The following is a 115,330-nucleotide window of genomic DNA, read 5'->3' as shown; positions in this document are numbered from 1 at the left end:
AGTATAAAAACTGTGACCACAGTTAGTCTAGCCTCCACTCGATGCCAGTTCAACAGCTTCACAGAAGTACATGTGCCAGGGTGTGCTCTCTTAAAGCGACAGTACGTACGAACCCTGGTTCGAACGAAGTGGGGAGTTTGCATGTTCTCGTGGGTTCCCTCCGGATGCTCCAGCCTCCTCTCACTCCAAACCCTTGCTCGCTAGGTTAATTGGTGAATCGAAATTGCCCGCAGGTGTCAATGTGAGAGGAAAGGTTGATGATCTCTTTGTGTCAGCCCTGTGATTGACTGTCCCGGGTGTTCCCGCTTCTCGCCCAACGACAGCTGGGATAGGCTCCAGGCTCCTGAAGAGGATAAGCGGTATAATGGATAATAATGGATGGAACACACCATCTCTTTTTCAGTAACACATAAAAATACACCAACTTGTTGGCAGTGAATGATAGACCCCACATTTTGGAGGGAATTTAACATTTATTTAGAGTTTGCGAAGGACTTTTAAGAGAGATCTGCATTTTAAAGCTACATTATATTATTATATCAACATGACAATATTTACATGAAATAAAAAAAAAAGTATTTTTTGTTTGTTTGTTTAAAAAACAACTTCCCCTTAGTAACTGTTTGACAAACATGTTTCTTTTTGCCACTAAAATTTCACGTCAACCCCCCAAAAAGTCACTGAGATAATTCAATAAAAAACACGAGTCAACCTCATGGTGGCGCTAATGGAAAAGTCAGAGGATCAGTAAAGTTGGAGGAAACCTCCTTCTGGGAACCATGAATGTCTTCACAAATTATCATGGCAATCTATTTTATAGTTGTTGAGATATTTCAGTCTGGACCAAAGTGGTTGACCATCCAATCGACACAAGTAAAAAATGAAAGTTTACTTGTGGTGTGTCCCGAAGCTGCCGTTTCATTTCAACAACCACACAGAAATCTGGGATTGTAGCATCAGCTGGATTTTATCCCCTCTCTGGTGCTCATACTGTGGTCTGATTCAAAGCCCAGATAGTGGGTGAGCGTACAGCGGTATGATAAATAACTGTCATATGGCTCACACATTACACAAGGAATTCCAGTGCACGTCCAACCGCTGAAAACACACAGAAGGATATCAGATTGGACGCACGGAGTATCGTGAAAAAAACACAGCTGTCAGCCAACAAAATAGATTTCGCAGTTGCTTTGACAATAAATGAGCCGAGAGCAGAGCTGCAGTTAAGAGACAACAGAGGAATATATATAACCCAGGATTTTCAGTGTTATGACTGAAGTAAGTGAAGCGTCCTGCTCCACAGAGAGAAGTCCTCCATTTGTAAATCCTGACACCTGCTTGTACAAAAGGACAGCAGACAATTAAACTCAATTTAATACAGATATCACACAAAATAAATGACCTTTAACACAACTTATATAAACACGTCTGTTTTAGTTACAAATTATCTGTAGTTTTGAACCAGTAAAGGAATTAAAGGGAAATCATGACAGTGTTTTATTGTTTTTTAAGTATGTAAGCTATTTAGCACTTATACAGAAACATTATTTTTTCCAAGTTTCTGTCCACCTGATGAATTCAGCTTCAACTTTCACGCTCCTTTTCGCTCTGTTTTGATCTCTACTACTCCTGCGGGAAGTATACGAGTCGTTAGCTTCTTAATGCTCCACTGAGCACATTTAGATACTTGCTAACTTTGTCTATGAGCTGTTTCGTGAAAACACTTACCTGCTGCAACTGGAAACAATAAATTAGGAGCTGAGAGACTTGAACAAAACAGTAAACCTGTGCTGCGTCCTGGACAAGCAAAACCAGCACGCTAATTCTGTTTACTCAGCGATCAGTTTTTTTCTCCAGGGTCTAAAGAGATTAGAGTACAGAACAGGCACTTCAGCGCTTCAGCGAATTGTCTCACAATCCATACATTTATGCAAGCCAACATGTGGTATGTGTTGTTAAAAAAAAAAGCTTAGTCATAGGCAGAGCTACCTAGCTATTTAGCCAACATTGAAAATTCAGCTATCATTTAGTGAACTTAGTAAGCTAATGTTCGGTAAGCAGAACGTTAGCTTTAGCCAGGTAAGGCTAAATTTTTCAGCAAACACGGTCGACTGAAGGGTGACTGAAAATTAAATACAAGACTCTTCCAGGCATGAATGAATAAAATCTATACCCCACAAACTTTTGTGTTTACCTTGTTTGGGGGGGTCCAAGTCCTCATAAGGTAGTCAGACCGTCAGTCCTCCATATTATTCAAACTAAAGCCGCTTTCCCACTGGTCAAAAAAAAACTGCTAACACAGGGCTTTTTTTGCTTCGGCATTGACGGGAATACAAAACCCGTGCTGAATCTCCGCCCCCTTTCCGGCGCCACGCTATGCTCCGTCTGTAACTTCTGCGACCCCTTGTCATCTCAGCCACAAATTTCGCCCGTCTCCGTCCAAGCAGCGTCAAGTTTGATGAACAGACAACAGTAATAGATACAACAAAGAACCAACCTAACCACGTAACATCTTCACCGTTTACTAACCCTGTCTCCGGTGTGTTTGTGACGTCAGACGGTGACGCAGCAGAAATGAGACCAACAGGAGGATACTTCACTGCCAATGGGAACAGAGACAATCGGCATCTATAAGCGGGTTTTCCCGGGTCTAAAAAACCCTAACTAAATTCAAGTGGGACAGGGGTATAACATTGAGCTGAATGTGTGTAGAGTGGAGAGCTGCAGACTTGTGTGACATGTCTTTGGTTGTTAATATAAACTCATAGAGTATATCCTAGTAACTGTAACATTTTCAGTCTATCACACAGGAGAAATCTGCGTCTTCAGCTGTAATGCACATTTAAAACAAGGAAAGGATTGTGGTTTCTGAGAAAGGAAAAAATAATGAAGCCTAAATGGTCTTTCTTCTGTCTCCATTCAAACAGTGGGGACACTAAAAGAAAGAAAGAGAAAGAAAGTGGCAGTCCTTTCCAAAGGTTACATATTGTTCCTATTAACTCCTGTGAGAATGGTGATGGCGGCTGCTCGCCCCATGAGGTCATCCTTCAGACTTGGATACAGAATATAGGTCTGTAACCCCCCCAGGCTAACACAAAGAGAGCACAGCTCGATACAAAGAAGAGCCGAGAACGGATGATTGACATTTATCTGTGCAACCAGTCATTAAATGGATTCTGAACCTGGATAAATCTTTGCTCTACCATTGAATCCAGCAACCACATGGATCCACCCTGGTTGTTGTATTCTGGAGAGGGCTGTGTGGGTACGAGGACCGAGTCGAGGGCCCGGGGCAGCACAGTTTTTCATCGTCAATTTGTGGTTTCTGTTCCACGCCACAAAAAATAGAGAGACTGTCAAGGCAGAGAGGAGTGCAGGGCCAACCTGTTAGCAATCAGGCCTAGTGGTTTATTGAAAGCATCCACTGAACAACAGACACAAAAAAAGAGGACAAAACCAAAACCTCATTTATTTAGTAAAATAAAAAGCAGACATGACGGCACACTGGATGGGTTTGTTTACTCCAGGCTACAAGTCGGGTATTTTCGGCCACTATCTAAAATAAGAAGAATCTCTGTGGACCGTAAAACAAGGAGCTCCTCAGGCCAAGTTAATCAGCAGCTGTAAAACTAATGGTGCTCAATTAATTGAATATTTCACGTTATGGGACATTTTCTCATTTGCTCTCTAGAGTTAAAAAAATCTATACACACTCTCATCAGTATGTGGCTACGGTCAAAAGGGGAGAAGCTAGCCTAGCTTTGGCCACGCACCAAAATCAGATAACCTACACCTACTACACTTAGCCTACTATTAAAAATGTTATGTCTTGTTCGTTTAGTACGTCCAAACCTTTAGTGTATAAAAACAAGCCAGGCTTGCATATGCTTATGCTTATCTAAGCTATCCGTCTCCTAGCTAGAGCACAGTTGTAACGCTACCGAGCAAACCAGCCTGCTGCCAGCTAGCAAACCAGTTTTGGAAAAAGAAGGAAACAGTTTGCCTGCCACCTTTGAAGCTTACATAAAACAGATAACCGGGTCTAGCACTAAGGACTACTTAGAAAAATGTCTTGTTTGTTTACTACATCCAAACCTTTTGTGTAAAAAACACGTCAGCTAGCATATGCTTATGCTAGGCAAAGCTATCTGTCTTCTAGCTAGAGCACAGATTGCCCAGCTACCGAGCAAACCAAGAGTCGGTTAGCTTAGTTTAGCTTAAAGACTGGAAGCAGAGGGGAAGTTTGCCATCTTTGAAGCTTACTAAAATCAGATAACCTGGTCCAACACTAAAACCTACTTATAAAAATATTATGTATTGTTTGTTTATTAGGCTACATCCAAACATTTTGTGTAAAAACCAGGGCCACGCTAGCATATGCTTATGCTAGGCTAAGCTACCTGTCTCCTAGCTAGAGCACAAAGCTAGAGTCAGTAAGCTTTGTTTAGCATAAAGATTTACAGTATAAGGAAACAGCCTGCCATCTTTGAAGCTTACTAATTAACATGTTGTATGTAATTTGTTTAATTTGTATAAAAAGTAAAGTGTACAAAAAATGGAACCCGGGCTAGTTTTCTCCCGCTCCCAGTCTTTGTGCCAAGCTAAGCTAAGCTAATCATCTCCTAATGCCGATGTTGTTGAACAGACAGATGTTTGAACAGACAGATAAATATAGTACCGGTCAAACTATTCCAGCATACTAACAGAAAACCAGGTATAAGCAGCACAATAGCCTAATGACACATTCCTTCACTGAACATGAAGTTGAAATCCTGCAGACTAGAACGAAACAATGTTCGTCCAGCAACAGATGTTGGAAACGCCACAAGCACAAAACATAAAGCAGAAAGTTGTCCATGGGCCACCCCAACACACAAGATTTATGGTTATATTCTTTAATCATAAATCTCTTCAGTTTGTTGTTTAATGTTCTGTAGCCTTCTTTAAAGTAGGACCATAAAAGACCCAACCTCTTCATAAGACTTCGGGAAAAATGTGCCGATAGTCTCTTAAAAAAAGGAAAACAAAACAAGCCCTAAGGAGTTTCCTTTCAGCTTAACCAAGTTTCCAAACCACTAACAGTTTGGTGGTTCAGTCTGACAAATGTTCTGGTAAAAGAGAGATACAGTGCTGATTTTGGACGGAGACTCAATAGAAAATACAGCAGAGGTCCCATCTCCTGCCTTCCATAAAAATCTTGCATATGCAGTTAAAGCACATACACAAATAGTTAAGATGACATCACTGCAGTAGTACTGTAACTTCCAGCCTCTCGCTCATTCAAATTTCAGGCTCTGTTAAGAAAATCCCATTATTTCTATGAGAATATGAGCTGCAGCTGCCCCATAAAAGATAACATCAGCCTTAAGTTGGCAGGCTCAGTCGAAACAAATGAGTTTCTATTGAAAAATGTGTCCCCTTGGCTCGGGGACACGTGAACAAAGTGCTGTGTTTTGCCCACAGAGCTGCAGCTCGGGGCAGCGACTGCACTTTCCTGCTTGATCTCAGGCCAAACAAAAAGCGGGCTCCTTTCTGTCATGACCTCATGCTCATATACTTAACCAACTACTGAACAGATCCCGCCAATCCTGCGCCACATTCCAGCACGTAATTTTCTTTTTTTCTGAAAATAAACTCCTCATCTGTCAGGAGGAGACCAGTACAGGAAGAGGTTTTGCTAAGACCAAAGAACCAGTACAACCAGTTTAACAGACTTCATTCCAAGTAAAAGTCATGCATTCAAAATCCTCCTGAAGAAGTGTGAACAGAAAAGGTAAAAAGTAAAAGAACTTTCTTTGCAGAAAAATGTACTTGTGTCAAGGATTATACATCTTAGCATGCCAGTGCCTTTGCAGAATGTTCCTGCCTTGAGGTTTAAATCAGCCTGAGAGGAAGAGTGCAGGTATTCCTAACAGCTGAAGAAACTACTTTCACCATCTCTGCATGTTTTAGTGGTGAAAAATAATTCTTAACTTAACTTAATAACTTAATAAGGACCACTGGTTTAGCTCAGCAATGAAACTGCGTATCCCTTGCAAGGAGGCTCGGTCCTCGCTGCGGTGTTCCAGGGCTCGACACCCATCCTCGGCCCTTTTTGCCGCATCGTCCCCACTCTCTCCTCCCTTATTTCCGAACACTAACCAATGTCTTCCCTCTCAGTAAATGCATTAAGGACAAAAACATTTAAATACTTTATTTACACTAATGCATTAGAAGTGTATTAACAACACAACGTACTGTAAAGTATCAAAGTAAAGTACTCATAATGCTAAAAATTAACCATGTGAGTTTTGCATAATATAGCGAGAATTATTAGTTGCATCTTACTGTAGTTCCCCAAGGGACACAGAATTTGAACTGTTTTAAAAGTAGGTAATTTTAATCGGATCATAACATCTTACTCTGCAAAGTCACTAACTGTCAGAGAAACGTATTGGAGTGGCAGTATAAAGTGGTACAGTGTATGAAAATACTCAAGTAAAGCAAAAGTACCAAATTTTGCATGCTAAATTCAACACTTCAGTAAATGTACTTCAAGCCCCCCTCCAGTGGAAATACAGAGTTTAACCTTGTGAACATCTCCATGTGGTGTTCTTCATGTGCTACAAGACACATCAGGGACAACATCAGCATCATCTCCATGGCTGGGCCTGTCTGCTTTTAAACTGCAGTGTACCAAGGACAGGCTGAACAACACGTGTTCAGATCGGCAGGTTTGAGACGTCACAAACCTAAGGAGCAAATCCCGTTAATGGACGTGGTGACGCTATGCATATCATTATGTGTAACCTATGGCAACCACTTCGGAGATGCGCGAGCCAGCTGTAACCGTCATCGTCATTTTTGCAAACTCACTACTGACTGCTAATGTTAACGTTACTACGACTGATTACTACATTTCAAGCTAGCTAAGTTTCAACGAGGTGCCTCTAAACGATGGCAGAGATGTGTTTGTTTTCTGCTGTAATTTTACTAAAGGAGAAACGTAGCACAATGTATGCAGACTCTGGAATTGTTAATGAGGGAGGAGATTTTTTACAAGGTAATTAAACATATTTTGCAGGAAAAAACATATCAGACACAATTTATCATTTCAAGCAGAGCATTTTATATGTCTTAAAACATGACTGGAGCTGCTCTTTAATCATATTTTATTATCTTTATGTACAGCTTGATAGATTGGTCCAGTGTCTCCCAATTTGGGTGTTACTTTGGACAACTGCAGGATGATTCATATCCCAGAAATCAATAAAAAGCTGACAGATGGACAGTGACGTGTATCAGTCAGCACATGAGACAATCTTTTTCACATATTTGTTGCCTTTGGGACTCGTTTTGACAGGAGCAGTCCCACCATGAGCTATCCGTCAGTTGTGGTGGCTTGTTAAATCGGGTCATGTTTCTTTTCGAGGGTTAAGATCACACAAATGATTGAAAAGGCTTTTGCTGGAAAGATCTGCTCCAGGCCGATTCTTCCAGACTGCATCCGTCGCTGCCAGTTGTCCCGCCTCCAACCTCACTGGCAGGCTGAGCGTCGTTTTTTCAAACAGTTACGGCCCCAAAACTCTTACAGGGACCTCTTGTAAGTAGAAAATCTGCATGAAATTTGGCTTGTTTATGTGCCAAACAACTATGCCGTGCAGAGGATTTGGTTTCCCTGTGTGTAACTTTGAGAGAGAAAATTAATCATAGGTATATATAAACATGCCAAATTTGTAAAAACCTGTAGATAAAGCTGGAGATGGATTGTTTTCTCTGTGTAATTTAACAACACTGTAAAATGATCCTCAACATGTTGCCAAAGGTAATTACAGCTCACTGTTAACACCAAGAATAGGAGTGTGACAGGCTGGTACGTAATTACATTTTTATACATTTTACAACTTGGAGGGGCAGCCAGACATCAGGTTTATAGCACAGAGCAGATTTACTGAAACAGGGCAGGAGCGAGGCAGACTTAAGATCAGCCAAAGACTCTGGACAAAGGTTAAAAACACATCCTGTTCAGGGGTCAGAGGTCAATGTAGCTACTTTGTCATCAGCATAAATTATATTAACCATCAGCTTCCCTAGATAGTTTAGATTACATTAGTTCCCTTCATAGACTGTATAAAAAGATGGACGACATGACAGCTCCCGAAAAGTGAAGCCAAGACATCTCTATCGCCCCCTGCTTGCTGGCTGCAGTATAGGTTATAGAGCCCACCTCAATCAAAATACACATTAAAAAAATGTCATTATAGTGAGTTATAATCATGCTGATTTATGTCCAAGTGTTCAAGTGTCCAATAGTTATCTGATGTTTTAAAAAACGCCATGATTGACAGCTCTGTTGACAAATACGGCTCCTGCAGCCGATCTGTTCTGGATTAGCGTAGAGCAGAGTAGAGGAGGATCGGCGAGGGGAGACGTAGCTAACACTAATAATACAGTCGTAACACAAGAAGCTGTTCTGCTGTTGAAATGTGCTGCCATGAGGGATCTTTGCCTGTTTTTCGGTGAGTTACCTCGTATTTTGGGTAGCAGAAGGGGCGGGGGCGGGACGTCAATACCAGGGCTCCACCAGCCGATCTCTACTGCGATACTACAATAAAGACCTAACCACCGTAACATCCTTACTAACCCTGTCTCTGGCGCGTTTGTGATGTTAGATGGTGGCGCAGTAGAAAAGAGACCGACAGGAGTATACTTCACTGGCAATGGGAACAGAGACAATTGGCATTTATAAGTGGGTCCTCCAGGGTCTGAAAAACCTGTGTCAACACGCTAAATTTAGGTGGGAAAGGGGTATTATATTGGCAAAACATTACACTGTCCTTCCTACAGTTTGTAAGATGTAAAAATGTGTCTGAAGCTCCACATTTACCAATAAAAAACGACCTTTCTTTGTTTTTCAAAGCTTTTCTTTACATTTTATTTTCAGCTTGACACACTTAAAGAATGATTTTTCTTATAAATTGTGTAAACACTTGATTTTGACCCGGTGATAGTTTCAAAGTCCACTAGCCTGACTCTGTGTAAAGATAAGAAAAACATGCCCTCCAGTACCTGTAAAACTCACCCATTGACACTTATCATCTTGTTAAACTGTACAAGACACAAAAAACTAAAAAACAAATGAGACACTGGGCCTGGCAATCTTACGGTCAAGACAAAAATATCCCTCTGCTACACTGACCTCCTCTCCAGGTGAGCAGCAAACCTCAGGACCTCTGGTTATTTTCATCTCTCAGTATTTTCAAACATTCCTCCGTGATTTACCTTGGAAATGGATCATTTCCCCACTGAATGTGAAAATGTAAATTAATATTGGTCTGTTTCCACCATTGAGTTTGCAGCTGTGATTTGCTGTGGCCAAACCAAACAGCCGAGGAGCTACCGGGCCCAGGTGCACAGCGGGAGGTTCCTGACACAAACTCTGCCCCGCTGCCTCCGACCGCGAGGTGCAGACAGAAACACGGTCTGGTTGTTACTGATACAATAACACCGGATTAATCACCAGCATTTTATTTTACTCGACGCCACGAGGGAAAAAGTAGAAATCCAACGTGTAATTACTTTTCTTGCAGCTATTTATTTTAACACCCTGATCCCACTGCAAGTTGTTGTACTGCCAACTCAAGCAAAGCGGTAGCAACTAACAAGCCAGCATAAGTTTGGATGTGAGCAGCAGCAGGTGCAAGAGTAGAGAGTGTAGTGTCTGAACAGCCTGTGTGTTGTTTGTGCAGTCCTTAAAATGTTTTCCAAATGTAATCACTAAAACAATCTCGGCCAAACATTTCAGCCAGATTGTGACCATATGTGGCGTTTGACTATCTATTATTCAAAACGTTTTACGCACAGATTGTGTCCAGTCTTTCTGGACAGCCTTTGCTTTAACTGGTTTCTTGTGATAATTTGTTAAAACTAAAACTAAATTACCTACACTTCTGTAGTTATAGTTGGTGAAAGCGCAATTTCGGATGCCATCGGCTATATCGTCGTCCCACTACGGTGAAAACCGGGCATGTAGGCAGTGGTTAGCCAAAAACGACTTCCAGTCAAGGCTTCCTTTTTTCACGTGCTGTATTATTTACAGAAAAATAATTTCTTGTGATTTACATAAATTAACGTGTCTTACCTTTGCCGAAATAACAACATCATGATGCAGACTTCCGAAAAGGAAGAAGAAGGGAGAAGATAACTTTTAAAATGCTCGTTTGTTGAACGGACGTCAGCTCGATCTGATGCTTTCGAGGAAGTCGGGAAATCTGAACGCTGAACAGCTTTCGTGACAGCGTCAAGGGAATTTCTCTCAAGTAGAATTTTTGATCTAGAACAGATTGTTAGCTGAACTTCCATGCAGATGTCTGTTTATAGAGATTAATAAGAAGGTAAATCATCATCAGATGACCGCTGATGGGAGTCGGGATGTCAGTACCCGATCCGTTCTGCGCATGCGCATACTTATTCCCGCCCGATTTGTACCAGACGTGAACATTTGACGGCAGCAATTCTCTTTTTTAATAACTTTATTAACAACACAATATAAGACAAATACACTACACTGCAATACAGTACGTGGCCGTCATTAGCCAACATAACAGCACAGAAAGGTTGCATAACTGCTTGTTTTATTAACATTTATTGTTAAAAGATGTTTTACTAAAATCACGAGGTGATCAATACAGATACGCATGCGTGGAACAAATCGGGCAGTGTCGTAAAACAGGTTCAATTCTGCACATGCGCAGAACGGATCGGGCAGCCAGGACGGATCGGGTACTGACAAGCCACATTAAGTTCCGCCTGCTTTTGTTCTCCACATGGAATGTTTTTCCTGCATAACTCGCAGCCTGCTAATACGTGATTGGTCAATATTAATCGGACTACAAGCGTACTATAAACATTTCTTTGTAGAATCTGTAAATAGAGATTAGTGAAAGTGAGTCAGGAAAGAAAGACCTGTAACCTGTGAACAGTTTCTTAAACAGCTGTCATAACGAACCCAAATAAGGTACTCCTTTTCATAAACTCCTCTCTATATAAATGTGCAATACAGGAAATGACATCACACAGTTTGTTAGGGGCTTTATTCGTTTAATTTATTAAGATGCTACATAGTCCAACCAGGTTGGGTTGTTTTTATACACCAGAGAGACTACTTGACTAGGAATATTAATCTTCTTCTCAGATAGACTTATTTATTTATTTATATACATACAAAACAGTTTCCCGACTGCTTACATTGATCACGGTGACGGTCAGAGACTCCAGAACAGGTCAGTGTAGTGTGTTTTTACAACCGTGCCTGGATCAGCTAGTATCTCCATGTAATTATTATTGTTTGTTTATCCCGCTTGGAGTGCCAGAACAGTCGGATTTACCGCATCAGAGCAGGACTAAGTAAATTATTAATGAGTATATTCTGGTGCTTTTAAAATATTTTCCTTGTGTTAAATGTTCTGATGCTCTAAGCAGGATTCACCTAACAACAACAATTATCTGCAAGTACTGTGACCCAGGTCTGATAACCCAAGACGGGACTGTAGCTCAGGTTCAGCTCTGCCCTCCCTCTAAGCAGCAAGTCATCCTCAACCCAACAACTTTACAGAGATACAGTCGAAACATAAGTTCATGTTTATTTAAATCATTTACCCGACTTAAATCCATTGCGTTCAACTTCACTTCACATGAAAACATAGTGGCCTTTTGTCATTTGTCTTTAGTTTAAGCAAAAGGGGAAAGTACTCTTGTAAGTGGATGTTTGGGGATAAAAATCTGCTTTCTTGGTCAAATATTGCAAAGTAAGATGCACTCTCCACTGCATTTTTCCCTCATGCAAATTTGGATATGAAACAATTTCAGCAAAGTTTATTTTTGTTTATTTTAAACGAAAAAATAACCATCGGCTCTGGAACAGTACATTGTCATCATGTGGTCCCCTCAAGGCTTTAAGCTAGGCTTGCTGTATGCTTTTTCCCCCTCCCCTCCTCTCCTCTCTCTCTTGCTTGAGGAAAAAAAAAAAAAGTGGTATGCTGCAGGAAGATCAAAGAAGAGACACTCTTAATCTTGGTGCGTTAAAAATGAACACGACTTCAAATGCAGTGAGGATATAACATTAATAAGCAACGGATAAATGCTGAACACACCCAAAAACTGAAGTGCAATGGAGTGGGGAAAAAAAACAGCAAACTCACCAGCAGTGGAGATCAGGCAGCTTAAAACACTTGGTTGATCTCTGACATACATTTGCCTCAAACAAAAACAGAATGTCAACAAATGTATGGCTCAGTAGGAAACAAAAAAGAGCTGGAAAACACCAAGGTTTGTTAGGACACTGTAACAGGACCTTGGCGCTGTTGATGTAAAGGAAACACATAACCATTCGTCTTTACATGCATCTTCTGTCCATTTGTGGTTTGTCACTATATGTATGCATGCTTCCTCTGTCTGTGCATGTGTGTATATATATATATATATATATATATATTTATATATATATTATTGTACTGTGTATATGTATATATACCTCCATCTTGGCCTGAGAATAACTTGCCCAAACAGGTCACAAGGCAAGGCTTTCATCTGCAGAACATTTACATGAATGATCTAATCCTACAAATCTGGAGCTCATTTCTGGTAGCTGCGATATTCTTAAATGCTTCAACCCTAACAACAAAAGAAATTTACTTAAAATCATAAAAATGCAACAAAACACAAAAGAGAGAGAGAGAAAAAAAAATCAGAAAATGTAGTTGTGCAAACCTACAGCCAAATTACATGTTATTATCACCATTAAAAAAGCAGTTAAATTAGATTCAGAAGTCCAGATGCAACACTCTGTTGTGTGAACGCATGCAATCAAACACCCCCTCTGACAACTGGGGATGTGGTGAGCACTGAGTGACCGGAGTAAGGTAGAGTGAAAATAAAAACACGAGGAAAGAAAATACCTATGGTATAGTGTTTCATACACTGATCAAGGTCGCTATACAATCAAAGACGAGCTGATTTTACAAAGCCTCTGATTGGAGGAGTCAGTTTGATAGCCCTGTGTGTAACCCCGACTGTGTGGAGCATCTCTCTGGTTTGTCCCTTCCTTAAAGGGGGTTTAGCTGGAAGGAACACCTGGATGTACTGTACAGTGGGGGTAAGGGGAGAAGGGTTACGTTTAAATTTACATCGGCTCTGGCCTCCGTCATTTAGAAAAAGAAATAACAATACACTAAAATGACATTCACACATTTGCAAACTGACTCAATCGCACCAACACTACCTCGCCGGTGTTAGAAAATCCATTGGTCTGAATCACAAGCATTAATCATGTTTCCATTACCCCCCCACCCACCCGCGATACCAGTCATCTGTATACAAGAAACTTTGGGAAGAGGGCCAGAATGATTATGTGATGATTACGCAGAGGCATGACCTGTAACAGTAGGTTTGTTCATAAGATGATAAATCGTTTTTTTTCTCATACATTACTTTTTGAAACTTTTTACATAAATGAGACTGAATCAAAACTAGTTCCACCCCCCCACCCAGTGGCTTTATGGCGTTTCCGATCCAAAAATCCCAGATCCCGTGTTTGTTTTTCTTCACCCCCCCGGAAAGCATGCTGCGGCCGACCGAACTGTGCTGCCGTCTACAAGACCAACTTGCCCACGATGACGCCCACCACGAAGAAGAGCACGATGAGGGCAATCGAGCGGGCGCTCAGGCCCTCCTCTCTCTTCATGCCAACTGAGGAGTGCTGAGATGACATCATGTTGCTCTTCCTCATCCGCAGACCGTCATCCTCCTGAAGAAAGCAGGTAAAAAAAAGGTGTAAAATCAGTTAGTGAGGAATGAAGACGGGCGGTGGTGGGAGAGTAAAATAAAGAAAGGACTGAAGAAGTTATATAGAGTCAGTTTGTCAATCAGTCAATAAGATAAGACTATTTATTTACTAGCTCAAAGAAATAGGATCTGCTTAAATCTTCATCTGACCAAATCCCCAGAGGACCGCAGAAGGCGCCAGGCTTTAACACACTTCATTTCCCAGCAGCGGGTGGGGGGGCTCTCTGTTAGTTTAATCTCAGCCGCAGGAGCAGCCAACAGTCGTTCTGCCTCTGGCAAGAACCGAGAGGGGAGGAGGTGGTGGTGTTGGAGGGGGGCTGTCTGTGGTGTGTGCGTGTGTGTGTGCGCGTGACTCATTTCCAACCAAACCTTAACAAAACCCCAATTTTAAACCTTACTTCATTGATTATTTTGATTGATGTCACACTCATTGATTTTGAACCCTGAGGTCTGCCGCTGATTATAGAAACGAGCGGTTGTTCTGAATGTAAACCTCAATCTTGAGTTACTGTCTGTGTTCAGATACAGTAAAGGGTGGAGGACAGCACGACGTCGAGAATCTAATTTTCCACTAAATGTGCTTATCTCGATTATGAGCATCAATCAGAGCAAAAAATAACATTTTAAAGTAATAAAAATGTGGCTGTGGATGTTCAGTGATGTCATCTCATTTTGATGATCGAGATGAAACTTTCAGTGTAATAAAGTGAGAACCTTAAGACGGATGGGTTGTTTGAACTGTAGCATTTGTTTCAAGATTCACTGTACAGAACATATTATCGTTATTAGATAAGTTGATTTATCAATTAGTTGATAAACAAAAAGTTATGAGCAACATATTTCATAAACAAGTCATTGAGTCATTTTAAGCAGTAAAGCGGAAAATGTACTGGTTTTAGCTAGGGCTGTGTTTTCGCTAGAATATGGCAATACAATACGTATCACTATATAGGTGGTACAATATAAAAGATTGTGATATATTATTGCAATACTGTAAGTAAGGATAGAAACATCTACTGCTGGGTTTAAAAAAAAAGATTTTTGTCTGATTTGAATCGATTCTCATTTGAATGACCCAATATCGATTAATAAATCCCGAGATCCAGCTTTAGAAAATGTTTAAAAACATGTCCGATTGTTGTTAGACAGTATGCCTTTCCCCATAATTCTAGTCTCGTGTGGTTTTGTTCTTCGTGCTATGAGAGCTTGTGGCCAAACCTCCCGCAAGTTGAACCCTAGTTCGTTTGATCAAAACCACGAGCCAGATGTTCAGACTGAAAATCTGAAACTGGAAAAAAAGTTCATAAGCTGTCTCATTCATAAGATTGTTAATATTGTGTTGACTGCTGTGTGTCTGTCATGTTAAATAAAAAGTACATGATATAACTTCTTTGGGGTCAATTCTTATTGTACACATTAAACATTGCACCACAATAATGCACCAGGATAGTGGTGCATTGATATTGTAACTGAAGTACCCCGAAACAAATCGATATCGAATCGAATGAAATCGAATTGAATCGGAATCGAATCGAACTGAGAAATTCTTATCAATACTTGTTGTCTAATTTTAGGCAAACTGTTATAATAGGATTAAAAATGTTTGTATGCAAGCTGAACAGTGGGATGTGCATTTGTAATAATCACAGCCTCTGTATCATCCAACATCATAGCACAACTTTTGTGCAAAATAAACAAAGGAATTAACCTTATCCTTATCAGTAAAAAACATTGCATTGTAAGTATTAATTAAAAACCTATATAAGAAATGTTTTCGAATCAATACACTTTAAATAACATCGCAAGACTAAAGTGTATCAATATGTTCTTATATCTCTAGTTTTAGCACATTAACTGTGATCGTTTGGTTCTCTTGAACTTTTATGATAGAAAACGAAATATCTTTAGATTTTGGACAGAAAAACAGAGCGCATTTAGATCATGTCAACTTGAGCTGTTGGTATTTATAATAGCATTTTATAGACAAATGCTTATTTAGGAAATGTAACAAGAAGCCTGACTAATGATGAAGAGAACTATACGTTGCAGCTCACGTACATACTGAGTGAGCATGTGTTGATTTATACAGTAACTTATATTTAGTTCCATTTCAATATGATAATTTAAAGTAAACTTGTGTAGTGCACATTTGGAGTGGGCCTATAGCTTGGCCCCCTGTCAAGAATCACTCATCTGATTGACTTCACACTCAACACTGTGCTCCCTCGGGCCCGCAGCAATACAACCGCCTAGTGTTAAGTCGATCAGATGAACGGTTCTGGAGATATGCAGAGGAAAGACGAACAGACAGACAGACGGCCAGAGTTTCCCTCCTTTATAGAGAGTGAGACGCACAGTTTGAATGGGCTCAGATGCGTCTGGATGTGTCTGATTCAGCTCAGCAGGTGATTAATCACATCCTACATTTGCTCTGCAGTGATTAATTCAAGCTGAAAATTGCAACGTTTGGGGAAAAAGTAATATTTAGTTTAAAGACCAGTCGTTCAACAGGAAAAGTTTCACCCAACAGTCTCTGCAGTTAGCTTAAAGGTTGGTCTTCACACTCACCCTGATCTGTTTGTTTTCTTCCCGTAGCCTCTGAGCCTCCATCTGCAGCCGCTTGCACTCCTCCATGATCTTCTTCACCTCCCCATCGTCGAGGGTGGAGCTCATTGACTTCGGAGGAAGCGAGGAGGACTCTGACTTCAGCAAGCTGGACGACATCATCTTGTTGGACTCCATGTCGTGCTGTAAGTTACAGGTTATAAAGCAATGAGTTGTCTTGTGCGAGCAGTGTTTTTCCTGGCCATTCTGACTGGCATGAGGAGGCTTTTATATACAGCACATATGCTCATTCACAGGCCTGCAGAGACACAGAGCCTCTATCTCTGTGTTTGTGGTAGAGTTCACCCAGGGGTGCCTTTCATAAGTGGAACAAGCTGGTTTCAATCAGCACTGTCGCTCTCTAACGGACTCTGTGGTGCACAGTGTCGACTGGGAGCCATGCGTATGTACTGCAGAGCTCATAATGAATTGTAAACAGCTACCACAGGTTCTTTTCCGCTCCTTGTGATAATGCAGCCAGTAGTCTTGGCGGATATCACCGACAGATAATGTCTCTAAAGCTGCGTGGGGTCTGAGAAGAATCATAACCATAATAAAGTGCATTTGAGAACAGACAAAATGACCCTCTGAAGGGGAGTCGAGGTCTGAGAGTGGAGCTGAGGCACAGAGAGGTGGAGAAACAACAAAGATAAAGAAGGGGGGATTAAAAAGAGAGATGTTGGGATCATAGTTCAAAGAAGAGGACTGAGAGGGGACAAGTGAAAAAAAGAGACGTATATCTTTCCCCTGTAGTTCCTTTGATATGAATTCTTTAGTGGTGATGAAAACTGACATGGTGAGGCAGAGAAAAGAGGAGAAACATCATGTGCTTACCGTTTTTTCGTTCTCCACCGGCATCTCAAAAACACATCTCAGCTTAGAGTCCATCAGCTCCTCTGGTTTAGCCTCCTTCCACTGCAGAGACAGGTGACCAAAAACAAGGAAAAACAACAACAACACATTAGAACTTTAAAGTCTTATCACGGCACAAGGGACTGCTGCCAACGTCAATTCAACTTCTGTTTATAGCACTTCAAATGGATTGGCTTCTAGGCTGTTTTCTTTAGTATATGTGAAGAATAAAGACAAAGGGAGGGATAGTTTGAAGTGCGTTAGAACAAAAGCAGCAAACTGAGAGTGAGGAGGAGGCTGGCTGCTGATTATGGCTCTTCACAGGAGGACAGAAAGCGCTGATGAACCTCCTGCTGTCGGAGGGTCTAAAGCTGAGGCCGCTGAGCAGAAACAGCAGAGATGAGGGAGAACCCTTACTGTGGTGCTCTACTGCTCATCCCTACTGCCTTTTGTACCATTATCATTGGCATTGTAACCATAAGTATGTATCTGTTGTTGATGTAGCAAGGACATATGTTGTTCTTTCTCTCTGCCTGTCTCTATTCTGCATCTCCTTCTCTCCCACCCTTCGGCCCATCCGGTCGAGGCAGGTGTTCAACATGAGTCTGGTTCTGCTCGAAGGTTTCTGCCTGTTAAAAGGAAGTTTTCCCACCAATGTGCTGAATGTTGCTAAGTGACGCTCATGGTGATTCATGTTGGGTGTCTCTCTATATAACATAACAAAGAGTCGGTTTAGACCTGCTCTTTTTGGAAAGTGTCTTGATATAACTTTGGTTATAATTTGGCGCTATACAAATAACATTTGATTATCAGTTAGAAAGGTGTATTGTAATTCTTTTAAGGTCTTAATAAGTCTTAAAAAATCTATTTAAATATCCCTGCAAAATGTCTCTATTTAAGGAGTTAAACGAGCTTGGATCAAGTAAGTGAATAAAAGGTTTCTGCTCTGTCTAGCTAAAAATAAAACAATATAACATATTTATTCAGTTTTATTCAACAATAAATCAAATTAAAAAAATTTAAATTAATTCTGCCAAACTCATAAAGCATTGATTTAGATTCTGGACTCAAGTTCAGAAAACAATTTTAGGTCATCCACTTCATCTCTCCAGGACCTTACGTATGTTAGCAGTTTATATATGACAGCTATTCCTTATTAAACTCGTCTCTCTTTGGAAAAACACACATCTGATATTACGATATTACAATTTTAGATCACAATGACTTCCAGAGTTAAAACGTCTGCATGCTTTATAATATGTTTTCAAAATATCATGAATATGGGAGAATAAATTAGATTGCATCGTTTGAATCTTTCAGGATGTGTTGCTGTTACTGTAGTTACGTTACTTATCAAAGTAATGAAAGTAATTTAAGTTTAATTTGGCAAAACTCTGGTGGTTTCAATGGCGTGCCAACAGCCAGATTTAAAAACAAAACAAAACTATCCCCTGGTTAGCAACCGTGAAAATATAACATTCTGCCATAGGCTGCAAATGACTGTTTCTTTGAGGTCAGTTCTCCCCTCGCAAGATCTTATTTATGCTGCGACTGTGTTCCTAGAGAACCTGCATTTTTCATCAACAGCTGCACTGTTATCAAAGAGATCTGTTCCCCGACTCCACTCCAGCAGTGGACAGAAATGTAGCACCAGGAGGCCTGCAGTCTGTGCTCTTTTTACAATCCCACTTCAAAAAGCTGCTTCAAATCTCATTTCTGTGACAGTCACAGGCGCGCACAATAACCCAGCATGATTCAGGCTCTGCAGCGGCAGCAGCGTCTCTTTTGTTGCCATTGCTCAGGTTGATTCAGTGTGTGTAGGTATTTTTTATATAAGTGTGAGTCATACCAAATCCTCCAAACATTTGCTGGCAGGTTAATGATGATTTACTGAAAGTATGCTGGCCACTGATCGCAAAGATGAGACCACACATGCTGTTCTGGCTTCTCCTCGTTGCATTTTCTTTTTTTGCTGTGTGTCAGCACTGCGACACGACCTCTCACCCAGCCTGGTCGACGGCCTCTTTCCTTACAGTAAAAGTCATTAAATCTGATAGTGAAACACTCACCACTCCCTCCATGTCGGTCATGTCAGGAGGTGCTAACATGGACTGGACCATGAACTTGTGTTTGCTCTTCTCATTGGGGTCGTAGTCAAAAGGCTGCAGCATAACTGAAAAACAAAAAAACAAAACCAGTGTCAGCATAGACAGGAAAACATACGGTGAAGGTTTCAGGATCCCTTTTCTCAACCTCTATGAAAAGAAACGTTAAAACAAGGCTGTAAAATCGCAGCACGACTGCACGCTCTGTGAGATTGTTAAAATGATTTAGGACAGTGGTTCAGGGGAATCCCTACAGGAGCGCACAAGACATTTCTGCAGGGTCGAGAGATAATTAATAGGACAGAAAAGAAGAAAAATAAAGTTCTGCTGCACAACTTTATCGTCATTTTAGTGAACATGATAGAAAATACATCTTTGGTGGCCCTGCTCACACTTCCAGAAGTGTAGGCATGTATAAAAGAAAGGCTGTAATAATTCTTGTAAGAAACTTTTAACCAAATTATGAAATTTAACCACTAGAAAATATGAAATGTGGAAAAGTCTAAAACATCAACCTATTTAAAAAAAAAAAGGATTTAAAGGATTTTCGCCCCGATTAACCGGGGTGGTAGAGAGATGATGAGAGGCAGAGCGATGCAACAAAGGTCTGAGCAGATGAGATGGTTCATTGTTGGCGTCCATGGAGGCGTCCTACCTGAAACCTTTGACTTTGAAAACTGTCTGTGAATTGATGTGGTTTATATTTACTTTTGTAGAATATAATTGTAGGTCTTTTCCCAAAGCATAAAGCAAAAACTAAGGAAAAAAAACCAACTGATTATACAACAGCTGTGTCTCAATTCAGGGGCTGTATCCTATGAAGGACGCAGTCTACAGAGGATGAGTCATTCGTAGCCTACGTAGACCGCTAAGGACGTACTGAAATGAGACAATCTGGTCTTCCACAGGATTTCCTGTTTCTGTCCCCAGCTGTTCCCGCCTTTACACCTGCATCACTAAAGTCTGCTCCTGTCGCCTAGCAACAGGTAGCTAGCTATCATACTGTAACTAATGCCACGTAACTTAACCTGTTATTTTAAAAATAATTTAAAGTGTAAAGGCCCCTTTCATATTATTTAACATTTGTAACGCTAGCTCTTCGATTGAGTTGAAACCAAAAACTTTTACATTTAAAGTTTATTCCTCGGCCGCTTAAAGAGTGTACCATCTCATTTGAATTGGCACGCAAAGAATCTTGGGATACGTTGAACCGAAGGATGCACCTGATGGATCCTTCATGATCCGGGAAACGGAGGACGCATTTGTCGGCCGCATCTGAAGGAGCCTTTGAAATGGGACGGCCTTTGACGCGCGGCTGTGATGCAATGGGCCTTTAAATACGCCCTTTGAAGGATGCAGCTCCTGAATTGGGACACAGATTTTATCTGAATTTTGTAAGCCCAAAAAAATCAAGCTTAATATTATCTAGCCATTATAAAAACGACGAATGTTCAGCAGTCTGTATTCAGCCAGATTCAGCCAGTTTTCAGCGTAAAATATTAGAATAACAAATTGTTGAAATATTAAATGACATATTCAGTTGCGTAAAAGATTCAAAATATGACAGTTACAAGCTTCTATACATATGTGACCTGTGATGAGAGATCGCAAGTAAACACTTCTAAATATAAAGACTGGGAGCTCTTGATGATACCACAACTTTAAAGTCACTTTTACTGACACAGACTTCACAAAGCAACATATTTAAGAGGATTGATTCAGTTCTAGTTAACAGCTGTAAGGAAGGATTGACAAGGATCATGTGGAGAGGGAAACAAGGCTATTATGACAAAGGTTGCACCGCAGCAGACACAGTGTGAACAGGAAGTCTACACATGACTCTTATTGTGGTTTCGTATTGTTATGGCTCCCGTCAGCTTTGTTTCCCTTTTCAAAAACCTCATCCTCACATCCCATCCTCAGGAAAACATATCAGATGAAGAACCTTGTTAGTATCCTTCAAGCTGCGGCAGACGGGCAGGCACACAATATGATTTGTGGGCGAAATCTGCTGCCCCAAATACGAAATGAACACTTCTGAAACTCCAGCGTTTAAACCGTTACTTCTCTTTGTCAGCAACTTTCCATCTGCCGCCCTGTCTCAACTCTGTGTCCGCTCCTTTGGATTAAATTTGAATTAGTGAGTATCAAATACCCATGAATTTGTCAAACACTAAACTAGGGCCTCCACGTCTTCAAGGCTCCGGGCTTGCCTCCGCTGCACGGAAAAAGCGCTGGAGATGATTTATGTCCAAGTTTGTGTTACCATGACGGAGAAACACTGACGGATCTACAAATACCCCAGGGGGTAATCTTTCTAACAGCTTCCAACCCTGTCGTTTTCTTACATATCGCTCTAACAAAAAGCAGGTGTGGGGTTGGAATACTACTTTAGGCCATCACCACATCAGCCCTCTCAGTCACTGCTGTGTTATTTGATGTCATTCCAATGACTGGGAAGGTATTTCAAAGCTGTAACGATGATTTACAATGATCACTTTCTTATGTCTGCGTTCAAGGGGGGTGGAAGTTCAGATGGGATGAAAATGCCTATTGATTAGTCGTCTTTTTTTCTCCTTTGACGTCTCCCTTTTAAATGAGGGTGTAATTGAAATTCATATTTTGACTTCTGCAATGCCTGCGTGATTCTTTGGCCTTCACTTGAAACAAATGACCTCCTAATTTCAAAGCCGGCGCAGCTATCAGGATGGTTTTCATATATGGCACATGCCAATTCTCCCTGGAGTGGGAAAACCTCAGAGATGTAGTGCACCATTACAGCAATCAGGGCGGTTCAATATCGCAAACCAGAAACAGACGGCACGAACAGATTGAGAACGTCCTGTTTGAGTCAGACCCAATTTGCACGGTCATCTACCTTAGGTCCGAGGGGACAATACGAGAGAATGGAGGCAGGAAAGCATGTAAGTTCTTTGTGAATAACATGAGAAAAAAGGAGTCAAAGCCTGAGAGGGAAAACACACGTATCCACAGCAGGGGAAAAGTGATTTAAGGCGTCTTTGATCTACAGCCTTTGAGCGCACGAATACAAAAAGTCTGCTAATGGCATGATTTAGTATTCCTCCTCCACGCGGTGTAATCATTTATAACACTCACAGAGGCTAATTGTAGTCAACACGGTCAAGCAGGATGGTAATCGCCTGCCTGCTTGTTGATGATGAATGGATCCATTAGAGGGGTGAGGGAGGGAGGCAAGAAAACTTTCCTTTCCTGTCACTAATTAATTGTGTCCCGTGAGAGAAGATGCTCACAACAGTTACCGCTAACTGTGTGCTAACAGAGGTCCACCCAAGGTTCACGCGCCCCCATAGAAACAAATACTCTTTTCGGATAAATCCAAGACATTAACAGAGTAACTAGGAACATGATGATTAACAACGGTAAAATACCACACCATACATCAACATTTTGACAATCAGCTTTCTCCATAAAAGGCTGCCAGAACTGAAACACATTACAAAGGGAAAGTTAATTAATTCCAGATATAAAATCCTTTGCAACAAAGGTTAAGTGGAGACCAAGCGCAAACCAGAGCTGTACCCATTTGAGCTTTGTACTTAATTGTTTTGGTCTATCAGTAAACGGTGTGTTCACCTTTTTTGAACGATGGATTATTTTATTGTTTTTCTGAATCTGATAGATATTGTGTTTGTACTATAGACAGAGCTGTATGTTGTCGATCGCTGTACGTGTAAAAGCCCAAAGACGAACAGGAGAGTTAAAACAGCCTAAATCCAAAAGATATTTTATCTACAATGAGGTAAAAACAGAGGAAGATTAAAAACAGACTTTAATTAATAATTCATTATCTAAATAGTTACGGTTAAAGCCCTTTTTTTTTATCAGTGGGCTAACTGATTAATTGATTAATGGACCACTTGCTGTAATTCTTCACTACGGCTGCACAATTTATCGAATATTAATTCCAATCATGATTTTGGCTTCCCACCATTAAATAGTTGATCGATGACGATAGTGACGTTTAAAATCCACCCGTAGAAAACTGCATATCAAATCAAGCTCTCCCTAAACTCACAGCCTCTCCACCAGGGGGCGATCAAGGGGTTTTGGCTTCACTTCTGGGGGAGCTGGCGTGTCATGTCATGAGCGCCTTCCTTGCAGCGGCAGTTTAGAGTGGAAGAGTAAACAACAGAGACGGCCCGGGAGAAACAAAAGACTAGGAAGAGCTGCTCCCCAGAAACTGCTCGTCTTCGGTTGTTTTGAGGTATTTCGGGTTTAGGGCGAGTGACGTTAAAGTTATAATCTCCAAGATCTCGTTCTCTTTGGCGGCACCTATGCAGTGCTGCATGTGTGACGTCCACGGTTGGTCATCCATCTTCTCTTTATTTGTTCAGCCATAGTAGATTACTGTTTACTTGCAACACTTGCAGAGAGCGGAAAAGCAGCCGCTTAGCTCCGCTTAGCTCCGCCTACCCTGTGTTGCAGACCAACCACTGCTGGGTGATGGAAAATGCATCACTAACTGGGCGCGGCTCGTGATTTTTTTCACAGACAGCCAGTCCATAATACTGCAAATGCAAAGGTTTTCATCAGTGGGCCACAGGCTCAATCACCATTGTGTTACCTCATTCGAAATGAAAATCTTTGAGATTATCACTTTAAGTAGGACAGAATAATCAGCAAAGAGTGAATGAAACCTGTGTCTACACCGCAAAGCAACACAACTAACTTGTTCAAGCAGTTGAAAAAAAGCACAAAGTGCAGCATGATGAGTGAATTAAGGCCAAGAGGAAGAACGAGCTACTCCGCGTCCTTGTCCAGCATCAAGTCAGACATCCGTAACGGCAACGCTGTGCAGCGTGACACCCCATCCACCCAACTCCCAAAGACAGACTGATGCACAATTTGTACATGAGCAGGAATGTACCACAAAATGGAGCTGAAAGCGTTCCTCTGTTTATCTAGAAACAGTCCCTAAAATTAATAAGTAATCGTGACTAATAATCATGACCTGAATATTGATCAAAATAGTTGTGATTATCATTTTGGACATAATCATGTAGCCCTATTCTTCACTAAAGCTTTTGGTGTAATAATGACAGAATTCATCTCTCAATTTCTCATCCATGGTGTCATGATGTGAAGTGTTCTCGATAAAAGAAAAACAATCAGGATTCTGTCAGTCAGTTGTAATAAAAGGCTAAAGCTTGAGACTTCAGCCCTTTACAATCCATTATGTATACGTTTGCAGCAGCATAGCAGATAACAAAAGACATGTTTGACAACTTAATAAAAATAAAGGAACAAATGTGCCAAAAGTCATCAGATACTGTGTCAGTCTAATGTCCGAAGCACTGCACTGTCCAGCCGAAAGTAAGATACGAGATGAATTCACTCTGAAACGTACGACATGATGTTACACAAAACACGATATGATATGACACATGATACCACACCGCTCATTGTATGACTATAACAGTAACCTTTTCACACCGACTCAGAGAAGCCTCAGCTGTAAAAGGCTTCTCTTCAGGTCTACTGTGCTTTATATTACTCAACACAGAAATTTGGTCAAAGATCAGCAAACCTACAGAGACAATATAGCGTGGGAGTGAGAAAAAGAGTGAAGTCGACCAGAGCTGTCGAGATACAGGCCTGGAGGGAAAACTCACCGAGATGTGAGAGCCAACTCTCATGAAACTTATATTCAGGCTTCTTGGGGTAGCAGGATCTCACACTTTTGTTCTCTCCGGTGTCAATCTAATTTAATATCACGCTAAAGGATATAGACCAGATAACCTATGTCAGGGACGGAAACAACCCAGGATCCAAGAGCTGTAAACTGTACACTGCACTTTCGATGGAATCAGCAAACAGTTATTGTTTTGTTATAGGAACAAACGTAGAGAGTGGAAATGACAAAAGAATCTTTAAATATTGGACCGTGTAAGCATGAGGGTTTTATGACAGACTGGGTGTCTGTGGCGACATTCACGGAAAAAATCACAAGCGGCGCCCGGTTAGTGATGCGTTTTCCATCAGCCAGCAGTGGTTGGTCTGCCAGAGAGGGTAGGCGGAGCTTAGCGGCTGCTTTTCCGCTCTCTGCAAGTGTCGCGAGTAAACAGTAATCTACTATGGCTGAACAAACAAAGAAAAGATGGATGACCAACTGTGGACGTGACACATGGAACACTGTCTGGATATCTGGGAAGTGTGCTCCCGCAATTACCGTTAATCGCCATAGGTGGCGCCAAAGACAACGAAACCGAGATCTTCGAGATTACCCCAAGGTGCACGACATTCAGGCATCTACAGTAACAAAGCGGAGTAAAAAATAAAAATATATTGCACTAGTAGAAAAAGTGATTATTGCATATAAGTAGGAAAATCCTGTTCTTATCCTGTCATTACAAAAGGTATACTTAAAAAGCTTTGAAGGGAACACTAATAGCTCATAAGGCTAATTAATTAACTGCAACAAAAGAATAGCTATTTCTTATTGTGGTGTGTTATTTTGCTCTCTGCCTCCCTTGAAATGCCACTGGGTCTCAAGACGAAATTCTGACATATTCTGAAAAGAAGCTCAATATTTGTGGACACAAGGATTTTTGAGACGTCCACGCCACATATTTTTCCGCTGAAAGCTGCTACATAACACCAATCAGCCTCAGCAACATTCCTGCGGCCATGGTTTCATTATACATATACGGTTTCAGCTGGGTTATGCTTCAAAAGCACTGTGTGTATCCTCAGCTAAGCCAGCAAATGACACATCTTGAGTTTGTAGGTATCCTGTGGCAGACAGCTCTCTTTGGCCTCGGTGCAAGTGGGTGTCTATGTAGCTTTTATGTGCAGCTTTGTAACGAATTACAAGCAAGAAATAAGAGACACACTGGACTGCAACATGTTACAGATCAATACAATCCTATTAGAAAGAGAAAAAACAGTGGAACAATACTTTTGCATGTGATGTGTGTTATTTTTGGAGCGACTATATGTGCTTTTAAAACATCTTTACACAAGACTTTGCAAGAGCATGTTCAGAGACTTATCAGTTAACTGTAACACAGGAAGGAAGAACAATTAAAGGAGCCCTGCAGAGTTTTCTTGTAAACAAAGAAAGGTGTGTTTACATTCAGAGTTACACAAAACACATAGAATATATCCTTGAGGTCTAACTACAGTGTTAAATGCCCTACTTCTGCTGAAAATAGTTGAGAAGCCAGTTTTTGCGAACCTGCACTGTTCATCTTTATTTATTTGCCTACAGTCTTTAGTTTAAAAGCATACAATCTGCCACAGCCCCTTGTTATCCTGTTAAATACACTGCTTTCTGAGTTCTCCCTGAAGACTGTGTCTATATGTTTTTAAATACTAACTACACACTGTGAAAAACAATCTCCTTCTGGGACTTAAACCTGTGACCTTTCTCAGCCCAATAAGGGTAGAAAAAATGAAGCCAACTGACAGGGAGGACTGTGCTGATTTGTCGCCCTCTTGCTGACTGATGGCCCCAGTGACACAGTTTGCAGTTGTTGACACCAGATAGGGGAGGTTGTAAACTGAGTCTGTGGCTGTAAAAGGCAGAGGTGGCCCAGTGTGGAAAAACTAGCCTGTACCTGTCTCGACTGGGAATGAGGCCTGCCAGGAAGGAGTGTGGCGAGAGGACGGGGGAATAAAGGGGTAGGAGAAGCGTGTGTGTTTATGCAACAAGTGCAAACAAATTTATGATACTACAGAAATTAAGGTTTGGTTTCCTTCTTCAACAGCAAGAAAAGAGCAACATCTGCATATTTGAAGAGCTGTAACAGGAAAATGTTCTGCATTTTCCTTGTCTTGTATCACCTGTTGCTTTTGGTACCATGTACTTTTCTTAACTTCTCTTTCCTTTGCAGATATTCCCCTAAAACAGCAGCGACTACCATCTTTTTTGTGCAACGTCTGCAGTCATCAATTGACCAAGCCAATGTCACCAAGGCTGACATTTTTTGAAAGTCTTGGTAGAACAATTTAAAAACACTGGAATCACTTTTTTTGCTAGTTGGCTTTTTAAAATGGGGGTTTTGTGCAGAGTTATTTTCTTTCAACACAACTTCTACTAAAACCTGCTACCTCAAAGCTTCCATGCAGGATGTCCAGAGTCACGCTAAAGACGATTCTAGAAATGATTCTTCCTGACCAATGAGAGGTCTGCAGTCTTTTGACTCCACATTTTAGTATCCGCTTTGCTAGTAAGAACCTCAATCATGCTAATACCAATGTAAAGCACCAGGTCCAATACAAAACTTTTGGAAAACATAGTCTTAAAGGTTCCAAGGGTGCTTCACACCTGACAGCTTTGGTCCAGACTTCCAGACTTTACTCCAATTGTCCGGTTTGTTTGACAGGTGAGAACACGCATTTGAACTCTGGTCCGGAACAAACAACCGGACCATGGTCCGCCAGAAAAGACGGGTCTCGGTCCGTTTTCCAAACAAACGTTATATAAAGCAAATGGACAAAATAAAGGAAGCAAACCAAAACATGGTGCATTGTGGGTTGTTAACAGGTGCTGACAGTGGCAGAGAGACATGCAGCCAGGCAGCAAGATGAGTATAGGAGAGGCATGGAGGTGCGACAAGGAAATAGAAATATGGGCTGACCAAACGGTTTCACAAATGCTTGTGGAAACGCACGAGAACACGGAGGTATTCAAACAGATCAGTGAAAAACTAAATGAGAGTGGAACTGATTGATCTGTGGAACAATGTCGGTAACAAAACATTTAAGTCCCCGATCATGTTGAGTGTGATTGAGGAGTGTGCTCTCCCTCTTCGTTTACTACAGGGAGTTTTCCCACGTGGAATTTCTGACAAATCAGAGAGCAGTTTCCTCACACATCAAAACTTTTGATCCTCTGGTAAAAAGCTGCCGTGTGAACACAAACCAAACTCGAGGCTAAATGCAACTTTGTAACAATTTGGTCTTTGATTCAGACAAAACCCACTTCCTCCATCCATACCTGAGACGTTGATTGAGGTTCCTGCATCGATGATTCCGCTGTTTGGCCGCACACAGTACCGGCGCGGCGCTGTCGTCTTAACCTTGAAACACACATTCCTGTCTGTAGGGTTGGCGAGCTTAAGATTTGTGGTGACCACGTCTGAGAATGGACCTGTGAGGAAGGAAGAAGAGGTGGACACTTTAAAAACTGTTATAAACAAGAATAGGTAACTATCAGTTCTCACTGCGATTCTAATTTCAACACAACACACAGCAACAAATATTATCACATGTATTAAAACGGGACAGAGAATTATTTTAATTTTGGTTTTGGCCAAAGACACTGTTGAAATGAACGTCTGTGGTCAGTGAAGTCATTACTCCAAGATACTAGTCGTCAGTTAAATTGATTTGAACGCCACATGGTTGGAGAAAATGACACAGGCTGATGGAGAATAAAACTGACACTGGCATACAAACTCGAAGCTTGTAATGCGTGTTCGCTGTGGTGTCAAAGCAAATGAGTGTCTCTTGTGTCGTCAACAAATCGAGGTACATCATAATGCAAATCCATCGTCTGCCGCTGCACAAAACAATGAATACAATAAACCTCGCTGACGAACAGAAATGTAAATGACATGAAATGAAAAAAGAAATGACACAATCTGTCTTTACTCCAGCCTGTCAAGGACGAAATTAGAGAGGGAGCTTCTTTTGATTCAAAAGATGAGTGAAACCGAATATGATGACGAAAATACCACTGGATAAAAACATATTCAAAGTTGGTATTCTAACATCTGATTTGGTCCATCCAAGCCTCGACCTTCTGCCCAATAATTTCTATATTCCAGCTGACATGTTTTTGATGACTGGACATGTCTATCCTCAAGATAGATAATAAAGTTCCTCACATTAAACCCCAGCACACCCTGGTGAGAACTGGATTAAAGTAAATGTGTCAAGATGTGTTTTTTCTTTTAACATGAGTCTTTAGATGTCAAATACTGATGATGTCTAATCCATCCTCTTAATAAAGAAAAACAAATCCCAAAACAATTTGTCAAAACCTTTGAACCGTCTGTTAAAGACTCCGTTAATCACAGACTTCTACTCCTGCACGACCATGATCAGAGTAGCTGGTGCAGTTCGGCTCAGATTAATAACAGCTATCATTGTGGATGCAGGCCACATCTCCCGAGGCTCTCACAAGGCCTGATGCATTAAGCTGCACAGATTTGTCAATAATGCAGAAAACACTTTAAAAAAAGGCACAGCAATATAGTGTGCCAAATCGAAAAGGTGAGCAAAGGTTAAGTGAGTTATCCATGCAGACTGCAGCACTAGATTGTTAGTGTTTTATACCGGGCGAGTCATTATGGACCTAACAAGGAAGAACACATATTGGTTATTCACTCCAAACACCAGGCTTGTAGTCTCCGGCTTGACTGAACCAAACCAATGCCATACTGTTTGTAATAAATGGAGATTTGAGAAAGGTGGATAAAAAAAAAAATCAGATTTTAATTTATTTACTTATTCTGACTGCGCTTATTTTACTCCTTTGAAACTCTTCAAAGATCCCACTGACTTTGCTGTTTCTTCCAACCTGGGAAAAGGCCATTAATGAGCACAACATCAGTCCTATTTAAACTGCTGAAAATAACATAAGATGTGGGCTGCGAATCATAAGTTCAGAGGCCCCAGACAGATTAATAAGTACAGTTATTGCACTGAGCCAAAAGAGCGAGCAGCACCTTTGATTCATCCTAAAATGATGAATGAGGTGAATGTATTTCCACTTTAGTGTAAGGTTTTCTAGTCATATAAGTGGTAATGACATTAACAGAAATCTGTTGGATATTAGAGCTCTTTAGCAAAAAACGTGCAAACCTAATCTGGCTAATGCATTGAGGCTGGAGAAAATCCAGGGTCTAATGAGTCTTATTTGATATTAACGGCACATTACACACATTGTACGGGCTGCGCTCTTACTAGTATCCCCTGTTTAATTCCAGCAAATCTTATTCTATGAATTACCTAAGTGCTCCCTCACAAAACCACAGTGTTACATGTCATTAATTTACTCTCGTTATTTCTGGCAGCAGTTTATTCATTAAAAGGACACTCTAGAGACTGCACAGTGAAATGTATCCAGATATCTACCCGGCAACCGCTAGACACTCCTGTGTTTTTCCAGTACTTTTAGTGAGAGCAGAGCCAGTTCATAGTCAACTGAGGGGCAGTGACAAATGACGGTAGGATGACTTCACAAAGTTAGGGTAAAAAGCACCAACACCACAAATCTTTACATAAATCAGATGTGCGGAAACTAAGCTTCATTTTGGAAGTTTACAGTTCTTTTAAAAACCACATTCAACAATTGTTATTCATAAATTATGCTCTGTCAATGACTGGAAATATAATTTGTATCTGTTTTTGAGAGGCTTGTTACATGACATACATACTGGGCTGCGTTAAACGTTTATTGTTTTTGTTGAGAAGTCTGTTTGTTACTTTCTTGAGTAATTGATTAGTAGTTTGTTCTATGAAATGTCCTAATATAGTGAAAGATGTTTTAAAGTAGCTCCCCAAAGCCCAAGATGATGTTCTCAAATGTCCTGTTTTGAAACCAGAACATTTTCCCATTGAAGCTGGAATCAAAGCAATTTGACTTTTCTTAAAAAATGACTCCAAGAGAATAATCAGTTATCAAAACAGTTTGCAATTAATTAAATAGATAACAACTCATTAATCTCTATTTACAGATTCTAAATAGAAAAGTGTTTTGGTTTCTGTTTGTACTGCACTTGTAGTCCAAGTAGTATTGACCAATCACATATCAGCTGCAGCGAATGCAGGAAGAACAGTCCGTGAGGAGAGCAAAAACAGGCAGAATATAACGCGCCGTAATGACATCCCGGCTCCAATCAGCGTCGTCTGACAACGATTTATTTCTGATTCATCTCTATAAACATCTGCGGCAAGTTCAGCAAACAATCTAGATCTAAAATTCAACTTGAGACAAATTCCCCTTGAAACTGTATGACAAAAGCTGTTCAGCATTCAGATTTCCCGACTTCCTCAAATGCATCAGATCGCTCTGACCTCCGTTCAACAAATGAGCATTTTAAAAGTAGTTTTCTTCTCCTCTTGAGGACAGACATGAACAAAGCTTCATTATGACTTTTTACAAATCTGCATCATGATTTGATGAAATTTCGGCAAATGTAAGACCCGTTAATTAAAGTAAATCACAAGAAAAACGGTTTCTTTTTCTGTAAACAATGCAGCACGGGAAAAGGAAGTCTTGAGTGGAAGTCGATTATCGCTAACCGCTGGCTACACGCCCCGGCATGTTCACCGTAGTCCCCACAGGCTATATAATCGTCAGACTATAGCTGATGGGATCCAAGAATGACAACTACTTGATGAATCATCGCAGCTCTACATAGGCTCTGTTTTGTGTCCAGGAAAAAGAGAATGCAATTTTCTTATGGGGGACAAGCTCCAGTACATCTACCAGGTAAAAATCCAACCACAGAGAGAGAACAGGTAATACAAGGGCTTTATCTCGAGTCATACTACCGGGTCGCATACTCACAGAAGAGACTGATATCTATGAGACCTTTCATTTAAATGTAAAACCCGAGCTCATTCCCTGGGAGAGACGTCTCTGTTTTTTTCTAAGACAAAGTAAAACTCATGACTTCTAAAAAGTCTTCACAGTGAATCTAGTGTTTGATGAAAAACTTCCAGTTTATCAAAATAAGATTGCAACTTGTACTTGTGATTAATGTAAAAAAATATTAGAAAAACATGAAAATGTATCCAGGCCAAGTTTTTTAATCAAGCATAGAATTCAAACAAAAAACAAATTAGGTCACTACAGTAGCTATTATGGTGAGCAGAGCCTGTGCAGTTGAAAGAGGCCCACTCACTGTGCATGAAAACATGGAGCGGTTTCAGAATTAGCACATACACCAGATTCAAGATAAAGTTTCAGCCCCGCAAACATCCAGAGCAACTGACACTTCCCTTCTCCTTTGAGCAAAGACAGAGAGGAAATTCAGACCCTCACAGGCTTGGCTTGACTTCTAAAGACTTTTAATGAAAGGGACTCACGCCACCGACTACTGTACACCTGATCTACTACTTCCTGAAAGTTTCTCGGGAGAGCATCCAGCTCACAAAAAACCCACAAACGGCCGTTAAAAACTATTATGAAGAGCTGATATTTGAAGCTGTCGTCTCTCAAGGTTAGATTTTATAAATAGCAGATGAAAAGTGGGGAGCTGGCAGTTTTTTTTTTTAAGATTTGTTAATAGCACCCTTGACGAAGATGAAAATTAATACAAAATGAGAAAGTATCTGGCCAACAGATGGTCTGAGCCTTGGGCTAACAAGTTGCTACTACAGACATCCTCTCCATTTCTTGAAATTTCACACCGCATGCCTACACATTACATGGAGAGAGAGTATTGGCATGTGATTTGTGGTGTTGTGTAGTACACTGAGAAGGGATATGAGATAAAAATGTCTTTCATAATGGACTGCATGTGTCTTATTAAATCACTCTTAAAAACCCATTTCAGTCAATGATTACATCACAGTTAAAAAGCCTGCAAGGTATATTACACTACAGGTAACTTAAGCAAAACTATCTGCTTCAGTAACCGGTTAAAAAATAAACAACTGACAAACTGACAATATTTGATTTCTTCTTCTTGTCAACAAATCCAATGAAAACACTAAGTACACGTATAGCCTGTTTGAACCTGACACCTGTGATAGCTTATTCATTTAAATTGGATACATAAACGACACCTTACTCTGCATGGTGTGCTCCTTTAGTAAGATTAATACACAGGTTGTTTATTTTGAGTCCAGAGTCTTTACATCAACCTGGCACTGTAAATACTCACAAGCATGACTAATGTGCACTAATCTGTAGATGAAATTAATCCAAACACTCCCAATATTTATGACACGTTTTATATTTATACTTCTTCAGAAATTAAATTGGTTGAAAAAATACTAGAAGGAAAACAAATTGCTTCTCTTGGGCCTTCTCAAGTGTAGAATAATGCCAGTCTTACAGGTGAAAAGGACCTACCCACAGGTTGAGCTGACCATAAATGATCATTAAAATAGACAATATCCATTGAACACAAATTAGTAGTACAGTGGCCTATAATATACTATGAAGTGTCTTACAGGGGTGGATGAGAAGATATATTTCCAATGTATATTATTGCTTATTTGGGCTGTGTATTAGCAAGATACATGGTACAATACAGGGGTGGCAATTCAATACATAGAGATATATTGTAATCCTGTCAGCAAGGAAAACTGTCATAGCAGAAAGAACACACCAGCACACGCATGAAACTGAGAACAGTAGGATCTGCATTTGTATTCATCACAGCATACTAGCACAGCTTTTTTTTGATGCACTTTTACTCAGGTGTATCAATTCTTTCTCACACCCTATTGCTTATGCAATGTATGATTCACTGTGGACTCTGATACTGTGAACCTGATTCAACTAAGACACTTAATCACTATCTCCAACACACAGGTGGCTCATAAAACTATATTTAATAGGCTGAACGTGTATAATGGGCAATTACACTCATACAGTAGTTAATAGCAGAAGTTATAAAAGTAATGCCTTAGCTGCACATTTGAGCCCTAAAAGCACATCATTATGTGACATTAACTTCACTTAAAAATATAATTCAGTTTTGATATGAACTGCTGAAACGTATCCACTACGATAAAATCAGTTGCTTATTGTGGAAACATTAGTCCAATTTTTCAGTGCTGTGTTTTTTAAAGTTGAATTTTTGGTTCATCATAAATCTAATACCCATATTTCCTAAAGACCCCATTATATTTAGGAGACCTACAGCTGGTACAGTGCCTTGCAAAAGTAATCGCCCCCCATGAACTACAACCTGGAATTCAAAAATATTACTATTAAACTTATTTGGACTTTTTAGCGTTTGCTTAACAAACAAGAGCAGCCCGAAAAGCAGACATCTGTTGGATTCACAAGTTAACCTCAAAGCAATTTGTTGAGCATGTTACTCTTTTCATACTTTTATTTGTAAATACATTTTAAACCACGTAGGGCTGAGAAATATGACAATATATATTGTTAAAACAAAATGAAAATGTCTAAATATATCGTGATATAGGATTTTGGCCATATCGCCCAGCCCTAATACCACCAAGTTTAAGGGGGGTCAATAGGCCTTTTTCAGAGAAGACTCTTTAGCATATCACAGTAGGAAAAGCGCAGGTGTTTATAGTAGCATTAATGATAGCTGTATTCCTTTTAGCTGCTTCAATTTCATGCTCCTGGTAGTGTGCATGCTGACTGGCTGTCATGGCTTTTTCAGACACTTGAATAGAACAGAACCATTGTTCATGTTATTATTAACACCTGTGCTTTTCCCCCTGTTAGAAGTCAAAGTTTCCACTGTGAAATAAGCCAATACTTGCAAGGCACTGAGCCCTAAACTTCACTACTGATTGGAGTAAAAGTTTGAATGTGTTAACTGTGTTTAGAGGCCAACTCTCCTTTGAACAATTGCAAAAATGTATGAAACAATTAAGCCTCTTACTCCAGAGTTCAAGGTGCAGTATCTCAAACTGAGGAAGGATCTCAGTAATCTGTTGCAAATCGGATACAACTGTACCATATGTGTTTATGTAACAATATTTGGGCCTAAAGCAACGTGGCATCTTGCAGCCAAATGCCGAGCTTCACTAAAATGTCTATTAGCGATAATAAAGCCCAGATTATAAGGCTGGTAGGCATGTTGATGACCCGTATATATGACACATGAACCAGCAGAGGTTGGCCTGTTACTTCGTCCTGTGAGCTGTCAAGTTATTAAATGACAGCTGGCTGGCCAACAGAGCGAGACAGCCAATCAGAGAGCGAGCTAATGTTAGCTAGCTAGACATGCTAAGGATGTTGTAGTTCATGGGCAAGGAAAGGTTATCAATTTACCAGGCAATTACGTTGTCAAATATTCATTACGACTGCCGTTTCCTGGTGGATATACTTTACGTGTCTTGCACTCGTAAACTTCTTAAGAGGCTGTGACTGCAGCAGAAATATGTGACAGGGCCCGGCTAACTTAGCTCTCGGGAGCTAATCCAGCTAGCTAACCTGCTAGCTAGCTGTCAGTTGACCTGCCGTCCTTACACAGCCATTTAAGATGCTTCATACGGGGGTAATATTGTCAAATTGTACTGCAGCATCTCCCCGGTCATGTTATCGTAACAGTGACCTGCCCCCTCCTCATCCAGCTGGCAGGGACAGCTCCCCCCTCCCGTCCAAACCGGGCCCTCCCCTCTTACCTCGGAATTTCAGTTCGTGCTGAGGCTCCAAGAGCAGAACCTGTTCCGGCCTGGCCATATCCCAACAGCTGGAGCGGGGTGATCGTGCTGCAACCAGTTCCTGTCGGTTACCGCCGTGTTAGGATGTTGTTGAGTGTTGAAACGCCAAAAGAGTTACTATATGAATGAATTAGCAGTGTGGATATCCCGTCCCACCGGTCACTGGTGCTACTCGAGCTACTAACGCCTGTTGTGATGCAGCAGGAAGGGACTGAGAGACAGCCTGGTGACGTCACTGCCTCTGCATAGCGAGCCACCCGGCGGGGAGGGTGACACAGAGGGTGATGATGGGTGATGCTAGGGTGCACCCAGGGACGGTGGGGCCACCACACCGTTTTAAGGAAACCTGAAGCAAGTGGGAGGAAAGAGCTAAAACATGGAGGTTTTCATTTCAGTACAGAAAGTTCTGCATCTAAGTTTACTTGTTATCACCCTTCGTCCAAGTATAAAATAATCATGAAGGGTGATAATTTAGTTACGAGGGTTTCAATGGTACGATATTTGATGCTTGTATGTCAAAAGTACATGATATCACAGTTTCACAACGATTTGTTGTTGTTTTATTATTATTTTTATTGTTGTTATCAGTAAATTTAACCCTTAAAAGAATCAGAACAGAACAGGTTGAGAACACTTTATTATAATTTCACAAAATAATATGCATTAATAAGATATAATTCAGTATTTATATAATACGAATTATATAATAAGAATTCAATTCCATAGATGAGAACATTTTACATGGTATGATTGCTCAAACAGTATTTTTTTTAAATTTCATGTTATTTTCATTATGTTTAACAAAATGCCTGGAAGCCCAGGCAAATATACATTTCACTTTCTTAATTGCAAATATACAGGTAGCAGCCTAAATTCTTTGCTTTAAGATACATACTTTGACTTGACTTAGTCATATGAACACAAAGGCTGTAATTATTCCAAAACTTGTTTTTTTGTGCATTATAAATCTTCTCACCATGAATATCTTTAATCATTATAGCAGAACAAACACTTACTGAACTCAAGTACACGCAGCAATAATATATGTTATTAATTACACCTGTTTGTGTCAGGTTAAAATTATGACAGCATGAAGTAAAAATGTGTGAAATAATCCCATATTGTCCCGTATAGAAATGAGCTTGATGGCAGAATCATGTAACTGGAACAAAAACTGTTTTTTCAGTGCAGCTTTTATTGATTTAATTGATCCATTTATTTTTCACCTGTCAAGTTAGTTTTCATTATTTTCCCCTCATTTTCATAAACTCACATTATTCTCACACTTTAATATAATGATTGATTAATGATGATTACTGCAAAGCAATATTACCACTTAATACAGGTGTAATACAGGTGTACAGGATTTTTTTTATATAGAAAAAATAATAAAATTGAATCAAATTATTCTGATGTTGGTTAATTTAATTGTAAACTCACTGGAGGTTTGTTCTCTGGCCTTTGGGGGATTGTAGAAAACGTGTTCTGCCCTCTCAGCACTATTTAAAGTGCAGCGAAAAGTCTTCTGCCAGTCAAACACACATCTCAAGTGTCATATTCATATTTATAGCCAGACGCCTGGCTGCCAACTGAACAACACAACCAATCACCAACAACAGTGTCACTATATCCCCAAGGAACAACTTAATGCACACATCTCTCTCAGGCGCAACACGAGAGGGAGAGAACCTTCACACACATACACACACACAGACTTCTTAATGTATTATTTGATTTCATTATCTTCCTTTTTCTATTATAACTTAATTTGTAAATCCATTTTCGTTTTGTATAATTCATTAACATTGCCGTAATTGTAATTGTCCTTTGGCAACACAGGTCACATTTCATGCACATAAAGCCTATTGAATTAAACTTAATTGAATGCATGTAGGAGCTACTTCCTCTCTTTATCTCTCACACAAAAACAACAGTTAGAAAACATAGTTTTGTCAATCTTTTATTAGTAAACCAATTGAGAATTCCCTTTTCACACATTTTGGAAATACACTGTAAACAAGTGTTCTCAGGCGTTTTGTTACGGTCGATATGAAACAGAGTAAAAAGCTAAATATGGTAACTACAATGCTGATGGGATTACTGCAAATGGTGTACAAGTCTATTGTGGTCACACAACGGGCTTGGAATAGGATAAAGTCATTGATTTGTGTGCGATTTGATGGTATATATTTACACTGAAAAATATACATAATACAGATTAATCACATTCCCAGGGCCAGCCCAAGACTAATGGTATATTTCAATGCAAAACTGGCAGACAATTTATATCCATCCTGTTTCCAAATAAGGGAAAAAACATTATGCGATTAGCGGTTTAAATCATAATATTAAATCGACAATAAAAAAAGGTTGATTACGTGTTTTGTAAAATGGTTTTGACATTATTTGGCACCATGCTCTTTATAGCAACAACAACCGAGCAAAGAGTCAAAACCTAAAATAACACCAGGGGACATTAAGGCGTCTGACACCTCTCTAAGTATGTTTCATCGAGTGATTTCACAGAGATAATAACAGACTGCAGGCAGAGTGTGGGTTAGTAATAAAGGCCAATTAATACAAAGTGCAGCTTTCAAAGTACCGGAGTGGTTCCCTTTTTAAAATAACTGCTGAAGCTACATTAAATACGAGCTAGAGTTAGCATTATGGTGTAGTGCGAGGGCAGAATTACCAACACAGCAGCCTCAGTCAAAGAATCAATCACAAGTTTAACTTTTGACCTTGAATATCAATCTGTACATTTCACTCACATGATCCACTGTTTGTGCAAAACTGCCATCAAATAAGCGCAAAATCAGGTCATTATAAAACCATCATTATCATGCATTTAAGACTTAATGAAGGAGATCTTATTTTTGCATGAGTTTAAGCTCCCACTCTGTAAGTAACTTCTTGGATTAGGATCACATTTTACTTAACGAAAAGCTATTGCACACTTAAGGAAGCTCCTGGAGAAGTAGTAGCACTGCTTATAGCACACAACACATCAATAGCAGATACATTAAAGAGGCTTAAAGGCGACTAGAGTGGCTTGCTCTGACAGAAAGCACAGAATCCAAATTCATAAATGTGGAAACGCAGTCGATTTGAGCGCACATCTGTGTTTTTTGGCAACTCCGAAAAGAGGCTTTTGGGGCTAAAGGGAACTCTCATGAGCTACAAGACGGCATGAAATTACACAAAATTATCAAGTCTGTGGAGAGCTCATGAGTCAACTTCTACTGAAGTTTAATTAGGCCAATATAAGAGGGAAATGACTCCACTCTAACATACATAAGGATCACAGAGCAGTTTTCATCAGTGTGAGAGGATGACAGAGCTCTGTGAACGCTGATGTAAAGTCTGCCATGTTTGTCTGAAAGCTGGACTTACAATAAGTGCCTGGAATTTAGAGGGAATGAGTCAAAAGAAGCAGCGAGAAAAGGAAAAGCAGACTTTGGAACAATGAACATACAGTTACTCAGAGCAGAATGCAGGTTCATTATGGGGTCAGCATGTCGACACACTGCCACGTCTAATTCTGCACCTAAAACGTTATGCAAAGAGGAGATTTAAGCTCTGAAATCTGATTTTCCTCTAAACCGTGTCAAGTTTCAAGATCTCGCTGTTTCCATCGCAGGCAAGGTAGTAAAACAACATTACAAGAGTAAGCAAGTGCTGATTGGGAGAAAGAAAAAGGAAATATGAAAAAAAAAACAGGTTTACGGGACAATTAAAGTATTTGGCAAACCTCACAAATGTCGGCCTCGCCTGTAAAATGTTGTAAAGCTGCAGCAAAGGATTGACAGGAAGGCCAGTGAACAATAGAGAGAAATAAAGCTAAAGTAATATTGCTGTGTGCATTACAGGGAACTTCATATTCAGGATTTAGTTAATACCTTCTCACCTTTCAGTAACAGGGACTGTATGAATACACTTCAAGACTGCTACAGAGTCAGAACTTTCCGCCCTGATTGAAGCAGGATCAACAGAATATGTGGACTGCACGGTTGTTTTGTAACAGACATAAGATTTCACGACTAATTGCCATCATTTTTGAGGGCAACTGACCAACAAATATTCTAAAAAAGCCAAAGACAGAAAGATAACAAGGTTCATTTTCAAACTTCAATTAAAGGAATAGTTTGTTTTGAGAAATATGAATATTTGCTTTGTGTCAGAGAGTCGGGTGAGAAGGATACCATGCTTATATTTGTCCATGAAATACAGTATAAACAGTCTACAGCTTGTTAGGTTAGCTTGGCATAAAGACAGGTAAACACCTGGCTCTGTCTCGTTCAAAAAAAACATCAAATATTTTAGTGTAAAAACAACAATTTTACTTTTTATAAAGGTCCTGGACTATTTCTTGGCTAGCTCCAGAAACTTAATTGAGTCTCCGTTAGTTGCTACTCACAAGCAAGGAAATAGTTTGGCAAATAAATCCCTAAAAAAAAAGACTGATGGGTTTTTTTTATCTGCCAAAAACGTGTAAAATGACCAGACATGATGCCGTACTTTTTGAGTTTTAAAGGTGCTCGTAGGCTGATGTTGTTACCTTTGGACAGAACCTGGCCAGCTGTTTTCCTGTTTCCTGTTAACATGCTAAGCTATGCTAACAGACTGCAGGCTAAAGCTTCGTATTTACTGTACTAATATGTCAGTGGTATTGATTCTCACCATAGACAATAGCCAAACCCTCTCTATCACCCCCTGCTGACCGGCTGCAGTATAGGTCATAAAGCCCGCCTCCTCCATGTTAACAGATGGGACATGAGTCAAACTATAAAATCAAAATACACGTCAAATACATTTTTCTTAAACATGGTTTCTGTCATTATAGTTAGTTCTTATCATGCTGATTTATGTCCAAGTGTTCATTTTTCTGACAAGTTTATTTTTAATTAGTTATTTGATGCTGTCAAAAGGATGATTGACAGCTCTGTTGACAAATACGGCTCCTGCAGCCGATCAGTTCCGGATTAGCAGAGTGGAGGACGAACGGTGAGAGGAGACGTAACTAAAACAATCACTACAGTCAGTGAAGTTTTCATACCTGTGAACGTTAACCTCAGACCAACACAAGAAGCTGTTCTGCTGTTAAACACGCCGGCGTGCGGGATCCTTGCTGTTTTGTCGGTAAGTTAAGTGTGTGTTTTGTTTAGCGGAAGTGGCTACAGCCGCTTCACCCGCTGATCTCTACTGCGCAGACTCAGGCACCATCACAAGATGGCAGCGCCTATCAAGGGGGCTATTTTGGCATCACTTTCGTACAATGGGAGCAGATGGAGACACGTTGTCCATCTATACAGTCATTGATTCTCACCTGCAAGAACTCAAACCCATAATTCCCCAAACTACTTCTCTAATGTGAAGGAAGTAGGCTCCCACATACCTTTCATATCTGCTTTCAAACCATGAGATCACGTTACAACTCTTAAATCTAGTGAGCACAATCCCTCTGGCTTGACTGAATCACAAACATCTGTCTACATGTCCTCCAGAAAGACAAGATTAAGATGAGAGATCGTGCTGATGACCTCTTTTATCAAATCGTATGATAAATAAGTGATTATACACATTAACTGTATAGATGGATCCTTCATAAAGATGACAAAAGAAATAACTTATCAAAATAATTTGGTGAAATTTAAACATTTTCAGTCCTTATTGTGTTTGAAAGATAGTAGATTTGTACAAATTTACAAGTACAAATGACTTCTGAATCTTCTGCGGCTGTAAAGGTCCTCTATGATACATCAAACCAAGGCTGATGTCCATAATACACGCCAGCAGAATTATATACATGGGGAACGTTTACTTATATATCAATGTATTAATGCAGGATTTATATTATTACTCCTGCCTACTTCTTTGTTGAAGGAAATATTTGATTCCACGTCAGTTTGGCAATGCTGCACCCGCTATCATGGATGGCAGGGTGTGTGGTTCCTATAAGCTGGAGCAGGGGTTGGGACACAGAAGAAAGGCAAAGGTCAGGTCAAAGGTCACCGGCATCATCAGCAGCACGTCCTGCGAGACTCTGAGGCCTGTCTTCCCAATTTGAAAGCTTTTCCTGATGTTCCTCCTGCTGCTTCTACAACGGGGATGCGCTTACCTACGAGGACAAAACACACTGATCAGAGGTTGCAAGCATTCAGCATCCCTATTCTATTTCAAACTCTCCATCAGTACACATTCTTTCTTGCTGTGTATAATATTTATTTTTATGTTTTCATATCCATTTTGAAAATTAAAAAATGTTCATGGTAGCACTAAATGCTAATTACTTGGCAGCAACCCTGTAACTATGCCCCAGATTTCTACAGCAGCAAGTCTTCAGTTTATTGTGTTCACACTGGAAAAAAATGTTAAGTCGGTTCACTACAGTTAAAATCAATTTTAAATAGCTTTGAGAGTATGTTGTTGGTGTTCTCTATGGTCTCTAAATAAAATGCATTAAGGAAATGGGGGCACTACTGATTTTGAAGGTTGGGAAGACGGATACAGAAAGATAAACAATACAAGTAAGATATTTAAAGGTGCACTGTCAGATTTTACATGTATTAATCATTTGATAGTGCCAATGTGTGAAGGCATAGTAGAGGAACTGAAAAAGTTAGACCTTCCCCAACTTCCTCCATTTCCTATAACAGCCTGTGGGCTGATTTCTATGTAAAGCATTCAAGCCGGTTTACCCGCGAAAAGAAGAGGAGGTGACGTATATGTGCCTCGCTGCCTAGAGCTCATTCTCCGCCCCTACAGTCAACAGTGTGCAACGCAAGACAACGCAAGCTGGGAAACGGAGACGGATAATGTTATCAAACGACCGGCACCCACAACGACACCAACACAAAGTACACACGAGAATAAAAAACAAAAAAAGTTTTATTTTGTGAAGCTGGTTCATCGTCATAATTTGCCATTTTGTTATGAAGCACAAAGCCAGATTAATGCAGTGTATTTACGTTAGAGCTAGGTGGCTAACCTCAGCATGCTCGCTAACGTTATGACTATTATCCACATTACACTTCCACACTACAATCCGAGTGTGCATGTCAGTTATCTAGCTTGACAAATAACTTTGCCAGCTAACATGACAAACGGTGTTGATTTTGGCCAATAGTAAATTATTAGTAGAACAAAGCAAATGTGTATAACTACCGATTGTTTTCCATTAGCCAATATCGTTGCATTATCTGCCTAGGCTAAGGTTAGCCAGCTAGCTGTAAGCTGGCAAAAAGCTACAGTTAGCAAACGTTAGCTTGTTTACTATTGCAGACGATTTGCCAGTTATGCAACGTAGCAAAACACCGTCGAGTGGATAACATCAGCGAGTGCAAGAAGGTTGACTGCAGTTCCCTCAACGATGTCACTAACAGAAGTTACACAGTGCACCTTTAAAGAAATCATTTTGCATTCATTTTATGAACTAAAATTTACGACATCATTCCAAAGTCACATTTGTGTTTTTACTATTTCAACTTACGATACTAACTATGACGATTTTAGTATAGATTACAAGTCAGTTTGAACAGGATGTAATAAATATGGAATAAGAAAAAAAGACGTGTTCAAATAACATAATTAAGTATAAGACATGCAGCAAGTTTTTATGAATGCTTTTTTTCCTCTACCTGCATGAACACACTGCATGCACAATACCTGCATACAACTGATATGTGGTTGGCAATTTGGAGAGAGCTCTTATAACCCAGCCCTGGCTCCATTATCACAAGCTTATTAGTCGACACTCAGAACTGCTCACACAGCCACTTGTCTCTGCACATTTGTGTTCATAAATTAAGTGTCAAGATGTCCTGATTAAGTGTATTCTGCCTTCTCCCGACCTGACATTATCTGTAGCTAATTCTGAATTGGCTTATTACAGTTATACGTCAGATACGGACACAGAAAAGAATGATAACACTGTTAACAAGACCTCTCAAAGAAGATTCTGGTCATAACATTTCCTACCGGCAAGATAATAATCTTAATGCTGCACAATGCTTAATTAGTCACAGCTTAATGTGAACCTGAGGATGAGCAGGCCGAAGAAAACACACTCACTTATCTCTATAAACACCTCGTTGATGTTAATGGCGTTCTTGGCGCTGGTTTCTACAAAGATAGCATGGATGGAGTCAGCGTAGTCCTTGGCATCCTTCTCTGGCACTTCCCTGTAAACACAACAGATGTGTCAAAATAATGATGTTGTAATATGTGAACAGATTGTCCAATTTCATGCTTCACATGATAACCATCAAACTGTACTTCTTCTATTACATGGAAGATTTCATAATTTCATGCATGCTCTATTAAGACAACAAGTTAAATACAAGTTTCCTACTACCACACGTGAAGCATCTCAAGTAGAACGACACACAAAGATCAACAGAGGTGAGACTCTGATCACCTTACATTTCCCGACAAACTGTTTAAAAGGAGTGCTAAACAGTGAGAGAGCCAATAATCCTCCTCGCAGTGGAACATCTAAGCCAAACATTAAATATTATTCCAACGTTAAAAGGTCAAATATTTCAACAAGATGTTTTTCCATCCAAGCCAGACATCTGAAATCCCATCCTCACTCTCAGGCTGTAAATAAGGAGGCACCATCATACTGCACACCAGCACAGTTCAGGATACACACGCTCTAATGAAAGCTCACCTGGCGTCTGACAGGTCACATTTGTTTCCAGCGATGGCGACCACTATGTTCGGAGGGCCGTGCTGCCGCAGCTCCTTCACCCAGTTCTTCAGTGTTTGGAAGGATTCCTGATGATGATGATGATGATAGCAGACAAGCAGATAGACAGACCATCACAGTTTTAAGGATTAGGTTTTATATGCTAATCAGGCAAAATTTGCCTCCCAGAACGAGGCGCTCTTACACAGAGTTCGATTATAAGATTGATCCCAATCATATCTTAAATAATATTGAGATAATCCTTTATTGATCCCCAGGGGGGAAATTTGGGATAATAATAATAATAATAATAATAATAATACATTTTATTGATATAGCGCTTTAAAAAGGTACTCAAAGACACTTAAGATGTTAAAACAAGATAGCAAAGACAGTAAAAACAATATATAGTATAAAACACTTAAGGTGCAGAAAATACAAAGAAAGAAATACAAAGCTATAGTCAGCAGCCGGTTATCCTAGCTTAGCATAAAGACTGAAAATGTCAGGGAGAGTTAGCATGGCTGGCTCTGACCAACGACAAGACATTTGAAAAGCTGATATTTTATAATATTACCTTGAATATTGGCTGATATTGGGTGTGCATTTTTTCCCCCTATTTTTCAATTCATTGATTAATTTAAAGCCCAGCTGCAATCATGTTTTAAGACATTAAATGCTCTGCTTGAAATAATAAATTGTGTCTTTTATGTTTTTTCTGCCAAATACGTTTAATTATCTTGTAAAAATCCTCCCGAGGCGTCTCCTCCTTCTCCCTCATTAAAAATTCATAAATCTGCATAGGCGCCGCCATTTCGGCAACTTGTTGAAACTTAGCTAGCTTGAAATGTAGTAGTTAGCAGTAGTAACATTAATGTTAATAGTCAGTGACGATGACGGTTACAGCTGGCTCGCGCAACGCCGAAGTGGTCGCCATAGTTTAAACATAATGATGTGCATAGCGTCACCCCGTCCATTAACGGGATTGGCTCCTTAGGTTTGTGACGTCTCAAACCTGCCAATCTGAACACATGTTGTTCAGCCTGTCCTTGGTACACTGCAGTTTAAAAGCAGACAGGCCCAGCCATGGAGATGATGCTGATGTTTATGTGTCTTGTAGCACATGAAGAACACCACATGGAGATGTTTACAAGGTTAAACACTGAATTTTACCTGGAGGGGGGCTTTAAAGTTACATAGGTTGTATTTTATTTTTATCTCATTTGTATGTAGTCGTTAGATATGTTGTATAGTAGTATAATTAGATAGCGCTATGTTGTGAAACTTTTTAAGAGCACCTTAATTGTTTGTTTGTCCGATTGTTTATTTGTTGTGATAATGGAGGGGTTATGTTGAAATTTGAACACTTGTTTAAAAAAAACAAAAAACAGCTGATATACAGAGATTTTTTTCACAATGTAATAAGGCTGGAAAAGGTCATTTTGAGCAAACGTGCATCACGTGACAGACCTGTAATTTGTAATTACACTTTGACCACTATGTCAAATTGGCTCTAATACTTGATATGACCCTGTAAAAGGGCAAATTCTTACGGATTAAACAAACAAGATAAGAGCTGATAATTATTGAGTTTAAGAGAGATTTTATTACCTCTTCAGTCTTATTGCTAAACTAAGGTAAGAGCGTCAAACTGCAGGATCACATTTACCATGAAAGCATGAAAGTGGTATCAGGCTCCTCATCTAACTCTTGGTGGGAAAGCCAACAAGTGTATTTCCAAACAAATTGAACTGTTGCTCCAAAACGTACACATTAAATTACAATTAAAGAAAGATGTGGAACAAAACAATGAAACTATACAGTGAGTACTTTGTGGATTACGCAGTATAAGGATTAAAAAGTAAATAATACCTCTTTTGTGATGTCGTACACAATGATGGCTGCAGCTGATCCTCTGTAGTACATCGGGGCGAGAGCTCGAAACTGTGGAGAGACAGAGAAAGTAAACAATGATGAGTAAGACAGGGAGGAAGCTTGCATTTTAATGACCTTCATCTCTGCTGAAAACACATTGTGCGTTCCACTGGCACCGCTAAGTCCCAGTAAAGCCTTGAAACCACGTGAAACTGAACACAGTGATAAAGAGTTTCTTATTCAGAGACAATCAACTGCGACTTGATTGAAATAATTGGAAGACTGTTCACCTTAAACTTTTCATCTCTATAATGAAAAGGGTACTTAAAACAGATGTGCTTTTGTACATTTTCACGCTGCACAGATTAAGTAACAGTGTTTAGGCTTTAGATGGATATGGCTAATCCATTACATAGTCACATTCCACTGTGATTACATAACCGTCAGTTTTATTAGACCGATTGAAAAATGCTGACTGTGACAAACTCAAAACAGGGGATAAAAAAGAGGAAAAAAAACTAAACCAAAAAATGGTTTAAAACGGGACCATGGCGAGTTTTCCACACAGACATCACACATGTGGTAGCTATCAGGAGAAAGATGAGCAGAATGTGTCAAAAGCTGTTAGCGTTTTGATTTTTATGGACGACCATTTGATCTTAACCCAATAGATCACAAAGCGCAGAATAATCTAAACAACATGTGCAGTTCTAAATGTAGCTGCCCGGGAGGCGGGAGGGTCGTCTTCATGCCAGGTTTTGGTATTTTCCTGGTGAAATACTTTCCAGCGCTCACTGAAACATGGCTTCAGCACTACGCCTGCAGTGGTTGAGTTTGAAAACCTACTGTCTTTAGCCGTGCCAACTGCATGACTTTATGTCAGTCGTTTTTTCCACTACTTTGCTCCAGACTGAAATATCCAAACAACTAAATAGATCGCAAAGAATCTGATACATATATTCATCTGTCCAGGATGTCACTCACTGACATTGGTGAGCCCTTGGTGATTCCTCCAGCGCACCATCAGGTTCACATAAATGCTTTTTAGTTAAATGTCTCAACAACTATTGGAGGGATTTTTATGAAACTTAATACAGATGGTTTTTGCAGGTCATCTTATGGTCACTCTACCTGGGTCACCTTTAGGGCGACATTCTGCCTCATTAACAGCTTCATTATTTGTTAATTTCTCCGTAATTTTGAGTTATGACCAAAGCCTCAGGCGTTTTGTGATAAACAGCTCATCATTACAACAATAATCACTGATCAAGAGCCACCTTTTCGAACAGCTTTTAATCTCTGGTTTCCTCTTATTGTGTTTATTTTGTTGTTTTAAAATGTGATCATGTAAAGTGCCTTTGAGTATTATGAAATGTGCGATATTAATAAAACGTATTATTGTTATTATAAGTTAGTTCCCACCAAGTAATTTGATTGGACAAGAGCCATTCCATGAGTGCTGATACAGAGAACAACATCACTGGGACTTTTCACTCTGTGAATCACTCCGCCTCAGCCAGGTGTTCTGAATACAGTTAATCAACATCACAGCAGAGCGTGTATGTCTGCATCGATCCAGCTGGTACGTCTGACTCACACAGCAGACTCTTATTTCACTGGTTGATGATAAACTAAAACAAACAGATAAATGAACATGATAAAAAACAGCTGATCTGTGGTAACCTGTAGACACAGAGTGCAGGAGAATGTTTGGGTTGCTTGGCAACAACAGTCCAGTTTCAGTTAAGTTGTGGAACTAGTTGGGGGAGCAAACAGTAATCTGTACAGTAATCTACTATTTGCTGCTTGTGTAACTGTTGTATAAAAGCAATATCACAGTCGAGGTCGTGATGTTGTTCTGACTATCAGCACAGCTGTGATTATCTGCGACCGCATCACAGCCGTGTTGATATTCAGTACAGCATCGAAACATCGAGTTTGATATTGCTTAATTCTAACATGTTATGCAAAGCCACAATGGTGACCCTGGTAAAAAGTTAAAAAATTCTCTAAATGGCACCACCTTAGCTATTATGCTTAAGTTGTTAGCATTAGATTACTATTCATCTTTTTATTTTTTTATCTATTTACTGTTTATCTTGAAGTTTAGACATAAGTCCAGTTTGTCATTGAACAGTTCTGGAAATTTAGAAAACTTTGGGAAAAGTAATTGTTTAAATAAATATTTTTTGCAACATGTTGGGTCGCAGGGGGGCTGGAGAGGCGGGGTACACCCTGGATTGATCGCCAGTCAGTTACAGGGCTGGCACATCGAGACAGCCTTCACACTCACACCTCACCAATTTAGAGTCACCAATGAACCTAATGTCTTTGTGCTGTGGGAGGAGGCCTGAGGACCGTGAGGGAACCTGCACATGCACAGGGAGAACATGCTAACTCCACACAGAACGGCCCACTTCGTCTGAACCGGGATTGGAACCCTCTAACTGTGAGGCAACAGCGCTAACCACTGTACCACCGTGTCGCATAGGGCTTTAACATCCCCCTCTTTTTGCAGCAGCAAACGCTCGCTGTCTCAAAACAGAATAGATTCACTTAGTTGATGATTTTTCTGTTGGAACGAATATGAACACTATATATATATTTTTGTTAGCAATACAAACATACAGTATATTTTAATAAAGGATGATTTCCCCTCTCAAACTCCTAACCTCTTCTTATGCCTACTCGCATGTAAAAGATGTTCTGGGGCTTTTTAACACACTAATAAAATCATGTGTCATGTATTAACTAATGATATTTACTTTAGAAGAAACAACCCGTGACTGAAAACGTCCTTCACTTGGAATGACCCGGCCTTCCCGCCAATTCTATTTTCCTTTACAATATGATGGAATAAACTATCCGTCTTGGAGTGACAGTGTTACCTCAGGAAAGCACACATTCCACATAATTATAGTTGTTACTGGCCCCAAGTCCACCAACGGGAATCCAGCTTTGGCAGACGCACTGAGCAGAGCGCTGTCTGTTTCATTGGCTTGTGCTGGGTTTGCACCACCACCAGTCCTGTGTGGTCTATCTCTGCATAACCCGAAGAGTAATCACAGCGAGGCCAGACGTCTGGCCACACAGCAGCCCAGAAAGCAGCCCCAGTGATGCCCTGCAAGTGCTGATTAATTGCTGAAACCACGAGCTGGGTGCATAATGAATGAAACCCTCATATTCCTGTAAGAAGCACGGTTCCTCTCACTTGTTTTCTGTGTGAAGGAACAGTCAGACGGGGAGGACCCGATGAGCTGTTGACAGCTGGGCTTAGACGTACTCGTGAGGCCTCATCTGGTCTTGAGATATGGATTTTGGAAATCACAGAGCTTCCCTTTTGCCCCAGTCTACATGCATTGGCTGGCTTTGTGTTCCCCTTTCTGAAATCAACAGCTTTTGATCGGCCAAAACTCCTCAGAAGTTAAAAAACAGTCATGTAAAGCTTCAAAATACCGCAGCGCAAAACCTACCAAACGAATGTTGCTTATTTTTTCCCATACAGATGTGAGCCTCTTGGGAGGCTGGGGAGGCCACATGGGAGTGAAAAAGCGGATTTGTGGGAATGAAAAGGTGGAAAATAAAAAAAGAATCACAGGAAAATTGATTGTTGCCAAGAAAAGAAATGAAAACAGCTATTCCACAGGAGAAAACACAAAAGAAAGCAGGAAAAAAAGCCGACAGTCTGACGTGGAGTTGCAGTGACTCGCAGATAAGACACAGTAGCAAGCAGCACACGCCAGTGGACTGAGACGGCTTGGGTTTCATCCTCTGGTCTTATCTTAAACGAGGGCTGCACTGATGTCCCCCTCAAGGGTCTTGAAGAAGCCGAGAACCCCGGGGGGAAAAGGAGGATAAAAGGCAAACAGCATCTTATCTCACCTCTCTGGAGAGGACAGCAGCAGGGATAAGACATGACAACAGCAGGGGATTGTGCAGGAGAAAAGGAGAACGGCAAGCAGAGAAAAAGGGAAGAGCTAACGCAGGGAAATGTTGGATGTGTGAGTCAGAAGAGAAAGTAGTTCCTTACGCTGTATATGTCTGGGGGTTGGTGTTGTTTGGACGGGCTTAAATGCTAAAATTGTACTTAAACAGCGAGATGTATCCTACCTCTTACATCATCTTTAGTCTTTTCTATCCTAAACTTTGTGTGTGTGTGTGTGGGTGTTTAAAATTCTGCTGCTATAGACACACAGGTTACATAAAAACAGGTATTAGAGTTGATGATAGACAGATATATGATAATAAATGTCTTGTTGCTGAACGTTGCAAATGCATTGATGTAATTTCTGATTGCTACAGTCTGCTGTATGTTTTTTAATGTTAAGCTTCAGTTTTTAGACATGACTGCAACTTAAGATAATAACAAGGCAATGACACTCCTTTTTCTGAATCTCAAAACGTACGAATGCAATGAGGAAGAAGGTCTGCGTGCGAAAGGAGATGCAGGACAGAGATTAAAAGGTGACAGAAGGGACAAAGCATGACACACTCACTGATGTTACCACTAAACTAAACACACGCCACTCACTGATGTAAAGAATGTGTATCTAGTGCACCACACACGTCTTTGACACTATGGAAAACAAGGAGCTCCTTTAAGAAGAGCACTAAAAGGAGGCAAAGCTCTGCCTATAATAAGGTGAATGTCGCCCCCTATCAGGAGCAATGAATAACTGCAGCGTTCACTCTCCCTGAGGCTCATGCAGGGAGTGGTGCGTGCACGTGTGTGACTTTCTCACTTCCTTTAAAACCACATGGGAGGAATCAGTAGATTTTCAAATCTACTCAAGCCAAGTCATACCGATTGATTACAATATCATAGCTGTGTGCTGTTGTGGTTTGGCCGCGCAAAGTTAAAACAATCTGATTTACAATCCACCAGTCCATCTAAAAACAAAGTGAAGGGCCAAAACCTCAGTGGATATTACTCACCCGCTCCTGTCCCGCTGTGTCCCAGATCAGGAACTTGTGCAGCTCGTTCTGGTATTGCACCGTCTTGGTCATGAAGGACGCCCTGGATAAGAAGAGTTACTTTAGTGCTGATATTCTGCATCACATTTCAGAGACATTACATCAGCTGTTTTACAAAATACAGCCAAATTAAACGACTCAAGCTTCGAGGTTTTATCCAAACTCATTAACAACTCTGAGACAGTGAGATCTTAATTTAGATCCTCATCTGGTTCACGATGTCTCACCATGTGTACCAGCTTTAGTAAACAACGTCCTAAATGAAAAACATGCAATAGGACTTGTATTAATTACAGCGCAACCAATAGTGCATATTTTCAGCCTGACAAATTGATATACAAACTGCATATCCGCCAATATTTTGCAGATACTTTATCAGTATTAAATTCACTATTGACCTCAAACACATCCAGCATTTCTGTGCAGCCGTTTCTCGTTACTGATTTGGATGAAAAATGCAAACAGTGACATATCTGCTACGTGCTAAAATTGATCAATTCTGATGTATTGATCAAGCTCCAGTAGTGACTTATCATATCAAAAATGATAATAAATTACTGTCACAGTGTTTTAAAATTGTTTACTTAAGTTGACCCAAAGCCAAAAAACACTCACAGGATCCAAATTAGGGCGGGAACTAACATTTCTGAACACTTTATTTTCTTGTTTAAAGATATAATCTCGAAGATTTTCATTTAAATAAATGTCTGTTAAGTCTCTATCTATCGCCGAATGAGGTAACACAATGGTGACTGAGCCTATGGCCCACTGATGAAAGCCTTTGCATTTGCAGAATTACAGACTGGGTGTCTGTGGTGACTTTTGCAGAAAAAAATCACAAGCGGCGCCCAGTTAGTGACGCGTTTTCCATCAGCCAGCAGTGGTTGGTCTGCCAGAGAGGGTAGGCGGAGCTAAACGGCTGCTTTTCCGGTCTCTGCAAGTGTTGTGAGTAAACAGTAATCTACTATGGCTGAACAAACAAAGAAAAGATGGATGACTACAGATACAACTTCAACAAGAAGTGAAAATCCAAAGAAGAAGAAACAAACTCGACGCTCAGATGAAGCAAACAGTCTGAAAAGGAAAGCGACCGTCAGCCAGTAAAATCAAGACTAACAACCGTAACAAAGGGAGCCAACCATAGACTTCTGGTTATGTAGGAAGTGTGATCCTGCAATTGCCATTTATCCCCATAAAGTACTGGCAAATAGAATGAAGTGAGCCGGAGACCTTTGAGATTATTACTGTAATTAATAAACTGTTTGGTTTGTAAAAATGGCAATCACAATTTCCCAATTCCTAACGTGATGTTCAAATTGCAATTTTCATTTTTGTTGGTTTGTTTTTGTTTTTAAGATTTATTTTGGGGCCTTTATTGATGAAGGTCAGTTGATAGTGTTAGAAACAGGGGAAGTGAGTGGGGATGGCATGCGGCTAAGGGCCGAGGGCGGGAGTTGAACCTGTGGCCGCCACATCAAGGAATGTGGCATCTGTACATGAGCTGCCCATTAAACTGTTGAGCTAAACTGCCGCCCTTTGCTAGTGATTTGAACAATTAATTGATTTAAAAATTGTTGCCCGTCCATTTTCTTTCAGCTTTAATGGGAAATACTTGATCCATACATTCACAGGCAGATACCAACTTACTACATAACAATGTCCCGAAGCAACCTTAAACCCAAACCACTGAAACAGAGAAGTAGCGTGACTTGTAGCGTGGGAGACAGCAGGAACTCACCCGATTGTTGGGTTGATGTTTGGGTCAAAGCTGTCCTCTACAAATCTCCACACAATACTCGACTTTCCAACGCCAGTGTCCTGCACAGACAAAATAAAGAGGATGCTTATTAAACACAGTCAGAAACTATTACTGGATGTGTAATCACAACTATAAAAATGCATTCTCTGGCAACAGGCCCAGACATTATTGCTTTTTAATGGCAGCGTCTTCCGTCCTGCTTCCCGTGTAGGTCTGAGGCTTTGTCGTAGTTAAACAGGAAAGACGTTGTAAGGCTGACTTTTTTTTCTTAATGTATTACAGGATGAAGAAATGGGTATAGCAAATAATACTTCAGGAATGTTTTGATGAGGTCATTATAAGCAGTATTGAAATATATGTGCCTGTAACTAGTTTGTAAAAAGACCAAGGAACTATTTATTGGGATGCTACTTGTTATTTGCTGGTCTCCCGAATCTCAGGATCAATAAAGAATTATCTTATCTTATATAAATTATCTTATATTACAGAAAGGGGCAGGAAGAGACTGAACAGCTGGTCAGGAGGACCGGTTCTATCCTGGACTGTTCTCTGGACTCCATAAAGGAGGTGGGTGAGAGGAGGATGTTCTCAAAACTGACATCCAACATGGACAACCCCTCTCACCCCCTGCATGAGACTGTGGGGGCCTTAAGCAGCTCCTTCAGCAGCAGACTGTGACACCCAACCTGCAAGAAGGAGCCCTACCGCAGGTCCTTCATCCCATCTGCAGTCAGACTCTTTAACACCAGCATTACAACAACTATGAGATCTCAAGTCTCTCTGGCAGTTATCCCCCCGCACTCACTACCTTTATATATGTATGTGTATATATGTATGTATATGCATATATGTATAGTATTCTGTGTTTTTCCTTATTTTCTTACTGCGCAATACTCACTTTCAGTGTTAAAATAGCTAAATGTTACACACCATTATGTGCATTCTTCCATCCATATGTTCATATCTATATATAAGTAAAAAGGTGTAAATAATTTTTATATTTATTTTAATATTATTATTGTTATTTTAATTACTACTTCTTTATTTCTTGTTGTTGCTTTTACTGTTACTATTGTACCATTATTTTTTTTGCTGTTTTTTGTTCTTTAGCTGTTGTAAGAAGTAAATTTCCCCCAATGGGGGATCAATAAAGATAGTTAGTTGAAGATAAAGTTTAGACATGCCTAAATGTTGAGCCAAAGAATGCTTTTAAAATCTTACAGTGGATTAAAGACAGCAATGCCATTTGACAGTTAAACGTATGTATTTTCACCCAGGAGCTTACAGGTAAACACATTTAACTCGTACTGTACAAACAGAGCTGTCCATCCATATGTCACAGTCTGATAGAGGAGCAGTGTGGCTCAGTTGATGCCACAGGTACAGTAAGATGTACAGTGTTGACTCATATACATATTTAAATAAAAATCGACGCAGACTTACCCCCAGGAGACAAACTTTTAACTCTCTCAGTGCCATATCGATCTCCTCTCTCTCAAAATGAGTTTGTGATGATGATCATTGACAGTTTCCTCCTCTGGCTACCTCTAATGTTGAATATTCTTCAGCTTGTCGTTGTTTACAAACAACTTTACCTCATCGTGGCCAAAAGCTGCCGAAAGCACATCTCAGGTTGGATTATGACTTAAAGTGTTAGCGTTAAAACGTCTGATATTCCGCCGTATTTGCCATATTGAGATAATTGTAAACAGCTAGCTAGCTAACAGTGAAGACACCAAATCGCTCGGTCTCCATCTTGAACTCAGCGTGCGGTCACGTGACTGCTCCGGCTCTTTTTTTGTTCGGAGATACACAAAGCCCACAGGCTGTATTTATGCTCAGGTATGTCGAGTTTGAGCCCAAGCTGAGAAACGCTTATCCGTTTAAGCTCGTGATTTTAATATACTTAATCATCCGCTTGAATCCAGCACCAGGAAGTACTTTCAGGAAGTAGTTTGCTGCCTTGTTTGAGTGACAGCTGTGCGGTGGTGACAGCCCACACGGGACGGCAGCCCGCAGAGCCGAGCCGATACTCAAGATGGCAGGTAATGGCACTTTTTAAATACTATTTTATCACATACTTTCACGCTGTATTGGGACTTATAACGCATTTTCTGCTCTTCAGAGTCTTAAAATAGCGGCTCCCACTTTACTGCATCTTTTGTATTCATAGACGAAGCGCGAGCTAAGGCGAGCCAAGTCAAGCGAGAGGGCTGGACGAGCCGTGTTAGCAAACTTAGCACTACTAGCTAGCTAGCTAACGAAGCTACTCCGGGGTATAGAAATGTGTGACTGCGAGGCTGCATTTAAACGCATAATTAATCAGGATATGTTAGTGATCATTTAAAATACCCCTCTCTTGTGTAGTTAGAGATTACCCCATGCCTCTAGTCGCGTTTATTATCGAGTTGTTGTCATAGCAAAGGCTAGCGAGTTGACCTAGCTAACGTTAGCCTGGTTGCTAAAGTCATTTTCAGCCATAAGCTGACCAAATCCTCCTTTACACCATAACAAAGGGGAGATGTTGTTCTTTGCCAACATGCTTTTGGGGGCGTTGTTCAACCAGTAGCAATGATATTAACTCCACACCCCAGACATTACATTTAATGTATCTTTTCTGGTAGGAGTTGTTTTTCACGTTTGCTTGCCCAGCTGTAAACACTGGCTCACAGCCGTCCTACCACATGCTTCTTCTGGGCTCTTCTTTGGAACACCCTACTCTTACTTATTGTCCTATATTCAGCAGCAGTGGACAAAGTACTCAACTTCATTACTTGTTTCAAAGTATAGATACTCCTGGTCAAATATTTCTCTAATTTAAGTGAATGTTGCTCAGTCAAATTATTAAATTTATAAGTATTGGAGTGTTTGCTTTTAAAAATACTCAAGTATTCGAACTCCTTCAAAAATCTCAAAATGTTATATTTTCGCAATAATACCTGATGACCAGGGAAAATGTCAGCCAGGCTTTACACAGTGAGAAAACACGGAGTAAGAAGAAAAATCTGGAAAAACCAACTGGACATGTAGTTTCCACTCGCATACATCATATATTATTCAAGGAGAATTGTGATTTAGTACCTAATTTGTAGGGTATTTTAATTTAGGATTGTTCAAATGATCCAGCACTTTCTGAAGCATTCAATTATCATGTTTGTGATATAGTCTAAAGTCATTAAGATGAGACCACTTTAATTGATCTTGTATCTTCAGGGAAATTTAAGTTTTATTATTGCAAAAAAACCCAAAACAGATGCATATTATAGGTAAGCCACACAGAAATTACTATTCACATTGTGAGCATCAAAAACATACCATCTGAAGGGTGAAAAAACAAAAATCAGAGGTGCCAAATATGACATACACCAAACGTAAATGTGAGGATTAGGAAGTCGAGACAAAACTGATGCAAATATACAACTTGAAGAAATAATTTACACCAGAGGGAAAGGAGTCAGGAGATGGATGTAGTGTCTTATGACTGCAAAAACCACAAAGAAGATGCATAGATACGAAATGGTAACATTCCCGCTCACTGAAATAAGAGCTTCCCAAAGTTTGTATCAGCAACGCTTTGACTCACTGCAGGTTTTCCTCGAGCGAAAACCCACATGAAGGAAATAAAAACGACCTGTGGCATTTTGTGGGAGTCAGCACATACCAGGGTATTTAAGAAGTCAAATCAACTAAGACTGTGATGTTGAATCCAGTTTTGATTTCTTCCTCTTGTGCGTCACTACACCTATCATGTAATGTTAATTAACAGCGTTTCAGTGAGACAACAGTGATTTATTGTCAGTCTGACTGAAGCAGACTTTGTCCCTTCTTTGTAATTGTCAGCCTGTAAACCTGCCATCCCAGCCCTCCTTTCATTTTGTAGGGGGAGTGGTCGTGTATAGAGTGATGGTATGTTGATGACATGTTTGCCGCAATGGATTTCCCCCTCTAATCGCCTTATCCTTGCAGGTCTATCTTTATACTTTGAAGATGGCCACGATGATCTGGATGACTGTAAGTATTCCGGTTATTCTAAACAATACTTAGATTAATTGATTACTTTCTTGCATATATGTTGGTCCTTGTTTTCCCTCCTCTCAGCATGGGATGTTTGGGGGAGTGTCATCTTTCTGGGTAACCCCGTTCACCCATGTGAAATTCAGAGCTGTCAACAGTATTTCAAGGTTTTTACGCTTAGCTATTATTAGCATTTATACACACCAGCAGCCCCTGTTGTCTGCATTAGATAGGGTGATGAAACGGCGTTTAGCTCCAACTGCAAAGCCAGCGTTTATTTATGGCTGTAAAAAAAAAAAAAGGAATAAAAAGTCAGACATTAGCCTTTCTGCTTTATTCACACATTGAGTCTGACTCAGTGTCTTCAGCATGGCACAGTGACTACTGTGGTGCATCTGTTACTCCTCATTCAAATGATTTGTTTTTGTAGGCAAGCACTAGCTGTGTGTTTCAGACATGTTTCACGTTTATGTGCTTATAAAATGATATTTTCTTTTTCCTTCCACAGTTGGATTCGATGACTATGGTTCAGAGTGCGACGGAATCCGCATCACAGCCTTCCTCGATGCGGGACAGGACAACCTTACTCCTCTTGGGAGGCTAGAGAAATATGCCTTCAGTGAGAACGTCTTCAACAGGTAAGTGGAGCCCTGTGGTTAGGCTGTTGACACAACGCCCTGCCAAATCAGAAAAAAATGCAAAATATCAGAGACAATGGGATGTATGGGATAATAGTGTTGGTACTGTAGGACAGAAGACACGTTTTTAGCCTAATTTGAGCATTTCCTGCTTAAAGCTTTGACTCTGAAATAGAATTAAAATAATACTGAATTGTCTACTTTTTGCATGCAAAATTCAGCCATTGCCTCCGGCTTACACATGCATGCACATAAAAACCATTAACACAAATACACAACAGAAGCTCAATAAAAAGTTGCACCAGGTGCTTATTGGTGAGGACTGAATCAGGGGTAAAATAACAGGTATAAAGTGCTGTGTGTGCGCTGAGATAGCACTTTACAATGTGGCTTTCCTTACTGGTTACGATCGTTTATGGCAACATGGACAAGCATTTTCTCTAATGGAGAAGCTGTTGGTAGCTTGCTTTAAGGGATAAAATGATTCAAAATGTTCAGCTGCTGCATCTGGGTTAAAAGGAAAGGTATCTATGCAAAGCTTAAATTTATAGAAGCCACACATGTACAGCTGCACATTACAAAACCAAAAAAAGCCAGAATCGTGCTTTAATCTAACCGCTGGTGTCTCTAACCACGGTTGTGTCTCTCTAAAGTCACTTAATGTGAAGTGCATTCATTTTTATGCACTTTTACACTAAGCCCACTTTATTTCTTTGTGATCACTTGTGTATATTTTTCTTCAAGCATGAAAGTAGTAAATGTAGTGAGACTTTTTTGCTGCCTGAAGGAGGGTGAGACCTGGGGATGCAGATATTCAACATTTTCTCTAAGCGATTGCTCGTCCCTTGCTCGTGTAATCGCTTTGTATTTTGCTTTCCCCCCATACGGTCCAGTCTACAAAAGTTGCGCAATGGAATCGATGCGGAGACAGTCTCCCTTTCCATTGCTTACCCGGTGGTGTGTGGCTTAATCAGTAATGGAAAGGGAGACTGTCTGCTCTCTACATATGGCAGTTGTTGCCACCTGCAGGGACGTGCACTGGGGTGATTTCCTCCTTATCCCTCCAGTATTCGTCCCAGAGCTCCAGTGTGCCGAGTAGTCCGAATACCTGAGTTTACCCGAGTACCTGTTTGCACCCCTAGTTAATACAGTATGTTAAAAAAACGCCAAAATTGGTTTGTTTGATGCCTAAAGCGTGATTTCAAACTTACCTACAGTTGGGTTGACGTGTCCTCGCTATGAGGACTAGTGTTGAAAACATTTTGTCATCCCCAGTGGGTCTACATGAAGGAAACATCTGCAACCAAGTGTTACACTTATCAAGGAAATATCTGGGAAATGACAGAGGTGTCACTTCTTGTAAAAAAAAATAATTTTCCAGGATCACTGTTCAGTGATGATTTTATGCACTGAATTTAAGTTCAAAATATTATGCTGTGGAAACAGAGAAGTTATTATTTGTACTGTTAAATAAAAGTTTGATTGTTAGATTTTGCACTTAATGTTTGCTGATTGTAAGGAAATCATTGCTGAAAGGTTTTATAGCTCAAATAAGTAATGGCGTAATGTTGCACAATGATACATTTTTAATAATTTCTTTCTTCATTGGGAGAGTTTTACAGATTAATGATTAAATTTGTGTCATAAACCCCTCACTGGGAAAATTTGGATGCAAGATAAACACATTGTTCCATCTGTTGATGTCATGAAGATGTGTTTTTCAGTAGTCATCTGGGTAACGTCTGCATTCCTGTGCCTTTACTAATCACATACCTGCTTTAACTCTGTAGTGCAGGAATGCCAAGAGACTTAATGTTGAGCCATGGGCGGATGGTGTCTGTCTGAACATGGCATTTGTTTGACAGTGATAGTCCTAGTTCATCAGCGTTTCCAGCTTAAGACACACTGAAGTTTATCTTTATTTTCGTGAGATACATGATGTTTTTGTTTTGGTACTTTACACATTGTAAACAGTTAAAGCCTTCCAGGTAACCTTTGTGCATTTATAGTCCTCCTAATGTGCGTTCTGATTAAATACAGCATTTAATTCTGCCCTGTTGTCCACACACACTCAGTTCATGCCTTCATGCTTTTCACGCTCAGCTTTGCAGGGTTCAAGCCCTCCTGTCATTTCCAAGCACATGTGTGTGTATGTGTGTAATTTACCTGACAGCTCTGTCAGTGCTGCGTGTTACGCTGTGTGTGCACTCAGCACCTGTAGGTATTGGCGGGCAGTGTACTAACTTAACGCTTCTGTTGCTTTCTAGGCAGATCGTGGCTCGTGGCCTGCTTGATGTGCTTCGAGAGTTCAGTGACAATGAAAATGACTTTATCAGTGTCATGGAGACAGTTGCCAGAATGTCAGAAGATGGAGGTAGATGCATTTTCCTTTTCATCTATTTAGTTGTGATGTTTCTATTTCGCTTGTAGATCATGGTTTCTTTCTTTTTTCTTACATCTTCTTGATAACATGCACCAAAACTTTTCTGTACTGTGCAGTGTTTAATCTTTACTTGGTTGCATGCACATAACACTTTTCACAAGTTTTGTAGCTCATGCATGTATGTGTGTACACAGAGCCCACAGTGCGAGCTGAACTGATGGAGCAGGTCCCAAACATTGCCATGTTCTTACACGAGAGTCGGCCCAACTTCCCTGCTGCTTTCTCAAGATACCTGGTTCCCATTGTAGTCCGATATCTCACTGATCCTAATAACCAGGTAGGTTTCCTCTATTGTCAGGGTTCATACTGATTTTTACAGTAAGATAAAGCAGTGTTTTGGGGTTTGTTGTTCATTCCTGTCAGCTATTTTTCTCAGCTTTTTAGGAAATAAGAGAAAAAAGTAATTTACAACAAGAGTTTAGAACTGCTTTTACAATCTTCCTGTCTTTTCCAGGTGCGGAAGACGAGCCAGGCAGCGCTGCTGGTTCTGCTGGAGCAGGGCCTGATCTCTAAAGCTGATATGGAGACCAAAGTTTGTCCAGTTCTGCTCGAGCTAACGGAGCCCAGCAGCGACGATGACTACAAAATTGAGGCAGTGGCGGTAAGATTTAAGAAAGATTTAATAAAAGTGGTCTGTTGTTTATTTTCAGAGGGAAAAGGCTTTTATTGAATTTTACTGAGAATCACATGGTACAAGACAAACAGCTGTTCAACTACAGGCACAGTGTGTTTCTGTTATTACTTTACAGGGATCAGTCAGTGTCTCTCACTAATCCAGTCACTAGTCTAAAATAAAAACTGCCTTTGTAGTGATGGAACATGATTGATGCCTGCATAGATTGCATTTTACATTATATAAACTGTAATATATCATGTGTTATTGAGCTGTCATAGGCTCAAAGCTAAATGTGATTACGGTTTATATTGTGCTATAAATCACTGTTGTGTAAACACTGTGTTTATTTGAGGTGTTAGCTGTTCACTTATTCATCTTCCCCTTTCAGAACAAGCGTCAGCCCCTCGACAGGCACGCCGCCTCATTATTCTCTCCGTGTGTTTCCTCTGACAGATCATGTGTAAAGTTGTCACCATGTTGAGCAAAGACACAGTGGAGCATCTTTTGCTGCCGCGTTTCTGCGACCTGTGCAGTGATGTCAGGCTCTTTCAAGTCCGCAAGGTAACAACCTCCAAATTGTTTTAATTTCCTCCAAAGGTCAAGAGGCGCTTAATAATCTGTTTCCGACTGCAGCCACAAACACTCATTTGTGTGAGTGTGCGTCAGCCTTGACTCTGTTTTGCGCATCACTTCAGCTTTTACACTAGGCTGTTGTTTTCTGTGAGAAATGTCAATTCTGTCCTAACTGCTGCCTCTAGGAAACCAACACTTAGAAGTTGCAAAGGTTGTCTTTTTTCTGCTTTTGTGTAATCCTCGTTTTCTCTGACGCTGAACTTTGAAGTTCATTTGTGTTTTTGCTGCTGTTGCCGGGGGCAACAGTAACAACAATACATACAAATCCCTATGTCATTGAACTAGTCATGAGTGACGCAGCAAAGTTGGAGTGCTACAACAAAGGACTACAACATCTCGTACATAAGGTCAATGTAGATGGCAGATGATGAATCTAATATAGAAGTTATTGTAATGATATTAACATTTACTTTATGTAGATATTTTGTGTTTGGCTGGGTGTCCACATAGCGCCTTTTTCTGGCAGAAAGGCTCTGGTGGAGCGCTGGGATGAAGCGCTTGTGCCGTGAGAGAAAAAACGTTGCACGCGGGTTTTGTTTCATTGACAACAAGTTTAACTTACTAACCAGCTTACAACGCGTGGGGCGATAAAAGCACAAGACTTGCCAGCAACATTTAGTGTCCGGCTGATCTGCTCCCTCGGGCTTTTCGGTCTGTGATTTGTGACAAGTTCAGAGATTTTCAATGGAAAGGCTCGAAGCGGCCGCATGAAAAAGGCAGAGTGCTCTGAAAAAAGATGTTGGGTGCAGCGCTTTTTCTCTAGGTGACCGCATACGTTCATTGGGTACAACCAGGAAAAAAAGACGCTGTGGACACGGGGCCTAAGTAGTGTTTGTTGTATAAATAACTGCTTATATCATCCCAATGAGGCCCCAAGCAAATCTGTAACATTTTGTGGTTGTTGCCTGAAGGTTAAAAAGTTACCTTTTGATATTTATTTGTTACATAATCTTTGCCTCGTTCATCGTTACATGTGTTTTGTGTGTTTCAGGTCTGTGCTGCTAACTTCGGAGAGTTTTGTTCTATTGTGGGTCAGGAGGCCACAGAAAAACTACTGGTGAGAAGCTTTGAGACTGAAAACGATGTACACCACAATTAAACACACTAGTCTGAGTTTATTACAGGTTCTGTAACAGTCTCAATTTAATAGTCTGTGTGACCAACAAAGCAAACCAGACTAGTCGCTAGAAGAAAGCTGTGTCTACGTAGTTATTTTTAAAGCCGTCACTGGTGTCAGCGGGTCGGATCACGACTTTAACCTGAAGCTGAAGATGTACATGGTGGTTTCTTTATTATCACATTTTTCTTTCCTTTGATATGACAGTAGTTTCCCTTTTGCAACTGCTGATGTGAAATCCTTTCACAGTTATTCTGACTTTGTTTTTAACTTGGGGGTAGATGGTAGCTCAGTCTGTAGGGACTTTGCTTGGGAACTGGAGGGTGACTGGTCCATGGAATTGAGGCTGGTAGCTGGTAGCTTTCTGGTGCTCTGTTGAGGTGTCCTTGAGCAAGGCACCGAATCCCCCACTGCTCGGGGCGCATGTCCATGTGCAGCCCCCTGGCTCTGACATCTCTCCATTAATGCATGTCCGTAGGGTCCTGTTTGTGCATGTCTGTATTTCGGGCCTGTGTGTGTGAGTGACACACTGAAAACATTGAATTTCCCCTCGGGGATTAATAAAGTATCTGTTCCTCTTCTTCTGTCTTCTTCATAGATGCCCAAGTTCTTCGATCTGTGCTCAGACAGTCTGTGGGGCATCAGGAAAGCCTGCGCTGAGTGCTTCATGATGGTTTCCAATTCCACCTCTCCGGAGGTGCGACGTGCAAAACTGTCCCCACTGTTCATCAGCCTCATCAGTGACCAGTCTCGCTGGGTAATACACACGCAGACACGCACACACGTATAATGGGAAATATGTAATGCATACACTTGTGTCACAGTACAAGCACATTTTAATGCAACTTCCTCTAAACTGTGACGAAAATAGAACAGGTGTTGCTTAGATCACGAATCCACTGTATGCATCTTCTTGTTTTTCATACAGTTCAATTACAAAAAATATCTTAATTGGTGCAAAACAAGTTTTTGGCAACTGATAGGAATAAATAACATCTTAATGTTGCACATAATTTCCAGTGAAGTAATTTTATACTACTTTTAAATAGGGTGCAAAATTGAGTCCAAACTTTATGAGCATGTGATCTTGTCTGGGTTTGCAGACACCAAATGTACTCCAGACAAAAGTGTACTGTGGGTGTCTGAACTTTTTTGGACTATGTCTAACTTTTATATAGTGCCCAGTGCAAACGATCCTTAACAGGTTAAGATCTTAAAAATCTATAAATAATAATTATAAAATTATTAAAAGTCTTTGTTGTGATGATGAAATTGACAGATTGTCCTCCGCCCCACTTTCAGGTGCGACAGGCGGCCTTTCAGTCTTTGGGGCGTTTCATCTCCACCTTTGCCAATCCCTCCAGCACAGGCCTTCACTTCAGAGAGGATGGAGCACTACTAGAGGTCCCCAGGTGTACATTAGACAGGTAAGAACACGTGACTGTTTCACTGTTGGTTAATCTTGTGCCTCTGTTTGGTTTTGTGGAATAATACGAGGCTTTGTTATTTTTTTGTGTTAACCAGTCAAAGTTGTTTTTTTTTTTTGGATTAAGTAAACTATTTATCTTCACGCTTCAAAAATGGTGAGATTATTCTGCTTGCGATAAAGATTTTTGGAACTCTCATTTCAGCGACTGCTCCCTAAACTCTCTGAACTGCTCCGACATTACCGGCTGCCACACAGGAAGAACCATCACTCACACGCCTCCCAATCAGGACGGCCGCGCCACGCCGTCGCCAGAGCACGTCTCGACAGCGGACAGCGATGATATGCACAACTACGACGACAACCACGCTTCTGTTCCCAGGGAGATGCACGGCGGCTTCACCCGCACGGTCTCGAACAGCAACACCAACCCTAAAACTGCAAACAACGCTAGGAACACGAAAGATACGGAGCAGACAGACGAGAACTTTAATTCTTTCCACTACTGGAGATCTCCTTTACCCGACATCAGTGGGGAACTGGAGATGCTTAGTGGTCAAACATCAGCAGAAGTGGTAGAGAAGGAGGAAAAGGAGGAGGAGGAGAAACATGAAGGCTTCTGTACTGATTCTATGCCCATCCCTGGAAAAGCCACCAGCGACCAGATCCAGAAGGTCTTGGACTGTTTGCAGCCTCACATTGATGACCCTGATGTACAAGGTGGGTATTCAGTGCAAGAATAAGAATGATTAGCTGTAAATGTTCAGCGTCGCATTGTCATTTAGATTAAGCCATCTTTGTTTATTCTCCTCCAGCTCAAGTCCAGGTGTTGTCAGCAGCTCTGAAGGCGGCCCAGCTCGACAGCCCAGGAGACGACAGCCCAATGGACCCGACAGAACCATCTGAGTCTCAGCAGGAAGAGCAGCCTGAGAGCGAGTCCGACAGCCCGTCTGTGGAAAGCAAATCTGTGGAGGTTCAGTCAGAGTGTGAAGAGAGTCCTGCAGAAGAGGAGCAGACGATGGAAACCTCTCCATCCTCAGAGTCGAGTCCTGTCCAAGAGCAAGGAGACGAAGAGACGCAGACGGAGCCCCTAGAAGACCAGGAGGACCAGGAGGACCAGGAAGAGTCTCCTCCTGACTCACCTGTACCAGTAAGAGACGATTCAGATTTTGTCTTGAGATGATTAAAGTGCCAGTTTGCCAATTTTCAGAGGCCAGGGAGCTCGCTAAACTACACTTCCTCAATATAGGACGCCCACCTCCGATGTCATGTCTTGTTCAAAATCATCAGGTTTTAAATGTAGATGATCCACTGGTATATTCTTGTCGTATTTTGGATTCTGTACCCCTCTGAGCCATTGCCTGCAGCGATCAATGTCCTTGAATGGGAAACAGAAGTATTTCACTCCAGCGTCTCTCACTGGGCCGTTCCTTTCAGAGCGAGAGGCGCAATGCACGCTGGGTGTTGTAGGAACGTAGAATGGGCTAAACCGCGAGCTGTTTGTACAACTTTCTCCACAGCTATGGCGCCAATTTCAAATATTATTGTGTCTGTCGATTACAGAAAACACCAGCTTTGACTGACAGGGGCTTTTTCCAGGGGTGAACTGCTCAATTAATCGATTGTGGGAGTGCAAATCATTTAAGAGTGGACAACCAAACATTTTATCTACTTATAGTTAATGAAAGTATAATTAAGCTGCAACAAAACCAGGCAGGCGAAGGCTTCGTCCGTAGCTACATAATCCCTTAAAAAGCAGCTATAAATCCAGCCTGAGGAATTCAGAGTGTTTAATGTGCCTTCATTTCAGTGTGCTGACTTGTTTCCTAATGCTCTGTGTGAATCTCCCAGGAGTCTGAACTAATTGAGAGTGTGGAGGAGGAAGGAAAGGAAGACTCTGCCCACAGCCCGGTCTCTGAGGATAAGCCTAAGATCCAGGTTTGTCAGCACTTCTGTCATACATCCCAGAAATATTGATCAGAAGCTTACAGTCGGTATTGATTGGCACATACTTGGATCGGTGGATCCGTTCTCCCTGTGCATCCCCGTTCCTCTTTGATCTTCACACCCTTTAATCTCTCGCTCTCTCGTTTCTAGAATGTCATCCCGCAGCAGCTGTTGGATCAGTACCTCTCCATGACGGACCCGGCGCGGGCCCAGACGGTGGATACAGAGATAGCCAAACACTGTGCCTTCAGCCTGCCGGGCGTAGCACTCACTCTGGGACGACAGAACTGGCACTGCCTCAAGGACACGTATGAAACGCTCGCTACGGATGTGCAGGTGGGCAGAGAAATTGGCGATTATGAGATTTCATGGAGTGAAACAGCAAATCCAATCTCCCATGAAATGAGTAATAATAAATATATGCAGATATATAAACCACACTTTGATGTAAAGCTCGATTTAGAACATTTTAGCTCTGGGATATGTTTTTTGGATCTTTGAGCTCTGGGAATAACCACTGAAATTGTTGTAAAATCAAAGCAAAAATACGAATGATGAAGCTGTGGTAGCAGAGCTTTAATATTAACTGACAGACCCTGCAGTGCGTTATAACGATTTGTTTTAGTAATAACATCAATGGAGTTAGACGAGTAAACATGGCTGCATAAATTACAGCAGCAGTTACAAAAGTAGTCTCGCGGCACTTACGCTTTTCTTGGTGACGACTGATCAGCTTTTATTGAGGAACATTTTACAAAGAAAACATAAAAACAATGGAAAGGAATCGTGGCGTTAGCAGCACTGTGTCATGGAAATTGTTGTTGATGATGTTAATATCGTAAGTCCCTCCCCTTCTTGATTTTGGTTGGCCAGTGAGGGAGAAATAACATTGACGAGCGCGGTAGTGTTCCAAACAGGGATGCACCGATGCATCGGCTGAATATTAGAATCGGCTGTGTTGACAGACATCGGCAAATAAGGTGGCCTGCGCCGATGGCAGCCGCGGATGTTTTTATTATTATTCTGCTTTAATTGTGCAGGAAATTTAATTGTCACATAAGTTTTTGTTTTCAGAAAGATTTTTGTTTGCTATGTAAGCACTGAAAATGTTTGTACTATGACCAGGTGACTCTGAAACAGGCTGAAGAGGCTTTCAGGCAGTTATTTTTGTGAAAAAATATTATTTCTATGTGAAAGAAGTTATTAGGTTAGGTCATTTTTTCCTTATCCAGACGAGGGCATTAATAATTACAAAAATTACTTTATTAGTTATTGAAAAAACACCGGCGTCGACCCTGATCGGTTCATCCCTAGTTCCAAAAGTTTAGCTTTTTTCAGCCGAGAGCGCTGTGAGAAAACAGCTGATAACAAGGGCGTTTTTGTGCTGAAAACGCTGAACTGCATTGGTTTGGTCCAAAAAACGCTGTTGGTGGACACAGGCCCTAAAACATGAATACACAATGGAACAGGGTGAAAGAGGAGACTCGTGTTTTCTATTCCAATTGGCCAATACGTACTGTTCTGGCCAAAATGTAGTATGTGGGATGCCAAAAATATCCGGATGTCGTACTCTACTCCAGAATGCATCGGACCGGTCTGCCTTGCCTACTGTACCCCACAATGCAAAGCGTTGAAATGTCACAACAGCAGTTGAAACGGCAGAAGGGGGCGCTGTAGCTAAAGAAGCAGCTTTTTGCTATTGGCGGGGTGTTGTTTACTTCCGCTTTCCAAAAACCAGATCCGCTCTGGGGATCAATAAAGTCTTATCTTATCTTATCTTGTCTTATGTTACTACACGCCGAACGCAGTATATAGCATACAGTATATAGTATGGCATTTCGAACACAGCCAGTATGTCAAGGCTAGACCTCCAGTATTCTGTAGAGCTATTTTGCTGACTTCTTCTAAGATGTAGGGAACTCTACCCTTATTAGTAGTAGTAGTATTTCCTAACATATTATCCTGGCTACGTATAGAATTTCATCTCTTATTTGGGAATACCGTGTGCCCTCAGCGTGTAGAAGCTCAGTCTCACATGAGTCGTGGATCTCCGTAAGAACACAGCCTGTCATCTGTCAACAGCCATGTTTCTGCGCGTCTACCTGTGGTCACTTTGTCCCAGTATTTTCAGCCATACAACCGACATCTCAGGCAACTGTTGGGCTGCTATGAGGCCAAATAACAATTGAGCTTGCGTCGCTTTTTGGGTCAATTATTTCATGTTGTGTTTGATTTGCTGCTGTTTGAATCTTTGTGCCAGTTTGTTGCCCTTACTGTTTGTATTCAGGGGGTTCATTATGTGTTTTATAAAGCTACGAAGTGAAGCTGCCACCAGAGTTTCTCTCAACCATCTTACTGAGAAGCTCATCCACAACAGTGTACATGATTTTTATTTAGCAACGTCCTTTGCTTGAGTAACACTTGTTGTGTAAAAGCGTAGCTCGAGGACGTGTGAAAGGGAGGGACATGTGCGAGAGGAAGCGTTGCTTCAGTCCAGCAGCAGCAGAGACGATGTGACGGCGCTCAGTCACACTGCTGCTCATTACTTCATCGCAGCACTGAAGGTCACTGTTAGCATCACAACGTGGCACTGTTCAGCTGTGGGTTCAGACCGGTCACTGGAGGGGTTCAGATGAATGTCATGCTTGTAACATTATTTAGTTTATAGTTTTCTGCGTTATCAGTATGTGATACAGCTGCAATGATTATTTTATCTATTAGTTGCTGTTTGATTAATGGCCACTATTTTGATGAATGATTAATAGGTTTCTTAAACGTGGATATTTTCTAGTGTCTTTACTGTCATAAGAATATATTTTGGGTTGAGGACAAAACAAGATATTTGAGGAAGCCATCTTGAACTTTGGGAAACACTGATCAATGTTTTCCATCCTTTTCTAACATTTTTTTAAACCAATAATTAATTGATTGATTAATCTTTTCTGCCTTTGTACTCTTAGTGGAAGGTGCGACGTACGCTGGCTTTCTCCATCCATGAGCTGGCAGTCATCCTGGGAGACCAGCTGACAGCAGCCGATCTGGTGCCCATATTCAACGGCTTCCTCAAAGACCTGGACGAGGTCCGCATCGGCGTGCTCAAACACCTCTACGACTTCCTCAAGGTGAGATGAGACAATTTAGACTTTTTCTCAGCTGGGACCAGTGACTGTATATAAAGAGGGAAGACGCGTTTCCATCCACTTTTATTGCACAAAATTGAAGTCAAAATACCCCCCGTGACAGGCGCTGCCATCCTGTGCTGGTGACGTTTGTTTTTTTTAGAGTCTGCGCAGTAGAGATCAGTTGGTAGAGCTGCTGTAGCCGCTTCTGCTCACCAAAACACTCTTTACTTACTAAAACAAAACAGCAAGGATCCCACCTGTCTGCGTATTTAACAGCAGAACAGATTCTTGTGTTGGTCTGAGGTTAACGTTAACAGATCTGTAAACTTCAATGACTGTAGTGATTGTTTTAGTTGCGTCTTCTCCCATCGATCCTCCTCTACTCCTGCAGGAGCCGTATTTGTCAACAGAGCTGTCAATCATCATTTTTACAGCATCAAATAACTAATTAAAACTAAATCAGCATGATAAGAACTAACTCTAATGACAGAAACCATGTTTGAGAGAAATGTATTTGACGTGTATTTTGATTTTATAGTTTGACTCATGTCCCATCTGTTAACATGGAGGAGGCGGGCTTTATGACCTATACTGCATCCAGTCAGCAGGGGGCGATAGAGAGGGTTTGGCTTCACTTTTAGGGAGCTGTCATGTCGTCCATCTTTTTATACAGTCTATGTCTGGGACATTTCAGCAATTTAATTTTGTTCTAATGAACAAAATCACGTAAAAAATGTTTTCCATCAAAGACGAAAAGGACAGTTGAGTTAACGGCTTTACAGGTTATACTAAATAACTGAGCTTGTGTGTTTTTTCTTTGTGTCAGCTGCTGCATGCGGACAAGAGGAGAGAATATCTGTACCAGCTGCAGGAGTTCATGGTGACGGACAACAGCCGCAACTGGAGATTCAGATATGAGCTGGCAGAGTATGTTTCCTTTTCCTCCTCCAATCGGGAAATGATTACTTTAAAAATGTTCTCCTTTCATCCCTTCCCAGTTTGTGTTTCGCTCATTGACACGATGGCAGGGCTAAATTCTACTCTTGTATGTTTTACATTTAGTCCCCTAAACTGTTATTTTCCTCCTTTCAGCCCATAATGATAAAACACTGAAAATGCAGTATGTTGAAATTCGGTCATTTGTGTTTACTTTATTGTTCGACTACTTCACAGTGAAGTTTGTATTCATTAATTTGGTGTATCAATACGTATGCCTGTCTGAAGTTCTCTCTCCCTGTCTCTCTCTGTGTCCCCCTCCAGGCAGTTGATCCTGATCATAGAGTTGTACAGCCACTACGACGTGTATGACTACCTCAGACAGATAGCGCTCACACTCTGCTCCGACAAAGTGTCAGAGGTCAGGTGGATCTCGTACAAACTGGTGAGTCTACTGTAATGAATTCTGTGCTTTTTTTTTTAGGGGCGAAGGGAACATCTGGTGAGGAGAAAACGCTGTGACAGATTGTTAGGTCAGCAGAAACACTGGAAAATCTAAGACGCGAGGGATATGAGTCACACTGATGGATGAATAAAGTGATGTCTTTCATGTTTATTCTACTTAATCAGCGCACTGAGGGTTAGAAGATATCGAGTCACTTGAAGGGTTTTTGTTCAGCTGCTGAGTTCTTACTTATTGAAGAAGTTTGACATTGTTGAAAATCCTCTTGTTCCTTTTCATGCCGAGATAAAAAACACCTTTTATTTGATAAGACTCCAAGAAGTAAGAACACGTCTACAAGAAAGGATTTGGCTCATAATCACCTGTAAAAACAAACTTTTTACACTGTGGTAAACAAAGGGGATATAATGTGTTGCTTAACTTAAGAAGTGCTGGTGGTGGATCTTCTGAAAGCTTTGAGAGGCAGGCTTGCTGTTTTGAATGTGTATGCTAAGCTATGCTAACTTTGAAAGGTTGCTTTTACCAAATGTAGCAACTCTAGACGATGTCTTATCTTCTCTGCTCACATTTTTGCTTATATTTTGATTAATCTACATCTGAACACAGTAACACAGTAAGTGCAGATTAACGCCAGTTTTAAACACCCGTTATTAAGCGCGTCATCTCCTCTTGTGTCTTCAGGTTGTAGAGATCCTCCAGAAGCTGTATGCATGCGGGGCGGACGATCTGGGCCAGAACTTCATCAATGAACTCACCGTCAGGTTCTGCCACTGTCCCAAGTGGGTGGGGCGGCAGGCCTTTGCCTTCATCTGCCAGGTCTGTTCCTCCTGTCTCACATTACTCGTCTTTTATCTTTCAACTCCATAGAAAGCTTTTCACCAGACTGATTGATCGTTTGTCTGAGCGTCCGTTGGCAAACAGAAGTGAAACACCAAATGAACTGGTCTCTAAGTTCTTAATAAAAACACACTTTTTAAGGTTCTGAAGTTTTAAAGTTTCATAATCAAGTGGAAAATCTCAAGAGTGGTACTTGAGATGCTGTCGTACAATCTTGTTAAATGGCTACAGACAAAATCTTAACTGTTAATAATCTAATGTTCATGTTGGTCTCATTCTTATCATTCATCTGGCTGTCTGTAACTCCAGCTATGTCTTGTGGTAACACTACAGTGGGAAACTATTTGTTGAGCCGGTTTGTCAGCTTCTCGGTCTGATTAGATGCTTTTGATCTCCTCTGTCTGTCTGCTGGCTCTTGTTACAGAGGTTCATCCGCCCTCATGTGTTCTCCCTGCCCTCTGTGTGACTCTTCACTGTTTCCTTGTATTGTCTGCAGGCCATAGTGGAGGAGGACTGTATGCCCATGGAGCAGTTCAGTCAGCACCTCCTGCCCAGCCTGCTCAGCCTGTCCTCGGACCCAGTGGCCAACGTCCGCGTACTGGTGGCCAAGGCTCTGCGGCAGAGTGTCATGGAGAAAGGTAGCTGCAAATATACAAGAGGATTTTATTTTGTTAATTTTTGTCAACTCTCTTTTGATTTTTTTAACTCTCAATACTCTCAATCACTTTTCATTCAAGATATACTAATCAGTCCCTTTGATTGAAAAGCTTTAACTTAGCCTGTTTTAGCGGAGGGAATTCAGGGGATAAGAAAGTTAGTTTAGCTACATTGTCTTTAAAATACAGTCAACTAAATTTATAAGTGTCAACACTGTTTAATATTTTAAAGATCAACATCAAAATCCTTTTATTTTTTTTCATCTTAAAAAGTGGGCTGCCTCCTATATACCAGTGCGACCAGTATACCAGTATAAAATGCAGAGATGTATTTTATTGTGTAACTGTATTTTAGTCAGACGATGGCGCTATAATCTAGCTAAAGTTTCGTCACAGACACGCGCCGTTATGATGGCCAGAGCAGCTCCCACCCTCAGAACAATCAACGAACAGGCTGAGCTCAACTACCGCACCGGTAGCTCGTAGGATTACAAACTCCACGTGGCAAAAAAAACAGGTGCTACGAGAAAGAGCTAAAGGGCCGCACAGAAACTGCACGTTGTGGACTTTGCTGAACACACTATATAGCTATATAAAATATTTTTTTCCTTTTGGGAGACCCCCAAAAACAGACTGCGTCTTATATTCTGGTGCCACCTATATTCTGGATTTTACGGTAAATCGGTTTGTAAGAAGTGGGACTATCGCAGAGTCAAACTGAATTAAAAAGATGTGAGATTCAACATTGGATTTATTTAAACCCTGACCATCTTCTCTTCTAAAATACAAACAAAGGTTTATTGTTAAGACATTAAAATTCATAGCTCTACAGGTCACATGTAGGAAATAAAAATGTCAACCCCTCTTAATTTGGACCTTTAAGAGCTTGAGTAGGCCGGCTGTACCATTTTGCTGGTAGTTTTTTACATGATCTAACTGGCTCTGGTGTTTGTTATACAGGATACTTCAAAGAGCCTGGCTGTGCCTACTCTGACGAGCTGGAAGAGACCGTGATGGCTCTGCAGTCCGACAAAGACCGGGACGTCCGATTCTTTGCCAGCCTGGACCCCAACAAAGGCTTGATGGACACGGCTCCTTTGATTTAGCCTCATCTCCCTGACTCCCGTTACAGCCCATCTGCCTGTCTACCTACCTGTCTGTCTGACTGACGCACAGTCAGCGTAACCTGGGACACCAGCATCCGACCAGATCCCCAACCACTCGCCTGCTGGGCAGACCCGCACCGACGACCACTTGTGAATCATGTCAGACGTTCAGATTCCAGTTCTAAAGTATGAGCATGCTCAAAACAACACGACCCAGTCTCTGGTTGGGCACTACAAAGCGCACATTCACAACACAAAATGCATTCTCGTCAGAGTTTTCAGAAAATGAGCAGGACTCAGAAGTTAGCTGCCGTATTTACGCCTGAACTGTTTCCTTCCCCTCCTCCTCCACACTAACATCAGCTCGACCCCTCCCCCATCACAGACTTGTACAAACTACGACGGGCTCTCTCTCTCTTTCTCCAAAGCTAATTGTAAGCTTGATTATAAAATTGATTTTTTTCTTAATGCTTCTTTTTGTGGATTTCTTAACGAACAAGCGGGCTCGGCCTGCCTGACTCTGACGTGTGCACTAACTCAGGGGGACTCATCTGAACCTAAACAGCATTATTAGCTTACATGATAAGCAGCAGCAGCTCCGGGATCCCTGGTGACAAAAAACTCTCCAGCTGTCTGAGCAACAGACCAGCCAAACCAAGTAGCTCTGCTGGTTTCTGTCGCCTCATTTCCTCCTTAAATGCCTCTGTTGTCTTCTGAGATGTCCTCTGGGTTATCGTCTGTTCCCTTCTTACCGTCTCACTCTTTTTCTCTTGCATTTCTCCACCTGGTCTTCATGGGCCAATGAAACCACTACTACTGCACAGAAGGAACCGTGATTCTGCCACTCAGCATAACTCTTGATTCTAACCTTATCTGGGACATTTTTTAAAGAAGACCTAAATAAACTGTCAATTCTCCCCCTTCCTGTGTCTGTTTACCAAAAATGTGACACGACGCGTCTCCCGAACGGCAGGAGACGAATGAAATACCTCTGTGTGGACATGACTGGCCAGTGTGTACATGTAGAGAGACATCCGCGGTCCAAGCTGGCGCTCACTGTCCTCTATGGGTGATTCTTCTAGAGCGACGCTGTGGTGCCAGCTAAAACATCTTAACAAGGGCTCATGATGAAGTGACACAGGGTGATGAATCCGAGAAAGAGGAAGAAAGCAAGCACACTGTTGGAATATGCATGTTTCCCCCCTCTTGTGTATAGTCTATTCAAAATTCCTTAAGGTTGACTTCCTGATATGAATTATGTGACCATGGTAGCTTTCAGTGGATCTGACTGACCAGTTGTACAGTAGGATATAGGAATGGCTGTGTTACGACACTGAAAGGCGGCTGATCGTTGTTTCCCTGTCTTGGTGGAATGATTTTTAAGTATGAGGTTTCTCAGAACTCTTTGTACAGCTTATACCTGTGGAAAATGGTGTGTGTTTAAGGAACCAAGGCCAGTTTAGTCGAGATGTGTGTGAATATTGGGAGCAGCCACCAAGTCACTTTTTGTAGTCTCTCGAGCTTGTTGGTTTTCCTCTGTTGTAAATGATAACCCCCTCATCCCCTCCTCTTTTTTTTTTTTTTTTGACATTGACATAACTTGAGAACTTAAGCTGATTGTGGTGTGTGCTGTGCATCTCAAGTCTTTCTTCCTTCGAAAGGAGAGCTCACTGCGGTAATGGCGGTGTCCACTCATCTCGTCTGTCTGCAATTTGTGTCCATCTCATTTTTTATGTAGTAGAACAGTTAATATATACATTTTATGAAAATTATTTTTCTTTTCAATTATGCACCACTGTTCAAAGATTTTATATCCTAACTTTACAAAATTTACAACCTTTGTAATATTCAATGGTTTCTTTTAAAAAGACATTTTATGTAATGTTATTTTTAGTATTCTGTAATTAAAATGATGAAAATTAATGATGTGATTAAGTTTTATTTTGTATTTTTGTATTATTGAACACTGAGGTTCAGCTAACTTTGATTCAGAAGGAAGCAGCAGCTGGATATTGTGTATTATTAGATTAACAGTTTCAGAGCAACATGATCTCTGACATTTTCATCAATAATACATCTGTACTGAGGCAGATCATTTAGGAAACTTTTTTAGATATGAAAATCATAAATTTGGACCCCAAATATCTTTTAATTTGCAGCAGCCACCAGTTTTTCTTTCCTCTAGAGCTGTAACAATTACTTTATTTAGCAATAACTTCTGTTTTTATTTCATTAGTAAACTGAACTTCTCTGGGGTTTTGACTGTCGGTTAGAGAAAACAATATATGTGAAGACGACACCTCAGGCTCTGACAAATTGTGATAAATATTTTCTGTTTTCTGACATAAAGACTAAACGACTATTGAAGAAAGTAATCAGAAAATGATGTTATTGGTAGCAGGAGTAAATGTCACAATTGATTAATCTGCCGATTTTCTTTATGCATTGACAAGAAGTTTGGTCTATGAAATGGAAGGAATGGTATAAAAAATATTTCACTAGTTGTTGGAGCCCTGGGTGAAATCTTAAGTAAATACAAATCCCCAAAATATTCTGTTTACAATCATTGAGGACAAAGAAAAATCTCAACATTCAAAAAGCTGGAATCAGAAAGTTTTTGGTATTTTGGCTTGAATGATAAACTGTCAATGTTTCTGATCAATGTGGATTAACTGATCTGTTCGACTTTATTTTCCTCCTGCTCCCACATTGTTGTTCCTGATCATGTCCCTGCAGCTCGTGCAGAATTATCCCTCAATCTTATCTCTTTTTAAAGAGCAGCAGTTTGCGGTCCCATGAAGTGCTGCCAAAGCTCTGGATGAGCTCCATACCGCAGTGTTTCTCCAGGTGCTCTCTGGCATGTTCTGCTACGTCCCCTCGGATCTTCAGGGTCTTGAAGTGATCAAAGTCAGAGCGGCCAAGCTTCCTCAGCCGCCGGGCCGCAGAACGATAACACTTCCAGGGCTGCGCCTCTAGCAGGAGGTGCTGGCTGATGGAGGCCAGGCGAGAGAGCAGCTGCAGCATGCCAGAGTCTCCGTGGTTCAGGTGGACCCACATTGTGACGGCCAGGCACAGACACAGGTGGAAGTGGGAGCAGCTGTGGTGGTTGAGGTAGTCCTGCAGCTGGTCTGTGCCTTCAGTGATGTCCAGAGGGATGAAGGAGATGCAGTCGGGCAGAGGGTTTGTCTGCTGAGCCCGCTGAATAAGGATCTCATCCAAGTCAAAGCCCAGGAGGTGAACTCTCCTCCTCTTTGTCTCTTCTTCACACACAGGATCCAGAACCAGGTGCTTGTAAAAGGCCACACTCAGCTCCTACAGTTCACATAGGAGAGAAAATAGGACAGATTTCACTAAAAAATGTATGTTATGTGAACATATATATATAAAAAGCCATATGTCGTGCTGGATAACAATATGCATCACTGGAAGAAATGTATGCAGAAGACAGTTTTAAGGACTTTTCAAGAGCTCTAAAACATCAGTATATCTCAAATTCTATTAGCTTTCATAATACAAATATTAGTGACACAACAATTACAAATATGTTTTAAAAGCATCGTTTGTGGAGTGTGTGGATGTGTCTGCCACTGACTCTCATACCCCTGAGTTACATCCCACGTCCAGGATCAGCGTGCTCTCATGGCCGTCTTTGTAACCTAAATCTTGAAGGATTGTGGCTGGAATCAGACTCAATCGGTTCTCCGGAGGATTAAAGGTATAATAGTTTATAAAGTTTCCATAAGGTGCAGCTCCTGGATCGTTCGTTTCATCAGCAGCATCGTTACTTATTGTGCATGTTGCCATTGTAGCGTGTCCGCCACCAAAATACTTCCGGGTGGAAAACATTGTCCGTCGACAAAGAAGCCCCAGTATATAGGATGTTAGTTTGTGGTCAGTTTAGTAAGGAAATAATTTAAATCAAATACTATCTACATTTTCACAAAGAGAGGAACGCATTTAAATGTCTCCGTTTTGCCTTATGTAATAGTTCTGTTTACTGCTACTAATTACCATAGCAACGCCAGTTTCAAACACAAACAACTTAAAAGACGTATTTATAGATCTGTTTTATGTTTTATGCCCAAGCAGCTTTAAAAGAATAAAATAAAACTATTTAAAATACCATTATAAGTAAAACTGTAATTCATGTAAAAGTACTTCAAATTAGTATAAATGTACAGTACTTCAATACATTTCGGAGCTACAACTAGCTACGTTTAAACGATACTCGTATATGTGATTAACCTCGAGACTGTAGCTTTGGCTGTATTTAAATAAAATGTTTAATTATAAAAAAATATTGTCCAAATATTTTTTAACTGTATAGACATTAACTATTAACCCCGGGTCAGTAGGTGGCGCTCTGTAACTCTGCCCGCAGTTATGTCAGAAGAAGGGAAAGGACCCCTCTGGGCTGCCGTACCTTACGAAAGCGAAGGTTAGTTAGCTCGTGTGCTAATTTCGCATGTTGGTTGGTGACATTGAGTCAACTTACCTACGACAGCCTGCCCTTTCTATTTCCTCAAAATAAAAGGTAAGAAAAGACAAAAGTGTTTGTTTTTATAGGCGCCAGGGCAAAGTTGAGAGTATGTTTGAGTCGGTAAAATAGTGTCCCGACTGTCAACTTGTGTGCACACAGCTAAACGTCTGCTAGCTAGCTTGTAGTGAGGAAAGGGGCATTATCTTAAGGGGATACAGAGTACCTAATTGTATATACGGACATTAAATCACGGACATGAAATTAGATTTACCAGAGATTATTGAATAGAGACTGACTGTTTAATAATCTTAACCTCAGAAGTGAGTGGTAGTGGTGTGTTAATCAGTGGTAACTGCAACTGTGTCTGTTATCAGCTCCTTTTAGTAAGGTAATGTTTAACGAATCAAATGAAAAACTCAGATTTACATGTAATTTCCAGGTAAATCTGAACACATCAATGTTGAGGCTGTTATTTCAGGACACTTTTAGAAATGAAAGAATAAAGATTAGCACTTGTTACAGCTCTAGAGGAAAGAAAACAATTAATTTATTTAGCAATAATTTTGTTAATTGATTTGTTTTCTGGGTTTTTATTGCCGTAGTAAACTGAACCGGGATTTTGACTGTCGGTTGTAGAAAACAATATATGTGCAGACAACACCTCGGGCTCTGACAAACTAATAAATACTTTCTTCTATCTACTGTTTTCTGACATTTAAAGACTAAATGATTATTCAAGAAAGTAACCAGAAATTAATGTGAGTGATTAAAGTAACTCAGATTTACATGTAATTACCAGGTAAATCAGAATTTCCATTAACACTTTAGGTACTGTACTGCAGTGGTGAAAGAATTACTTTGTTTTCTACCTTTCATGCAATAGCACTCAGTTACGAGTCTTACAACGACCCCTTTCAGAGAAGTTAAATGCATTACTTTATATTAGTTAGTTATTGATCTGGATGCATACATGTGTAGGCAATATTTCAGGATTGTAGCTGTTTGAACTGATTTTAATAACTTGTATATGTTGTTGGTTAGTTAGTCTTAGTCTTATGGAAGAATGAAGTAGTATTAAATATATAAACTCAAGAGAAGAAAAATGCAAGGACCATAAAACTTTACATAAATATAGTGTTGAGGTTGGCACTATTGGTATGTATAATTTAAAAATGCAATATTGATGTATCAACTCTACCTTTTGTACTTATATTGTCATAACCCTAATCTTACCTGAGTAAACACAAGTGCTTACCTTCCACCAGTCATGTACAGTGTTTTAATGATTAACCTGTTCTGACTTCCTCTTTCGGTTCCTTCAGATCCTCATCATGGTGTCTGGAAAACGCCTGGCTGACATCGGCTATCGGACCTTTACCGCCTCGATGATGCTGCTGACGGTCTACGGAGGCTACCTGTGCACGATGCGAGGATACCGCTACGTGCAGAAGCAAAAACAGCTGCAACTGGCAGCAGAAAACCAGGATCCTGAAGTCATCAAGGACTGATATCAGAAGGACTGCTTGTCTTTATTTGCACAGATGTGGACATTTCCCATTCCTGTTTTGTTTGACCATCGCTAAATCATGAAGATGTTTAATCTTCTCTGGATGTTTGAGTGATTTCTGGGAGGGTATTTGGCCCTCACAAGGAAGATTTGTTGTTTATAAGAAGTTCACAGGCAAATGACCCAACATCTTATTTGCATCAGTGACCTGTGTGAGATCCATGTTGTGGGTGCCACTGTTCCAGCAGTGAAGATGGCTGTAATTGTTTGTATTATATTAAATTAAATGCCTTTAAACACACAGTATATTGTAGTGTTTATAAACAGGACTGCAACAAGAAAGACATGTTTCAACAACAGAATATATTTGGAAATATATTTTTTACAAGGCACTCAAGTGAGAACATGATACCAAACATTTGGTATCGTCCTTATACCTGGATTCCTCTAAAGGCAGTGACGTCAAACAATTTCATAAACATTTGGTCTCAGAAGTCTTAGTAAAAAAACAGTAAAACAGGAATAAACAAGTCACAAACAATGTGTTTAAAGGGTTAATACACAATAAAACTCAAGGGGCAGAAACTGCTGCTGTTAAACTTTAAAATGTGTGGTACTTAAAACACACAGCAGGTGCCCTTCTTTTAAGAGCTGATAAAAACCACAGCTATAACAATTTATATGTTCAATACCCGCTGTGACTTCAGAGTTTGAACCCACACAGCAGCAGGTTTCTGCTCTTTGTGTTTCAGTGTAAATGAACCCGCAACATAAAAATAATCAAGTTCGTCTGACCAATAAAACTGGGAGCGAACGTTGAAACAAACAAACATCTGGCAGCAAATTAATCCCATCATTTGAAAGATAAGGCTACGCAAATCATGCACATCAACTAATTTCCATATCATTTCAGCTTTTACATGTCACCTTGAGAGCCGTGTCCTGCGTGTCACTGCCGGGCTCTTCAAAGCAGCATCTGTTTATCCACCTTCAGTTCATCAACGCATGGATCTGTGTGCACTCACTGTCAGTGTATAGTGGGCTGTGCGTGTGGGCGCGAGTCTTGCATGTCATAAGACAACAACACAATGGGACAAACTGCAGGGGGCTCCCGGCGTCAGGCTCCGTGTCACCAGCTGTTGTGGTTCTGCCCCCGGGCTTTGGCTGCAGCACAGTGGCCGTTAGTGCCATTCTCTCCCTTGGGAGAGTGAGGAGAAGCTTTAAAGCCCTCTGAGGGTGTGTCGGTCTCTTCCTCTGAGCTGCTCTCAATGTCACTGCGGACATCGTTGCACACCTGAGAGGCAAATAGAGGAGGAAACATTGATAAGCTCATGCAAATGTTTTAACAGAAAGATTAAATGAATCTCTTTAGAGCCATAATGAAGAGCAGGAACTATTTATCATTAAAACTGTCATGTAATTAAAGGTATAGTTGAGGATAATGCATAAAAACAAAAAACGTCCTCAGTAATAATGTGAATATATGCGTACAATTTTCTTCTCCCTTTGTTGGATAAATTGCAATATTTTAGCATATTTTTAAGCAGGTGTATACTGAAAGGTTGCCCATATTTTCAATTCTTTTTAAAGCTGGTACACTGTAATTTAATTTAATTATATTTGTCTTTGTATAATAATTAACTATGACTTCATTCTGTGTGATAATTTACCCTGCTGAGTCTAAAAAGGACTGCAGGTGACTTTCATCTCACATACTAAGAAATCATGTGCTGTAACACAACATCAGCACAGTTTACACAGAGCGCAAGCATTATTAGAAACCCAGTTAGTCTGTGATCACTTTAATATTAAATTGATGAACATGTTATGAGTGTCCAGAGTCCATCTTGCTCCCTAACAGCTCTTAAGGAGAGAGAAAATGTTCACACAAGAACTTCATGAGGAAAAACGGGGCTGGATGTTCTTTGTGCCCTAATTGCTGGTTCAGTTCAGTGGTTCCCTCGTTGGGGGTTGAGCGAGTACAACAGCATGCAGGACCAATCTGCTGTGTAACAAGATACTTCCCCATGTGCTAAGGGGCAAAAAAAAACCTGTTTTCTATTTGTTAATTTGTCAAGGTTTTCATGACAGTCTGAACTTAGAAAATCACTCAAATTGAACTATGGCTTCCCCGTCGATGACGAACAGAACGTTGATAATGGCGTAGCTTCTTTTATGTTGCGTATGTCTCAAAATGATTAAACTACAAAACTAACTATGATAGCAAAAGAGGTTTTATGGAAACTGAGCACAAAACTACAGAATCCATCCATCCATTTTCTTTCCTCCGAGTTGTTTCTGGTCGTTTTCTCAAGACTTCGACTTTATCATGAGATAACGACGGTACACCACCATAACGCCAGATGATCATAACTTGTATCTCCAGAGTTGTAAAAGCACAAAACAAACAGGCTTAATTTACCTCACTAGAACGTGAACGACTGCTCCGCTTCATACTGCTGGGTCAAGCCTAAAGGTTGGTGTACTCTTATATGTATAAGTTTAAACTATGACAGAATTTCTACCCCACAATATTGAAATAAATCACTTGTGTTCATGATAACCACAGGGTGGTGGTGCGGGACATTTTCAACACACTCCTCTCTGATGAGAAACAGTCAGACATAACTGACATTCATGACTCTATTACAACACTACTCATCCTTTACACCTTACTGCTGTCTGTGCGGGTGAATGCACACAAGCAACACCCATCCAATTCAACCCGCTGCAAGTGCACTGAGTATTCATGGACAATAAAATGATGCAGATAGGACAGGTGGAAAGAGAAAAGAATCACAATAGATTGTGTCAACAGAAAACTTACAGCCAAAAACAGAGAAGGGGAAAGGTGTCAGGTGGACAAAGGAAACGAAGAGAAGCGAGAGAGCAGTGGAGGAAGAGGAGGAGGAGGAGGAGGAGCTCACTGGACAAAGACAGACAGAAAGACAGGATCTCCCTCTCTCATTCCAGAGGGAGAGGAAACAAACAGCGTCTGCAGAGAGAAGGAGACAGAGTCAGGGACAGCTGGGAAAAATGTAGAGGCAGCAACTTCATCACCAGAAATAGCCGTGATGTGAAGTTCATTTGTGTAAACATTGTGCTCAGAGACAGACGCCTGGGTGGGACTCTTATTTATTCTGTGTCCTTATAAACGTCTCAACACTTATCTAATAGTTTAAACCACATTTATACAAAAATAAGTTTGGATTTGTTTATATGTTATCATTGTGTAATGCTTGAATAAAATGCAGAGCCCAGAACAGGCTCATTCTTCATGAATCAGAATCCAACGATGCTATGCTAACAACTTACAAACATTGATGAACGTACATTCATCGACAAAGTTTGTCATAGTTAGGACAATATAAAAGAAAATGTGTTTCATTCTCGACTTCTCCTTATTCCCAGAATTCATACAACCTGTTTCCACTCCTACATGTTTTTACATCTGGACACTTTGAAGGCCAGAGGAAGGGTTGATTTGAAATGTGCAGCTGAAGAGCTCTGAATCTGAGTCAAGTGTGCTATAACAGAGGATTTCAGTATTGCTACCAATTTTTTAATTTTGGGTTTTAACAAGATATCTTTAGAAATGTGGTTTTTTTTAACCTTTATCTTACTGTGGTCAAGCTGCATGGTGAGTTATATATATATATTTATATATATATACAGCTCCAGAATAAAATGTTATTCTCTGGTTCTTCTATGAACTTTAGTTTTACTGTATTCAACTTTTCTCACTACTTCCAAATCGAATATTCTCATTGAGGTCTTTTATTTGCAAGTTCATGTTTTAACTCAGGAAGAGTTCACAAATCAATATTTGGTAGAGAAACCAGATTTTTAACTAAGAAGACTTTCACATTGTCGTTGTTGGGAGACGTTAGGCCACTCTTTGTTCGATGGCTCGTGACCATCCGTCTTCCTCTTGATCACATTCAGGAGTTTTTCAGTGGGTTCAGATCTGGATTGGGCTGGTCTCTTCCTTTTTTCCGGGGCTGTGTATGTTTTGCAATTCAGCTCAAAAGCAGCGTGAAGCTCTCTCTGGAGAATTGTGCAATTTACTGAAAACAAAGCCTCCGTATTTACCTCATTTTCTCACAGATTAAATCGACGATTCCAGAGTCGACATATCATTCACATATTTGATCCAGGAATCTAACCCAAATCATTTAAAACGCTCTGCACAAGTTCGTAGTTAATGCTCTTGGATCAATGGCTTTGGGGCCTTTTTGTTAATCTTTGCCGACACAATAAAGGAGACTTCTGAACCATGTAAAAGAGAGTTAGAGAGTTAATCCTATGAAATTACACTACACAGAATAAAGAACAGGTGCTCAGACTAACAAACTTTTTGGAATTGCTCTTGTGCAGGATGAGCATGCATATATAGGATGTCTAATCCCAAAACTACAACTGATTTTCAATAATCTCAGATACTTTTATGTTGTTTTGTTTGTCCTGAAGCCCAAATATATTTAACTTAGTATCACATAAGACAAGAAAAAAGCAGCAGACCTGCACATTTAAGAGGTTGAAGTTGTTTGTAATTTCCTTCTTTTAAATCTTAAAATGATCATTATTAAAGTTGAAATGCAACGTCTGCGTGTGACCCACCTTCCCCCGCAACATAGCTTTGACAGCTATCCGGCCTATGAGGTAGGACCAGATGATATGCAGCACTTGGAGAACCAGCAGTAAGAAGTTGAAGAGCCACCAGGACGGGTACGGCCCGACTATGGCCCAGCTCTCGAACATAGTGGAGTTCAGGATCCTGGAAACAAGGACACAAATAGACGTGCGTGTGAAGGAACATAATCGCTTCATGGTCTCGTACACACGTGCAATAATTTATCCAAGTGAGAGGAAAAAGTAACGAAGCTGTTCTTTCATCATATTATTAATCAGCCTTCTTCTAATGAGGAGATTGTAATTCCCATCTGGCTGCCATTAGTAACCAAGCAGGCGAGACACACGGATCTACTGTGCTGTCAGGTGAGGTCATGGCTTCCTTTAAATCCAGGTGAGTGACAGCTGGTTGTCAACAGACCCACCTCCCCCAGTAGAGGTTTGGATTTCAGTCCAGATAGCTGCGACGGCAACACTAGCTTTATCACTCATCCACACCAAGACACTGAATATAGCTGCTCAGGTTACTTTCGCCAATGATAGCTTCCCTATTGTCTGGCTCTCTGGAGGTTGAGCTTCAACATCCAGGTCCCTGTTGAGGATGAGTTGCTTTCCTAAAAGCTCCCTAACCTAAAACACTGTCAGGTACTGTGGGTGTGCTGGGATATGCCTCCTCTGGTGCTCGTTACATCTTGCTTTAGTTATTTCTAAACGACAGAGCCTGGTGGTTTCAGTCAGAGGACAGCATGCATGCTGCTGATCAGTGTTACAAATTACAGCTGCAGGATATGTGCTGAATGTGCAGTCATGGAAGACATCAAAGCACCTTAGGATGATAATGTTTTCTGTCAAAGCATGGTCTACAAAAGCAAAGCTTAGAGGTATAATATGAAGGATTTTTCCTTCAACTTTGGTCAACAACACATTCAAACTGGGCCCCTCCTGCTGGGCTCTTCGTCACCAGAAGCTCTCTCTCTCACTCTCTCATGCGAGAACACGCCCACCCTCCCGAACTAACACCGACAGCATGACGGTTACCTTTGTGCGAGCATGCTAACCGCCGGTTACCGTTGCGCTAGCATGCTAACCGGAGGTTACTGTAGCGCTAGCATGCTAACCGCTGGTTACCTCTGTGCTAGCCGCCAGTTAGCTTATCCTACCGGGTTTGAGGCACCAATCTGTCTAACAGAAAGAAGGCCAACTCTACATCGCTGTTTCGCCATGTTCTCCGGTCTGAATGTGGCCCAGTTGCTAATTTGAACCACTCCTACTCCTACACTCACCTGTACGCTGTGATTGGCTCAGGGAACCACAACAGCGCCCCTCCTGAAAACGTCCCGTGCAAAGCAAAACAACAGAATAGACGCAGAGGGAAGGGTCTCACAAGGGTCTGCACACACACTCACTATCACATGTTTAGAGGCCCATAACTGATGATTTATATTATATTTGTGAGAGTCTATATTTCCAACCTAAGTCAAACCCAATTCAAAGCCAAAGCTAGAGAATTATTAATGAATAAACACTTTCTTAAAAAAACAGGGAAATTACATTAAAGGGGTTATTACATTATTAATGTAATGGCAGAGCATTTATAATATTCATACTGTGGCTGCAGGGTCACTGTGAACTCACCATATTGGATATATAACAAGTCTTGTGATGAAGAATGCCACACTAAACACAATGAACAGGAAGTCGCACACGCGCTGGTACTTGGCGTAATTGGCCAGCTTGGCTGCCTGCAAGGAAATAAAACACCACATGTAACATGTTCATGATAACTTATGTTTGTAGTATAATACTTTTAACCCTGCCACTGGGCTGATAATACAAATTAGGAATTGACTGATAAGACTTAAAAACAATCACAATTTATCTTCATTGTTCAGGTACAAAGGTTACTGAACAATATATCCTAAACTGAAACAACTGTATGTAAAATTAATTTCAGTTAACACCATATAATAAATGTCCTTTAATTTCATATACGTCTCTTTCTATGCTACCAGAAAAACTATAAATAAAGTAACAAAAATGGCAAAACAACATAAATCTAATATACTCAAGTTTTTGTGTGATATGGTAAATGTAAAGTCAGTGTTTGGTTTGTAGCTTGTTGCTTTGGTAATTTAAATAGAATTCAATGAGGACTCTTTTAGTGTCAAAGTTCACCTCTAACAGGAAGTCAGAGGCATCGTGGACACACATCACGAGGCTTCCCACTCGCGCCATGTTGTTGACGTAGGAGAAGCTGATCAGGCTGACTGTAGCCAGGTGATGGATGAACATGATCAGGAAGTCCTGAAATTAAAAAAGGCAGAGGGGAAGTTAGTAACCAATCACACTGAATATTTACCCGTGAACTTGTCTCGTGTTGTTTTGCATTTTTCGGCATTTGTGTTACAAAGGAGATGTAACAGAGAGTCAGACAGGTAGGGACGTCCTGGTGAAGTTGTGGACTTCCCCCCTGAAGGCGCGACACACACCTCTTTCCCTGTTTGCCCCGTCAAAGGTAACACGCAGCCAAAAATAATCAAACAATTATGAAAACAAAGCCCCACACATCACACCTTTACTGATTACAATAAAACTATTCATTCATGCACACTGTCACTAGATAGAAAGAAATGGCAGACACTCCTCTAGAGAGGAAGCAGAAGCTGCAGATTGATCTTTCATCTGACTCAGTAGTATCTTTTATATGCAGCCAAAGGACAGAGAGAGAAGATATAAGAGAAAGATTAACAACCAGAGACAAGAACACAGACAGACTTCAGAGTGAAGCTTAAGATCAGAGACATGTGCATGTGACAGCCGAGTCATCTGGGCTGACAGCAGCAGACTAAAGGTGTGGACAGAAAGGTAGACTGAGGGAAGAAATAGAGAAATAGAGTTGTTCATAAATGTGTTCTGGAGGTCTGGTTGTTCTGTTTGTTTAACTTCCTCTACAGGCTCGTACTTGTTCAGTGTTACCATAAATTCAACCATCTTTCATCTGTTAGAACTACAAAGCCGTTTTTAATATGCTGTTAACATGTCTTTTGTACAATATTTTTGTAAGGCAGACGTCTCCTGACTGCCAGCTCAACATTTCTGCTGCAGTGCTGTACAAAGATCGGGCTGAGTCCATTATAATTCCACATTAAGTGGAAAGAGCTCTGGCTTGTTTATATTTATTTAAACCATCACGATTGTCTTGGCCGCCTCAGGAGGCAGGATCTTGGTAAATTAATGTCGGGAGGGAATTTCTTTTTCGTGAAACATCTGCAATTGGGAAGTAAAGCCCTGAAAAGCAGCTAAATAATAAACGCCACATAAAACAATTAAAGACAAATATGATGTAAGGATAGAAGCAGTAAAGCCTGCATTATCTATGATCTGAATCTTTGTCAAACTTTTAGCATGAAGGTGGCGATCTCTGAGGCTGCTGATGTTTAGCGAGGGGTCGTTTAAAGTAATAATCTCAAAGATTTTCATTTAAATAAATGTCTGTAAAGTCTCTATCGCTGAAAGAGGTAACACAATGGTGACTGAGCCTATGGCCCACTGATGAAAGCCTGCATTTTCAGTATTACAGACTGGCTGTCTGTTGCGACTTTCGCGAACAAAAATCACAAGCGGCGCCCAGCAGTGGTTGGTCTGCCAGAGAGGGTAGGCGGAGCTAAGCAGCGGCTTTTTTGGTTTTATTATAGATACAAACAAAGAAAAGATGGATGACTACAGATACAACTTCAACAAGAAGTGAAAATCCAAAGAAGAAGAAACAAACTCGACGCTCAGATGAAGCAAACAGTCTGAAAAGGAAAGCGACCGTCAGCCAGGAAAATCAAGAGTTACAACCGGAGCCAACCGTGGACGTCACACATGCAGCACTGTGTGGATATCTGGGAGTGTGCTCCTGCAGTCACCGTTTATCTCCATAGGTGCTGCCAAAAAGAACAAAACTGAGATCTTCGAGATTACAACTTTAAAATGTCAAGAGTCATGGCAGAGAGCTGTGTTTGTAGTTGGCCAACGGCACCTTTATACACACAGATTACATCCTGTGAGTCAAACTAAATAAATACTGAAGTTCCAACTGCATAGAGCAAGTTTGCAAAGTCAAGACTCAAATGCAAAATCCATCTGAACTGAATCCCTCTACACTGTTTTGTCAACTCACTACCTTTGCAGTACACATGAATGCATAGTAAATAATTAAAGGCCTTAACTTGATGAACAGACATGGAGGAGCTTTTCTGCCTTTTCTGAACCTCGTGTCATGAAGACAATGCACATTAAACAGGACGCCTCTGAGCCTCCGGCTCACCTCTTACAGTGGTCAAACATCGTAGCACCAGCCTGCTCCACGATCACCTCCTCCACCATCACATTCCAATCATTTGCTGTATTAAACGTTAAAAGTAAGTGTCTGTGGCCGTGACTAACTCCAGCTCTAATACTCTGGAGCTCTGTGGAATTTCTGTAATTCTAATTGAGTTAGGCCCGCTCCATCCTGCGCTCACATGACAGTGGGTGCCCTCGTGCTGAAAATCCAAAGCATTCACAGACTGAGCAGCACCAGTCTCCGCTCCCACTCGCCCAAAAGCCATTCCCATGTGACCTTCCAAAATTAACCCGACTGTAAAAGCTTGTAACAAGGCACGCATCGGAAAACACAACAAATAAAAACGCACATGGACACACATCCCCACACGCATTCCCTTCTTCTGCCAAATGAGGAACAACAGAGGTATTAACAAATGTTTCACAGGGAGTGGCAGCTGTGGTGAATCCAGTGTGGTGTTAGCTAAGAGAGAGAGAGCCGGCGCAGTTCTGCTTACCTTCCTTTTAATGTCAGTGAACTGGGAGAACATGAGCGACCAGTAGAAGGCCAGCTCTGTCACGTAGTAGTGGTAAAGACCCGGAGTCATGACCTGCAGAGACAGAGAGGTCAGAGGTTCAGGGAGGTTCAAATAACTATTTTATCATTACACATAAAAAACATACTAAATTGGATTTAACACAATACTGAGAGTGAAAGAATGACACATGACCACCGCTGGCCCGATGATTCGCCATGATGTCAGAAGTTAGTTTGGCAACGAGGCGTGAGAAGCTTTGCTTCTCAGTAAGTCTTATCATGCTTCCAAGTGAAAGTGCAGCTGGAGCTGGTTAACATTTGTTCTGTGACTGAAATCTGTTGTTAAATCTGTGATGCAACGTCCTCACTGCATATAGGTTAAAAAGTTAACTTAAAAAGTTTCTATTTACTTGTATATTTTATATTATTATTATATAATTAAACAATAAAAACATCAAATTCATGAAAATCCATATTTCCCAAAGTCAGTCCTGCTTATTGATTCACCATTTAGTCCAATAATTGTTCTACACAACCAGAGATGTTAAAGGGGAGAGGACTCGTTTGAAACTGTACAATGAATGTTTGTTGTCTTGTTTACATCATTACATCATCCAACCCTAATTGTTTTGCAAACTCACTACTGACTGCTAACGTTAACGTTACCGCTATTAATTACTACATTTCAAGCTAGCTAAGTTTCAATAAGTTGCCACTAAACGACGGCAGAGACGTGTTTGTTTTCACGACGGAGGGGGGGGTGGAAATTTACTATGCAGATTCAGGATTATTATTATTATTTTTTTTAAGATTATTTTTTGGGCCTTTCTTGCCTTTATTGAGAGGACAGTGGACAGTGTTGGAAACAGGGGAAGAGAGTGGGGATGACTTGTGGCAAAGGGTCGAGGGCGGGAGTTGAACCCGGGGCCGCTGCATCGAGGACAATAGCCTCTGAGCTAAACCGGCGCCAGATTCAGAGAGGGAGAAGGACGAGATGCCTCGGGAGGATTCTTACAAGGTAATTAAACGTATTTTGCAGGAAAAAAAACATATCTGACTAAATTAATTATCTTAAGCAGAGCATTTTACATGTCTTAAAACATGACTGGAGCTGCTCTTTAAATACATTTAATCTAAGTAAGAATATAACTGCCAATGCTAAGCGTAAGTCAGCAAAACTTGTGTACCTGAACAAGATTTAATTTTAGTAAGTATTTAAGCAACAACTACACCTCATGGATCAATGTTATTACCTTGCCAGCCAAATACAATGACAAGGATCTGAGCTGAACCTTCTTATAAAGTAAAAAATCACTCGTCTGACTGCTTTTTATGCCACCTTATTATTCATACAAGAACAGTAAAGAGTCAGGGAGGTGACAGCTGATAAGAAAGCTTCTGCTGTTTACTCTCAGTCTGAGGAAGGAGACGAAAAAGTCAACACAAGCTACTTTTCTGCTTTTCACCTTTAACTGTGCGCCAGTTTATCACAACGGCCCTGAGATGCGTGTTCAGATCTCGTTAGAAAGAATATCTCATTTCTGATATCTGTTTGATTGCATTATAGATTATGTAGACAGAGATTTAAAACTGCATCATACCTGATAGGGATAACCGTACCAGCAATGCCGCGTATCCCACATCCAGGGGGACTAAAAACAAACATGTATTAGTTCACCAAACAATCAAAAACGTTTCTATAGAAATATACCCAGCACATCAAATATTATCAATCAGTGCTAACAGAGAATTGCTGCCCACCTGCCACAGAAACCGGAACCCATACGTAAATATGCACAAATAAAATGTAAACCTCCACCTACAGAGAAGAAACAGAACCAGGCGTTAGGAGAGAACCACACGATTAATCTAATATATGCACATCAACTTACACATACTCTAAACACTAGCACACACATACAATATCATACCACACCTCGTGACAATCTGGATTTCATCCCAAAGGATTGCACGCACGCACGCACGCTCACACACACACCCCGGACACACCCATTTCCACGACGCACTCACGGATTCGTCCCCGGCTCGCGCCACCTTTCAAACCCACTTCCTTATTTCCCCGTCAGTGTTGAGGAGACAGAAAAAGGCAGAAGCAGTGCGGACGGTCGGAGTCAACGCTCATCTTACCGACTGAAGACAGTAAGGTCGTGTAATCCCTAATGTATGTTTCATTCACCGTCGTCATCTGTCCTGCGTCTGAAATAACCCTCCTGGATCACACTGTTACGCTGCTGCTCATCAGAACCGGCTTTCACAGCCAAAAACCCAAACTGGATTTGACTGAACCGAAGTGACTGAAGTAAGCACCCATTATTTCTGCCTGAAGGTTTTTTTGTTTGTTTTGTTACTTGTTTTCTTTTTACTGAACTCGAACTTTGATTTGAAAAACTGAACTTTATTTTTTTTTTGGACACCAACAGAAGAGTCCAGAAAACAAAGAAAACCCGAAGTGGAGTTTTGAGTTGGACTGTTTGATATTGCTTCGTGGATTTTGGGATTGTGGGATTTGTTGTTTTGTTTGTTGTTATTGTGGGTGTACATTTCATGTGTTCATCCATTGTGAGGTTTGATTCAAACAAAACTGACTGACTCATCTTAAGTGCCAGGAGAGAAACCTGCCTGGCACCCCGAACAAAATAAAGCAAAGACACCAAAAGTCAAACTGTCACATAAACAGAAAACACAACCATTGTTGGCTCACTCCTGCAGAGAGGTTACAGTCGGACAGAACAGGCATTAACCTACATGCTCTCGCAGAACTTAGTGTGTGTGCTGGGTTTATCTTGGTTCCTGCGGTGTCTGAACCAACGCTGGACCTTTCGCACCTCCCAGTCCAGCTGCTTGGAGAGGCCATTCAGGTGGCGAGAGTCGGGATTCTGTGCGGGGAGAGGAAACAGGAAACAACTCCGTATGAATCATCGAGCCGCTAAAGGATGAAAGAAAAAGATTCACACTACATCTACAGTATCAAGTGCAAGCATTAGCATATTACAATCCTGCTGATTATTCACTATTTGGGCTTTAATCTCAGAGACTCTAAAGATAACAGACTCAACGAGAGCATGTGGAGTCAGCAAATACAAAACTGATCAGGACGAAGTCTGCGCTTAAGTTTCAGAACTGCAAACTGAAGGAGGAGATTTTCTGAAAAGTTACAGTCAGGTCAGAAGTGTGCTCTTGCATAATTTTTTCGTCATACTTTGGCCGTGCACAAACTCTGCTTCTTCACTCCACTAAACAAAGCAATGTGAGGTTTTCCTTTCTTGTTGCCAGCAAAAATGATGTGTTTTATTACAACCAATCAGTTTCATTGCCTCAGCGTGACATGCAAGATGCTTTTGTCCTCTGAGGGTATCAACAAAGAGAATCAGAAAAATGTAAATTCAGCATCAGGGAAATATCGTGTCATTATGCTGCTGGCTCTGACTTCCTGAGCATTTAATCAGATGGACTGATGTCGTAGATACTGTATTTGTTATCTTTGTTTTATCTGTAGATCTTACAAAGTAAACTTTTTAATTATTTAGTTAAAGTTATAATCTCGAAGATCTCAGTTTCACTCTCTTTGGAGCCACCTATGGAGATAAACGGTAATTGCAGGAGCACACGTCCCAGATATCCAGACAGTGCTGCATGTGTGACGTCCACGGTCGCTCTGGTTGTAACTCTTGATTTTCCTGGCTGACGGTCGCTTTCCTTTTCAGACTGTTTGCTTCATCTGAGCGTCGAGTTTGTTTCTTCTTCTTTGGATTTTCACTTCTTGTTGAAGTTGTATCTGTAGTCATCCATCTTTTCTTTGTTTGTTCAGCCATAGTAGATTACTGTTTACCCGCAACACTTGCAGAGAGCGGAAAAGCAGCCGCTTAGCTCCGCCTACCCTCTCTGGCAGACCAACCACTGCTGGCTGATGGAAAACGCGTCACTAACTGGGCGCCGCCACAGACACCCAGTATACTGCAAAAGCAAAGGCTTTCATCAGTGGGCCATAGGCTCAGTCACCATGTGTTACCTCATTCAGAGAGAGATAGCGACTTAACAGACATTTATTTAAATGAAAATCTTCGAGATAATCTCTTTAAGTAGATCCGTCTTGGCTTCAGGAATCTCAAATACCTCAAATAACCCTAAACATACGACGCTCTGTCACTCAATCCAAACTTAATGGAGGCAGTGTGATAATCTGGAGGCATCTTTACCCTCATGTGACCAACTCTGTTATCATACATTTATCTTCAGTTGTCAGATGGTGTGAATAATGTAGCACGATATAATCCATTAGACACTCCAGCACATAAATGCTTCTTTAAAAAGGAGCAAGAACATGTCAAGAATGAAACCCAACCTGTGTGATGGATGTGAACACTTTCTCCAGCACTGCATTGGGCTGAGCTCTCCGTCCAACGCCTGGCTGAATGTGGAGACTGCGGGCACAGGTACTCGCAATAAATCTGTGAGAGAGATAAAAAAAATAAAAATGGGTCAGATGAAGGGTCACAAGATGTTTTTAAAACTTACATAAGAGCTCTGAAAGGAAACCGGTTTGGCCCAGGTCTTCCTCTATCATCAGATAGATAACCAGGGTTTCTTTGTACATTCAGAACTGATAAACAGTGTGTCAAATATCTGACATGTGAACACATTTTTAAGGGACGGCTCTGTTCTGACATCACGTGGCATGAGATTCTCAGCAGTAATATAAAATGAGTGCATGTATATTAGCTCCAGATGGACAGTTTAACCTGCGCAGCTTCAGCTAGTAAAACTTAAGGGCTTTTCTCAAAGAGGGAGTCCTTCTTTAATTTGTCTGCTTGTGCAAAAGGCTGCATATGTTAACACACGTGCAAACTGTCACAATATACACTCCTGTGAACGGTGTCTCACTATGATACTCATCTAAAGGTGAGTTATTGAACAAATATGCAGCGATGTGCCGGCAAAGCAGGAATGAAGAAGACTACGTGCTGGAAAAACATGAATCTAAACAATGCAGGATTCTTTAAGTGTTGTATGAGGAAGGAAAGATAAACACAATGAGGTTTTTATGGGTAACTCTTAACTATAATATAATTATTGTTTATTGACAAGAAAAATCAGCAGAACACCTGCATAAAATAAAATTTGTTTAATCACATATCTTGCTTAGAGAGACGATGAATGATATTTAAGAGTTTGTCCTTTCCTGGAAAATATTTTGATTATGTTTAGGACTCATCCTGCATTTGGGGAATATGCTAATTCTGCATCTAATGAAAGGCTTTCTTGAGTTTTCATGCCCTTCCCACAAGATGCAGAGGACCTATAGGCTACACTAGCTAGCGAGCAGTAATGGGCTGTCACCGTCTTTTTGGTTACATATTGATTTCTGTAAACGACAATAAATGTCTGCCCCAGTCCCTCCCTATCTGTCTGTTTTTTAAAGGAAACATGCAGAATCCAAATGCACACTGCTAGCTTCTTCAACAAGAAGTATTACGATGCTGAACATCAACCGCTATAGTGCTAATGCTACTACCACAACCGCTGCAACTGCTACATCGAGTACTCCGCAGTGTCTCATCACCTATCAGCTGTTCGGGTATTCAGCACTTTTTAAATGTAGTTTACTAACACTGTCTCTCTCTTTCTATTTTTTGTGTGCTGCTTTTGCGTTGCTAAGCGCCCGACGTCCTTTACGTTTTTTCTCATTGTCCAATCAGATGAATGTAGAGGCGGGCCTTCTGTCAGTTTACAATATAACGGTTAGGTTAATGATTTGGTGGTTGCCTTAATAACAGTACCGTAGTACCATTATTAACCGTAGACTTCAACAGAAAAGGCAGTGCGTTGTACAGCCTGTAAAATGCGCTCTGTCTGATCAGGACATAAGTCTGGCTCTCTAACAGCTAATGATGGATGATATGAAACAAAGGAGAGCTGAAGGGGAGCTTCTCAAAATCCCCAGTGATTTTTGGACGTCTTCTTCATCATGGGAACATTATGACCTTGAATGGCCTGGCCTGCAGATCTGCTCCGCATTATGACTTAACTGTCACGTTCAGCTGGGAGAGAAGCTCGTAGCTCAACACAAACATTTATCGGAAAAGATGCTGGAGAAAGCTGCGCTGTGACTCACGGGTAAGACAAATGGTCTATTGTGTCACATGTGGCTGCTGGCTTAAATTAAATACTGCCACTTCAATATCTCAAACAATCTTCTCTTCAATCTTGTTGGATGGATGTGACTCACACAATCTAGGCATCAGTGGGCATAAGTACTTTCTGCACGTCCTAGCAGACATAAATCTTTGTGAGGAAGCTGTAGCTCAAATATAAGAGGTTAAATTTCAGAAATAACCTGTGAGTCAGGTTCAGCCAGGTTGAGTCGTACACTCAGGAGTTTGGGCCAGATTTTGTGCAGATCGTGTGGCTGCAACAATGGGTCTTTGTGCACAGCAATACAGTGAAAACATTCTGTTCAAACATTTCTTTTGCATCAAAAAGCGTGACGGGAGCATTAAAAATGAGGAAAAAAGGAACTTTTGGAGTTCTGCTGAGAGTATTTAAGAATGTTTTACTGCATGTTGCATTAAATCATCAGCAGCTCAGTGTTCTCAGCTTCTATTTCAAATATTATTCTATTGTTAAGCAGAAAAGAAAGAGGCTCCATCAATCATTTGCAGGGTTGTACACTGTCAGTGCAAAAATGTACACAGAAGCTGTTGAAGAGAAACATTCCTGTGGCTGTAATCTGTGAGATCTGAACACGAGTTCCTCTTAAATGAAGCAGACCCACAACTTTCTTTTGTCAGGCAAAAATGTGGAGCTGCTGCACTGAAACTGACTCCACGGCACAGACACAGACGGCGGTACTGACTTGGTAACCACGGTGACATTGTAAACAGCTTCCTCTGTCAGGCCAGAAGAAGCTGCAATAAAATAAAGCTATTTGTATTTAACTGTGCGAGTCCACGAGGTCAGGCCCACATCTGTCTCTGCACGGCAGCTGAAGCTTTAGTTTATTGATTTAGAGACAGATATTCATGCTTTCACTATGAACAACTAGTTATGAATGAAGAAATAAGCAAGTTAACGAATCAAATCCAAAATTATTCATATAGGTTACATATTATTGCCCCCCATTTTAGGAGAAAATACCAAAGTCTTGACTAAACATCACATTAGAACACATGTGCAAACATTAGCCTGAGATTAAACAACCAACATACGTAGTCTCAGGACACAATACTTTTATAAGAGTTTGCCAGGCTGACAGCTGGCACTTTGAGTAATAAAGATACTGTGCAGGTATACCAGCTCAGTCATGAAAATCCATCCATCCATTATCTATACCGTTTATCCTGTTCAGGGTTGCGGGGGGCTGGAGCCTATCCCAGCTGTCATTGGGCGAGAGGCGGGGTTACACCCTGGACTGATCACCAGTCAAAATCACGAAATTGTGACATAAAAATCTTAATTAATGACATGTAACAAACAATATTCTTTATAGTAGATCTTAAACTACACAGAACTTGAATCTAAAATGTTGTCATGTCACAGATCCCAAAAATATAAGTCACTGATTGCTTGTTGATAAACATTTACATACTCATCTAACCCAAACCGTGGATGGAAAAAACGTTAATCATTTATTTATTTTGGGGTCATAAATTGCAGATTGCTATCCCTATTTTTTATATGTTTAACAGCAGTGGCAAACAAAACGGCCAGAATTGATTTTCTCCAAATGTTTGCCTTGAAACTGTTCTGAGCACAGACTGTATAAAAAGATGGACGACATGACAGCTCCCTAAAAGTGAAGCCAAACCCTCTCTATCGCCCCCTGCTGACTGGCTGCAGTATAGGTCCTAAAGCCCGCCTCCTCCATGTTAACAGATGGGACATGAGTCAAACTATAAAATCTAAATACACGTCAAATACATTTTTCTCAAACATGGTTTCTGTCTTTATAGTTAGTTCTTATCATGCTGATTTACGTCCAAGTGTTCATTTTTCTGACAAGTCTATTTTTAGTTATTTGATGCTGTCAAAACGCTGATTGACAGCTCTGTTGACAAATCCGGCTTCGTCCGCGTTGTCCATCTATATAGTCATTGATCCTGAGTCACAAAGCCATTCACATATCAAAAACTACAGAAATATAAAACATATACACCTCAGTATATGGCTGCACAATTAATCAAATATTAATCAATCATGATTTTGGCTTCCCACGATTAAATAAACATGACTGACGGCGATATTGGTGTTAATGACGTAAATGCTTAGAAGCTTTCAACATGTAGAAGCTGCAAACACGTTGGCCTGTTTGTAGAGAAAAGACTCATGAATGTGGAGTAAAGATAGACTTAAAACAACAATGTAATTCAAATAAGAGTGCATGAGAGCACCTGTAAAGTACATATCAGTGGTATTCTGTAAGTCAACATTATAACCTCCAAGTCACACAAAACTGAACTCTTGACCTTTCGTCTGGCTCTAAGTATCAATGAGGAATCCAAACTATGTTCATTCCTCTGAGGAAAGTGAGGACTAACTCAAGGACCTGACAAATGAGTCTGTTAGTGTTGAAAAAGACACCCAGCCACAGTTTGAAAGACATGTTATTACTTGATCATGTGGTCGTACAGCTCTCAGAGTGCAGCGGCGCAGCGCGAACAATTTCTGCCTAAAGCCTTCAACTTAAAACCTTCAGTTTACACGGATTTAATCTGTGTACATTTATTTGACTTCTTATTCAAGATTTATTCCAAGAGTTTATAATTGTGTAACTTATTTATGAACTGAATTTCAAATTAGTTAATAAAATCCTCGATAGTGAAACAGCCAGAAGGATGAAAAAGTCATCAAACTGTGTCACTTTGCAAAAAGACTGCAGTCAGATGAGACGGTTGTTTCCAGTGTTTGCCAATAGAAAAGGACCATTGTGAAACAGTTACGTTCACTGGCTGGAGGTTCCAGACGGCAGCAATGAGGTGACACAAAAAATTCCTTAGCCAGTGGCATACGATGATCTCTACCCTGATTTAAAATACATTTTGGTTTCACAAATATATTTTAGATTTCTACTATTTCATTTTTGATGTTTTTAGGTCCACTGATTACCAGACGTCAGAGATGTATTCTGTTTCCTTTGCCTTCACAGTGCGTGCCTTGCCCACTGCCTTGCATGCCATTTGCCTACAGTCCACCCTTAGGGTTAAAATTCTGCCCTTGCATCCTGTTTCCTCTGAATAAAGTCCCAGAGCTATAATACAATGTGTGCATTCTGTCCACTCTTTCCTTTACTGAAAACAAAGAGAACGTGGCCAAAACATAAGACAGGATTCACACAGAACTACTTTTCCATTAGACACAAAGCAGAAGATATTAGAGAGAAGAGAAAGTGATGTTAGTGAGCCCTACTTTATCCATAAAGAGCGCTAACCTTCAGGTGTTTGATTCAACATTTAGTGAAAGAAAATGTCCCACTGGTGCAGAACCACTCGTGGAGCACGCTGATTAAGATTCTGCATTTAAATTGTAACTGCACCCCCAGGTCTGACCATAACGCCACCCACTGCACGAGTTTGAATAATGCTCAAAGCAGCCAAGGGGCTGAGAGGGTGGAGGGGGGGTGGGTGTGTCTGGCAGCTCAGTGACATCCAGAGTCACAAGGCACATATGCCACAGAGGGCTGAGGTGGAGGACTTCTCCCCTGAACAGCACTTTAGTCTGGTGGAGAACCACGGTGGTCCCGAGCCCTATCAGTTCAAGCCGCTGGCTCCAGCCCCACTAACGCCTGAAGCCGGAGCTTTCGGAGCCGAGGCAATGTGAGGGCAAGAGAGGATAGGCGCATCTCTGAGTGGTAGCATAACGTTAGCTAGAAGGCTAATGTGCAGTGTGCTAGCAAAAATAGTGTAAACTATGAATGACGCGTCTCGATCAGGATATGTTTGAAAATGAGCGCGGTTTCACAGCGAGTACGCTGTCACTGGCGGCGCTCATATTTTCATAACATGTAAACCAAGTCCTTCCGGTTCAAAGGACGGACCAATCAGCAACGTTTCATGACGCCCGAGCGTACCTACCTTTTCCGGTTTGGTTAATGTCGTTGTGTTTTCTGATTTGCCGTTGTGTTTTCTCTTTAGGTAAGAATTGTCAATAACAACACCAGCATTGATGCGTTTCATCACAGTACAGCAATATAATTTAGATAACAGCTCAAAAAACATGTCTAAGTGTGCAGTTACTCTTTAACCACTTAACAATCACTCAGGCAGGGCAGCTTTAATGATGTATTTAAATAATGCCACACCTTTGTAAGCCAGACAGCCTGGTATCATCATGTTCATCAGGTATTTGTTTAGCAATACTGAACCAGTGTTGAACTGTGACGAAAACCTCGATATGATGAAACCTCTATTGTCTCGCTGCAGCACAAGGAGAGGGTTCCTGGTGGTAGGAATCTGACACCACATAACAGCCGGAGCCATTGTTTCCATTATGAGGAAGCTGAGGAGGAAAAAAACTGTAAAAAAAAACCCTCCTGTTGTCTGTTGTAAAAGCAATCAGTGCTTTGTCCCCTCCCTGCTTTTTATTGTATCCGTGTATGAACCAGCTCTAAGAACTTTGTTCTCTTTGTCCTGAAGTGACGTTTAGTTCAGACTTCAGAGCAATGACAAGTAAGTAGATCAAAGAGGCTGGAAAAAAGAAAGTTGATTAATGACCTTTAAGTGACCTTTGAAGAAGAGTTACGCTTCACATTTTAAATAAGAGTAATGACAAGTAAACGGCCCAATAAACACGGCTTGTTGATCACTCTGTGGTCCGAGTAAACCAAAGAGGACACAATCTGCAGAGACGAGACTGGATGCATCGCTTCCACGTGGCACAGTGTTAGAAAACATGACTCCAGGCAACATTCACGTCTTTGTTCAAGAGCACCATGAGCATAAAACATGTCTAATGAGCAGAGCGAACATGAAGTGATCAGTGTTTGGCAGTTTGATCACCTGACAACTCAAGGGCGACAAAGCTCTGAATGCAACGCAGCTGGAGAGTCTGATTCGTCCTGAGTTGACTTCACGAGGCTGCACTAACTATCTAATAATCTCTCTCCATTAAACTGTTACCTATTCACAAGGGTGAGCTACAAAGGGAGCTAATTTGGTGTATGTTCTCTTGTAAGCACAGGTCTAACAAATGCATGGCAAGCAGGAGGATGAATCGACAGAAATAGTCCGTGCATGCCTGAGCCTGCAGAGCTAATTGGCAGACAGCAGCGACAGCAGAGAGGAAAAACGTGAGAGACGCAAGCTAATCTATTTATGTAAAACGTCAAAACATCCCTGTTCCTCCTCAGAACCTGACCTCTGCAACATACACACAAAGCCTGTTACCAAGGGACAGGCTCAGTGTGGTCTGCGTGCTCGGACAGCTGTGAACGGATGCAACGCAACCTCGACACAGGGAAATCTTTCCAGGCTGAGGTGCAGGCCTGACTCTATTCATAGCACAGCACTGGACGTGAGTGAGGGCTTTATTTTAAATGTGAGGTAACAGCAAAGTTTTGAGACGGAGTGGACAGTTCTGTGGAGGAAACATTGTGGAGAGACAAAGACAAACAGAAAAGTGAACAAGGAGGAGTTTAAAGCATCTCTATATGGGGCATTAAATTCTAGAAAATGCATGCATGCTATTAGAGTGAAGCATCTTATAAAGCATTCACAACAGTGTCCATAACTACTACATAACCTAGTTAAAAAAAACAGCCATTCTGGAGCATTTCACAAGACAGTGGAGGCGTGGCAGTCTGGCAGATCAAGTTCATCTCCCTGTCACACACAGCAGCTAAGCCACAAACAATTAACGTAGTCTAGCTCTTCATGTTTGATCTCTTCACCATCCCAAAATTCAAAAAGCAGAAGTACTGCCCTCTCAGTATTGTTCATTTTAATTGGTCAGTAAGTTGTGAGCTACAAAATGCTTTGCTATCCATATTACTCCTGAGTCATCAGCTATTGAATAGATGTACAGGAGAAAATAAATACTCACACTAACACTAGAAGAAGGAATATACACATCGAGGAATTCTAACAGCAGTCATAAATAATAACCTCAATCTAAAATTTAAACTAACATATAACTAAATATAAACATATCTGAAAGGTAAACTTTATATCTAAAGTATAAAACCAACATACAACTGAAATGTAAACAAACATTACAGGGAGGTAGAGGTGTTAACGTACCATACATCTTCTTCACAGTTGTAATAGTGCAATTACAGTGTACAGAGATGTTAATGTGCAAATACACTGATGTATGTATGTGGTACTAAATGTTCCCACAGATAGCATACTACCATATGTACCCACACCCACCCACTCTCTCTTACACACACACGCACACACACACACCAAATGCGATAAACGACTTCCAGTCGAGACTTCCTTTTCCGCAGGCTGCACTGCTACAGAAAAAGAAACTGTTTTTCTTGTGATTTACTTTAATTAATGGGTCTAACCTTCGCCGGAATTTCAACACCATGACGCAGATTAGTAAAAAGTTAAAATGAAGCTTGGTCAGGTCTGTCCTGAAGAGGAGAAGAAAAATACTTTTAAAATAGTTTGTTGAACGGAGGTCAGATCGATCATGTCTGATGCATTCGAGGAAATCAGAAAACTTGGAATCCCTAAAATCCACGTCACTGCCTACAGATTCTACATTTCTATGTAGAACCTGTAAATAGAGATTACTACAAACCTCAACACACGCCACCATTAATAAATCATCACTAAACTCACCACCAGAAACAGACAACCTCATTCAACACTCAACTACTGCGGCCATCTTTACTCACCCACAGACAATGAGAACAGTGAGTACAAAATAATACCTGCCATGTTACTATTCTGTGGTTTGGTTTACAGAATTAATTGTGTACATAACCGAGCATAAGCACACGCACTTTAAAACCAAATATCAGGTCAGCTACACAAACTTACTTATTATTATGCCCCCAAATGATATAGTTAGATAGCTGCTGTGGTTTTTGCTTTTCTGTGGCTTTATTACATCACAACCACTTTTTGTTTAGAATCCACCCTCACTTCCTCAAGAGCGTAAATACCTGGTTGTTTTAAGAGGAAACAAAATAGGCCACGACAGATTACAGGGCAAGTCTGACTACTCATAATCTCACACACATACACAGCAAAACTGTGCAACTCATGACACAGCTTAGCAAGGCCTAGACTCACACACAGACCGACTGCTCTCATCTACAAAGTCACTGCCAACAGCAAAGCGGTGATTACGATCAAACAAGAAGAAACTGGTCTACTAAAGGAGGGGCTGGTCCTTCCCACGACAGCCGTCGCGCAAGTCAGAAAGAGGAAGAACGTGCAGGTAGAAGAGGAATCCTGCACAGAGGCTTCGGTGATTACATGTGAAAATGCTGCCCTGTATGGACAAAGGGTCATATGTCTGAATGCAGAAGCAGAGGCTGGTGAAGTGTAAGACTTTAAATAACGTATTTGTTACTGTCATGTACCTGTAGATATCTTCCTGACTGACTAGAAAGACTAAAAATGATCTCATCTTTATGGCACGTGATCTCACACTACAGTTATTAAAATAAACAGTAAGATTAAAGATACATAAACAAGAAACAACAATTACGAAAGGAAACATCGACTGAATAAAGACGTGCACTGCTTATTATGTAATACAGCCTGGTTGAAACACTGAAGCGATCGATTCTGTAGGTGACGTGAAACAAATACTGAAAGGAGCAGAAGAAGCAGTTAAAACGGAAGTATTGCTGGAAGGTCAACTTTCTCACAGTTTCAGTTTGAGTGGAACCACTGAAAGTAGATTTGGTCAAATGTGCGGGAACAGAGGAAGTTGTTGGAGAGGTTTTTTTTTAAATTGATCAATTACTTGTTTGAAAAAGTCGCAACCCTTCAGCTGGACTCTGTCATGTGAGATGGCATATATTGAAACAAATTAAACCCTATTTGAGTGGCTGCATCAGGGTGTTGTTTTGGCATTACTGCTTGAAAATTATTAATTATTAAATCATTAATAGAGTGATTAATTGATTCGTTTATAAAGGCTTTTTTACAGTTGCAATATCAGTCAAGGCTCATGTGCAGGATCGTACGGTAGCTGACGATACGCGATACATGGCCCACGATAACAATATCACAATACAGCGATCATTTATATATTGCAAGACAATCACATCATGATACATCACAATATCTGATTAACTGAAGAAAACAAAATGCCCCTTAAAAGGTGAGAATTAATGTATTATTCACTGCAACAAGTCGTCAGTTCCACAGATTTTGACACAAATTGAGATAAACAATGATGCGTGACTCAAATAGGCAGGAAGGTCTATTCAGAGCGCTGAATTTTTTCAATTAAAATATCGATATTTGGCGCCAGCGGTACGTTAATTGTATCACAACAGTCGGGACGCAGATATATTGTGATATCGATATTTGGCAAGTATTTTGAGCCACCCGCCAGACAAATGAGGGACAAAACATTCAGAGTAATCAAAACTGTTACTGTTGACACGAGTGTTTCTGTTATTAAGGATAATGAATAAAATAAGAAATTGAAATCAAAGATTTCGCTCCACTTTACAGCTTTATAAAAAGGGGGAAGTAAAAAAAAAATAAAGCATCAGGCCATGAATCAAAACCAGTTTTTGACTGGACGTGTCTCGGTGAACAGCTGTAACCTCTTCCTTATCAAGGTGTGACTGTGAGAACACTCTGATCCTCTTACTGCAGGTGTGTGAGCACAATGTGTGTATTTCGTGCACTGTGTGTGTGTGTGTGTGTGTGTGTGTGTGTGTGTGTGTGTCAAACAGCACAGCTTGTGCTAAGGTCCTGCAGAGAGAGGAGTAGGAACTCAAGCTGTGGTGTGATGCTTTTCTCTGATAAATAAATGAATGAGGCAGCGGGGAGGTCAGAGTGTCGGCAGGTGGAAGAGTAAACGCTCTCTGATAACATCGCTGTGGATCGGTCGCTGGTCGGGGAAAACCTCACGCCACACAGCGACAGAAGGTCAACTCTGGCACCTGAGACAGGAAGCCCTGATACTGAGTGCATCTTATCAAACACCTCCGCAAACCTCCTCAGACATCTCCAGTATCTGATTGCTCCTTATTTACAGACACTTGATCTCGTCTGAATTAAACATACAGAGCCTGACGCTGTGCTCGGGGCGGGTGTCACAACTAGAAACCATGCCACAGTGACAAAAAGCTATCTCCTGTTAGCCTCCCTGTTAGGACACAAGCGGACATTTAATATGACTTATTATCAATTTGTACTTCCTGTAACGTTAGGAGGCTAAACATGTTGCTGAAAATAACATCTGTGGCGAGTATGTTAATGATACCAATCTATTACGGTCAGCTATCAACCTACAACACTGTTGCGTGCCTTCAGCATTAACACCAGTAGGCTTTCAGTATGACCACGTTGAGCATGATGACGCATGACAGCCTCTGTGGTATCAATGAGCCACTTGCTAGCAACCACCTTTTTCAAGACACATAAAAGTTTAAATATTTCAGGAGAAAAGCCGAAGATAAAAACTTGTCAACCTCCAAAACTCGTGTTAACCACAGAACTTTAATGCATCCACCCAAAAACTCACACAGACAAAACCCCACTGACTTCGACGCCAGGGGTTTTACATCTCACTCAATGTGAACCTTGATCAGATAACTTTTTATAGCTAACAATGTAAACATCAAGGTATGTATGACAACACCTCTACTGTGTTCAAGTTCATGCCACTTCTTTACCCTGGGGACATTTTTACCGCAGCATATACAGCAAGACAAAAACTATTTTGACTTCTAAAAAACGTTTATCCTCTCACAGCATGTTTTGTCATATTACCCAGAACTCAGTGACAGAACACCACATTCTGCAGCCCTCCATCTGACCTCACATTAGCTCCAACACTGTGTAAACAAAACACTCGAGCAATTACGAGTGCTCTCAATTACTTAATTGTTTTACTAATAATAATCAAAAGCAGTACTCTGCGGGGGGTTGGTTTAGCTTGGTTAGTAGAGCAGGTGCCCCATATAGAGGCCTGATCTGTGACCATTTGGTGCATGTCATCCCCCACTCTTTCCTTCCTGTCTCTCTTCAGCTGTCCGATCTAATCAAGGCAAGAAGCCCAAAAATATCTAATAAGAAGCAATACTCTAAAAGCCTGATCTGAAATGTGAGCGTTGAGTCAATGTATTAACACTAAACAGGATTTCCAGACTTCCACAACACTACTGGATTTAGAAACAGGGAACCTGTTAGGGTTATAGAAAGGAGAAGCGTCCCCTGAACCAGTCATTATTCAACTAATATAGTAATCCGTCAAGCATGTGCATGCAACAGGTCATTAAGTACACAAAAGAAAGTCGTCGTCAATAAAATGTTTCCTGGTGCCACTGTCGGCAAGTTTCCAAATGATACCTAAGTTGTTTTAAGGATGTCGTTATGAGATCTTTCAAAGAATCAGGAACGATGGTGTCTGGTTCTGCTTGAGGTTTCTGCCTGCTAAACAGTTTGTCCTTGTTACAGATGCTCAGTGCTTCATCACTTGTGGATTAACTTGGGTCTCTGTAAAGAGTACAGAGTCTAGACCTGCTCTATATGTAATGATATCTTTACTTGTGATTTGGTGCCAAACTGATTGATTGATGTTGGGGACTACGCCACCCATCTAGACAGACACACCTACTATAGCGTGTTACACTTGAGCTGATATTGATTAATGTGTAATTCCACTCTTTCCTCTCTTATCAGTATCATAGTAGTAAACTTGGACTAACCGTATCTTCAGTTAAGAGAGCAAGTCAAGTCAGATAACAGCACAACATCTCAAGTATGCATCAACTGCCAATTGAATAACCCAAAACTTTGCTATGGTCTGACAGAGCCAAATGCCCTCAGGACATCTCAGCCTGGTTGTGTTGCAAGCCCTGCAGCTGGCTGTCATCCAATACAGATTGAGCGTTTGTGTGTGTGTGTGTGTAGCTGAATGCAATGTGATCAAATTATTTCCTTCTCTACGTTTGCAGCCTGAACAAAAACACAGCTTCACCTTTACACAGGACTGCAATGGGTACCTTGATCATATATGTTACAAGCAGATGTGTCAGTGTCACAGAGGCAGCAGGCTGGCAGGGCTCAAGACACAATAAGGTCAGATTAGTAAAACAAACAAGTCTGGAGTTGTCTAAACATCAATGGCAAGTTTGTTCGAGAAAGGTTTCCCGGCAACATTTATATAGGTTTTGTTATAACGGTGTTGCATTTACTTGTAGCGGGACTCAAGAGATAAGAGATATTTAAGGGAAATTCAGACCTCACATGTGTCTTTAAAAGTAGAGGACAAGAAAGTAAAAGTGCAGTCGGATATTATTAAAAGGTGGAATTAGTGACAAGAAAGTAGTGATGAACATTTGTGGTGTTTAAAAAATAAAGTTTCTGAACCTCTGTGTAAACACATATTCTTAAGATATGAGTTCTCCCACAGCTAGTGAACCCATCACTGCGTTGACGTCCGTTAAAAGTAGTTTCTGGGAATTTCCCATCACTCACAAGAAACATCCAATATAAGCGGGAAGTACGAACCTTTCGAAGAGTATCCTGACGACAAAAATTCCAAAAGCCAGCGGTAAGGCAGAAAACAAGTGTCCAGCTTTGGGGTACTCCACCCCGGGAGCTGGGTCCGCCAGATCCGCCCAGGTTACATTGTGTGGCAGCCAAAACCTCTCGTTCCAAAACCAGGCTGAAAGAGCAGCCATGTTTCCCGGTGTTCCTGTCCCCGGACGGTTAGAAGAAATGTGTTTCTTATCCGAAAGAAAAGATGCGTGAAACTTGTTGAGCGCCTCTCCTGCCCCTTGGCAACTTGTGTGATGATGACTTGCCACACTCAACTTCACCTCACCAACGTAAAGGAGACTAGAATGAGAACTTAACTTCCGGTTTACCTTATCAAAATAAGATTTCCAACGGTTTGTGGCAGAGGTTTTAAAGGGGACATATTTTAGCTATGCAATCAATTTTCTGTTATGTGTTTCTGTATCACGTTGGTAAAGTTTTGTTTTAAGAATTTTATACATATTTTAATTGAATTATTTTTCAGAGCGTCTCCTTCCTCCTGAAATGAACAAGACATTTTGCCATTCGAAGGTTAGACCTTAGTCAAGACTGGCTGACAGTATTTGGAGTGACCGCGAAGCCTCTCCCTCACATGTGCGATCACGTGGGGGAGCGGCCACATATGGCGACACTGCACTGTCAATCCAAAGTTATAGAAAACATGGCTGGTCTAGGATCGGTTATTCTGCCTTATATGTACGAGCCAGTAAGTTGAAATCTTGACAATGACTTGACTACAAGCTAGTGCAAGAAGGCAGCCTGAGGTGAATGACGGTGAATGACGATTTCAGCGAAAGCAAGGTTCTACGTAGAAACCTGCAGCTATTCTGAACGGCCCATTTCAGAGGCGACCTTTTAAAACATGTAATTCTGGAAAAACATGGAATTATGCAGTTTTCACTGTGAACAATAAACACCCAACATGGTGAAACCGATGCAAAATATGAGAATATCCATTTAAACGATATGGCCCCTTTAAGCAACATTACGAAGCAAATAAATCGTATATATTTAGCTTATACTGTATATAAACCTTGTTATGAACAGTTGAAGTTTTAAAATAAATTTTGTATCTCATTCTCACAAACGGAGGCTTGTCGTACAAAGGTTACGGAAAGGCATTGAGTCTTGACATCTACTTAAAGCTGCTGTGAGGAACTTTCAGTTTGTGTTGATTTTGGCGCCCCCTGTGGACAAAGCCGTACCTCTTATCTCTTTGCTAATTTTGTCCTGTACATGTTCAAGTGGTGTTTTCTTCACACAAAAAATCTCATCCTACTTTCTTCAACATTCTTATGTATCACTTACTTTAAATTTTTGCACTGAAAAATGTAAACAAAGGCAGCGTGCAGTTAATCAGATCTACCTACCAACAGTTTCAGGCATTAAAATAACAATATAGAAATAATCAGTCTTGTCACTGATGGTCTGGTTTGCTTTTGTAGGTCATATAGAATCATCAGAACTCACTTCAGACTGTTTCCTAACCAGAGAAAAACTCCTCACAGGAGCTTTAACTTGTGAAATGTTTAAAAAAACAAAAAAAAACAAGGCAAAATGCCATCCTACAACATACAAGCGGACATCCCATTAACTGTCGCCATTAAACAACAATAATTATCTCTGGAACTTGCTTTTTGATTCGGACGAATCGATACTAAACCAGCTTTTAATTTTTAAGGTAAACAGCTCAGCTTCCTGTTATTAATGGCTGCCACCGGCTAGCCTGACACTTCTTGGCTGCCGCCCTGAGATGAGAACTGGAATCGAGGAAGTGAGGCGAGTCCCTCCTCCCTCACCGTAGGGATGGGTGCTGTACATGCATGCAGGGCATCCATCCCTGTTGTTGTGTGTCCGTTACAACCACACAGCAGTCTGGTTTCTTTTTTTAAATGTAGTTATTTTACGCAGGGAGATTTTACTGTTTCCGCTCAGGGCTGATCCAGCTGATAAGTTATCTCAAAAAGAAGATAAAACTGAGGGAGTCATTGCATTGTGATTGATGTGATGGCACACCCTAGTGGTCAATTTATGTACTACAACTACAAATTGCCATAGAATATTATGTAACGTTTTGACCTATGCATGTATAGGGTATTATATATTCTGTAAGGCACTAGACAAACATTGCACCTAAATGGATGCTGTCATGAATATGTGCAGCCTTATTATGAATGTTAGATATGCAGACTCTGAACTGGAGCGTGAAGTAGCTGATACTTCATACTATGAGATGTTTTTGAAAGCAACACAATGGTGTAGTATTCGAGAAGGTTGCATCCCTCTATCTGTGTTGTTACGCAGGGATGAGGCAGCTGCAGTGCTGTCTAACGTCTAATTATAGATGGACATTTGCCCCTTTGGAGCGCGTTATTATTAGAAATCTCATAGGCCAGTTGACTCAATAAGTATGCAAGGGATTTCACAGAGGGAATCTGAATTGAAACAAGTGGTGGATGATGTAATTTCACAGTCTACGACATAACTATGCAATAGAGCTGATAGAAAAAGATCAAAAGAAAAAATATGCAGAGGTTTTTATATTTTAAAATACTGGCAAGGCAGGAAATATATAATACAACTTCAAGGCCACAGGAAACAGGCTACTCCCTTGTCTTTCTTTGTGCCTTTAGCTAAAACTCTCACCAACAGTGATTAAAGAAACTGAGCATTGATGGGATGCGTTGGCGTATGGTGAAAGACAGATGGCTGTTAATGAACACATCGGCTTCTTTTATTTGAATTGCATCTCCGAGGATCTTTATGAATGACTAAACAGAAAACACAGGAAAAAACTAAACGAAAGATAGTTTGGTTATCTCTCTGAAATAATAACAGAGTCATTAATAATCCATTCCAAACCACACAGACGCTACCTAAAGGAGCTGAGGCAGGATGTTCCCTCAAAGAAAGGTTGAAGTCGACGCCGTAGAAAATGGTAAAGGTGAAGAGTTTAGAGTGGCAGCCTGACTGAGCTCAGGTCAGATTACAGTGAGGCTGGAGAGTGTGCATGAGTGTATCCTGCAGGCAGATTGAACCAGCGAGTTGAAAAGAAAACACTGAAAGGTGAACACAAAGTCAAAGAGTTCAATAATTTATTCCAAAATAAATCTTGTTCAGTTTTTGGCTACATCTTAAGAAGTCCAGAAGAAGAAAAACACAGTGGGAGTCGTAGTTGTTCTTAGTTTAACACTGAAAAACATACATGTCATTGAAAAGGCAAGTTAAGGCACTTTTTAACCAAGACATTATGTAACATTTCATAACATTCAGGTCGGCTGGTGCATTGTGTAAGGCAGAGTAATTCAAATTCTTGACACATTTAAGACTCGGTAGATTTATGCAACATTCTGTGACATGTATGTGTCTTATCAGTAAAAACAGAGTTATGTTTCAGTCAGTAACAGCAGCTCAGGTCAAGGATGCAAGTTGGCTCCATTTTTCCTTTTCTGTTTGAGATTCAAACATGAAAGTAGACATGATTAGACACAGTCTTCACCTAACCTCCCCCTATAATCACCCGGGTTATGCAGTTGTGTAAAAGTCCTTTCCCAACTTCCAGCCCCTCGTCGGTCCTTGTGTCAGTGCTTCACATGTGCTCCGGGTGGTTCTGCAAACACTTGATGAACTCTGTGACTGGGTGGCTGTTGAAGCAGATCTGGTACACAGCGGTGAAGAGAGGAAACCTGGAGAGGAAAAAGAAAGGATAAATTCTGATTAAAAATGATAAAGGGAATAGTTTAAAAATGTTGGAAATACACTTATTGACGTCCTTGTTAGAGGAGAGGTTTGATGCCATTCTTGTGTCTGTATGCCATAAAATGATGCCAAATCCACCACTGGTTAGCTTAGCTTAAAGTCTGTGGGAAAGAGCTGACTTCCTGGAGTGTTGCCTAGCAACCTTTTAGTTACAACAAGATTCCAGGAGGTTAGCCCTATGCGCCTTCAAAGACATAATCCAGCACAATAACCCTTAAGAAAACAAAACATATAGATTAAACAAGATTTAACACGTTAAGTGACACGTTTAACAAGTGCAGCTAGGCACATTTTATTGCCTTTGGTCTGAACAAGGCAAGCTGTCTCCTCTTTTTTCAGTCTTTGTGCTAAGGCAAGCTAACCGAAAGCTATCTTTAGCTTCATATTCACATGACTTATATTAGAATTGTGCCAATGTTCTTATATTACTCTCGTTAAGAAACATTTAAGTGAAGGTATATTAACTAAAATATAAACCTTGTTCAGACCCCCCTCCAGGTTTAAATCCAGTGTTAACCTTGTAAACATCTCCATGTGGTGTTCTTCATGTGCTACAAGACACATCAGGGACAACATCAGCATCATCTCCATGGCTGGGCCTGTCTGATTTTCAACATGTTGCCTCTAAACGATGGCAGAGACGTGTTTTGTTTTCGCGACGGAGGGGGCGGTTGGAAATGTGCATAGTGGGCGGGGCCTATGCAGATTCAGGAATTTTTAATGAGGGAGAAGGAGGAGACGCTTTGGGAGGATTTTTACAAGTTAATAAAATGTATTTAAATGTTTTAAACATATCAGACACAATTTATTATTCTAAGCAGAGCATTTTATATGTCTTAAAACATGATGTGAAATCTAACAAGTTTAATTCATTCAATGCACTCAGTTAAGCTGATATGTGTAGCTGATCCTATTAAGATCCTCCTAATAGAATAAAAGACAAACTTACTTATCCACCATGTTTTTCTGTTTCAAGATAACGTGGACCTCAGATGCAGTTGCTGGACCTTGAAGCTTCTGTCCGTTCAGCAGCTCGTTCTCTAACTGTTCGATGGTCTAAACAGAGAGACATGTCGTGTTACAGCAGCACGGTTTCCATTAAAAAAGAGAGACGGAAAGAGGAACACAGAGCGAGATAAAAATCTGTTCCTCTTACTTTTCCTGTCTTGGCGAAAGCTTCCCCGATCTTGCGGTTGCGTCCTCCGTAGCAGGTCGTGATGAGGTCAGCGATGCCGCAGCTCTCCAGGAAGGTGGCGGGGGAGACGGCACAGTCTGTGCAGAAGACCTTTGCGAAGGCGATCATCTCCATCAGGCCGAGACGAATCACTGCTGCTTTGGTGTTGTCGCCGAATCCCAGGCCGTCACAGAAACCTGCTCCCACTGCTACAATGTTCTATAGACACAACACAGAGGAGGGGCTGCTGTGATTGTATTGCACTTTTTAATAGTGTTTAAAATAAGTGTCAGAATGATTAAAGACGGGCAAAGTGTTTTTCCACAGAGGAATATTCTGCAGACAAAATGTTGGACTGCAGAAACATGGAAATATTTAGCTGTTGAATGTGATTCAAGAGATTAAGAATAGACATAACACCAGACTCTCTGCCAGTGCTACGTGGCTGTGAGTGGCTGTGAAAATCAGGGAGTAAACGTGTTTAAAAAGGAGGAGAAAAGCCGACCTTGAGCGCCCCACAGATTTCCACAACATCGGACTCTTCGACCACGGTCACGCGGAAGTTGGTGGTCTGCATCAGCTCCTTCAGCATGGGCCCGTGAGCTTTGTCTTTGCACCCTGTGTCATAAGCAGATTACTTTAAAATAAAACGTACACATCAATGGCTCAAAAAAGGCTTTGAATGTTTGTTTTTGGGGTTTACATCATAAAATCTTTAAAGCCAGAGGAACAGAGGTACCTTCACGTGTTCCCATTAAAAAAAGAAATGGAAAAGGCCTCCAAATTTTGAAAAAAATCTAGTTTGACAAGTCAAGATGATACATTTATCCAATATCCTGTAAGTAAAGTATGTATTAAAAAATAATTCAGTAACCTACCCCTTCACTACAGCTGGAGCCTCCCTAAAATGCATTTAGTTTGGAAAAACTAGATTCTAGATTATAATATTTTAGTTGTAGAGATTTTACTCAAGAATTAATCTCCTCAAAAGTCTCCTCATCCTTCATACCGATGGTTGTCTCGCAGAACTTCTCGTCAGCGACCTCGTTGGCGATGTTTGCTCCCATGAGGACCGTCATGGTAATGCCCAGCTTCCCTCTGACGACCTCTGAGATGAGCTTGAGACCCTCTGGACCCGCATCCACACCCTGGAACAGACGGATAACAACAGAATAATTAGACATCCCTGTGCCATGAGATAGAATACTTTCTTAAGTGGGTTGAACTTGGAACTTCCTTTTCAATTAGTCCTGCATGAATTTAAACATTTGGATAAGAAAAATGTCACCTTGATGAGAGACATTCCAACAGCGTCCTTCTTGATGTGGTCTTTAATGGTGTCACACACTCTCACGATGAACTGATGAGGGACCACGAAGATCAGGATGTCGGCTCCTTTCACAGACTCAGCCAGGTCTGGGACGGCCAACTGATGAAGAGGAGACAGCAGAGAACATATTCAACATAAAAAATAAAGTGCATGCTCTTTCGTCATCAAGGATCGTTTTCATGCTCACCACGTTGGGGGGCAGCTTGTGACCGGGCAGATATTTCACATTTTCATGGTCCGTGTTGATGATTTCTGTGAGTTTACGGCCGTCCACCGTCTCTTCAAACACCCACATGTTCACTGTGGTGTCGAACTGGTCGTACTTGGCTGCATTAGCACCCACAATCTTGGCAATGGCAGAGCCCCTGTGGACACACGGAGACACACAATGATCATCGTGGTGACAAGACAGCAGCTGGTTTAACTTATGGTCTCCAAAAAATGTTCAATGCACTCAGATTGTTTCTGTGACTTAATAAGTAAACATGGATTTCCCTCTGGGCTTTAGACTGTCTCAGTCCTGCAGTGATTTTAAGTGCAATATTGAAAAGTTGTCGTACACATAGTCTGGAGTTAGACAGTTCATATTGATTCTCTGATGCTGCTCTGGCTGATTCTGACAGCTACATATTTTAAGAAAAACTTCTTTGTGTTGACTCTGGTGATATTAATGAGGTCGAACACAAACAGCTGCTTCATAACAGCAGTGTGTGAGACACGGTGGAAACTAACAAAGTACATTTACTCGACTGTTACACTAGTTTTTATGTACATGTACTTCACTGAAAGCTCCTGTGAGGAGTTTTTCTCTGGTTATGAAACAGTCTGAAATTAATTCTGATGACTCTATCAGAGCTACAAAAGCAAACCAGACCATCAGCGACAAGATTGACTATTTCTGTATAGTTATTTTTAATGCCTGAAACCGCTGGCGGGGGGGGTAGGTGTCAGACGAAGCGATTACCTGCACGCTGCCTTTCTCTACATTTTCCAGGGCAAACATTTAAAGTGAGTGATACATGTGACTGTTAAAGAAAGTCGGATGAGACTTTTACTTCAGCATGCACAGGACAAAATCAGCAGAGATAAGAGGTACGGCTTTGTCCACAGGGGGCGCCAGAATCCTCACAGACCGAAAGCTCCTCACAGGAGCTTTAAATTGATCCATTTTATGTTTTATGTTAAGTATTTTTACTTTACAGATTTAGCTCAGTTTAGTTTAGCTCAGCAGTATAGAAAGCAACTAAAATAATGTTTGCACATTTTAATCCACTAATTTAGTATAAATACATCTAAAAAAAAATGCAATTCTTCAAAATGATTTCTTTTATATTTGTTACTTTGGCATTTTTTGATGGTAATACTGCCAATATTTTGATTTCAGTCACATATTTAACGCATACTCGTAACAGAGTATTTCTACACTGTTGTTATGCAGCTTTTACTCAAGTAAAATATCAGAGTAGTTCTTCCACCGCTGTTTGCAAGAAATAAAAAATATGCTCTTTTTTTTATATTATACGACAGTTGATTTAAAATATCTGCTGGTTAATTCCTTACAGCTAGCTATTCATGTAGAGACGGTAACTCTTTAGTTTTCTTAACAGTGAACAGATGTCTCACCGACCTGTGACACTTGGACCTGTTTTAGTCTGGATTCTAGTGAAGACATTTAGTGCCACATGACTGACATAGTTCTTCAGATGCTTTGACAGGCAAGCATAACAATACATTATGTTGTTTAGACAAACCATTGTCTTAACATGAGGAGACAGGCTATTGTATATCCACAATATAAATGTGATGTAATGTAATATATCAATATAAAGTTGCCATTTATAAGCAAATGTTAGTTATATTATAAGTCCGGCAACAACTTATCTCAGTTGGGGAATCTTAGTTATAGTTAAGTTACATGTTGCTGATAATATGTACATTTTTATTATGATTTTAAATGACTTTCTCTTCACATTTTCTCGTGATGTAGAAGGTGTTTTATTGTTGTATTGCTACTTTAACTGAAGTAAGTATCACAAGATATCTTCCTGCCTCTTCTCGTGTAAATGTCATGCTGGCTGAGGGATATCAACACCTCATGAAGGCTGACTCAGCGCTTATACAGCCGGTGATTAAAGGCAGGAGCTGCTTCTTCATAATGATGTAATGTTGAGTGTTTCATCAAAGGTCATAAACTCTGTTTCACTTTGGAGACCTCCCCTCTCTAAAGCTGAACCCAGTCTGCAGTGTTGCACAGCAGCTTTATTAACACTATGAATTATTTATCAGCTGCTAACAAAGGCTAAAGTTGCCCTCAAAGTTTTGCAACTTTTAGACAACATTCACACAATAACTCTGCTTTGTGTGGAATCTGATCCAGAGAACAAAAATACAGATATGGTGACTAAAATCTGTGCACCAATGAGAGGTCTTCATTTTCAAACACTTAATTTAAACTGACAGTCTTTATAAAGTGCATTAAAGTTATTTCAAACTCTTACCAGTTACCAGAGCCGATCACACAGACTTTCTTCAGTGCTGCCATCGTGTGTTTGACCTTCCGGACGGAGCTGCTGTTGCCGGCGTGAAGTTGGACTGAAGCCGCGACAGAAGGTATTTATACCGGACACACACCGCTGAGGCTCCGGCACACCCTCCGCTGCTGGTTGGTCTGCTCTGCCGCCTCTCAGGGACAAACTCTCTCTCTCTCTTCTTACACACACACACACAGAGAAGCACAAGGATAGTTTACACAGGGATGTACTAAACAGACATACTCTTCTGCTACTATTTTACAAACTTGAGTCAGTTAGGAAGAAGAGGAACAGTTAATTTTGTTGGATAAGTAAATAAATTAAGTCCACAAAGTCTCATTAAAGGAGATAAATGG

General features: G+C 40.8%; 7 protein-coding genes across 7 annotated transcripts; 2 read left to right on the top strand and 5 right to left on the bottom strand.

Annotated features, from left to right (window-relative positions):
• Window positions 1–11,604: 11,604 nt before the first annotated feature.
• LOC138606089 (vesicle-associated membrane protein-associated protein B/C-like) lies at window positions 11,605–35,949 on the bottom strand. The gene is made up of 6 exons (XM_069678546.1): window positions 35,721–35,949; window positions 28,366–28,518; window positions 19,347–19,450; window positions 17,260–17,340; window positions 16,390–16,569; window positions 11,605–13,783 (listed from the first exon to the last, which is right to left on the bottom strand). Exons 1-6 carry the CDS (start codon window positions 35,776–35,778, stop codon window positions 13,628–13,630), a joined length of 732 nt encoding a protein of 243 aa, XP_069534647.1. The 5' UTR covers window positions 35,779–35,949; the 3' UTR covers window positions 11,605–13,627.
• Window positions 35,950–36,517: 568 nt separating this feature from the next.
• rab22a (RAB22A, member RAS oncogene family) lies at window positions 36,518–54,847 on the bottom strand. Its single transcript, XM_069678457.1, has 7 exons — window positions 54,500–54,847; window positions 53,036–53,115; window positions 51,259–51,340; window positions 46,321–46,392; window positions 44,431–44,537; window positions 43,830–43,939; window positions 36,518–41,877 (listed from the first exon to the last, which is right to left on the bottom strand). The coding sequence occupies exons 1-7, from the start codon at window positions 54,533–54,535 to the stop codon at window positions 41,780–41,782; spliced, it is 585 nt and encodes a 194-aa protein (XP_069534558.1). The 5' UTR covers window positions 54,536–54,847; the 3' UTR covers window positions 36,518–41,779.
• A 190-nt stretch (window positions 54,848–55,037) lies between these two features.
• On the top strand, window positions 55,038–74,913 carry ppp4r1l (protein phosphatase 4, regulatory subunit 1-like). The gene is made up of 20 exons (XM_069678865.1): window positions 55,038–55,101; window positions 57,023–57,067; window positions 57,579–57,708; window positions 59,976–60,082; window positions 60,286–60,428; window positions 60,606–60,752; window positions 61,221–61,328; window positions 62,392–62,457; window positions 63,116–63,274; window positions 63,820–63,944; window positions 64,149–64,663; window positions 64,759–65,093; window positions 65,795–65,881; window positions 66,041–66,226; window positions 68,851–69,012; window positions 69,839–69,939; window positions 70,273–70,393; window positions 71,093–71,227; window positions 71,745–71,886; window positions 72,865–74,913. Exons 1-20 carry the CDS (start codon window positions 55,095–55,097, stop codon window positions 73,008–73,010), a joined length of 2,967 nt encoding a protein of 988 aa, XP_069534966.1. The 5' UTR covers window positions 55,038–55,094; the 3' UTR covers window positions 73,011–74,913.
• Window positions 74,914–74,958: 45 nt separating this feature from the next.
• bcdin3d (BCDIN3 domain containing) lies at window positions 74,959–76,863 on the bottom strand. The gene is made up of 2 exons (XM_069678899.1): window positions 76,611–76,863; window positions 74,959–76,322 (listed from the first exon to the last, which is right to left on the bottom strand). Exons 1-2 carry the CDS (start codon window positions 76,854–76,856, stop codon window positions 75,771–75,773), a joined length of 798 nt encoding a protein of 265 aa, XP_069535000.1. The 5' UTR covers window positions 76,857–76,863; the 3' UTR covers window positions 74,959–75,770.
• Window positions 76,864–77,420: 557 nt separating this feature from the next.
• On the top strand, window positions 77,421–79,298 carry cox14 (cytochrome c oxidase assembly factor COX14). The gene is made up of 2 exons (XM_069678336.1): window positions 77,421–77,544; window positions 78,813–79,298. Exon 2 carries the CDS (start codon window positions 78,822–78,824, stop codon window positions 78,996–78,998), a length of 177 nt encoding a protein of 58 aa, XP_069534437.1. The 5' UTR covers window positions 77,421–77,544; window positions 78,813–78,821; the 3' UTR covers window positions 78,999–79,298.
• On the bottom strand, window positions 79,060–106,426 carry cers5 (ceramide synthase 5). The gene is made up of 10 exons (XM_069678335.1): window positions 106,151–106,426; window positions 92,839–92,944; window positions 91,242–91,372; window positions 90,237–90,294; window positions 90,077–90,127; window positions 88,456–88,548; window positions 85,805–85,933; window positions 85,265–85,371; window positions 83,618–83,774; window positions 79,060–80,291 (listed from the first exon to the last, which is right to left on the bottom strand). The coding sequence occupies exons 1-10, from the start codon at window positions 106,321–106,323 to the stop codon at window positions 80,127–80,129; spliced, it is 1,170 nt and encodes a 389-aa protein (XP_069534436.1). The 5' UTR covers window positions 106,324–106,426; the 3' UTR covers window positions 79,060–80,126.
• A 2,832-nt stretch (window positions 106,427–109,258) lies between these two features.
• On the bottom strand, window positions 109,259–115,021 carry gpd1b (glycerol-3-phosphate dehydrogenase 1b). The gene is made up of 8 exons (XM_069678014.1): window positions 114,942–115,021; window positions 112,631–112,808; window positions 112,402–112,542; window positions 112,123–112,261; window positions 111,619–111,731; window positions 111,096–111,332; window positions 110,889–110,995; window positions 109,259–109,866 (listed from the first exon to the last, which is right to left on the bottom strand). Exons 1-8 carry the CDS (start codon window positions 114,983–114,985, stop codon window positions 109,770–109,772), a joined length of 1,056 nt encoding a protein of 351 aa, XP_069534115.1. The 5' UTR covers window positions 114,986–115,021; the 3' UTR covers window positions 109,259–109,769.
• Between the last annotated feature and the right edge of the window lie 309 nt (window positions 115,022–115,330).

This window comes from Semicossyphus pulcher, unplaced genomic scaffold (genome assembly GCF_022749685.1).
Source record: "Semicossyphus pulcher isolate SPU_LCO1_2020_fin unplaced genomic scaffold, fSemPul1.0.p SCAF_3, whole genome shotgun sequence".
In the NCBI taxonomy this organism is placed as follows: Eukaryota; Metazoa; Chordata; class Actinopteri; order Labriformes; family Labridae; genus Semicossyphus; species Semicossyphus pulcher.
Note: the sequence above shows the minus strand (reverse complement) of the source record. Positions and strands in the feature narration are given on the sequence as shown.

What these genes read in the sequence shown, in the direction of transcription:
- LOC138606089 (XM_069678546.1), bottom strand. Translation starts at nt 35,778, where the DNA reads ATGGCCAGGCCGGAACAGGTTCTGCTCTTGGAGCCTCAGCACGAACTG. An exon ending in GCACGAACTGAAATTCCGAG is followed by an intron (nt 28,519 to 35,720) that starts GTAAGAGGGGAG and finishes CCTTCCTCACAG; the next exon opens with GTCCATTCTCAGACGTGGTC. An exon ending in AAGAAAACAAACAGATCAGG is followed by an intron (nt 13,784 to 16,389) that starts GTGAGTGTGAAG and finishes TGCTTTCTTCAG; the next exon opens with GAGGATGACGGTCTGCGGAT.
- rab22a (XM_069678457.1), bottom strand. Translation starts at nt 54,535, where the DNA reads ATGGCACTGAGAGAGTTAAAAGTTTGTCTCCTGGGG. An exon ending in ACACAGCGGGACAGGAGCGG is followed by an intron (nt 46,393 to 51,258) that starts GTGAGTAATATC and finishes GTCTCTCCACAG; the next exon opens with TTTCGAGCTCTCGCCCCGAT. An exon ending in TGTGACCTGTCAGACGCCAG is followed by an intron (nt 43,940 to 44,430) that starts GTGAGCTTTCAT and finishes TTGTGTTTACAG; the next exon opens with GGAAGTGCCAGAGAAGGATG.
- ppp4r1l (XM_069678865.1), top strand. An exon ending in CGCTCGCTACGGATGTGCAG is followed by an intron (nt 66,227 to 68,850) that starts GTGGGCAGAGAA and finishes TTGTACTCTTAG; the next exon opens with TGGAAGGTGCGACGTACGCT. An exon ending in GGTGGATCTCGTACAAACTG is followed by an intron (nt 70,394 to 71,092) that starts GTGAGTCTACTG and finishes TTGTGTCTTCAG; the next exon opens with GTTGTAGAGATCCTCCAGAA.
- bcdin3d (XM_069678899.1), bottom strand. Translation starts at nt 76,856, where the DNA reads ATGTTTTCCACCCGGAAGTATTTTGGTGGCGGACACGCTACAATGGCA. An exon ending in ACGTGGGATGTAACTCAGGG is followed by an intron (nt 76,323 to 76,610) that starts GTATGAGAGTCA and finishes TGTGAACTGTAG; the next exon opens with GAGCTGAGTGTGGCCTTTTA.
- cox14 (XM_069678336.1), top strand. Translation starts at nt 78,822, where the DNA reads ATGGTGTCTGGAAAACGCCTGGCTGACATCGGCTATCGGACCTTTACC.
- cers5 (XM_069678335.1), bottom strand. Translation starts at nt 106,323, where the DNA reads ATGGCTGCTCTTTCAGCCTGGTTTTGGAACGAGAGGTTTTGGCTGCCA. An exon ending in ACTAAGTTCTGCGAGAGCAT is followed by an intron (nt 90,295 to 91,241) that starts GTAGGTTAATGC and finishes TCTTCTCTGTAG; the next exon opens with GTGGAGGTTTACATTTTATT. An exon ending in CCTCTGACTTCCTGTTAGAG is followed by an intron (nt 85,372 to 85,804) that starts GTGAACTTTGAC and finishes ATTTCCTTGCAG; the next exon opens with GCAGCCAAGCTGGCCAATTA.
- gpd1b (XM_069678014.1), bottom strand. Translation starts at nt 114,985, where the DNA reads ATGGCAGCACTGAAGAAAGTCTGTGTGATCGGCTCTGGTAACTG. An exon ending in ACAAGCTGCCCCCCAACGTG is followed by an intron (nt 112,543 to 112,630) that starts GTGAGCATGAAA and finishes CCTCTTCATCAG; the next exon opens with TTGGCCGTCCCAGACCTGGC. An exon ending in TTGGAATGTCTCTCATCAAG is followed by an intron (nt 112,262 to 112,401) that starts GTGACATTTTTC and finishes CGTCTGTTCCAG; the next exon opens with GGTGTGGATGCGGGTCCAGA.